At 36.9% G+C, this 144,179-nt stretch overlaps 3 protein-coding genes across 4 annotated transcripts; all 3 read left to right on the top strand.

Annotated features, from left to right (window-relative positions):
- The first annotated feature begins 43,293 nt into the window (after nt 1–43,293).
- Nucleotides 43,294–102,990, top strand: FOLH1 (folate hydrolase 1). Of its 2 annotated transcripts, none has more exons than XM_061202733.1 (19): nt 43,294–43,557; nt 45,842–45,947; nt 51,471–51,657; nt 56,172–56,273; nt 64,566–64,691; nt 65,484–65,670; nt 68,619–68,712; nt 79,301–79,399; nt 79,680–79,765; nt 81,389–81,508; nt 83,703–83,785; nt 85,262–85,325; nt 87,944–88,011; nt 90,351–90,442; nt 92,684–92,774; nt 95,752–95,905; nt 96,179–96,260; nt 99,963–100,055; nt 101,384–102,990. In XM_061202733.1, the coding sequence occupies exons 1-19, from the start codon at nt 43,440–43,442 to the stop codon at nt 101,571–101,573; spliced, it is 2,142 nt and encodes a 713-aa protein (XP_061058716.1). In that variant the 5' UTR covers nt 43,294–43,439; the 3' UTR covers nt 101,574–102,990. The 2 variants fall into 2 exon arrangements, with proteins under 2 accessions (XP_061058716.1, XP_061058715.1); XM_061202732.1 differs by having other exon boundaries at nt 95,641–95,905.
- Nucleotides 102,991–118,291: 15,301 nt separating this feature from the next.
- Nucleotides 118,292–126,902, top strand: LOC133099213 (tripartite motif-containing protein 64-like). Its single transcript, XM_061202731.1, has 6 exons — nt 118,292–118,330; nt 119,974–120,388; nt 121,541–121,636; nt 122,340–122,590; nt 125,277–125,377; nt 126,412–126,902. The coding sequence occupies exons 2-6, from the start codon at nt 119,978–119,980 to the stop codon at nt 126,900–126,902; spliced, it is 1,350 nt and encodes a 449-aa protein (XP_061058714.1). The 5' UTR covers nt 118,292–118,330; nt 119,974–119,977.
- Nucleotides 126,903–142,389: 15,487 nt separating this feature from the next.
- LOC133099212 (annexin A2-like) lies at nt 142,390–143,493 on the top strand. Its single transcript, XM_061202730.1, is given in 2 exon segments — nt 142,390–142,525; nt 142,527–143,493. Coding segments are annotated over 2 exon segments (1,002 nt in total). The 5' UTR covers nt 142,390–142,424; the 3' UTR covers nt 143,428–143,493.
- The last annotated feature ends 686 nt before the right edge of the window (nt 143,494–144,179 follow it).

Raw genomic sequence — 144,179 nt, 5'->3', positions numbered from 1 at the left:
CAGGAAATGTGCATTCACTGCAAAACAACTATTATGGGATGCATTCTGTTCAAAGGTCAAGGATGTCTGTATGCATCCTAGGGAGCTGAGAGTTAGGATTTAAATGTGGACTTTGACTTGAGGTCTGAGGATTCTCCATCCTTATTGTACAACGGAACAAGTGCTCACTGCATCAAAGACATATATGTTGTTAAAAGTCCTTCTTCACTGACTCTAAGCCTACCACCTATTCCAATGCTAGCTTGGAGTTCTTAGAGTTAAAAAGATCACTATGCTTAGTAGTTCTATTTTTTGTGACATAAAACACTGGTAAAAGTAGATGAAATGAATACCAATAGAAACTGAACGTAATAAAAACCTAATGCTGAACTGCAGTACTCCAGGGGAAAACTTATATAAAATATCTAATAAAGTTGTATTATAGGAAAGAGAGGCCCTTGAAGAGATGGTGAGAAGAAATGTTCCCAAGGGAATTTAAAGGGGACTCTTAAAAAATGGTAGAGGGAGAAAGGAAAGATTACAACAACGAGAATAAAAGAAGCAGTTATCTCAAGCTATGACACTTAAGAGGGTTTTGCTTCTGGACCACAAATTTTAAGAGCACATAAGGTTACTGGAAAACAGCAGAAGCCTACCTTGTGGCCAGTGAATTCCTGGAAGGCAGGAGGTACAGAGATCATAGAACAAGTACAAAGGCCAGGAGGTGAGAGAACTCATCATGGGTACCAGGAAGATGGATTTGGTGATTTTTAAAAGAAAGAAAAAAGCCACAGCTGAAGAACCTCCTTTTGTTTTAACACTCCCAAGTAAATTAACTCACAGGCCAGGAACATGGCAGCAAGGCTGCAGAGGCAGGGAGGAAAATAGGGTAGGTATTCGTCAACTTTCTATATAATTCTCCCAGCTCATCATGAAATTTGTGGCTTTTGTTTAAGCATGCTAATGTACCTCTATCCCTCTAGTGCCTGATACATGCCTCGTGTAAGAATACTGCCTCGTTTCTTATATTGCACCCTACTTTATTATATTACACGTGCATATTAAAACACTAACCAAAGTGAGGCTATTTATAAAATTTGCCATCTGCAGCCCTCAAATTCATCAAATGAGGGATAGAAGTTACAAGAACAATTCCAATAGGCCTTCTGCACACTTTGGAAATTTGTGGCAAGGAGCTAGTATTTTACCTAAATTAATAGGTGAAATAAACTTTATCTAACATTTAGATATGCTAACCAACCAAAGGTTCAATGTCACAGATTAGTTTCCCTGGGAAGCAGATTCTGAGAAGGAGATTAACTTGCAAAATGTTTAGTAGAAAGTACCCTTGGGATCCGCACCTATGGGCCTGTGGAAGGAAGGAGATGGAAACAGGATGGGGTAGGGAGAAATGGATATGCAAGGTAAACTTAACAACAGTCTCAGCTGACCCCATGGGGAGCTCTGTAGTTATAAGGATCCTTCAGCATTGTCCCAGCTTGGGTCAACACAGCCTGGTCTTTATGCCCTGATATGTACTAAACATTTCACGTGGGCCAACCCGCAAACAGTGTGTGTTTGGGCAAGGTGGCGCCATAGCTGGGATGATCTCTGAAGGGGCTTGTGATTGACGGTCATGACTGACAACCCTCTCAGCTGTCAGGGTACTGAGTCCTTCACTGATGGGGCATCTGGAAAGCTCAGCAAATGTCCACCCTCTAGGATGTCTGTGTGTCCAAGACTATAGCAGGTAATATAGAGAAGATAGATGCATAAAATATTTAAGATATGGTTCTCTCCCTTGAGTAGAGAGTAGAAGAGACTATGTAACATGCCCACTCAAGAGGAAGTAGAGTATATTTGAGTCAGTTCAGACACTTGGGAGTTGTGGGAGCATAACTCTTCCATGGCTCAAATTTTTACTGGGAAATTGTAGGTAACAACTGTATTAGTTTTCTGCTGCTGTAACAAATTATACAAATTTAGCAACGTAAAACAACACACATTTATTATCTCACGGTTATCTAGGTCAAAAGCCCAGGTGGGCTTGGCTGGATTCTGGGCTCCAGATCCCACCAGGTGGAAATCAAAGTGTCCACAAGCCTGCATTCCTTTCTAAAAGCTCTAAGGGAGAATGCATTCCTGCTCATTCAGGATAAGGGCAGAATTCAGATTCTTACCGTTGTAGGACTAGGGTCTTCTTTCCTTTGCTGTCAGCTGAGGGCTGCTCCCAGGTTCTAGAGACCAGATAGATTCCTTGGCTTGTGGCCCCTCTTACTCTGTCTTCAAAGATACTAACAGTGGGTCAAGTCCCTTTCATGCTGTGGATCTCTCCTGCATCTTCTTCTGTCACATCTCTGATTGCCTTTAGTGTCTGCTTTTTCCACTTTTAAGGGCTCATGTGATTAGACTGGGCCCAGCCAAATAATCCAGGATAACCCCTCTATTTTAAGGTCCATCACCTTAATTTGCAAAATTCCTTTTGCCGTGTAACATATTCATAGGTTCCAGGGATTAGAGTGGGGACATCTTTGGGAGCCATTATTCTGCCTATCACAATGACTCATAGTGATGTGTGAGGAGATAATTTTAAATGTCTGTGTATCTGACACAGAGTAAACCCTCAGTAAATGAAGCTCACACCGGGAGTTTGGAAAAGACGTTGATTAATAAGCACTGGAATTATCAGTAAAAGCTTCATAGAGAATGGGGGCTGAGTCTTGAAGGGTAAGGAGAATTTGGATAAAGGAAAGGATGGGGAAAAAGGCCATGATATCCTGATAATAATACAAAGAAAAGAACAAATGCAGCAAGTTCTCATAGCAAGGGGCAGGATTTAAAGACAAATAGTCCTGAATTCAAATGCTTACTTTGCTTGTAATAAGATCTGTTATCTTGAGCAATTTAATAAACCTCTCTGGGCCTCAGTTTTCCCTTTTTAAAAAATTGTTGTTGTCTATTGACAACATTCTAGGAGAAAAGCAAGACATTTTAGTATCCTCTCTTTGCTCCCTCAGTTTCACTGATTACAGCAAACCCACATTGTCTTTACAACCACATTTATAGCTATTCTGGGGGGATAAACAAATTCATCTCTAATCTACTTGTATCATTGCAAAATACTGAGATGAATAGCTCCTCAGGTTTCATAAGCAGATGAGGAGAAGGACTAGAGCAGCAGTTTTCAAACTTCTTTAATGCTTCAACCCATCAGTGGAAATTTTGGCGAGTGTATTTCCAATATATGAACAATATGTATATTCACTGGATATATATATTCATCCATATGTGTTCATACATTGGAAGTACATATTATATATATACGATATTAACATATACATTTGTGTTAATATAAATATGAATAAACCTAAATCATATTTTATTTTAATTTTAGATAAAATAATTATTAACAGAAGTGTTAAGAGATTCCTTTTACGTTACAATTGATTGTCATGCATAATTCTTAAAGTGCCTTTGAATTGAGATCACCTTGAGTTTAGTTCAGAATGCCACAGTGTGTTCATTCTGACAAGTCTGTCCCTGCCACATTTGCACTGTCTTCATAACCTCAGAGAGCATCCTTCTTTTTTGACTTGTTCAAAGAACCATTCCAACAAGTACCTAAAAAAGGTATGTTTGGTCTCACGGTAAAAGATTGAACTGGGGTGCCTTCTACTTAATGTTGCATTAAGAAGTATGCAGATCAAGAGAAAATTTTCAAACAGCCTAAAACTGTTACTGATCAAGAATTCAGTGAAACTTGTTCAGGAAAACTCTGGAGATTAAGAAGGAAGGTAAAGTGTGCATTTTACTTGGGGCAACTGCATGTGACCGAGGTGTCAGGGTCTCAGTCCTCAGAAACTGCCAGGTGGCCTGGTCACTATAGGGAAAAGAGTGCTTGGGAGCCTCCACCTGTGCTTTTTTCCTCCAAGATGAGTGTTCTGACAGCTCAAGCTTCTTCTCTGAGGAAAAGACTGCTTCTTGCCTCTGTTGCTTCTGATTGCCCTTTGTCCTCATGGATTATGCCTCTGACTTCAATTTTAAGATCAACACCCCCTACACACAAGCAGTCCTTACTCTTCCACAGCTTAAAATTTAAAAAATTGCCTCACACACATGGAAGCAACCTCTGTCCATTGACAGAGGAATAGATAAAGAAGATGTGGTACATATACATAGTGGAATATTACTCAGCCATAAAAAAGAATGAAATAATGCCATTTGCAGCATTATCCAACATGGATGGACCTAGAGATTATCATACTAAGTGAAGTAAGTCACACAGAGAAAGACAAATATCATATGATATCACTTATATGTGGAATATAAAAAAATGATACAAATGAACTTATTTTCAAAACAGAAATAGACTCAGACATAGAAAAAACTTGCAGTTACCAAAGGGGAGGAGAGGAAGGGATAAATTGGGAGTTTTGGATTAAAATATACACATTACTATATATAAAATAGATAAACAACAAGGACCTACTGTATAGCATAGGGAACTATACTCAATACTTTGTAATAACCTGTAATGGAAGAGAATGTAAAAAAAGAATATATATATATTTTATATCTATCTATACAGCTGAACCACTTTGCTGTACACCTAAGACTAACACAACATTGTAAATCAACTATATGTATTTCAATAAAAATTTTTAAAAAGAAGTGAGATTTAGATTCACATATATATACTATTGATACTATGTATAAAATAGATAACTAATGAGAACCTACTGTATAGCTCAGGGAACTCAGTGTTCTGTGGTGACCTAAATGGGAAGGAAATCCAAAAAAGAGGGGAGATATATATACGTACAGCTGATTCACTTTGCTGTACAGTAGAAACTAATACAGTGTAAAGCAGCTATACCCCAATAAAAATTATTTTAAAAATAAGAAGTGAAAAAAAATTGCCTCATGCACACCTTCCCTCTCTATCACAATACTAGTGAATAGGGTTAGATTTGTAGAAACTTGTTAGAGAAATTTAGATTTAATGTTTCTTGAAATGAATCACTGAGGATTTTGTTCTGAGAACTTAAAAGACTTTAGGAAGATGGTCTTGTCAGCTGGATTGGAAAAGCATAGGATATGGTGGCTGGGAATGATTCGGAGTGGGGAGAAGGGCTCAGAGTTGTATTAGCCAATAATCTAACCGTGGTGTGGGGAGATGCTCGCATGGGTCCCCCACCTATGTCTTTGTATGGAGTGATAAAAGAGAAAGTTTAATCAGGTGTTTACAATATTTATGATAGTTATTTGCAATGCACATTGGATGAGCAAACTGCTAGATGCTATATAAAAAAGGAAAATTAAAATTTGATCATAAATATATTCTTTCAGAACTTCCTCTTTTTTGTAATATAATGTACTTTGGGGATTACAAAGGAGAAGTTCAAGTGAAATTAAATTATTAAGTAATACATTATTAAGGAAGTCAGGGGCTGGGGGGACTCTGGCACATAGTTGAAAAATAACTATGTTCTGGTTTTGGTGCTGCTATCAATTGACTGTGTGATTTTTGGCAAAACACTTAGATCTGTAGTTTCCTCAGCTTAAAAAAAAAGTATTCAATAATACAAATTCCAAGAATCTTCTTGATCTACAAAAGAATATGATTGTAGAAGAATAAAAATTGCTGAATTGGGGGAAAGTTTCCTTCTTTCTTCTCTTTTTCAAGCATCATGCATCATTCTTCAACCACAGTTGATTTTTCTTCAACCGTGGTTGAAGAAATATATAAGTAATATATATGTACTTATATATTATTAATGCTATAGCATATGTGATCCCATTTTCAAGTGTTTTTAAGAGGAAGTAGCATATAATTAAATAGTCACCATATGGCATTTTAACAGTAACTCAATATAAATAGAACCAACATTTAATAATAATCATTATTTCTTCATAAAAACACAAAATGATCAAAATTACATTTTCCTCTGGAAGTTGTCCTGTTGCAATATTGTAAAAGAACTAAGAGATTTCCAAGATAAGAAAGCTAAGTGCCATGTTGATAATTTGAGGAAGTCCATGCATATGACACATATAGAGGACTCCTTGATTATCTGCTCTGATGGATAGAAGCATTAGCACAGAGAACCTAAAAACAATTATGCTACATCTAACTCTGAACTAAGCTTACAAAATTATGCGTAAACATAACTGTATCTAATGTCTTGAGGATTAACAATACTTCAAATTAAATAATGAAATTCCAATTCAGGAGACACAGGAAGTGTCCAGTTTCACCATGTAACCAGTGCTTTGAAGAGAATGAAAATTATCACCTCTGCTTCCAAGCAAAGAAATAGCTTAAAACTACCTAACCTATTTCTTCAAGTTTACTTTCTGTAGACAATTAATACTTTAATTTAAATAATACTTTTGGTGGATTGGAGTAAGCTTGGAGTCAGAAGACTTGTATTTATATATTGGCACGTACTTTTACTAGCTATGTGACATTGAGCAAGGCCGCAAACCCTTGAACTTCAATGTGATCATCTGGGACATGAGATTAATAATAGAGTTATATCTACCTGTGTTCTTCAAATGAGTATGAATAAGACACAACAAAATGATTAATGTGGAATTACTTTGTAAAGTATTTAAGCTTATAATGATTTGATGAATTATTATAGATAAAATAAAACAAATTGTAACAATATAAATAATTATTACATCAAACAACTTCTTACTTCATGCAAACTTTCTGAACTAAACCAAATTTTTAAAATGACTCTACTTTCAAGGATAATATGATTTATCTGAAAAGACATATAAACAAGAAGACTTAGCATTCTTCCACTAACACCATGTGAGCTTGTATAAATCTCTAAAGCTCTCTGGAGTTCAGTTTCCTCAGCTGTAAGAGTGAGTATTGGTTTGGTGGCCTCCATGTTTTCTTGAAGCCCTAAAGTATGATTTGAGGAAAAAAGTCAAAAGAAAACTGACTTTTGGAAGTGAGATTTGGCATTAACAAAGGAAAACAGATGCTAGTGCATCTGGCTTTGATTGCAGATACAAGAATGAAAGAGAACTGTAAAGATGCAGTGGTATCTTTAAATCATATCAGCTTTTAAGAATAGTGGGTAGAATGACTGTATAAATAACCTGCATATGAATAACACAATATGAGACACTCATGGAAGTTCACAATAACCATGACAACCAAACTCCATATAGCTATGTTATGAGTTTCTTTCAAAATGCAAAGTACTGTAAGACACCACACAGGACTGCTAAGTTTTCAATCAGACTCTCAACTTTGGCATATATGCCTCCATAAACCCATGAAATGGGCACTGTACTTTGCACAGAGCCATGTGATGTTGTTTTCAGCAACCAGAGCACTAAAAGTCTGCAAGTAGATCAGTCCTAGGCTGTTAGGCAGAACAAGGCACGGGTACTCAACCTCGGGGACCTGGAACCCCACCCCCCCCGAATTGGATGGAACATTTCATACATTATCTCATATGATGCTGCTAAGTAAGTACAGTAGGTAGAATTCTCCATTGTTTCCTCCCTCCCTCTGTTCTTTTCTTCTTTTCTTCCTTCCATCCTCTATATATTGAATAATAACATTTCAATGTGACTGCTAAGTACAAACATGACCCAGGGGAACTCATTGTCTAGCTGAGGCAAGAGCCCATGTACCTGTCAAACCACCAACATATAAATAAAGAGTAGCAATGAGTCACTGAAACAAAGATCATGAAGAATAGTTCTCTAAGAAACACTTGAACTGACCCTTGAAAAGTTATCAAAGTACATGAAGAGAGAGAGGCAAGAGAACATTTTATAAGTTTCAAAGAGAAATCAATGGGTGATGTTAATTCAGTCTCACCTCCCAGTGTATCACCCCCTCACTAACCAATAAGCACAAGCCACGCACAGGCAGTTCTCCAGTTTCATATGCAGTTCTGTACCTCTGTTTCTTTGCCTCTGCTGCCCCCTTTGCCTGAAATAGTCTCCCAACCTCCCATCCAAACTTGCTGACTTTTTCTTTGAAATGCAGATCAAGGGTAACTTTGTAAATCTTTGTGAAGCCTTCTCGGGTTCCCCCAGACGGCTTAGGCTTGCCTTCCTCTAGCCCCCCACTGCACACTGACATAACTCCACTGCAGTGTCCATCACTTTGCTGTGTCCATACCTATTCGTGCTGTGCCCAGGTTACCCAGTGTATTATTTGTTGTCTAAATCTCAGACCATCAACAGTGCAAAGCGCTTAGTAAATACGCAACATATGTCTCAGGAATGAATAAATTCTACAAAAACATTTGTAAATTTGGTTCATGTAAATTGGGTAGTGGATTATTGGCTCTAAGTGTTAAGGGCTCCGTCTAATTGAGGTTATTCTCAAAGATACTACTATGTGGCTTAATCCATAGTAAAAGAATTACAAAGGAATGGTTTAAGACTGCTGGACCCTCACCATCAAAAGAACTACCAAATGTAAATAGATAACTAGTGGGAAGCAGCCCCATAGCACAGGGAGATCAGCTCAGTGCTTTGTGTCCACCTAGAGGGGTGGGATAGGGAGGGTGGGAGGGAGACACAAGAGGGAGGAGATATGGAGGTATACATATATGTATAGCTGATTCACTTTGTTGTAAAGAAGAAACTAACACACCATTGTAAAGCAATTATACTCCAATAAAGATGTTAAAAAAAAAGAAGAACCATATGAAATGTATATATCAACCAATGCATAAATATTCACAGAAAGAGATAAATGAAGCACTCATACAACAACAGTGTCTGAGTCTTCTACAAGTGGTTTGTGATTGCAGGCTGCTTGGTAACACCTTAAATAAAATATTAAGATGTATGAGTTTTAGGTAGGTGGATGGGTAGGCAGAACAGAGAACTGGTAACAAAGAGAGAGAATATTCAGATTAGTATTCAGAAATACCTAAGGTAAATAATTCATTTCCCAGTGAGAATGAAACCCCCAAAATGACTATTGCTAAAAGTATCATATTTACATATTGATATCTTAAACAAATTTTGTGCAATATTTTTATAATAAAAATGGAGCATTCTCTAGAGGGAAAAGGAATTTCACACAACATGTCAACCAACATCTGGAGATGGTGTGGCAATGAGAACATGAAGGTTTTCCATCTTCACAGTAGGTCACAATCCATGAAAGCCTGCATTTAGAATAAAACTGAGAGTGTAAAATGTACCCAGACTTCTCATTTGAACTGACTTCCCAGTCACCACTGGAGGTGAGGAACTCCTTCCTATGTCCTAAGGAGTAGCAAGAGGAGGGAATAAAATCATCAGAAGTTAGAGCTGAAGCATTTATGGGGATCATCTTCTTTTGCTATCCTTATTTTCAGATGAGAAACCTTTCAGAGACCAGAAAGGTGAATAAACTTACCAGGTAGTCAAAGAAGTAGAAAATGTCAGAGACCAGTCCCTCCCATCAGGAAACTTGCACAAGCCTCTCAGATAGCCTCATCCACCAGAGGGCAGACAGCAGAAGCAAAAAGAACTACAATCCTGCAGCCTGTGGAACAAAAACCACATTCACAGAAAGATAGACAAGATGAAAAGGCAGAGGGCTATGTCCCAGATGAAGGAACAAGATAAGACCCCAGAAAAACAGCTAAATGAAGTGGAGATAGGCAAACTTCCAGAAAAAGAATTCAGAATAATGATAGTGAAGATGATCCCGGACCTCGGAAAAAGAATGGAGGCAAAGATCGAGAAGATGCAAGAAATGTTTAACAAAGACCTAGGAGAATTAAAGAACAAACAAACAGAGATGGGCAATACAATAACTGAAATGAAAACTACACTAGAAGGAATCAATAGCAGAATAACTGAGGCAGAAGAACGGATAAGTGACCTGGAAGACAGAATGGTGGAATTCACTGCTGCGGAACAGAATAAAGGAAAAAGAAAGAAAAGAAATGAAGGCAGCCTAAGAGACCTCTGGAAAACGTTAACCGCAACAACAGTCGCATTATAGGGGTTCCAGAAGGAGAAGAGAGAGAGAAAGGACTAGAGAAAATATTTGAAGAGATTATAGTCGAAAATTTCCCTAACATGGGAAAGGAAATAGCCACCCAAGTCCAGGAAGCTCAGAGAGTCCCATACAGGATAAACCCAAGGAGAAACACACTGAGACACATAGTAATCAAAATGGCAAAAATTAAAGACAAAGAAAAATTATTGAAAGCAGCAAGGGAAAAACGACAAATAACATACAAGGGAACTCCCATAAGGTTAACAGCTGATTTCTCAGCAGAAACTCTATAAGCCAGAAGGGGGTGGCATGATATGCTTACAGTGATGAAAGGGAAGAACCTACAACCAAGATTACTCTACCCGGCAAGGATCTCATTCAGATTCGATGGAGAAATCAAAAGCTTTACAGACAAGCAAAAGCTAAGAGAATTCAGCACCACCAAACCAGCTCTACAACAAATGCTAAAGGAACTTCTCTAAATGGGAAACACAAGAGAAGAAAAGGACCTACAAAAACAAACCCAAAACAATTAAGAAAATGGTCATAGGAACATACATATCAATAATTACCTTAAACGTGAATAGATTAAATGCTCCAACCAAAAGACACAGGCTCGCTGAATGCATACAAAAACAAGACCCATATATGTGCTGTCTACAAGAGAGCCACATCAGACCTAGGGACACATACAGACTGAAAGTGAGGGGATGGAAAAAGATATTCCATGCAAATGGAAATCAAAAGAAAGCTGGAGTAGCAATACTCATATCAGATAAAATAGACTTTAAAATAAAGAATGTTACAAGAGACAAGGAAGGACACTACATAATGATCAAGGGATCAATCCAAGAAGAAGATATAACAATTATAAATATATATGCACCCAACATAGGAGCACCTCAATACATAAGGCAACTGCTAGCAGCTCTAAAAGAGGAAATCGACAGGAACAAAATAATAGTGGGGGACTTTAACATCTCACTTACACCAATGGACAGATGCTACAAAATGAAAATAAATAAGGAAACAGAAGCTTTAAATGACACAATAGACCAGGTAGAGTTAATTGATATTTATAGGACATTCCATCCAAAAGCAGCAGATTACACGTTCTTCTCAAGTGCGCATGGAACATTCTCCAGGAAAGATCACATCTTGGCTCACAAATCAAGCCTCAGTAAATTTAAGAATATTGAAATCATATCAAGCATCTTTTCTGACCACAATGCTATGAGATTAGAAATCAATTACAGGGAAAAAAAACATAAAAAACACAAACACATGGATGTTAAACAATACGGTACTAAATAACCAAGAGATCACTGAAGAAATCAAAGAGGAAATCAGAAAATACCTAGAGACAAATGACAATGAAAACATGACGATCCAAAACCTATGGGATGCAGCAAAAGCAGTTCCAAGAGGGAAGTTTATAGCTATACAAACCTACCTCAAGAAATAAGAAAAATCTCAAATAAATAATCTAACCTTACACATAAAGGAACTAGAGAAAGAAGAACAAACAAAACCCAAAGTTAGCAAAAGGAAAGTAATCATAAAGATCAGAGCAGAAACAAATGAAATAGAAACAAAGAAAACAATAGCAAAGATCAATAAAACTAAAAGCTGGTTCTTTGAGAAGATAAACAAAATTGATAAACTATTAGCCAGACTCATCAAGAAAAAGAGGGAGAGGACTCAAATCAATAAAATTAGAAATGAAAAAGGAGAAGTTACAACAGACACTGCAGAAATACAAAGCATCCTAAGAGACTACTACAAGCAACTCTATGCCAATAAAATGGACAACCTTGAAGAAATGGACAAATTCTTAGAAAGGTATAACCTTCCAAGACTGAACCAGGAAGAAATAGAAAATATGAACAGACCAATCACAAGTAATGAAATGGAAACTGTCATTAAAAATCTTCCAACAAACAAAAGTCCAGTACCAGATGGCTTTACAGGTGAATTCTATCAAACATTTAGAGAAGACCTAACACCCATCCTTCTCAAACTCTTCCAAAAAATTGCAGAGGAAGGAACACTCCCAATCTCATTCTATGAGGTCACCATCACCCTGATACCAAAACCAGACAAAGATACTACAAAAAAAGAAAATTACAGACCAATATGAGTGATGAATATAGATGCAAAAATCCTCAACAAAATACTAGCAAACAGAATCCAACAACACATTAAAAAGATCATACACCATGATCAAGTGGGATTTATCCCAGGGATGCAAGGATTCTTCAATATATGCAAATCAATCAATGTGATACACCATATTAACAAATTGAAGAATAAAAACCATATGATCATCTCAATAGATGCAGAAAAAGCTTTTGACAAAATTCCACACCCATTTATGATAAAAACTCTCCAGAAAGTGGGCATAGAGGGAAACTACCTCAACATAATAAAGGCCATATACCACAAACCCACAGCAAACATCATTCTCAATGGTAAAAAACTGAAAGCATTTCCTCTAACACCAGGAGCAAGACAAGGATGTCCACTCTCGCCACTATTATTCAACATAGTTTTGGAAGTCCTAGCCACGGCAATCAGAGAAGAAAAAGAAATAAAAGGAATACAAATTGGAAAAGAAGAAGTAAAACTGTCACTGTTCGCAGATGACATGATACTATACATAGAGAATCCTAAAGATGCCACCAGAAAGCTACTAGAGCTAATCAATGAATTTGGTAAAGTTGCAGGATACAAAATTAATGCACAGAAATCTCTTGCGTTCCTATACACTAATGATGAAAAATCTGAAAGAGAAATTAAGGAAACACTCCCATTTACCATTGCCACAAAAAGAATAAAACACCTAGGGATAAACTTACTTAAGCAGACAAAAGACCTGCATGCAGAAAACTATAAGACACTGATGAAAGAAATTAAAGATTATACCAACAGATGGAGACATATACCATGTTCTTGGATTGGAAGAATCAATACTGTGAAAATGACTATACTACCCAAAGCAATCTACAGATACAATGCAATCATTATCAAATTACCAATGGCATTTTTTACAGAACTAGAACAAAAAACCTTAAAATCTGTATGGAGACACAAAAGACCCCGAATAGCCAAAGCAGTCTTGAGGGAAAAAAACGGAGCTGGAAGAATCAGACTCCCTGACTTCAGACTATACTACAAAGCTACAGTAATCAAGACAATATGGTACTGGCACAAAAACAGAAACATAGATCAATGGAACAAGATAGAAAGTCCAGAGATAAACCCACACACCTATGGTCAACTAATCTATGACAAAGGAGGGAAGGATATACAATGGAGAAAAGACACTCTCTTCAATAAGTGGTGCTGGGAAAACTGGACAGCTACATGTAGAAGAATGAAATTAGAACACTCCCTAACACCATACACAAAAATAAACTCAAAATGGATTCAAGACCTAAATGTAAGGCCAGACACTATCAAACTCTTAGAGGAAAACATAGGAAGAACACTCTATGACATAAATCACAGCAAGATCTTTTTTGATACACCTCCTAGAGTAATGGAAATAAAAACAAAAATAAACAAATGGGACCTAATGAAACCTCAAAGCTTTTGCACAGCAAATGAAACCATAAACAAGACGAAAAGATAACCCTCAGAATGGGAGAAAATATTTGCAAACGAATCAATGGACAAAGGATTAATCTCGAAAATATATAAACAGCTCATGCAGCTCAATATTAAGAAAACAAACAACTCAATCCAAAGATTGGCAGAAGACCTAAATAGACATTTCTCCAAAGAAGACATAGAGATGGCCAAGAAGCACACGAAAAGCTGCTCAACATCACTAATTATTAGAGAAATGCAAATCAAAACTACAATGAGGTATCACCTCACACCAGTTAGAACGGGCATCATCTGAAAATCTACAAACAACAAATGCTGGGGAAGGTGTGGAGAAAAGGGAACCCTCTTGCACTGTTGATGGGAATGTAAATTGATACAGCCACTATGGAGAACAGTATGGAGGTTCCTTAAAAAACTAAAAATAGAATTACCATATGATCCAGCAATTCCACTACTGGGCATATACCCAGAGAAAACCATAATTCAAAAAGACACATGCACCCCAATGTTCATTGCAGAACTATTTACAATAGCCAGGTCATGGAAGCAACCTAAATGCCAATCGACAGACGAATGGGTAAAGAAGGTGTGGTACATATATACAATGGAATATTACTCAGCCATAAAAAGGAACGAAATTGGGTCATTTGTTGAGACATGGATGGATCTAGAGACTGTCATACAGAGTGAAGTAAGTCAGAAAGAGAAAAATAAATATCGTATATTAACGCATATATGTGGAACCTAGATAAATGGTACAGATGAACTGGTTTGCAGGGCAGAAATTGAGACACAGATGTAGAGAACAAACATATGGACACCAAGGGAGGAAAGCCTTGGGGGGGGGGGTTTTGTGATGAATTGGGCAAATGGGATTGACATGTATACACTGATGTGTATAAAATTGATGACTAATAAGAATCTGCTGTATAAAAAAATAAATTAAATAGAATTCAAAAATTTAAAAAAAAAAACTGTCTTAAAATCTTGATTAAAAAAAAAAAAGAAAAACAGAAAATGTCAGAGTGTGAGCTAAACCAAGATTTCTGATTCCCCATCCAGTGTTCTTTATTCTAACCTAGATTATGTCAAAATCAGGTAAAAAATAAAATATTAAAGCTACTAGGATTTACATTCAGATGAGTTTCTACAAGGAAATAGATTTTGCTTCATGTTACAATGTCAAGCCTTTGTTTCCTTCTTGTTTACAGAAAGCGCGACATGGACCACAGTCTCCTAGTGACATCTGGTGTCTAAATCAGGGTGATACAAAATATAGGAAGAATAAAAATAAAGTACTTTTGCATTTATGTTTATTAACATTTTTCTAGGGTTATTAAGTCCAAAATTTGGAGAGTATGTTAAAATTTTTGAAGATAGTCTTCCATTGTTCCCCTCTTATTAATATGTCTATAAACAAAGCTCTGTTTTATAGTAATTTTCTTTTTAATAACAGTGAATTGTTGCCAGTATTGTGCCATCTGAACCTAAATTACATAATCTATTCAAAAAAGACCTAAGAGAACTTACTACATGACAGAAATAGTTCTAGCAACGGTAGATATCTATTACCCCTTTCTTCAGGAACCTCACTGCCTATCTGGAGAAATAAACTCGTTACAGGGAACTATAATAAATGTGATAAGGGCTAAAATTAAGATATGTAAAAATATGCTGATGAAAGGATGATGAGGAAGGAGTTACTGACTGGGAAGTCAGGAAGCCTTCAGAGAAAATGAGACCTTTTTAACTTAATTCTTAAAAGGGGTTGGAAGTCCACCTGACTTAAAAAGCAAAAGGTCTCAATTCATTCTCTCAAATGTATCAAAAAGCATATAGCATCTAAATATATTTTTATTCAATTTAATTTCATGAGTATGAATGTCACTGATATTTCTTCAGTATTGATCAACTTGGTCCTTGTAGAGAAAAAGAGTATGTTACTGTTTCTGGTCAATAACACAGGGGTGTTCCTAGTGTTCTCAATATTTCTTATTTCTATATCTGGTAAGTAGAGGAGCTGGGGGACAGAAACCAGAGTTGTCTGACTTTGAGATACTCAAGTGTTATTTATTGAGTGCCTACTATGTATCAGATATTCTCCATGGTGCTAGAGATAGAACAGTAAACAAAAGCCAGGCCCTCGTTGTACTTACATTCTAGAGGGGAGAAAAGTCAATAAATAAATAAGTAAAATATATAGTAAGTCAGATGGCTATAAATATTATTAGGAAAAATTGATCAGAGATGGAGGATAGATAGTGCTGGGAGGAGTATAATTTTAAGTATGGTGTTCAGGGAAAGCCTCCCTGAGAAACTGACATTTTAGCAAAGACCTGAAGGAGGTTATGGAGGGAGACATGTGGGTATTTGGGAGAAAGTGCTCCAAGTAAAGGGAACAATAAAACTCTGTGTTGCAAGCATGCGTTGAATGTGAAGAACACCAAGGAGGACAGTGTGATTAATGAATGAGACCTGAAAAGAGAAGAATAAGTTAGGTCTGAAGAAAAAAATGGTGGCCAGATCACACAGGGCTGTTGGCCATTGTAAGGAGGATGGTGGGAAACCACTGTAGAGCTTAGGGTTCAAGGGTGACATTACCCAATCTGACCTAGCTGCTATGTTCAGAACAGACCATAGGAGGGAGGCAAGTTCTGAATCAGAGACACCAAAAGTAGAGTATTGTATTTACCCAGGAAACAGATCAAGGTCACCTGGAGGAGTTGGCTTTGGCAGAGGAATAATCAGATTATTTATACATTTTGAAGGTATAATTAACAGTATTGATTGAAAAAGAGAAAAGTCACTTGGGAAGGGGGGGTGACTCCAAGTTGCTTAAGCAACTGGAAGAAGAAGTTGACATTAAATGAGATCAGGAAATGTACAGAAAGATCAGGTTTGGAGGAGCTGGTATCAAGAGTCCAACTTAGGATGTATTAAATTTGAGATGTCTATTAACTTTGCAAGTGAGGATGTCCAGTAGCAGTTGAATAGAATCTTAAGTTCAGGGGAAAGAACATTTGAGCATCATCAACATACAGATAATATTTAAAGCCATAAGAGTGGGTGATATCACCTTGGGAATGAGTGTTGATACAGAAGAGAAGGGATCTAAGAACAAAACCCCAGTGAACCCCAGTGGAGAGATGAGAAGAGTCAACAACGGGAGCTAGAAGAAACAACCAAGGGGAATAGGAGAACTGAGAGAGAAGCTTCCAGAAGCCAAGTGAAGAAAGTATTTCAAGGAAAGAGTCATCCACAACCCAATCAAAAAATGGACAGATGATCTAAATAGGCATTTCTCCAAAGAAGATATACAGATGGCCAATAGGCCCTTGCAAAGATGCTCAACATCGCTAATAATCAGAGAAATGCAAATAAAGACTGCAGTGAGATATCACCTCACACCAATCAGAATGACCATCATTAAAAAGTCCACAAACAGTAAATGCTGGAGAGGGTGTGGAGAAAAGGGAACCCTCCTACACTGTTGGTAGGAATGTAAAATGATGCAGCCACTATTGAGAACAGTACAGAGGTTATTTCAAAAACTAAAAATAGAACTACTATATGATCCAGCAATCCTACTCCTGAGCATATATTTGGAGAAAACTGTAATTCAAAGAGACACATGCACCCCAATGTTCATAGTAGCACTATTTACAATAGCCAAGACAGGGAAGCAACATAAATGTCCACCGATAGATGAATGGATGAAGAAGATGTAGTATACATATATATATGAATACTACATGGCTATAAAAAAGAATAAAATAATGCCATTTGCAGGAACCTGGATGGACCTAGAGATTATCATACTAAATGAAGTAAGTCAGACAAAGACAAATATCATATGATATTACTTATACGTGGAATCTAAAATATGATACAAATGAACTTATTTGCAAAACAGAAACAGACTCACAGATATAGAAAACAAACTATGGTTACCAAAGGGGAAAGCGGAGGAGGGATAAATTACGAAGAAGGGATTAACATATATACTACTGTATATAAAATAAATAACTAACAAGGACCTACTGTTTAGCACAGGGAACTATATTCAATATCTTGTAAAAACCTATATGGAAAAGAATATGTATATGTATAACTGAATCACTTTGCTGTGTACCAGAAACTAACCCAACACTGTAAATCAACTATACTTCAATAAAAAAAATTTTTTTCAAAGCTATGGAGAAATTAATTAAGACAAAGACTGAGAGTTTATCAATGATTTTAGCACAATGGAAGTCATTCATAATCTTGAGAAGGGTTACTTTTTGTTTACTGTGGAGACCTTTTGGAGTAGATTCAAGACAGAACTGGAGGAGACAGAGAACAGAATGAGCATAAGAAACCTCTTTCAAGGAATTCTGATACATAGGGAAGCAGAGAAATCAGGTAATAGTTGGAGATTATTTAAAGAAGAGTTTTTTTTTTTTTTTAAAAGAAGATATTACAGTATGTTTGCATGATTTTGGTAATGGTCTGGTTGAGACAGAGAAATATTGCATAAAGAAGAGAGAGAGAGTCTAATTGCTGAAGTGAAAGGGAGTGAGACCCAGTGCACAAGTATTAGCATATAGGATCATGGTTAGTTCATTCCTAGTAGCACGAAAGAAGAGAGAATACTCATGTGCAGATAAAACAGGTTAGCTGATGTGGTGGCAGCAGGACAGAGGAGCTAACTATGGATTATTCTAGGGTACAACCAAGGACCTGAGTAGCTGAAGTAGAATGAAAGTTCTCTGAAAGAGAGGTCAGGATTTTGGAAATTTAATCCATGGACATTTATCATGAGTTATGACAGGAGTGTTGTAAAAACTTATATGACACACAGGAGTGCTGTAAAGACACACATGATACAATCTTAAAGCAATAAATAAGAGTAATAAGTAATATAATCTAATGATATGAGCATTATGCTGGGGGATTTTTAAGGAGGACAGAAGGAAAATGATCTGGAAGTGTCAACTAGGAGAAAGAAGGACAGACAACCTTTCTACATCTAGGTCCAGCAACAGAAAAGGTATGAGAAACAAGCCAGCAACCCCTTGAGAGCATGTATGCCCTAAATTTGTTACTGATATTTTTATTTCAACAGATATTTATTGGAATGCCAACTACCTTCAAGTCAATAAATGAGGACTTCTTAAATAAGGGCTTTAGTATCTTTTGAGCCTGCCATTTATTTTAATGTTTCACGCCATTCATAGGTATTGGAATCCAGTGTGCTTTAGAGAAGATGGGCACTCACATGTCTATGTTCTAGCCAATTTCCAACTCAGAAAACAATATTGTGCTTCCCTACATATCTTCCTGCTATTTCAATGGAAAAAAACTGTTCTCTGCTTCCTCTCTGGCACTCAGCAGAAAGAACGCTGCCTGCATGTTTCCAGAGCAGGAGGCTCTAATCAAATGGTGCTTTATATTGCCTCCTAATGGTGACGCAGCCTCTTCAAAGTGCTTTCAGAGTCTGTAGAAGAAAAGTACCCAACAGACATAAAACCTGCTAGGAACTTAATCATGCACCCTAAGCAGCGGATCACTCAGATATAATAGGCTAGAGATTTCATTTAATTTTGTTTTGTTGGTCACATATAACCATCCCTGTACGCCCACGTGCTCTCTCTCCCAGACTTACAAATCGTGTTTTCTTGAATTTGTTCTCTTTTTCAATTCAAACAATCCTAATGATTCTTCTTTGACAAGAGTCTTTCACTCCGACAGTTCAATTCAATTCATCCACGTGTTTATTATGAGCAAGATCTCAGGTCCTAGTGGGAAAATGAATGAAAAGATGAATGAATTCTGGTCCCTGCAGGCCAAAGGCTTGCTGTGAAGAAGAAAGTTTGGCTCACGTTGCTTCCCTAATCTTTTGGCTAAGTGAGAACAGAATATTGTCTCAAGCTTCCTCACATCAACAATCCCCTGGGGTAGTGCCTGGAAATAGGGATTATTAAGAGGCACCTCAGATGCTTCTTGTGCACATTAAGCCATCCTAATAATACATCTGTATTTCTCATCTGGATCTTCCCTTTATTAAGGGCTAAGGGATTCTATATTCCCCAATTTCTTCCTGTTTCAATGTTTTAGCATGTATATACTAAAACACATTTCAATTCATGTAACTACTTTGCCAAAGTTCTATTTCTCCCTTTGTTTATTCTAAAATAAACTTTGCAGTCTTTAGCTAGGAATACGAAGTATTCTAAAATCTGCCTGCAACCCATCCTCTGACTGTATGTGGGGACACAGTCCTCTTTCATGGAATAAACGGTTTGTTGAAGTTAGAGACCTCATTCCAAATCACAGTTATTCCTATGGATCAGTCTTGGTGGTGTGTTGTGTGGTATAATAACATGAGTTCAAAGCAATGATTGAGCAAACTTCAACATTCTCATCTGTAAACTGGGACAACTACAGGCCACCTCATAAAAAATGTGAATGTAAATAAGATAATATAAACCTTTGTTTCAGTTCCTGACACTTAGTAAGCATTAAAAACTAATAATAGCTATGATTACCATATCATTCTGCTTATTCTATTTCTTTATGTTCCAGACACGTGGACTACTAGCGACCCAGAGGTTCATGCTTATTCCCATCTTGGGAATCATATGTAATCAAGTGTACATCAACTGTAAATGGGGTCTCCCCCTACCCTCTATCAAAGTCAACTGCTCTTTGTAAGCTGAGCTCAAATGCCCTCCCTTGGAGGGCTTCCCAGACCATCTCACAACCAAGGATGATCACTGTTCCCTCCTCTATGCACAGTTGTTTCTTTCCTACTTGGCAATGATCACATATTTGTATGCATTGAAATTGCTATTATAAAAATGTGATTTGCCTTCTTTTCCTTCAAACTATTTATAATAACGTGCAATTATTTTATCTTGTGTATGTTCTTAATGCTTCACCCCACTGCCATCTTCCAGACTATTTCTTCCATGAGAGTAGGGATCACCAGCTCTTGTGCTAACCACTGTGAGATCCATATCCTGACAGTGCCTGCTACATAATTACATCTGGCACTCAATAGATATTTGACTAATAAATTTCATATTTTAAGGCAGGAATCATGTCATATTTTGTATCCCTTACAAAACTACCACAGAGTAAAGTATGTGACAAGCAAATTTACTTCTCCTGATGAATGCCTACTCCAGTATAGAACAGAAATGCCAAAGAAAAAAATTTGCAGTTAACAAGACAGTTGTTTCACTAGAGACACTGTATTAGTTTCCTAGGGATGATATAACAAAATTCCACAATTGGGTGGCTTAAACAACAGAAATTTATTGATACAGTTCTGCAGGCTAGAAGCCCAAAATCAAAATGTTGGCAGGGTCGGTTCCTTCTGAGGGCTGTGAGAGAAAACTCTGTTCCATGTCCCTCCTGCAGCTTCTGTTGATAATAAGGATTGGCATCCTTGGCATGTAGAAGCATCACCCTGACCTCTGCCTTCTTCTTCATAAGACATTTTCCCTCTATGAACGTCTATGACCAAATTTCCCCTTTTCATAGGGACTCTAGTCATATTGGATTACGGCCCACTCTAATGGCCTCATGATTTCCTCTGTAAAGACCCCCTCTCCAAAGAAGGTCACATCTGAGGTACTGGGGCTTAGGACTTCAATATATAAAATTTGGGGAAACACATTCAACCTAGAACAGGCACATATAAATTGGGCTGGAGCATAGAAGTGACACATTTCTAGACTTAGTCCCCCCAAAAAAGATTTAGATGGCTTATAAAAGATTCACAAAGTACAACAGAATGAAAAATAAACAAGAATATAGGGAAGATGTACTAAATAAGCATACTTCCCTAACATGGGCCATAAAATGGTTAAACAATAACAATTCTAAGCTGTTTTAGCCAAAGGAAGATATTCTATGCACATTTCTGTCCAATGGAAGGAACTTTTTCATTTGAGATCTCCATGAATAATACACTCTTTTTGGGAAGAGAAGTGCATTTTAAATGGTGCAGGCAGTGGTCAGCACACACAGGGAGAAACAGAGACAGAGGGGGAAATAGAGGGACACTGCACATATACACCTGGATATGTACAGTGAATTCTGAATACTAAGGATGTACATATATATGGTTAATTTCTTTTCAGTACAAAGAATCATCTGAATGCAGAAGAACAGAATATGAAGACATATAGAAGAGGATTTGCAGAATTTAGGCCATGCAAAAGAGAAGAATTCTTTAATTGTATTTCAAAGTCCTCAGTTATAGAACTCCTCTATATTTTGGGCTGGGACAACCTTACCTTACTCTTGCTGTCAAAACTTGAGAACCCAGAATGTACAAACCCAAAGCTATAATAGTGATGATGATGATGATTTTGGAGGTGTCCTATCTGCTGAAATATGAGCTAGCACAAACAAACATCTGTCCCACTTGCTTATTAATCCAAATTACTTTCCTGTGTGCAGAGTTTTAATTGAATGATAGAGTTGATCTGGGATGACAAAGTCCAGAGTCTTTTTGTCAGTAACTTACTCCATGTTTATGTAAAGTCAATAATGAAAATGGAAAGGGAAAAAAAGTGTTTATGACCTCAATTCTCTTCAATTGAAAGGAGGTACAGAAAGAAACGTAAAAAAATGAGAAAACTACTCTGCCCTCTTAGGAATCTTGGATTCATACCTCTAAAGAAGTTATGCTTCCTCTCCTCCCTGCTTCTCATTTCACCCCATTATATAGCACCATGTTCCCCTGGGGCTTCTGAATGAAGGGCATGACTCAGCTGTGTTATGTATCTATGATAGTAAATACACTGGTCTTGCAATGCCCAGGCTGCCTTCTAGTGAAAGTAAGACATCCAGATGCTTAGGCTTGACAAAAAGTAGTAACAATAAAGGCAGACTTCTCTTCTACTGAGTTACTCGGCTTGGCTGTAAAAATTGTCTGAAATACTTCCCACTGATGCCTAAATACAAAACACACTAATGACTGCATGTACACCGTAGATAATTTTATTTTATATTTTATTCTGTAACCAAACTGAACATTATCATATATATCTCGTGTGTTGCTTACTTAACATTTCATTTATTTTCAACTGCCCATGTAAACCATTTATCACAATCCCAGACACATAGCAAATAAGCAATAACTGTTAGTTATTATTACGTTATTATTTCTTTTATTTAAAAAAATTGTTATCCTTACTATGTGTTGTTTTATTTTCTCAGAGATGATTCCAGAATTTTTATAGCAGCTGTTGCAGCTTGTTAAGAAAAGTAATTAAGAATGAAAGTACTGTGAATAATTTTGTAGCAGTTTAAATAATTTTAAAAGCTAAATAGTTACAAAGTAAGAGGAATTTACATTGTTCTATTATCATTTCTTTTAAACCACAGCTCTTGATTCCTGGTCTAGTGTTCTTTCTATTAAACAGCAAAATCCAGTTGAATTATATATGAGTAATACATGATAACAAGAAAATAATGTGCCTAGTATCCAGATAGAAACACAGATGGAATTGGGCAGCTTTCCCAAGATCAGGAAGAAGAGTATCTAAGAGACACAGGAATGATCATCTAAACAGAAGCTAAGCTATAGATGGATATTTTGGCAATCCATGGCAGGAACCCTGGTTCTTCTGGAATCTGAAACTATGTTGCAATTCTCACTCTGTCCTTGTCCAGAGACTAAATCTGTTCCCTCACTATTAGCAGTAGCTGGAAAATCCCTACAACACTGTAAAAACTAAATTTTTTTTTTTTTTTTTTTTTTTTTATGGGCAGAAGGGTAAAGGATTATTTTTATAGAAAAACTCCTGGTTTCCACTTCATATCAACTTTCTTGTGACTGGGCTTTCCAAAGAGGGCCCTCCTTACTGGCTTGCCATTTAGGGATAAGCCATTCCCCTATTCATTTAGGTCTGAGATCTGGAAGCATTCCTTAACCTATCAATTCAGCTAGGACAAAGGTGGAGTTTTAAAATCTAATTTGTACTATAACACATTTTTAAAGGAGAATTAAAAAAAAAAACTGGAGCAAAAAGACATAAAGAAAAAAATTCTAATCCAAATTCAAACTCCACAATGTGTTTCGAATGGTTGGCATAATTTTTCATTCTTTCTGGAGAATGTCACCTTGAAACCCTCACTCTCAGGTCTTCGTCACCCTCCCTCCCCACCCCCAACTCCCTCCTCTCCTTTGATTTACTTGCTGTGAAGGGGAAGAGCTGGAACAGAAGAACAGATCAAGTTCCTCATCGGAACAAGAAACAACGAACTGAATGACAAAACCTGCATTAATATCACTGCATTAATATCACTTCATATAATCATGTCAGAGTCACAGGTGGATGAGCCAATTCTGAGGAACAGCTTGATTTTCCTGCCACTTCTGAAGGGTAAAGAGGTCTTTCTCCTCCAAAGCCATTCTAGCTAGTAAACTTATATCAAAAAAAAAGAATTTTTTTGCATATTATTGGCCAGTGGCTCAAAATACATCTTGTTTAGTTCAGCTCTTGGCAGAAGAAAACGTGGAAATTCATAAAGAGTTTCTTAACCGAGATATAGTACATATTGGAAATGGACAGTCATAGTATAGACATTTCTGAAGAAAATTACAAAGTATTCTAGTGCAAGAGGGCATTGAATACCCCAATATAAATCAGAAGAGTGTGAAATAGCTCACAAACAACCTCTTCTAAGCCCTCAAATCGTTGCTTAACGAGTTACTGCTCCAACAACAACAAAGTCCTTATAAACCCAAATAACTTGCATTAGAGATATCGTTGGCAAGAGATCCTTGCCTGATACCCACTGGACTTGCGATAAAATCCAAAATCCTGAACCAATAAATGAGAAGTGTTAAATTAATTAAAACAGGAAACCATTAGATGGTGTGGCCCTAATGCCATTGTGACCCATGTAACCAAACCCAAAGCTAACCCTATAAATGCCTTAATGTTATGAAATCCAAATGCTAAGCACAACCAATCACAAACAGGAAACAAGGCTTTAAACTATACCCAATCAATAATTTTCTTACTTTTCTCCTGCTTTTTCTCTAGAAAAGCCTCTCCCTGTGCTCCTGTGAGTGGAGCATTCCTAACCACTTCTGGTTTGATGCCAAATTCCATTCGATTTTTGCTCTTATAAACTCTTAAAATTTTTACTATACCTGAGTTTATCTTTTAATGGTTCTGGTTTCAGAATGCGGAACCAAAGGAGACTCCCTCCAACCTCCCCCAACACCCCCAGGAGCAAGAAGCAACCAAGCAAATGTACCTGCTGAGCCCTTGAATTCCCTGCTTTCTCGATGCCTCTGGAGATGGTGGGTACATCCCTCTTGGATCCTAGCTCTGCAGCTTTTACATTATTAGCTTCCAGAATTTATTTGTGCATTTCTTTTTCCAGAAACTGGCCAGAGTCAGACTGGGTTTGACCTACTGGACTGGGTCTGGGGTTGGACTGGGCCTGACTTAAGCCTCGGATAAATAAAATTTTATCCTAAGGCTGAACAAGCAAGTTAACCTTACCAACAAATATTTTGAATTCAGTGACCACAGTGGAGAAATTTTAACTTAGATAAGCTTATCTATATATGAAGTATCCTAGAGAAAAAGAGGTCTCAGCCAAGCACTCACCATAAACGGTATAGGAAAAATTATTTTTCCTCTGCTACAGTTCCTGGTGACCAAGATGGGACCTGCTGGGACACCCCACTCGTTCCAGAGCCTGCAAATGGGATCCTGGGCAAAATGGCAGAAGCCAGCAAAGGGTGAGAATTCCTACCAAAGTCAGTTCTCTCAGATCTCTATCTGTGGTGCTTGGTAGAGAGAGGAAGGTAAATTTCATGTTGTTCCCTCCTTTCCAAATTCAGATTGCCAGGCAAAAAAAAAAAAAAAGTAAGAATTAGATCTTTGACTTGTGACTCATGAATTTGCTTTCAGGTACTCATTGGTTGTCAACGCTTTCTCTCCCAGGAACAGCTATTACCTTCTTGTCTGTTTTGTTTTGTGTCCTGAGAACTTGGCTTGACAATTGTCAGGTTGTGGACCCCTAAAATATGACTAGAGATAAATGTGGGTTACATCCTATTAGTGGCTAGATATGGCTGAACAGAAATGTGCATTGTACCATATTTGCAGTTAGGGTCCTACCACTCACTATTGCCAGCTCTCAGGATAATTGTCTAAGCCATTTTTTCCTTTGGCTATCTGTGCCAGTGGCTCTGGATATTGAGAGGATAGTATCTTTTGCATCCCTTTAGACCATTGGGAATTAGGAAGACATTGAAAAAGGTGATTAGAGGGCTAAAGGCACCTGAAGCACTTAAGTTGGTGACAATCTTTCTTCCAATGTCCTGGCTCTTTGCAATAATAGCAGAAATTAGGAGGGCTTTGGTTTTGTTTGGGAACCTTCATTAGCTGGAGTTGAAAATTAAGAATTTTAGCAGTCTTTCTTTTAGATGACTCATCTAGGGTGTGAGTGAGCTGATTTGCCAAATTAACTAAATCTGGAGTGGACATAGTTTCTCATTCCACCCTGGTCCTTTTAACTGAAAAAGAAAGACACCAGTTCAAAATGTTAACAAGCATAGAGTTAAAGGCTACCCAAGTAGATTCAACATCTGAAGGAAGATGAGAAATTTCTTTGAAAAAAAATCTGAAGTTGATTATAATAGCCATGAAAAGGTTCATCAGATTTTTGTGTGCTAGCCTGAATTTTGTTCCAATCAATAGGCTTAAGAAAAGCTACTGTAAGTGCTGGGTAGAGTTCTATAGCGAGTGTTCTAGCCTCTTGCTGAAAGTTAGGAGTTTGTTTTTTTAAATCTCTTTCAGGAAGTTCCCATTGGGCAAGTTTCATCCAATGTTTGGCCTGACTCTCACCAACAAGCATGTAAACTAACAGATATAGATCTGAAAAACCAGGTTGGGAAGTTTGATAACTATGTTGAATTCTTCAGCAAACCTATGGGGTGGGGGCGATCCTTAGTTACTTTAGGAAACTCTTTAACTGTGGCTCACAATTTGGCCTTAGTCCAGGGAACATAAAAAACTTGAGGTTTGTTTGTATCATCAGAAGACTTAACTTTAAAGGGACAGGTTCTGATAGGTTCAGAGGAGGAGAGTGCGGAAAGTTTTAGGAAAAAAGGGAAGTTTGGTGAAGGAATTGGAATGGAGAAGCAGAGGTTATAGGGGAGGTAGAGGCAGTGCAGAACACAAGGAGAATGATGGCGCTGGAGGTGGGGCCTTAGCACAAGGATGGCTCCCACGCATCTGGATAAAAAGACTTGGGAGGTGAGGGGAGGGAAAGAGCGGTCTCAGAAGCCATTTTGTCTTTCTTTAATTGTTTGTTTGCCTCAGTTATTTAAAAATTGTATTTTTCAGTGAAGAACATTTAGACTTCTGATAACACTTGAAAACCCCAAAATACCAATCGAAATAAGTATCCCATTCAGTTTTGACAATTTTAAAGCCATGGCTGTCCAATTCAATTTTAAGAAAAGTAAGTTTGGGGAGTTCAAAAAGTTCCCCATAATGGGCATCAGTGTTCTAAATTACTTTTGGTTAAGTAGGTCCATTTAGATAGAAATGTGCATGAGGAGGGACTGTGGTTTTAATTTATAAAACCAGCTGGGGTTTCTGAAAAGAGAGGGCATGTTCGAAACTTTTAGATAACTTGGATGCCATTTCTTAGAGGTTTTACTCTAGAGAAAAGCAAAGAAAAATCCTAAACAGCACAATTTCAATAGGTACAGGCTGGTTCCAAAGGAATCTGACCAAAGGCTTAGCAGCACATTTCCAATATGAACGGCCCAATTTCAAAAGAGTCAGGCCAAACTGCCAAATGAGTATTCACAAAAAAGACAAAGCCTTTAACAGAAAGGACAAAACCATCAAAAAAAAAAAAAAAAAAGCAGGTCCTGTGAATAAAGCCTGGAAAGTTTTAAAATGCAAAAAGAGCACAGCTCCAGGGTCTGCAAGAAACCAGTGAGCTCAGTGGGCTCTGTGGGTACCAGCACCAAAGAATAACCAGCCAATAACCAGCCTCAGAGTTATTGGGGGGTCTTCTCTGGATCCCACTCTCTGACACCAAGTAATGTTGACCTACACAATAAAACAGCCAGTTATTTTACCAGCAAAATGAGTTTATTTGAGAACAGAAAAAAAAAAATGCAATATGGGACATACAATTTATGGTGGTGAACCACAGGCAAGTCTGGAGGACAAAGGAGAGGAAAGTTCTGTTCTAGAAAAGGGAGAAGTGAAGGAGTTGTTATAAACAGAGAGTCCTATTATAGGAACTGGAAGTTTTCATTGGTTGAGCTGTGACAGTCTCTCATTGGCTGGTCTGTTTCCAAGCAAGGAGAAATTCTTTCTTTTTCCTGCTGGGCAGTAAAGTAGTAACATTCTTCCTGTTGGAGACGTAAAGGTAAGTTTCTTCCTGTTGGGTCTGCAACTGACGTTAAGTGGTAGGGCATGAGAGCTCCCCCTTCTGGCCTCCCAACTCCATTTTAAATGAGGTTTCTGTTTATTAATTTTCCTAAAGAAAATTGAAGATAATATAGTTGGATGGATAGGTCAGCTTCATTGTCATTTAGGTTGCAACCCATTCTTTGAGGAATTAAAAACAACTGTATTTTTCTTACAGAGCAAGTCTTTACAAGAACAGAAATGCAGCTCTAGAAACAATTAAAAGTTCATCTATCTTTTTACCAATCCTCAAACCTCCCCTATTCATCTCAAAAGACTTGTAAGTATTGTAAAATTCTGGATTTAGGATCAAAAGTCCTTCTTGAAGAAACTTGCATTCATTCCCTGTATCTTCGAGACGTAAATGTTCTACCTGGTCTCCTCTAGGAACTGAGGGCCATCTCTTTGAAACAGAAACTTCAGAGAGGTAATTCTTATCAGAGGAAAAAGAAAAAAGAAAAGAAAAGAAAAGGAAAGAAAAAAGGAGAAAGGCTATTTGCAAACTAAGCAAATGAAAAAATGGAAAATCTTAACACTCTCCACAAATATTAATAAAAAGTTTGTGCCATCTGAGCTGGTAAACTTAACTTATGCATCTACCAGAAACACAATTTGGATCCAACCACTCTTTTCTAAACTTGTGGGTTTTGTATTATTATACTATTACCAAAAAACTGGCTTCGCCTCCTGGTGGGTGTCAGCCAAATTGCACAACCGAGTCAAAGATCGGGAGAAGGAAGGATGTATTACTTGCAGCAAGTAAGGAGTATACTGGGGATCTTTCCCACAGCAGTGTCTCCCTGGACAGCAAAATTGGGGAAGTTTTAAGCTAAGTGTACATACATACTCATGAGGGGGTTTGAGCAGAGGAGAATTCAGTATAGAATTAGGGCAAAGTTCGACAGAGTCCAAGCTCTAGTTGATTGAATTCAGAAAGGGTCAACATCATCATTCCTTAGGTTCCACCTGATCTGGTGGTTGAGTGCTCAAGGGGGTCCGAATTCTGCGAAACAGCTTGAAAATGTTCTTCATGTTAATCTTTACCATTGTGGAACTGGGAGTCTTTACAACTGATTTATTATCTTTGTTATTGTTACTTCTCTTGCCTGATAACAGTCATCTGTTCCTGAATTATTTTGTTCTTTTAAAATCATTAATTACTGAGACCTGTTCAAGAGCAAGCATTGTGGTCAGGCTTAGATCACAACATAGCTTAGGCCAAAAAATCGATTTTCTTATGTCAAGAAACCCATGTCTGGTTCTCTTTCTCCAGGGACCCCTACCCTGTCTGTTTCTTGGTAAAATTTTAGAACCATAAATTCTGTTTTTGTCTCTCTGTATGTTTATGTATGTCTATGTATGTATCAGTGTGTGATAGTTTTCTACTTCCATTGGTATTGACAAAGTTAATTTTTAAATAATTCTATTTAGTTGGCTTAAAGACAAAGCATTTCTATACATCAGGTATACTCTCAGAAATATAGAAACTAATCCAAATGCTTTTCAGAATTAAAGACCATTCCTACACTTGAGTTAGTCTAATGTGGAAGAAAATCTCTCAATAGTGATTTCATGTCCTTTATGCTGTAACAGATGTGTATGGCAACACAGAAGATGAAAACATCTTCTTGGCAAAATCCAGAAAAAGTGAACTGCAGAGGTGATATTTGAGAAAAACCTTAATATACAACTAGAACATTTCCAGAAAGTTAAGTGGTAATGGGCATTTGAGGCACAAGACAGATTTTATAAAAGCCTAATGCCACAAAACAGCCAAGAATGTTTCAGAAACCATTTGAAATTTTATGTAACAAGTTTTTATGATAGATGATGGGATTAGAGAATGGGGGAGTAGAGCTGAAGGAGAAATGAGGTTGAAGAACTTAAATATTCAGGATTCAATGTTGCAAGTAAAATAAACTAAAATTAGTTTAAGCAAAAGGGAGAATGGACAAAGGGGTAGGGGTTTATTACGAGGACACAAGAGTATCCCATAGAACCCAAGGGTAGGAATGACACTGGGTGTCAAGAAACCCTGGAATCAAGATCTTGAAGGTCAGGAATTAAGGTAGTACTCCATTTCTAATACTATCTCTGCTCCTCTCTGGAAATGTGCTTTATTATACTTTCTAGTTAATCCCAGTTCTCTGTGAACGTATCCATGTGGTAGACAGAAGCTGACCGGTCACATATGTAACACTTCCAGCCACTTCAAACTCCAATTCAATACCTCAGCAAAGAAGACCGTCCGCTAAACGGAATCAGGTACCTTTTCTTCATTCAACTAACTGTACCCAGAGACATGAGGTTTTCAAGGTAGATGTCCACTACAAGAATAGATTAGTATAAGGTCCTGGGAAAATGTGCATATCCTGATGAAAACAATTCAACTTTATTTTGAAGGGAAAAAAAGAGTAAAGGCAAAGATTTTCTAGCAAGAGTCAGATATGATCGCATTTATTTTTTAGGAGGATCCTAGGGGTGGTTGGATATGACTAAAAGAGAGAAGAGCAACCAGATTTACTTTGTTTACTATTGTATCTGCTGCACCTGGCATAGTTCCTGATGCATAGGAGACTCAATAAATATTTCATTGGTAAATGGATAAAGAATGCCTTAGGCTTTTATCCTGAACAACACTGGAGAATGGTGTCATTTATTCAGATAGGGCAGACAGGGAAGTCTGGGTGGAGGTAGGGGTGATGCTGGAGAGTGGACAGTAAATGTGTTGGGGGTGGTAGTGAAGTGACTTTTATGTATCAACTTGACTGGATTAAAGGATGCCCAGAGAGCTGGTAGAACATTATTTCTGGGTGTATCTGTGAGGGTGTCTCTGGAAGAGATTAGCATCTGATTCAGTAAACTGAGTAAAGAAGATTCACCCTTACCAACGTGATTGGGGTCCTAACAGTACAAACAGGTGAAGGAAAGATGAGTTTCCTCTCTCTCTTCTTGAGCTGGGTCGTTCATCTTTTCCTGCGCTCAGACATCAGAGGAAGTGGCTCTTGGGCCTTCAGACTTGAAGACTTATATGAGAGACACACCCTTACCACGCCCCTTCTCGGGCCTTCCGGTGAGGACTGAATTATACCATCAGCTCGCCTAGCTCTCCAGCTTTCAGGCAGCAGACTGTGGGACTTCTTGGCCTCCATAACCATGTGAGTCAATTCCTATAATAAATCTTCTCTTTTGTATATCTCTATATAGCCTATCAGTTCTGTTTCTCTGTAGAACCCTGACTAATACTAGTGGACCTGATAGACTTTCAGGTGGAGATTTCAATTAAGCAATTGGGTATTTAATTCTGGATCCCAGGAGTGAAGTCTAGGCTGACAAAAAACATGAAAAAATGGAGGATTCTATCAAGATCAGTGATATTAGTGACACTGACTTCTGTGACAAATCTATTGGATTAAAAAAATAGAAGTTTATTTTTCACATCTATGAAATCCAATGGGCATTCTTGATTGCTGGTTACTCCTCCAAGTAATGATTCAGAAATGGATGCTGTTTCCATCTTGAGGCAGTACCATCCCCTAGAGCCTCTGATATCTCTGCTAGATCTTGTGTATTCAGCCAAATGATTGACGTGAAGAGAGAGAGAATTATGTAGGAAGTATTTAAAGACTAGGCTTGGCAGTGGTATATATCACTTCCTCCTATATTTTATTAACTCTTACACAGTAATGTGGGCCTACCTAACTTCAAGGGAGACTGAGAACTTCTGGCCTAGCTGTTTGCCTAGGAAACAGGAAATGTGTTTGGTGAGCAGTTTCTACCAGAGCATGGATCATACTTAGAGTTTGAAATCACCTCAAGAGATGCTATAGAAAGAAGAGAGCACAGGGCCAAAGGCAGAGCCTTGAGGCAGTCCAACATTTAAAGGGCTTGTAAAGGAGGAGCTGGCAAGGGAGACTGAGAAGGAATGCCAGTTTGAGAGAAGTGATGTCATCTGGTCTGGAAGAGAAAGTGTTAATTGGGGAACTAGCATTTCACTTTACTAAACTCTTTGAGGATCTGTATTGTAACATTTAAAAAATTGTTTCAAATATCCTTAAGGGCAGGTTTTATACAGAAAAAAAAACTATTCAGAATTTTACTTTAATTTTTATAATCTATATTTGGTTGATTGAAGTTTGAAATTTAAAAAATAACTTGTTCTTTCTTAACTTTAATTTCAGTATATATATCTTATTCAATTAATAAATCAAATAAATTTTAACAATAACCCTGGGACCTTTTATAATTTTAGTCTTATTTTACACAGTTAATTAAATACTGTCAAACATTTTAAACAGCATTTATACATTTAATGTATTCTGTTAATTTTTAGGCAATTCAATCACCTGACAAACCTTATCAAGTACTTAAAATTAATTCTTGTAAGTCTAAAAAAATTTAATTTATAATTATGGGGAATATTAACTTCTTTTACATATTTCAGTAAAACTGCATATAAATATAGTAAGTAATTTCAATTTAAAACCCAAAAGATTAACTGAATTACTCAATTATATAGCTTATATTAAAATCAAGTCTAATCGAATAGGCCAAATTCTCTTAAATATCACACAGCACAGTTTTGAAAAAATAATTAATGGAATAATAAATAATTAATTTGATTACCTAAATATTTCTATGTTTAAATCTAAATATTCTAGAGGTAAAAATATGCTTTCTCACAAAGAAAATATTGGTGCCATTGCAAAGAGTCTTCAAGGATACTCTCTTACATGTTTGGCATATTTACCTGAGATACTGACCAGAGATACTAGGCCTACGATGCCCTATTTGTAGTCACTATATCAATTCACTTAATAGTCTTGTAGGTCTAATAACCAACAGAGATTACATGCTTGGGTTTAGATTTGACTTAATTTTTCTTCTCACAAGACTCTGCAACCTCACTCAGGTGGTTATATCACTGGGTTTAATTTTCTTTTGGTTCTTATGTTATTTAAAATTCTTCCTACATAGATCTAAGGAACTCTGATCTTAATGAAACCTATACTTTGGTCAGGTTTTTCCCATTTGGTAGAAACAGATTTCCGTATGGGTGTAGATAACTCATGGCTATACAGTGCCAAGGTGCAGTCCATTCCACTAATAAAAGAGAGGGAGAGAGAGAGAGAGAGACAGAGAGACAGGGAGAGACAGGGAGAGAGAGAGAAATAGAGAGAGAGAGAAAATGAGGAGCAAAGAGAATTGACCACTGTCTTGGTAACTTTGAGAAGAGCCTTTTCTGTGGAGTTGGTAGAGACTATAAAAGGGGTAAAACTGAACAATTTACCTATAATTGTGTATGTGAGCACCTGAGGTAGATTTAAAATCAAATATGTCTGATTTCAAAGCCATGACTTTGAAAATATGTACTTTGGCATATTTGTATGTGTGAATGTTTGTGTCTTTTCAATAATATTTTTTGTTAATATTTTCGAAGTGAATACTCTCAATGAATCTAAGATACCACATTTTAAAAACTAAATTTTTGTTAATGTATTGTTTTGGTTATATTTGGGGCCGTTTAGCATCCTTTAGTTTTAGAATTGCCATCTAGTTTTTTTGTTCTTTTTTTTTAATGGTGGTAAGAATATTTAATATATCTGACCTTTTAACAGATTTTTAAGTGTTCAAAAAATTACTGCTACCTATTATGCACAATATTATCTGTAGACACAATGTTATGCAGCATATATCTAGAACTTATTCATCTTGCATAACTAAAATTTTATAGCCCTTCATTAGCAACTCCCTAGCAATCACCATGCTATTCTATGTTTCTACAAGTTTGACTACTTTAGATACTTCATATAGGATGAAGCATGCAGTATTTCCCTGCTGTGACTGCCTATTTCACTTAGCATAATGTCCTAAAGTTTCATCAATGTTGTCACATACTGCAGGATTCCCTTTTTTTTTTAAGGCTGAATAGTATTCTATGTTATGTATACCTACTGTATTTTAAAAAAATCCTTTCATTGGTTGATGGATATTTAGGTTGCTTCTACATCTTATCTTATGTGAATATGGCTGCAATTAATATGGAAGTACTAATATCTCTTCGAGTCCTGCTTTCAATCCTTCTGGATAAATATCCAGAAGTGGGACGGCTGGATCATAAGGTAGTTCTTTTTAAATTTTTGAGGATCTTTCATGCTGTTTTCCATTGTGGCTGCACCATTTTGCACTCCGAACAATAGTGTAAAAGATTTCCAATTATTTAAAAAACAAACAAAACCAAAACCCCAAAAAACAGAGTTTTTAGTTTCTAGCTTAAACAATGAAACATCCCACCAATCAACACTCCTCCCCTCTCCCAATAAAATTACATTTAATTGAATCTTTAGTTTACCATTCTCCATATTTTCTCAAGAACTCTGAGGAAGATATTTCTTTAGACACTTGCTAATTTAATTCTCTTTAGTCTAGGTCTTAATAATGTATTTTTTCTCAGAATTCCCACTACAGACCTTCAAAACTGTGACCTTTGCCAATAGTTATTCCTAATGACCTTCTGGCTGAGCTCTTACTTTTATATTCCAAACAAATCTCAACAATTTGTACTTTATCCTATCCAAATCACACTCACCTTGCTTCTTACCAAACTAAAATCACCAGCATTCGGTGATTATTCTGCTGTGTGTGGAATAAAATGGCCCTTTCTATTTCATCAGACTGGAGAATACCTTTTCATTTTTCAAGTTCTTTAAGGGCCATTCCTCCTTTTAAATGTTTATTCATAACAAAATTCCTGGTGCTACTTTCCAGGACAGATTTCAGCTTTGATTCAATATATTAAACTCTCATATGAATCAGATACACATAGAAATTTTTGGTATGCTTAAGAATGAAAAAATCTATTTTTCACATCTATTCTTTAAAATATTATAAGGCTACTAAAAACAATAAAGGAAAAAATTTATGTACTAATATGAAAGTCTGCATTATTGAGTAAAATAAACATATTATAAAATTATAGGCATAAGTACAAAAATATTCCTACAAAAACACCAAAAGAAAAAGTCAGAATACCCAACAGAAAATTGGACAAAACACTTGAACAGTCACTTCAAAGAACACAAGTGGGGCAACAAACTTAGGAGAAGCTGTTCTATTTTATTAGCTGTCAGGGAAATACAATTTAGTTGGCAAGCATATGGAGGAATTAGAATTTCACATACACTGCTGGTAAGAGTGACTTCTAGATATATACCCACAGAAATAAATACATATAATCGCCAAATGTTCGTAGAAGCACAGTTTCTAACAGCTAAGAACTGGAGATGATCTAGATGTCTATCAAGAGGAAAATGGATAAATAGATGGTGGCATGTTTGTACAATTGGTTAGTTCATAGCCCAGAGAATGAGTGAATGATTGCTACATGGAAAAAATATGGCCCAGTAGTATGCTGGAGCCTGCTCCTACCAGCTTACAAGAGGCAATTATGGGGGTCTTCTCTGGTGGCGCAGCAGTTAAGAGTCCACCTGCCAATGCAGGGGACACGGGTTCGATCCCTGGTCCAGGAAGATCCCACATGCCGCAGAGCAACTAAGCCCGTGCACCACAACCACTGAAGCCTGCGTGCTCTAGGGCCCGCGAGCCACAACTACTGAGACCGTGCCCTGAAAATACTGAAACCCATGTGCCTAGAGCCTGTGCTCTGCAACAAGAGAAGCCATTGCAATGAGAAGCCCACGCAGCGCAACGAAGAGTAGCCCCCGCGCTGCAACTAGAGAAAAGCCCGTGCGCAGCAACAAAGACCCAATGCAACCCCAAAAAAGGCAATTACAGGCATCTCCTTCCAATTCACGTACATCACGTTTTTAGCTTTAAATCTACCCCTGTGGGAGTATTTGCATCATGGAAATTAAGAGATGCCACAAATCAGGGCTTTTCCCTCCCTTGCCAGAGCTGATTTACTGAAAAGTATCTACTGAAAAGTAGATTTACTGAAAAGTATCACTGAAAGTATCTCACAAATGTAACTCTGAGTGAAAGATGCCGAACACAAAAGTAAATATACTATATAATTCTATTTATAGAAATTGCAAAACTAAACGTTGGTGTTAGAATTCAGGATAGAATAGTGGATATTATTCAATGTGAGGAGTAGAGATGTAAAGGGGATTGAGGAGGGCATCTGGAGTTCCTGGTAAAGTTCTGTTTCTTGATCCTGATGCTGAATTACCATTGTTTGCACCTTGTAAAAATTCATGAAGCTGTACGATTATGATTTGTGTACTTTTCTGTAAGTATGTACACATCAATTAAAAGCTTTCTTAAAATAAAAAAACAAATAAATGCATAGCATGATATCATTTTGTATTTTTAAAGGTATTGTGTATATGCATCGAAAAATGTCTGGAAGGATTAATACTAAAATGTTTACAATACTTACCTCTGGAGGGTGATACGGTGTAGGAAAGGAAAGAAGGGTGTAAAAGATTACTTTGAGCTTCTTATTTCCTATACTTCTATATACATTTCTTAAAAAGATAAACATGCTTCATTTTAGTAATAAAATTTAACCGAAACACCCTATATTTTTTCTTAAAACATGTCCTTTTACAATCCCATTCTATCATTTGATTGAAAAGCTAAATATTCTATTTCTCAAAATTTCAAAGCAAAGAAACTTGTCTGCAAAGATTCCCCTAGTTTAGGAGAATGAGAATTAATTACTTTAAAAGAGTGGAATTTAGAGGAATCATTAAGAAATATTCTCATTTACCTATACACCTATCTTTTTGCTTAAATCAATTTTTGTGATTTATAATTTATATACAATAAAATGCACAGATTTTCAATGTATAGTGAAAAGAGTTTTACAAATGTATATGTTCATATAACCACCTTCCAACTTTAAAAGATTGAAAATTTTAAAAAGATAGAAAATCACTTGGAGAAGAGAGTTCTTGTCTTTCCAAGCTACGTTATTTAATGTGTAATTTAGAGTTCAAGGGTTCTGTATTTACAGATTAAGTAAAAGTCATGGAGTTCTGTTTCTGTTTTTGTTTTTTTGTTCAAGAATGTTTACTAAAGGTTTTTTAAAATTAATTTTTATTGGAGTATAGTTGATTTACAATGTTGTGTTAGTTTCTGCTCTACAGCAAGGTGAATCAGTTATACATATACATATATCCACTCTTTTTTAGATTCTTTTCCCATATAGGTCATTACAGAGTATTGAGCTGAGTCCACTATGCAATACAGTAGGTTCTTATTAGTTATCTATTTTATATATAGCAGTGTGTATATGTCAATCCCAATCTCCCAATTTATCCCCCCCTTCCCCCCTTGGTAGCCATAAGTTTGTTTTCAACATCTGTGACCCTATTTCTGTTTTGTAAATAAGTTCATTTGTACCATTTTTATAGATTCCACATATAAGCGATATCATATGATATTTGTCTTTGTCTGTCAAACATACTTCACTCAGTATGACAATCTCTAGGTCCATCCATGTTGCTGCAAATGGCATTATTTTGTTCTTTTTTGTGGCTAAGTAATATCCCACTGTATATATGTACCACATCTTCTTTATCCATTCGTCTGTTGATAGACATTTAGGTTGCTTCCATGTCCTGGCTATTGTAAATAGTGTTGCAATGACCATTGGGGTACATGTATCTTTTCAAATTATGGTTTTCTCTGGATCTATGCCCAGGAGTGGGATTGCTGGATCATATGGTAGTTCTATTTTTAGGTTTATAAGGAACCTCCATACTGTTCTCCATGGTGGCTGTACCAATTTACATTCCCACCAAAAGTGGAGGAGGGTTCCCTTTTCTCCACACCCTCTCCAGCATTTATCGTTTGTAGATTTTTTGATGGTGGCCATTCTGACCAGTGTGAGGTGATACCTCATTGTAGTTTTGATTTGCATTTCTCTAATAGTTAGTGTTTCTCTAATAGTAAAGATGTCAGCGCATCTTTTCATGTGCCTCTTGGCCATCTGTATGTCTTCTTTGGAGAAATGTCTATTTAGATCTTCTGCCCATTTTTAATTAGGTTGTTTGTTTTTTTGATATTGAGCTGCATGAGCTGTTTGTATATTTTGGAGATTAATCCCTTGTCGGTCGCTTAATTTGCAAATGTTTTCTCCCAGTCTGTGGGTTGCCTTTTTGTTTTATTTATGGCTTCCTTTGTCATGGAGCTTTAAAGTATTTTTTGTTCTTTAGAACATTAAAGTATTTTTAAAAAGTAAATATGTATTAGAGCCTGGGGATAAAGGAGCTAAAATAATTTTAATTGTTTTCTTTCAAACAGATTCCAGAGATGAGTGTAATACTCTTTGATTTAGTTCATGTCTGTACAAAGACAGGTTTATCTTGTCCTTATTGCCATACTGACTGATCTAATCACTTTCAATTTATGAAAGAAATATTAGTATTATGCATAGAGTATCTCATTTTACTCTTTGGAATATATTTCTTTACTGTTCTCTTAAGAATAGTTTTTTCTTAAACGTAGGTTAGCGTAATGATAGTGTATTGGTTTCAAACACATGAGATTTCTAAGTACATATATGACGTTTACTTAAAATAATCTGATCAAATAAGATAATGACTTTACATGATTTTTTTGAAATACGTAACCACAGCATCTCTTATTCACTCACAGTGATCTAAGTGCCAGGCTTGTCTGCTAACCTTTTTTAACCACCGTGTGCAACAGGAACTTGTATTATTACTATTTTATAGATGAGTAAACTGAAGGTTAGCAAGACTAAGGAAATTACATTAGAGTACACGACAGGGAGGTTAATGGAGGATGTTGCCAAAAAGAATACAAAATCGAGAGAGCCTGCAGTGCTTTGTTAAGGAATTTAGAATCACTATATAGTGCACTGGATTCCACTTAAGGTTTCTGAGTTGGGAAATTAAAAACAGAGTAGAGACCTTGGAAAATTAATCTGACAACATTGTTCTGTTTGAGCTCTCAAGCTTCCTCCCACTCGGGTTCACAGCAATATTCCAAGATTTCTTGGTCAAGACTGTTTTAAATCATTTCAGCCTAACAAGGTTGGATTATACACATTCTCTCCAAGCCTGGTTAGCCAGCACAACTATTTTGTACTGATTTATATATATTCAATTCTAGCCAGTCATAGGTAGGGAATCATAATAGCTACTATTTATTGAGCATCTGCTTTTACCAAACCTTACAGTTCAGAGAGTCAGAAATCCCAGCTTAAGCAAAAAAAACATCTTATTATTTGGTGTTTCTGTGACCCAGCCCAGTACTTGGCCCTTGGTGATAATTTTAAGAAATGCTTTTCAGACTGAATAAAATATCTAAATGATTATATATTAGTAAAGGACAAAAATGCTTTCTTTCATTACTGAATTAAAGTTAAATAGTTTTATTTTATACTATACTGTTCTATTGTTTAAAAGAGTTTTGTAACTAGGTAATAACTATTCATCATCTAATAGTTGCTGTACTGTTCAATCATTTAAAGGTATTTATTGTATAAGTATTATGTGCCAAGTGCTCTGTCACGCACAGCCCTTCCTCTTTGGAGCTTTCAGTCTAGAGATTCTGTAAGAGCTGATAACTAGTAGCAGATACAAGTGTATTACGTTTCCTTCATTTAATATTTCTATTCTGAATCTATTATTTCCTGCACTGGGAGAGGAAGAGGATGATCAGGTCACATTTTACCTTATCTACCTACCTACAAAGTAGAGCCACACATTTTTTTGTGTATGGATGGGCATATGGCACTATGAAATATTTCAAGGTGCTCTTCAAACAAAAGCTAATGAGGTTAATATGAATCATTAGGTACAAACAAGGAGCCCAAAATGCTTTCCTGAGCACAAGCTATTGCTGTTCTTTCTGGCTCATAATCTCTGCTTTCTGGTATTGTTATTTATCTTTCTGTTTAGGTCCTGTCTTCCCCCTTTGAGTAAAGTTCTTCAGTAGCAGTAATGATCTCTTATACCTCATAATCGCTTCTTTACTTAGCAAAATGTCATCCATTCATTCAAAAGGGTGTTTCTATATGTGAGGCATTTTGATAACTCTGGAAAATAGATAGGAACATGATATGGTTCCTGGCACCAAGAAGCTTAAAATCTGAAAGGGAATAAGAGAGTAACATGTGTAACAAAAGGCTGACACAAAATTAAGGAAAAGTAGAGATCAGTGTATTAGTAGCAAATGTCTATGAATATCAAGAAGACTTCACAACACAGGTATTTTTAAGCAGGACCTTTAAAGAGAGAAAAAATTATGCATATGAATGTGGAAATAATACATCCATATAAGAAATTATGCATATGAAAGTGGAAATAAGATGTCCACATAGAGGAGTACATTTGCAATTTTGGACACTTTCAAAAATAAAGCATTATTAAACAGATGTATTCATTTTTCCTTGGGAGTTTATGAGTCATAATGAATGTGTGAAGGAAGTAAATGGTGCAGGGTTGGGGAGAGTATTGTATGAAACCAATGTTTTTGAAATCTCAAATAGGCACCCAGGCAAGGTGTAGGGATGTCAGATTTTTTCATTTGTCATTAGGTGACATAATACATAGTGAATTATCAAGCAAATAGTTTTCCTTTTTAACATTAAAGTTGTTCTTCTGTTCAATCATTCACCTGTTCATTCATTGAAACAAATAGCCATTCCTAGCTATCTTGTGCCAGGAATTATGGGTATAAATATGTATCAAATAAAGTCCTTGACCTCAAAAAAAAAATTCACAATATCCAGGAAGATAGACAAGTGAACACAGTTACAATATAGTATGATAAATGTTATAATCAAGAAAAATAAGAACGTATCTTACTGGGTTTGGCATTCTTCTTCTTCTACAAGTCCTTATATGAAGAGTCATCTACAATCTTTCCTCAATAGTCGAAGAAGGAAGTATAGTGTGATCTAATGCTTATCAAAGCAAACATGTGTCAGGCTTTTTGGGGGGGAGGGTGGGTGTTAATCAACTTAGTTTCTTCAGCTGTAAAAGAGAAATAGTGGCAACAGAAAAATCTAGTGTGGCTTGCCTCAGTGAGAATCCTGCACACCGCAAGGAAGAGTAGCCCCTCCTGGCCGCAACTAGAGAAAGCCCGCGTGCAACAATGAAGACCCAATGCAGCCAAAAATAATAAATAAAAAATAAAAAAAAAAGAAAGAGAGAGAGCATCTTAAAAAAGAAAAGAAAAGAAAAGAAAAATCTAGTGTGGCTTGCAAAATCACCTGTTAGAGATTTCAAATTCTTTTGGGCTAAATCCTGATAATTAAATGAAATAATTCTGTAAAGCATATAGCAAGTGCCTGCCATGTAGAATGTGCTCATAATATTAATCAGTCATTAATTACTCGTAAAAGCTATGTTTTTCCCACTAAACTGTAAGCTTCATGAGGGAGAAGGAATCCTTTCAATAAGATTTGACAGATGTTCATTTGTTCTCTGATTTCTTCAAATGTAGCCCAGCTCACCATAAGGGTATTAATTAAATTTTTAGGTAGTTGTAACATTGTTCAAAACCCTTCTTATATTTAATAAATATAATTTCCCTCATTTATACTCGCATCTGACCTTCAGAACATCTTTATTAACAGATGGTACTTAATAATGTTATTAGATGATCCTATATTTTACAAATGAGAAGATACATTCAAGGAAACTGAATATGTGACTCTCCAGGGTACAAGGCTTAGACAGGACCAGATCCAAAGCTTAAGTCCAAGTCTTCCGACTCCAAGACCAGTGCTCCTCCCAATACAAGCAAAGAGCTTAGCAAATGCAGCCCATGCTCAAGGGAGGCAGTACAGTGGTCTAGAGTAAGGCACACTTTGGATTTTTTCTTAGCTTTGTGACTTTGAGTGATTTATTTCATCTCATTAAATTTCAGTTTTCCTACATGTAAAATGGGAAAGGTGATAGTATCAACCACGAAGGGTACCGATGACTAAACGAGTTGATGTATATAAAGTGGCTCAATTAGAAAGTGCTCAGTAAGTATTATTCTTCCACCATTCCTGGTTAGATTTAACAATAGGAACATTAGGAGATATTTAATAAATATAAGCTATTGTTAGAAAGGGATTAAGAAACTCCTTCCTTTCCTGTCCTAAGTCATCTAGTAGTTCGTTGTCTTGGTTCACTGTTAACATTTTAATTTTCCCACATCTCTTCACTTAGCTCAGAAATTCTTTATCAAAGTACCCAACATTCTCTATGATGTAGCCCCGTCTCTCCTCACTCTCTCCCTGTTCGCTCCCTTTCCCAAAGCAAACTATCTGCCATTCCTTGACTATCCCTCTGGCTCCCAGACGCAAAGTTTCTTCTCATCTCCCCTGGTTCAAACTCTGCTGGTACTTAACGATTCTTTTAAATACAATGCTTCCATAAAGCACTCCTAGCTAGAGGCCATGCATACAGTCTCCCTTACAGATTATAAGAACATCATTGATTTTATAAAGCATGTGGTTATTGCCCTCCTTTAGATATCATTGTTATAATTTTTTAAGAATTTATAACAGGGGTAGATTTATGTGTGATTGACTCTTCAGGTTAATTCAACAAAGACTGATTTCATACCCACAATGTAAGAGAGTGCCAAGGGCAGCTCTGATGTAAAAAGAGATGTACTCTCTGCCTTCAGCAAATTCCAATAATATTTCTTTAAAAATGGTTGTGCTATGTAAAGGGAGGAATAATTCCCTAATAATTGATTAGTATCAATGATCCTCATTAGGAAAAAGAGCACAGTGGTAACTGGCATTGACACCAAAATTCACTCCCTGAATATCCAAAGCCGTGCCAGAACTGGACACCACCGTTTTCTACTTGATTTTACTCCTTTTAGGGCTATAATAGTATTTAATAGGATTTCGGATCTGAAAAAAGTTCTTGAGAAATAGTTTAGTCTACCAACTTGCCTGGAACATGCATTCTCCTAGACAGACAAAAGAGGATCGTTCTATTGAATTACGGGAAACTTAGTGTTCTTTTTGTGAATCGGATTGTGGTCTGGAAGTGGAGAAAGGAGAAGAGTTTGTTCCTTGCTTCCTCCTTCCCTTTCTTCCTTCTTTTCCTTTTATTTTAAAATAAGGGCTAGAAATTTTCAAGCTAAACTTTTTTTTTTTTTCTTCTTCTTTTTTAAGCACCTCTCCGAAGGGGCCGGGTTTTCTTCTTCTGGGGACTGATGCTGCCTCTTGCTCTCCGGGATTGGTTGAGAGTAAACTAGAAATACTTTCAGGGGCGGAGAAACTGGGAGTGCCCTGGGAGTGCGAGTGGACTGGGCTGGGAGTAGACTCTAGGCTGCAGAGCTGGTAAGCGCGGCCCTCGAAGGAGGAAGCCTTTGCCCCGCCGCCCGCGAGGCAGCAGGGGGGCCACCGCAGAGGCGCCGGTCCCCGGAGGCCCCGCCGGCCACGCGCTGAGATGTGGAATCCCCTGCACGAAACCGACTCGACCTTTGTCGCCTGGCGCCGCCCGCGCTGGCTGTGCGCTGGGGCCCTGGTGCTGGCCGCCTGCCTCTTCGTCCTCGGCTTCCTCTTCGGTACGGGGGCCCTCGCTACGCACAGCCCCGAGCCCACCCGGCTGTTCGGCGGTTCGCGGGACTCCCGGGCCAGCAGCCGCGTGGGTCCAGCTGCTGGTCTCCCGGTCTCCCGGGGGGTGGGGGGCGGTGATCGGGTTGGGGGAACGTGGGGACGAGGTCCCGCGCGTTAGGTGGGAGTTGCTGGGGGCGGTGCACAGTTGGGTTCTGGACGGGCTACTGTAGGACAGTCACCCAGGGTAAGGAGTAGAACGGAGAGACTCAAACTGAACTTGAGGAAGTTCCAACTGCTGAGGCCCTGCGAGCAATCGGTACGTTTTAGCAGGAGCGCCAGATCTCTAGGGGCATTTGCTAGGTCGTCCAAGGAGCTTTGCAAGAAACGACTCTTACCTGTTTGGGATCTTTATCTAGTGCCTGTGCCTGGAACTGCTTCGTGTATACAGTAGGTAGAACTCAGGGCACTGCTGCGTGGGAGCCCTATTCTCTCATTCTTTCGTCCTTGGGAGTAAATAAAGAGGAACATTTAGGAGCTAACTGGCTGGCATTGTCAGTGCTCTGAACAGATCCTTAACAGCAGTTCTTTAGCGTCTTCCCCTGTGTACTGATTTGCAGACTTAACCCAACTCTCCATGATAACCAGGGGGCAGCACAGATTCGCTGAGACTCTTTTAAATTCTAATTTTAACTCTGCAACTTCTCTGTGGCCTTGAGCGAGTTACCAAGTCTCTCTGAGCCACAGTTTGTCAACCTTTATAAGAATACTATCTGTAACTTAGTGGGAATCGTAAACGAAATAGCATCTAAAGCTCCTGGCACAGTATTGGGGTACTGGCACTTTTTAAAAGTTCTTTCCTGGTGAGGAGATGCTTCTAACTGGGCATTAATGCACAGGACTAGCGTTAAGGTATAGCCTGGTAGTTTGGCCCTACTGTGAATTCTGGGTCCCCTTTCTGCGATTTAGAAGACCAGGGCATAGACCAACTAAGCTGGCTCAAATTCAGCCTCTTCTTGCTTGTTGTGTTACCTTTGAGCCCACACTCTCCTCATAACTAGCATGTGGATATTAGGGTTATTGTGGGGCTTAGATAAGTGTGCTCGTTAAGGCCACACTTCAACTCGAGTTTCAATTTTCTCAGCTGTAAACATGGGAAATACACTTGGCAAGGGTAGCATGAGGATTAAGATCTTCTGCATCTTTTAAAAGCATTTTATTCGTCCCAGTATTGCCCTCAGCCCCATCCTTATATTCACTGCTCAATGGCTGTGGGTTCTTTATTAATGTTTGTTAATTTTTTCCTAGGATTCTCTGCTCCCTCCCTCCCACAGGCCTCCGTCCTCTTTATCCAGCTCATTTTTTAGATCTCGATTCAAGCATTTCATCCTCCGAGTGCCCTGATCCTACAGTCTAATCCAAGTCCCTTTATTTTACATGCTGGTGGAACTGTATTTCCATTTGCTGCCAACCATTTATTTCAATATGCATGTATATATGCATGTGTGTAATGTGTATGTGATTAATAACTGGAAAGTTCCATGAAAGCTGGCCGGGTGATTTTGGTAACCATTTTATGCACAAATCATATTATTTATCTAAATAAACTATGTCACGAAGCCAACTACCAGGGCTAATGGCTCTACGCGACCTGGCTACCTATTGCCTCTAGTCTCTGTGTTCACTGTGTGCCTTGCAGAGATGTTGGGTGCATTGGAGTTTCACTGTAGCTCTCTGAAGTTGAACTTCTGAAGCCTACTTCAACTGCAAGCACAACATATTTAAGCATATTTTGCTTTAGTTTCAGAACCAGAACAAATTACAAGTCTGAATTGCCTTCAACTCTTTGAAACAATTTATGTACTTGAACTGTACTCATAATTAATTCATTACAAACATTTACTAAATGCTTATTCTGGGTCAGCAGAGGAGTCGTCACTGGGGATAGAAGCTTTAAGGAGAAAGAAGGTGGATCTCCTTTTTGCCTTCATTTTTCCCATCAGTTGAACCATCTTCAATTTTAGTGCTAATTTCATAAAACATTTCTTAGAATATCAGCAATACTTATTGAAATTGGATTAAAAAATATGTTGCAACTGATTTGTAATTAAGTCTGTCTGCATGATTTTTTTTTCCAATGGAAGTAGGCAAGAGCAATGAAACTTCAGAAAATCTCAGTTAATGCCAGAGGTCATTGATAACTTATGTTTTATATATGATAAATACAATAATAAGGAAAAATAGGCCCTGTCTATAAGCTCATATCTCATTCCTATATCTGTTTGTATTTTACAGGATGGTTTATAAAATCCTCCAGTGAAGCTACTAACATTCCACAGCATAATGTGAAGAAAGCATTTTTGGATGAGTTGAAAGCAGAGAACATCAAGACGTTCTTGTAGTAAGCATATACTTAAAAGTTTATTATTCTGTTTAGAAGTTTTGATCCAATATTTCATAAACAGAAACTGACTTTTTAAAAAGGTTTTATTACTGAAGATCTTGTATCATGTTTCATCTGGAGAGGATTGTACCTTCAGCTGAACTTTATCATGAGAGATGTTTTAAAGCAGGTGTCAGGAAACTTTTTCTGTAAAGGTCCAGCTTTTGTAGGCCAGCTGATCTCTGTCCCAACTACTCAGCTCTGCTATTGTAGCACCAAAAAAGTGATAGTAAATACGTAATTGAATAAGTGTGGCGGTTTCAATAAAACTTTATTTGTAGGCACTCAAATTTAAATTTCATATAAATGATATGTCACAAAATATTATTCCTCTTGATTTTTTTCACCTATTCAAAATGTGATAACCATTTTTAGCTTGTGGGCTGTACAAAGAAAGGAAGTGAGCTGGATTTGATCAGTGAAACATAGTTTGCTGACTCCTGTTTGAGAGGAAGATAGTATATTTTAGTCAAAAGAATAAATTTTGGACTTCGAAGTCAGACATACACGAGTTTAAATTCCATCTTCCCCCACTGATATTAAAGTAACTTTGAGTGAATACTTAACCTTCCTGAGCCATCATTTTCACCTCTATACAATGGGGATAGTGATATTGTTCTGATGAGCATGAAATTAGAGAGCATATATGCGACCTAGTGTAAAAACCAGCTCCCTATTTCCTGAAATAGCTATCCCTGCTGTAGGGAAAAAGAGGTAAATGAGTAAATTTAAAAAGTATTTGCGGGGCTTCCCTGGTGGCGCAGTGGTTGAGAATCTGCCTGCCAATGCAGGGGACACGGGTTCGAGCCCTGGTCTGGGAAGATCCCACATGCCGCGGAGCAACTAGGCCCGTGAGCCACAATTACTGAGCCTGCACGTCTGGAGCCTGTGCTCCGCAACAGGAGAGGCCGCGATAGTGAGAGGCCCGCGCACCGCGATGAAGAGTGGCCCCCACTTGCCGCAACTAGAGAAAGCCCTCGCACAGAAACGAAGACCCAAGACAGCCATAAATAAATAAATAAATAGATAGATAGATAGTATTTGCGGTCTTCCCTGGTGGCACAGTGGTTGAGAATCTGCCTGCCAATGCAGGGGACACGGGTTCGAGCCCTGGTCTGGGAAGATCCCACATGCCGCGGAGCAACTGGGCCCGTGAGCCACAACTACTGAGCCTGCGCGTCTGGAGCCTGTGCTCCGCTACAAGAGAGGCCGCGATAGTGAGAGGCCCGCGCACCGCGACGGAGTGGCCCCCCGCTCGCCGCAACTAGAGAAAGACCTCGCACAGAAATGAAGACCCAACACAGCCAAAAATAAATAAATAAATAAATTAATTAAAAAAAAAAAAAGTATTTGCAAGGCAACTAAAAATAAAACACTTTTATTGAATAATTGATTGGAATACTTAGCTTTTTCAAAGTGACATACTTGAAGTCCTGATAACGATTAAAGGACTCCTTAGTGAATACAAGTTATAATTTTATGTAAAAACAGTCAAGTAAATATATATATGTATAGATGTACATACACATAGTCATACAAACACATATGTCTATTTAATTACAATAGAATTAAAACTATGAATAAAATTTGCTAGGGCACCTATCAAGTCTTTGGAAGGGCCATTTTAACTGAGAGATCCAGAAGCTTAAATTTTGTGGAAATCTTTCTGCCTCTTGCACTTCTTTTACTATAATTATGTATAATAGATATAATAAAAGTGGAAGTCTGGTGAGATATAATCTTCACTCCTAGACAGGGGTGCTGCCTCTGCTTCATTTTTCCTTTTCTAACCTGTGAGATGGAGTGACCAGCAAAGAAATAAAATGAATGCCTTCCTCTAGCTTACTTTCTGGGCCGTCAGCTTCTTGCTTACTCTCCGTGACCTTGACCAAGCTCCTCTAACTGTTTAGAACTCAAGGATTTTCATCATTAACAAACAAAAGAAAGAGATTAACAGAACCCCCCACTCACCCCTCCGAGGACCACAGAACCTCCAGAGGCCTCCTGGACTCTCCAGAATTCCAATTTGCCATTTGTCCATCAGACAAATGTTGTTCCCCTTTCTAATCCTTTGCTTTACTACTAAAAATTCTCTACTACTTCTGAATTACCTGACTCTCAATAGTGGCTGGGGGGATTAAGTAGGGGCTGCCTTTTCAGTCTCCCTTGGGATGCAAGGTTGTCCTATGTTTTCCCTTTTGTTTTGTAACATCTGGTTAAATTCTCAGATCTGTTAACTATTTTGCATGTCTTTAGAGGGAATTTCCTTCTCCACCCTGTTCTGAAAGACAAGATTATTTCAGAAGAGTGTCTTAGACTTTCACTGATCTACATTTGAATACCAGTTCCATCTTTCACTGGCTGTCTTTAAGTCATCTAACTTCTGTAAGCACTGTGCATTTGTAAACCAGATGCAATGTATGAAAACAGGAATACCAATAGCTCCCTTTATTAATTGAGATAACATAATGATACTTGGAACATATATAAACTTTTCTAGCCAGACAGAGATGTATGAGCCTATTTTTTTTGTTAATACATGTTGTTGGTTATTTTGGATAATTTGTAAATTATTCTTCTTATTAGAAAATAACTGTATATTCTAGTAGAATCAAGACAGTGTGACACACTTCTCAATTGATTAAAACAAAAAAAAAATGAACTTCTGTTTATTAGCAGTTGTCTAATTGAGCCTCAAATCTCTGTGAATTAGTGAGGTAGCAATATTCTCCGCATGTATGGATGAGAAATTTAAGACATGGCCAGGATTATACAACAAGTTAGTGGCAAAACCTGTAATACACTGATTTTGTGGCCAATTAATTTATTTATCCTTGGAAACAAATCTTTTTTCCTACTCATCATTTTCAGGATTAACTTTGCTCCAAATGAGTGGGTTCTAAACCTGATCATAGAACACCATTGCATCTTGGTGGGTAATGACAAAACTTTTACCAGAAATTTCACTCATAATGTTACCTAACCAAACTTGGGTCTGCTAGCCTGCTGTGCAGCAAAGCCAGTCTACTGACACCAGGTTGAGGTGAAGGAGTCCAGCATTTACTGTAGGGTGCCAAATAGGGAGAACAGACAGCTTATGCTCAAAAGACCAGAAATCCCAGGTGGCTTTCAGGGGAGGGGTTTTTTTTTTTTTTAAGCATTATATATAACTCCTTCTCTCCTTTACTTTTATAGGCAAAATACTTTAGATGATCTGAAAATATTTTTCCCATTTGATTTTTTTTTTTAACGTTTTTATTGGAGTATAATTGCTTTACAATGGTATGTTAGTATCTGCTTTATAACGAAGTGAATCACTTATACATATACATGTATCCCCATATCTCTTCCCTCTTGCATCTCCCTCCCTCCCACCCTCCCTATCCCACCCTTCTAGCTGGTCACAAAGCACCGAGCTGATCTCCCTGTGCTATGCGACTCCTTCCCACTAGCTATCTAAAGGGGAGGGTTTTTAAAGGCAAAATGTGGGGTGAGGGTTGCAGCTCATGGACTTTCTTCTGATTGGTTGGTGGTGAGGTAACAGGGTGATGTTTTGGAAATCTGAATCATCAACCTTCTGGTTCCAACTAGTCTAGGGTCTGTGTGCTTGTGGTCAGCATGTAGTCACCATCCTCCACCTGGGTGGGGTTCTTAGTTTCTGCAGAACAGCTCAAAGATAGCGCATCAGGTTGTTATACTGTTTAAGCTATCATTACTTTCTTGCTTGACCACTTTTCCTTTGTTTCTCTATTGCCTCACTTCCCTAATTAGTAACTGCTTGAGTCTGCTCTTTGGAACCCATGGAAGGCCTAGGAGACTAAAGCCTTTTACTACAAAAAAAGAAACGGGGGACACTGAGGGGCTCTTCTACCTGGGAGGGACCTGCAGGGTACTGCTTGGTTTCAGTTCCCCCTTTTCTCTGGTACTTCTTAATCCTGAGAGGAACAGGGGCAGAATGAGAAAGAGAATAAAGCTTTGGTTAGAGAGGTTAATCATAAACTTGGCAGGGGAGCTCGGTTTTAGGGGGACTCGGTTTCAATAATAACAAAGTCTAATAATGATCTCCTCCGTGTGTGAGCAGGTTCAAGATTCCCATAACAATTCTTCTCTCATGTAGGAATAGAGTTATAGCTGTGACTTCAGGAAATATGCATCATCTGCATCTAGTTACGTTACAGTTTGGATTTGTGTAATATGGAAGAAAATAGCAACTTGTTGGCTATTTTCTGTTTTCTTTGCAGGTATCCATTGATGAAGGGATATACAAACTCCTCAGCTGGCTTTTAAAATTGTGTTCTTTTCATTACTTTATTTTGTAAATACACATTAGAAATCCCATGTAAGGTTTTAAGCCCCTAAAAAATTATTGAATGAGAATTTTAATACTATTTTTGTAAATACAATTTAAATGATTTTAATATAATTATAAAATTAATCACCAGAATCCCCCTCCTCCTTTTTTTTTAAAGATACACAATAGAATCAAACATTTGAAATTGGGATCATCATAGCCATGTTGTCTATTAGTTTTTTTTAAATCACCATCAGGATGGAAGTGTGTTGAGTTTAGAAAAATCTACATATTTAGAACCAGAAATTCATGAAGTTCAAGAAGTTCATGAGCTAGAAATAAATCAGTGTCTTATCATGATACATGATGCTTTGTCATATGGGATTTTTTGTTTTTTCTTGAAGGGGTTTGAAAATACCAATGAACTGAATCTTCAGGGAAACAACAAATTTCCAAGAGAGAGAAATTTAAAACAAACAAAAGCACCAGTATCTGGACATATTAAATGAGAAATTAATCTATTCATGAAAGTATTTGTGGTAGCTAAAATTTTAGCCACACAGTTTATTTGTTAAAGATATTTGTGGTCAGACTAATTCTCATCGTTGATTTTAAGTATTATACTTACTTAATAAGTATATATGGTGAATGGAGCACAAAAGATTCAGTTTGAGCTTGTGTAAATACGTTCAGATTACTCCTTAAGGAAGGCACTTTAAAATGGTTGCTAATCAAAAGGTTTCTCACTTGGCTATAACTTTCAGTATTTAAAAATAAATGTAATTATCAGTAGTTCTTGGCATGTCACAGCTTGATCTTTGGATGAAAATATTTTTTATTTTCCAATTATATTTTACAAGGTGAAGTAAACAGATAATTCCATGAAAGTTCAAAGATGCATGGGTCTTAAGAAAGAATATAACACTTTCCTCATCTAATATATAGAGATACATCTACAGGATTGCGTGTAACAATTCTCTACAAAGATCAGTTTTTCTAATTTTTCTCTTGAATGAGTACAAGTTAGAGCATGAAAATTTCAAAACACACTTGAAAATCTATTTGATGCAATAATAGTGCCACTTTGCTTTTTTAAAGTATTTTTTAATGTAAATCTGCCTTATTTGGTTGTTGATTTAAGATAAAGGCTGACTAAAAATTTCTAACTGCTTTCAATTTTTGTTCAACAGTAATTTTACACGGATACCACATTTAGCTGGAACAGAACAAAACTTTCAGCTTGCAAAGCAAATTCAGTCTCAGTGGAAAGAATTTGGCCTGGATTCTGTTGAGTTAGCCCATTATGATGTCCTGTTGTCCTATCCAAATAAGACTCATCCCAACTACATCTCAATAATTGATGAAGATGGAAATGAGGTAAAAAGAAAGAAAGAAAAAATAAGCCCCCCTTGTCTACTCTTTTGAAATACCTTCTGTGAAAGAATGCCCTATACCATCTCTAAATACTGATAGAAATCAATATTGACACTTGTGAATGATGCCTTTAATAATCTTATTACTGGTGCCAACTCTTTCTTATGATGTTTGAACTTATGTGATGTTTGAAAGATTCTGAGAAATTGATGTTTGATGATATTTGCTATTTTCTATTTTTTAGTATTGTACACTAATATAAAATATGATTTATTAGTAAACTTCTAAGCAACTAAATTGATACATTTTTGATAAGTTCAGACTATAAAAGATCATGCATAGATTTGAAGATGCTAGAAAATTCAGAGAAGTGCTGTTTGAGCTAGGAGGGTTTTATTGGTACTTAATGATTATATCTCATATGATCATGTGTTCAGCTCTGTGCCCAGAACTTGGGTGTGGGCATTTGGAAGGAGAATTTGGAGAGAAATACTATAGAATTATATCTACACTAAAGAATTTACAATCTTCTTTGCTAGTTAGGGCACTTGGGAAAGAAGATAATACAAGTAATTGAGATATTTCTTATCACGATATATATTCAATATGAAAGCTCATAAAATATAACTCAATATTCATCCCGATTTGCCTTACAGCTACCATATTTAAAGTAGCCCCTTTTACTCTGGATAGCTTCTTTCAGTCCTTTTGTTAGCTGGGCCTTCTAAATTGCATATAGCTTCGTATATGTCCAGTTTGATCAGTCAACTAAAATGTCATGTGATTTAAGTATATATAAATTTTTAATCACCTCCTCTTATTGACTAATGAATCAGCCTCTCCTTCATGATTAATATGTTGTTTTACAGTCAGTGATGTAATCCCATGCTAAATTTCCTAATATGAGTTGAAAGTTTCCATATTCACTATTTTAAATTATAGTAGTTAATACAGTTTAACTTTTAAAAATATTATCAAACTATTTCAAAATTTTAAAAATATTTTTAAGGTAGGTGTGGGGAATACTGATATACTTCCTATGGTCCCATAACCTTTATTACATAAGCAGGGGCATATCTATGTAATTAAGTATTAAGGGGTCTTTAAATGTATATTTAGGAAGATTATTTAATGATGTAATAAAATATTGGTAATGTTAAAAAAATACGCATACTTAAACCAAATTTGATTTATCAAATTTGGCAATTGTGTGCAATGAGGAAAATAGCAAACTTTCATTTCTCTTCTTTTTTCCTTCCTCTTCACTTCCAATTTTGACTGTACCTTTGCTTTTATTTCATTTCGTTATTTGTTTTTGCTATTATAAGCACTTATGAAATTTCTAAAGCCTGTCACTTAATATAAACCTATCTTGCAGAAGTTTCATTTTGGAGATTTTCCTGAATGGTGTTAGCTGCCAAAAGCTTATTAACTTTTTTGAAAGTTATATCATTAAATCATTTTTATTTTTACCCAAGTTTTACCTGCACATAAAGAATCACACAGTTCTCCAAAGGGCCCCTCTATATCCCCCTTCCCTGACGCAATCACTGTTCAACACTGAGTTGATTCTTTTGGTATTTACTTCTGTTTCTTTAAATGACATGCTTGTATTGCTTGTGTTTCAGATTCAGGCATTATCTTTTGACCTTGTGACAGTTCAGCTCTATTCTCACCCCAACTACAAATGCTCTTTTACTGTGTCCCCATCTCCCAGTTTAATTATTGTGACTATTCATAGCCAAGCTATGTGGTAAACTGCAAACTTTTACTTTCCTGCACGACACAGACGAGTTCCCCTTCCCACAAGCAACAAATATGATTAGCATTTTATAGATTCTGCAAGAAATATTTTTAATACTATATGCATTATTTTATCTTTGTTTATGTAAGGATAACGTGCCATATGGATTGAACTATATATATTGCCTTTTTTATGTCACAAAAAGTAAATAGAAATTTGTAAACCAAAATTATTTTAGTTATACTCAGAATACATAATTTGAGGCTATATTAGTGAATTTTGGATAGTGAGCAGTGCTCACTGGTGTATTGTCTACCTTTGATAAAGTCACCCAAAAGACTCTTTTCCGTCACCTTAAGAAACTTTTCCTAGTTGTTAGAATAACTCATAAACTTGATGTAAAATACACCTGCTCAGTGGTGTTGTAAAATTGAAGATTACCGTAAAGGCAAATCAAGTGAGACGAGCTTGAGTACTTCCTTGGCTGAAAGACTTGCTGATGGGATGACTTTGTCTCTAGATGGATTTTTATTGCACTTTCGTATAGTTTTTCTTATAATCTTTCCCAGTGATTCAGCTGCATTTGTACTCTATGTGGACCACAGAAAAATTATGGGAAAGATAGAAGATATGGGAATTTTTGAAGAGTAGTAGTTGATTTGGGTTCATTTTAGGTTCTATCAGCATCAGAAGTAGGTAACTGGTGCTCTAGTCAGTACAATATAATGTCAGCTCAGAGTCACTCCCCATCTCCCACCACCCTTTGCATTACTGCTCGGACCAGGACTTATAGTTTAACATTAAAAATGAGTGGTGATAGCAGGTGTCCTTGACTTGAATGTTTTTAATGTTTCACCTTAATTTTGATATTTGTATCAGGTTACGTTAATTCACTTCCTTTCCAAGTTTACTAAGACTTTTTGTCATGGATTTATGTTGAATTTTATCAACACTTTTTTTCTTTTTTTTGGATATCTTTTGAGATCAGCATATAATTTTTCTTTTTCATAATGATAATTATATTAAATGATATTCTAATATTAGACTAATCTTACATTTTTGAAATTTGTAATATTAGTCAGTAGTAGAGTTTTCAACTCATATATCTATATATGTTCAGTTTATATTCATAGCATGTTTGGCCTGTATTTCTGCAATTTGCTTATTGGGGTATAATTTCTAGATTAGACTTGCCTTATAAAATGAGCTGAGTTTTTAGTCTCTGAAATAGGTTGTGTTATACTTAAACAATCTTTTACTTTCATCTTTCAAACTCAAAGGAAAACCAGTTGGTTTTGATACTTTGTTTTGTGGGAGATTTTAAACTACTGATTCAATTTTTTTATTGTTATAGGACTATTTAGATTTTAAAAAATGCATCCTTATGTCAGTTTTAATAAATTTTTTCAAATGCATTTTTCCATTTCATCTAAGTTTTCAATTATTGGCATAGTTCTTCCTAGTATTTTCTTATTACCTTTTTGAATCTGTGTGACATCTATAGATATGACTTTTTTTCAACTCTTAATATTATTTATTTGTGCTTACCTTATATTTTTTTCTTATTGACATTGACAGAGATATGTCAATTTTACCTGTATTTTCAAAGAATAAACCTTCATCTTTGGCAATCATTTCTTGTATATCTGTTTTATGTTTCATTAATTCTGTTCTTACTTTATATAATTTCCTCTTTTACCTTCCTGGTGTCTATTTTGCTGTTCTTTGTAACATTTTCAGTTGAATACTTAATTTATTGATGTTCAACCTTTCTTCTTTTCTAATATGAGTATTTAAAACCATAAATTTCCTTCTAAGAGCCACTTCAACTAGATCTCACAAGTTTGGAGAAGTGTTTTAGTTATCATTAATATCTTAATATTTTCTAATTTCTATGTTTTCATCTTTGAGCCTTGGAGCTATTTAGGGGTATTTTTAAAATTCGAAATTTAAAAGTTATTCCACTATCTGATTTTGATCTGATTTTCTAAATTAACTACATTGTGATCAGATAATGTGGTTTGTATGACACTAATCGTTTGGCAATTGTTGAGGCTTCTTTTATAGCCTATTATGTGGTCAATTTTTATAAATGTTCTGTGTTTATTTGAAAAAAATGTATTCAGTTGTTGAGTTTAATGATCTTATATTTGTTTATTAGTTCAAGTTTGTTAATTGTTTGGCTAAAATCGCCTTTATCCTTGATGTATTCTTATTTTGTCTGCAATCTTTATTAATTGCTGGGAAAGGAATGTTAGATTATCTCACTATAGTGGTGGATTATTTTTATTTCCCTTTGGAATTCTGTCAGTTTCTTCTTCCTGTAGCTTGGAGCTCTCTTTTAGAGGTAGTGATTTAGAACCTAAAAAAAAAAATTGATTCCTACTTAACAATGTCCGTGATACACTTAAAAGATTATATTATATTTGGTTCAAAGTGAATTTAACATTTAATTTACTCCCAAGTAATTATCTTAGCATTTTTATAAGTGACTAAGAATACTGTACGCTGTTATTTTTATTTGGGAATTAAAGTTTTCCTTCTAAATCAAAAGCTAGTGCTTATACATCCTCTAAGGGTCTCTAAGTTTATTCATCTCATGAAATCCTCATAGCCTCTAGCACAGTGCTGGCTCTTTGATCTGTATCTTTAAAATACCAAAGGCTTCATTAACCATCTACTGACAGAAAGAGATACTACACATTTCATTGTTTGGTTGTAGTAATCAAACTTTACCTGATTTGCCTCTGATTATTATATTTTGTTTCTCTAGATTTTCAACACATCATTATATGAACCACCTCCTCCAGGATATGAAAATGTTTCAGACGTTGTTCCACCTTTTAGTGCCTTTTCTCCACAAGGAATGCCAGAGGTAAAAATGCATGCAATAAAATAAAAATAACAAAGAGAACTTCCTTATACATACAGGCAATAATTAAAGGGGTATTAAGGAGGTTTTTGATATAATCTAAATTCATCTTTTTTTACATTTAAGAAATAGAATTTCTTAGTAATAAAAAGGAATACATATTATTTTGTGTTCATAGTGTTTTTTAAGATAAAATTTACTACACTGAGATGGAGAAATCCAAAATGTACATTTATTGACTTTTGACAAATGCATACACCTGTGTAATTCAAACCCCGTCAACATATAGAATATTGCTATCACTTCAGAAAGTACTTTTAAGCCCCTTCTCAATCAACTCCACACACTCTCAAGGCAATCATTCTTCTGATTTTTTTTGCCACCTTTGATTAGTTTTGCCTATACTAGAAATTCATATAGATAGAATTGATAGCATGTAATCATTTGTGTCTATTTTCTTTCACTAAGCATAGGGTCTGTGAAATTCACGTTTTGCATTTATCCGTAGATTGTTCCTTTTTATTGCCAATTAATTTCCATTGTCTGAAAATACTACATATCTTACTACCACTGTATAACTTGAATTAATTTTCAAAGAACTTGAATGAGAATTTGAAATTGTTGCCATTTTCAAGTGAAGAGTACGAATGTCCATTTTAGAAAATGTTATGTAGTTTACTCAATAAAGCAGTGTGTATAACTATCATCTGAGATTTTACAGTAAATCCCCAGATTCTTGCATAGTACTTTGTTTTTTTATAAGAAAGTTAAATTTGAAAGAGTTCAATATAATTTATTAATGTCTTTGAAAATGTTATGTCTCCTACCATAATATTTAACATTAAGTAGATTCAGTTTTGGACATACTGAGTTTGAGGTGCATAGGATATATTCCAAGAAGTTGCTAATAGACAGTTGGGCATATTGAAGTATCACTCAATAGGGAGATAAGGGCTTGACTATCATCAGAAACATCCTAAGTAAAAAATTTACATTTAGAATTGAATTGACATTTAAAGCTCTATCTTCACCAGTTAGTTAAGATTTATTGCAAGAACATAAGGATGATTTAATATTAGGCAATGCCATGTTTTTTAATAACTAAAGTTAAAAAACACACTGTTTTTATTATTTTCTAATGTTTTGAATATTTGATTAACTTATAATTTAAAAACTCTCACAAACTTAGAATAGAATATTTTCTATTGGTTGTATGAAATTTACTTCAAATGAGTAGTTAACATCATAGTTAAGGGAACAGTATTAGAAAAATTCTCCCTAAATATTTGCACATAAATAGAATGCTTATAATCACTATAATTATTTCATAATTGACATGACATAGAAATAAGGTATATAAAAATTGGGAATGAAGAGATAGTATATTTTAGAACTCAGGTGTCCTGAGGTGACCTAGACTTATTCCTCAAGGTAAGGCACATTACCATCATGGGTCCATGTAAGATCCCTAATTTAATTTCTTTCCTTTCATCTCTCATCCCTATTTTCAATCTCATTCCTCTTCTCCACCCCATTACACCCTGCCACCCACTGTAATGTATTTATACTTTTAGCAATGTATGTATTCTTACAAAAACATGGCCTTACTTTTGTGATTGGTGTATTTTAAATGTATGCAAATAATATTATACCTTAGGTCTTACTTGGTCTCTTACTGTTTTTCAATCAACTTTTGTTTTTAATCTATTGCTTTATGTCAGAGTAGTTTGTTACTTTTCACTGTTGCATGTTATCCCATGTTATCATGCACACCACATGTAACTTATCCATTCTCTTAGTGGCAAACACGTGGTTTGCCTCTAAATTTAAATTACCACAAACAGTGTTGGAGTGAATATGCTCATACATGGGCTGTCTGTGTAAACTAAACCAGGTATGGGATTGCTGGTTTGTAGGGAATACTTCATTTCACACTGTCCAGACTGTAGCAGTTTACTGCTCCCTCCAATACTGTATGAGTGTTCCTTTTTCCTCACATTTTCATCAACGGCTGAAGTTATGTAACTTTCTAAATTTTGCCCATCTAATTGTTTTGTTGTTGTTTTAATTTATTTTGATTCACATTTTTTTATTACAAATAAGATTGTACATCTCTAAATATATTTATTAGCTATGCTGTGTTTTTGCTCTGTGAAATGATTAATTATAGCCTTCTTTTCCTGTTGAGTTTCTGGCCTTTTTCTTATTAACTTCAGGGGTTTCTTAAATATTTTAGTTATTCATCTCATATTGGTTTAGATATTGCAAACAGCTTCTCCTAATTTTTCACCCATATTTGTTCATGTTATTTATGTTGCTTTTTACTGAAAAGGATTCTTTAATTGTGATATTGTCCAGTGTTCTCTTTATGTTTTCACACTTTGGGTCTTTATTAATTTCCTCATTCATTATTTTTTTTAACATCTTTATTGAAGTATAATTGCTTTACAATTGTAAAGAAGTTGTGTTAATTTCTGCTGTATAATAAAGTGAATCAGCTATATGTATACATATATCCCCATATCCCCTCCCTCTTGCACCTTACATAGGCAGAACACTCTATGACATAAATCACAGCAAGATCCTTTTTCACCCATATCCTAGAGAAATGGATATAAAGACAAAAATAAACAAATGGGACCTAATGAAACTTAAAAGCTTTTGCACAGCAAAGGAAATCATAAACAATCATATAAAACACAGATTCTGATTCCCATCGCCTGAGTTTCAGTAGGTCTTGGGTGAAGCCTGAGAGTTTGTTTCCAGCCAGTTCCTAGATATTGTTGATTCTGTTGGTTCAAGAACCATGGTTTGAGAACCACTGGTCTCATGTCCCAATTTTGTCTCTATTAACAAGAGCAGGAAGATGGAAGCTTAAAAGAAATGGGAAATTGTAGGCTAACAGAGCAACATTGTATTTATTCCCAGTTATAGAACAACGGTACAGTGTAAATTTTACAAGAAGATCATTGTCTGAAAACAAAGATTTTTTTCTAACTAACAGTGACAACTTGCATTTGTGAAGTGCCGAGAGGGCCTATCTGTCCACACGTGTTTTCATTTTCAAAGTTTACTGTCATTTTCAAACTAATATCTTCTCTAATCCCTTCTCCATCATAATTTGCTTTGTGAGGAGTGCAGATTTATTAAAAGATAGCCACAATTTACAGACATTTAAAGAAGTAGTTAGTCTTCTCAAAGTTGGTGATATTAAATATGAATAAATTTCAAGTAGAACATTTACACTAAAACAAAATTCACTGAAACCAAATTGGTTAATGGCTTTGTATTCACAGTAGGATAAGAGTGAGCCCCAGAGAAGACTAACAGTTATAAATCAGACATACAGTGCTATCATCAATAGTGCATTAATATTGCATTGGTCTTAGGAGGAAAAGTAATAGCTAAAACTAATCCTTTTACTGAAGCAAAGATTCAGATGTCACCTTCTCAATAGACTTTCTCCCTTTTTTGAAAATTGCACCCAACTGAGTACAGTACAAGTTCCCTGTTTGCCTACTGTATTTAAACTTTTTTTTTGAATTTTTCTACAGAACTCATCACCTTTTAATATAATATACAATTTACTTAGTTATTAATTTTATTGTTTATTATCTTATCTCTCTGCTTTCCACATGAATGTAAGTTTCTTCAAGGACAGGGATTTGCTGTATCCCTAATTCCTAGAATGATATGCCCTCAACAAGTTTGTGGAATGAATCCTACAATCAGCTTGGAAACAACCTTATGTCAATGTGTTTTAAATTTGTTGTGCACATGTTATGACATGTAGTTAAAGAGGAAAACAATAACCAAAATAAAATGATAGGATATTAGAAATCGTGTAAGACAGGGACTTCAAACTCTAGGGTATGTGATGACTTTCCAAAGGCAGACATAGGATCGTTTAAAATAAGTCAGTTGCATCATCAATTTCTCAGTGGACTCTTTCATGGAATTGAGAACTAGCCCGTGGTGAGGTCCCGCTGGTACTCTGTCTCCACCTCCCTATTTACAGTTATTTTTCTCTTATTTTATGAATGAAAGACATCACTCATTCATCCTAAAACAAGATGAAGAATATCTCTGAGTAGTAAAAAAAATCTCTGGGGCTCCAAACAAAGAGACAATAGTGAAAGATTCTAATAGCTGGGTAGCAAAGATTTGGCAAGTCAAATGTAGTTGAACAAAATTAAAGATGACCCTAATTGAGTTTCCAGCTGGTATCATTAGAATTAACTTGGATAATAGATCAGTGTGAGATTTAGGAGTTGTAAGTTGGAAAGAGTTTAAATAATATAGGGAAAATTCCAATTTTTTTTCATCCCCATCCCGAGGTTTCTCAGAACTTGTCTAAAAACAAGAAATGTAAATAGAACTGAGAGTGAGTCCTGACTCATTATGGAAATAATTTATTCATCCGTAGATCCATGACCTAATGTTTTAACATCCCATAGCACCAGAAGTTGTATTTCAAGTAAAATTTTATGCTTAGATATTATTTATAAAAGTTTGTAATGATGCTGTTAGACTCAATTGATACTACTAATAATTATAATAGTAAATTACTTTTGAAGAATTTTCTTAACATGTACAGCTTGTCATAGGAAATAAATATTTTTAAGCACTATACACACACACACACACACACACATTCTCAATCAAGGCAAGTTTGGCAGTGATTAATAAAAGACTTACAAACATACCCAGATTCTAGGTAACAGAAACTGAAATGGAATTTAGCATGCTAGATGGTAATTAAGGAGTGTTCTCTTGGGATCAATATCTGTGGCAGGGAGGAGAAGGAAGCTGGAATAGGCAGAGGGAGAAGTTGCACCTCAATGCCAGCTCAAGGACAGCCTCAGCTGACCCAATGGGCAGCTCTGGAGTCAGAATAGCCTTTCAGGATTGTCCTGGGCTGGACAAAGATGTCCAGGTATTCATATTCCTACATCGATCAGTCATTGAACATGTGCATCCTAAGAAGGGGCATGACCTTGAACAAGGTGGCTGTCTGTAGCTGATGGTGAGCAAGGGGCTGACTCCTGAAGGCTGCCTGCAGAGAGCCTTCCCTGCAGCTGGAGCAAGAACATCTTCAGTGAAGGGGAATCTGGACACCAACGCACTGGTGTCCAGCACAAATACATTTTACTTTAGAGTAAAATGCTTTAGGGAAAGGGGCAAATACAAGTTCAAGGAGAAAAAGTGATGATAAAATTCTGACTGAAGAGTGTGGTTTTAAAATGGATGATATTGAATAATAAATCATTACAATATTTAAATTCCTTTGGATATAAATAAAAAGTGAGGTAAAACTGCTTCTAAAAGTGTTAATATTTATAATGTGCTGGAAATTGCATTGTTCACCACAACTTAAAGACATGACAAAAAATTTCAGATGTCAACTTAAAAATAAAGGAGAGGGGGAGGACCTTCAAGATGGTGGAGGAGTAAGATGTGGAGATCACCTTCCTCCCCACAAATACATCAAAAATACATCTACATATGGAACAACTCCTACAGAACACCTACTGAACGCTGGCAGAAGACCTCAGACTTCCCAAAAGGCAAGAAACTCCCCAAGTACCTGGGTAGGGCAAAAGAAAAATGAAAAAGCAGAGACAAAAGAATAGGGATGGGACCTGCACCAGTGCGAGGGAGCTGTGAAAGAGGAAGGGTTTCCATACACTAGGAAGCCCCTTCATTGGTGGAGACGGGGGGGGGGGGTGGACGGGGGGGGGGTGGGGAAGCTTCGGAGCCATGGAGGAGAGCGCAGCAACAGAACTGCAGAGGACAAAGTGGAGAGATTCCTGAATAGAGGATCGGTGCCGACCATCACTCACCAGCCCGAGAGGCTTGTCTGCTCACCCGCCAGGGCAGGTGGGGCTGGGAGCTGAGGCTCGGGCTTCGGAGGTCGGATCCCAGGGAGAGGACTGCGGTTTGCTGCATGAACACAGCCTTAAGGGGGCTAATGCGCCACAGCTAGCCGGGAGAGAGTCCAGGAAAAAGTTTGGAACTGCCTAATTGTCCAAAGACCTCAGGGTGTGCGAGGAGAGGGGATTCAGAGCACCGCCTAAATGAGCTCCAGAGACGGGCGCAAGCCTAGGACACCAAAGATGGTCATGAAATACTAAGGCTGCTACTGCAGCCACCAAGAATCCTGTGTGTCAAAAACAGAAATACAGATCAATGGAACAGGATAGAAAGCCCAGAGGTAAACCCACGCACATATGGACACCTTATCTTTGATAAAGGAGGCAAGAATATACAGTGGAGAAAAGACAGCCTCTTCAATAAGTGGTGCTGGGAAAACTGGACAGGTACATGTAAAAGTATGAAATTAGAACACTCCTTAACACCATACACAAAAATAAACTCAAAATGAATTAAAGACCTAAATGTAAGGCCAGACACCATCAAACTCTTAGAGGAAAACATAGGCAGAGCACTCTGACATAAATCACAGCAAGATCCCTTTTGACCCACCTCCTAGAGAAATGTAAATAAAAACAAAAATAAACAAATGGGACCTAATGAAACTTAAAAGCTTTTGCACAGCAAAGGAAATCATAAACAAGACCAAAAGACAACCCTCAGAATGGGAGAAAATATTTGCAAATGAAGCAACTGACAAAGGATTAATCTCCAAAATATACAAGCAGATCATGCAGCTCAATATCAAAAATCAAGCAACCCAATCCAAAAATGGGCAGAAGACCTAAACAGACATTTCTCCAAAGAAGATATACAGATTGCTAACAAACACATGAAAGAATGCTCAACATCACTAATCATTAGAGAAATGCAAATCAAAACTACAATTTGGTATCACCTCATACCGGTCAGAATGGCCATCATCAAAAAGTCTACAAACAATAAATGCTGGAGAGGGTGTGGAGAAAAGGGAACCCTCTTGCACTGTTGCTGGGATTGTAAATTGATACAGCCACTATGGAGAACAGTATGGAGGTTCCTTAAAAAATTAAAAAAGAACTACCATACATACGACCCAGCAATCCCACTACTGGGCATATATACGCTGAGAAAACCATAATTCAAAAATAGACATGTATCACAATGTTCACTGCAGCACTGTTTATAATAGCCAGGACATGGAAGCAAACTAAGTGTCCATCAGCAGATGAATAGGTAAAGAAGATGTGGCACATATATACAATGAAATATTAGCCATAAAAAGAAACGAAATTGAGTTATTTGTAGTGAGGTGGATGGACCTAGAGTCTGTCATACAGAGTGAAGTAAGTCAGAAAGAGAAAAACAAATACAGTATGCTAACACATATATATGGAATCTAAAAATTTTTTAAAAAGTGGTTTTGAAGAACCTAGGGGTAGGACAGGAATAAAGACACAGGTGTAGAGAATAGACTTGAGGACACGGGGAGGGGGAAGGGTAACCTAGGACAAAGTGAGAGAGTGGCATGGACATATATACACTACCAAATGTAAAATAGATGGCTAGTGGGAAGCAGCCGCATAGCACAGGGAGATCAGCTCAGTGCTTTGTGACCACCTAGAGGGTTGGGATAGGGAGGGTGGGAGGGAGACGCAAGAGGGAGGGGATATGGGGATATATGTATACGTATAGCTGATTCGCTTTGTTATACAGCAGAAACTAACACACCATTGTAAAGCAATTATACTCCAATAAAGATGTTTAAAAAAAATCCAAAAAATAATAATAAAAAATAAAGGAGGGATACATTTCTCTTCAAAAATAATCTAGGGAGTAGGTGAGCAAAAAAAATGTGTGAAGAACGCTGATCTAATCTAACAGGCCATTTTACAAATGATAATGTTGATACTCTGAGATGTTAGAATACTCGCACGTAATCCTGAAGCCAGACCAGTAAAGCAGTATTACCTGACATTTCTTTTTTACCTGGTGGTGTGAAGATCCATTGTGAATATACTTCAAAGAGAATACAGCTCTCATCTAGGACTTTTTCACCTAGGGTATCTGGCCCCTTCCAAATTGCAGTGTGTATATTTACGTGCATTTTTCTGGCGAACGCTTCTATAGTTTTATGGTCACTTTACAGGAGACATCTACATAAACAAAACTTAATAGTTAATTCATAAGTCTCTACCCAGGTAATTGCCTTCTCAGTTCAAGTTCATTTCTCTGTTGAATCTCTTACCTGAGGCTCATGCTTTTCTGACCCTCTTGCATACTCTTGTCTCTTACCTCTTTCAAAGATGTGAAACAGTCTTCACGCAGAAAAACCTCTTTTATTACATCTTACTTGTACTAAGTCATCCGTGATCTCAACAGGGTGACTTAGTCTATGTTAACTACGCACGAACTGAAGACTTCTTTAAACTAGAGCGAGACATGAAAATTAATTGCTCTGGGAAGATTCTGATTGCCAGATATGGGAAAATTTTCAGAGGAAATAAGGTAAAAAATAATCTTTTTTTTCTTTTCCACAAAAATAAAAAGTTATATTGTACCTTACATGGGTAGAACCACATCCTTAAAACTTTTAGAAGACTGTGATCTTCTCATACTCTGTACCAGCCCACCTAATAGGGAGGATACATTTTCTAGCTTATAGACAGGAGTTTTAAACTGGGTCATTGGAATTCGGCCAGTGTAGAAGTTCAGGGAAACAGAGCAGGTTTTTTCCATACCTACACATTATGCCTGTGGTCTACAAAGAAGCATGCATTTGATTTGTTGTTAACCTTCAGTATCTTTGTTTTAAATGTTACCTTTGAAAATATTTACTAAATTAAATTTTAGTATTAATTCTTGTTATAGGTAATGAGAGAAACCAATTTATACGCAGCAGTTTTGAAAGTTACTATCACTTAATTTGGCTTGATTTGCTAATATTTTTTCCTCTTTTGTGGGAAGCTAAATTTCAGAAATATTCCCTCTCAACCATGGAAGAAATGGGAATCTAGTCTGTGGAGTCTACTTGCTTATTGTGCTTCTAGACCAGAGGAAGGAAATAGCACATACTCACTACCGCTAATATGTACATTTTTAAAATCTGCTGCTCTGAGGGCTGATTCAGCCCTGGAAACTCATTTTTAGAGCTTGCAGTAGGAAAACGAAAAAGCCAATTCTCTGTGAGATGTCCCTTGTTGTAAGTCTAAGGATAAAAGATTGAAGATAAGGTTTAGCTACTTATTTAAGAGTAATTTTGAGTAACCAACCTAAAATAAGAAAAACTGTCTTTTCCAGGTTAAAAATGCCCAGCTGGCTGGGGCCAAAGGGATCATTTTGTACTCGGATCCTGCTGATTACTTTGCTCCCGGGGTGGAGTCCTATCCAGCTGGTTGGAATCTTCCTGGAGGTGGTGTTCAGCGTGGAAATATCTTAAATCTTAATGGTGCAGGGGACCCTCTCACACCTGGCTACCCAGCAAATGGTGAGTGACCAGGCCTTAATCATCACAAAAACCTTAACATTGTAAAGTGATTTTACCAAAGGATTTCCTTTGACACATGGATAAAGTATGTCTTTTTCTTGTTCTCTTTGTATCTAAGAATAAAGGATTTTGAACTCAGAAAATTGTTGGTTCGGGTCCCTTATCCCTTATTTGGAATCCTTGGGTCTGATAGGTTTTGAAATGCAGACATTTTCAGATATTTAAAAGTAATATGGTGCATATACCATTTCTTGCATAACATTCACATAGGACGCTGGAGCAGAACATGGGAAGCAAGCATGTAAATATTTTTGCAGTAAAATGTATGAATAATCATATTAAGCAGAGGAATGTAAGTAATATAAATAGTCTGTCTACTCAAGTCAGATCTTGCTTCCAAATTAGTTTACATCAGATCATGTTTTGTTGACAAGTAAATTCCCCCCAATTAATGGATTTCACAGTTTTTAAAATTTCTAGTTGTAGATAAGGGATAGTAGAACAAAAGAAGTTCTATAAATCCCTGAAATGACATTTAGAATTTAGAGCCTAGAAAATGCTTATTGTATCATTGCTGTATAAAGACAATAGTGATCTCTTTCAAGGAGTATTTCCTAAATGCTAGCTCTTTACATGCATTAACAACCCTATAAGCTTTGTTGTGTTATTATCTCTACTTGACAGAGGAGGGAAGCGAGACTAGAAGTAAGCAATCTCTGCCCTAGACCATCACACCACTAAATGAGGAGTGGGGATTCAAGTTCAGATGGTCTGGCTCCAGAGTCCACATGTTTGTCTTATGCTGAAATGCTCTGCTGTAAAACAGTAGATCATTAACAAAGGGAGCTAATTTATTTTGAATGTACTCAGCTAGTTGATGACATTTACAAAAATCTGTGATCATTTAATTTGTGTGGTTTAAAACTAACTAAGGTGTGTACTTTGGATAAAATAGGTTACCAAAGTATCCATGGCATTTCCATATTTATATTTCATCTGGATTTTCTATCAAATTGTAGACTCCTTTAAAGTTTATGCATTTTGGCTTCGTAAATCTTCTTGGAATATAGTACATTATCATAGATTTTTTTTTAAGCACTACATATTATCCTATAGTAAAATCACATAAGTCTACCTGAACTTTACTTACTTAGCCTTTTTATTCCCAAGTTTTGAAAAGTGCAACTTCTCCCCAGCTCTGTTGGTTATATAAAGTTAAAATTGTGAACATAAAATAAGATTAACTGGACTATTTCTGTTTATTATCCTCAAATTTAAAAGATGACATTGTAGAAAGAAAAATCATGTTAGCCCTGTGAGGCTTGCATTTGTTGAATTCCCTTTTGTACCCTATTTTTTTTCTTTTCCTTTTAATTTTACTTTTTATTATGGAATAGTTCTAACATACAAAAAAATAGAGAAAATTATCACCACTTTGTCAATCTTATTTTATCCCTTCATCTTCCCTTTTTGCATTACCCTAAAGAATTTTAAAACAAATCCCACGCAACATATTATTATGTCATTTTACTATAAAAAGAATAGCTTTTGCAATCACCTAAAGCTCTTATAATTTAAAATTTTGAAGAAAAAAATGGAAAAATAGCTCTTATTTTTCTTAAGTCTGAAGAAATGACAGAAAATGTGTTTTTATTTTGAGGTAGAGTTTACATGTAACAAAATGCACAGGTCTTGAGTTAATTCAATAAATTTTTTAAATTGCATGTATCTATATCACTCAAAATAAGATATAGGACATTTCTATGACTCCAGAAAGTTCTCTGGTGCCCCTTTCTGGTCAATTTTTACCATATCCCTGTAGAAGCAACCACTTTCTGATATCTGTCATCATTGATTAGTTTGGTTTTGAACTTCATATAAATGGAATCAGATAGTAACTATTCTTTTGTGTGTTGGTGGAAAATCAAATAACAGTCAAGCTAAGAAGAAAGAAAAGAGAATTTTATTTGAGTCAAACTGAGGATTATAACCCAGGGAACAGGTTTGCAGAAGCTCTGAGAACTGTTCCATTGGTCAGGAGTTAGAGATGCAATTTTATACATTTCTGAGACAAAGAATTTATGTGTTATATTGACAGGTTAGCATTCTACATAAAGGTGATCAAAGATGTTTTGGTCAGTTATGTATTGACCAAAGGCTCCAGAGGGAGCCTTTGGTCAATACAACTCCCTGTATGGGATGAAAAAGAAATTAAAATAACCTTAAAATTACAATGCTGGTGTCTGAATAAAGCAACCATTTTTCTTAAAGATTGATTACATCCTCCTGTTTGAGGAGGTCTGGTTAATGTACAATACAGATGCACATTGCACATTGGGAAAGGCCTACCACAAAGCGGGCATATTATTTTTTTTCTTTCTTAGTTTGATTTTCCAGTCATAGAAAAATTTATGATTTTTCCTCATCATTTGCCTTGCTGCTCTCACTCAGTACAACGATTAGAGATTAGTCATGTTACTGTGTGTGTTAATAGTTTCTTCCCTTTAATTGCTGAGTAGAATTCTATTATGGGACTGTTCTACAAATTGCTTATTCATTCTCCTATTTACTAACAGCTGGACTGTGTCCCATATGGGCTACCTAGATTCAGCTGCTATGAGCAATTTTGTGCAGGTCTTTTTGTGGACATATGTTTCCATCTTTCTTGGGTAAATACCTAGGAGTGTAATTGTTCTGCCATAGGGCATAATTCTGTATAACATTACTTTTCACAGAAGTTATTTAAAGTGACTCTCTAATTATACACTCTTACAAGAATGTATGAGAGTTTCAGTTGCTCCACATTTTCGCTAACATTTGAAGCTGTCTGTCTTTTTAATTGTAACAGTTCTAGTAGATGCAATTTAAGAATGTGTTTAATGTGATTTACAGAGAACATTTTGAAAGGGACTCCATTTTTATTAGAAGTATGTTCATCTTTTTTTCAGAATATGCTTATAGACGTGAAATCGCAGAGGCTGTCGGTCTTCCAAATATTCCTGTTCATCCAATTGGATACTATGATGCACAGAAGCTCCTAGAGTAAGTTTGTAAGAAACAAACAGATGGCTATTTGGGTATTTCTCTTTACTGGCAATCTTCAACTTTCATGCTTTTATCTCCATTATATGATACTGAAGTTTTCTGTGCTCAATTTTTACCATACCCCCCTAGAAGCAACCACTTTCTGATATCTATCATCATTGATTAGTTTGGTTTTGAACTTGATATAAATGGAATCAGATAGTATCTATTCTTTTGTGTGTTGGCAGAAAATCAAATAAGCATACAATTTTATCACCATTTTATAGAACAGTGGTTCTAACCTGGGATTTGCTTTAAATACTGGTATCCAGTGTGTGACAGCCATGAAAGTGAGTCTTTCAGATCATCAGCTGTGGGGAGTGTAATTGATAAGGTGCTCCACTGTGTTTTGAAATCCATTACCCTGTTTGTGTCAAGGCCATGCTTCTCATAGATGCTCCCAGTCAGTAACTAAATGTAACAACGGTATTAAATGAGGCCCAATACTGGGAGGCATGGGACTCCTCTGATGGGAGACTCTGGCTCAGGACTCCCTGACAGCCTTGCTTTCAAGGGATTCTGCCACCAGCACTCTTCTTTCTTCTCTTTCTCTTTTACCCCATTTCTGACCTGCATTGCAGTCTGATGGCTTTCTCAGCCTCTCTTAGCTCCCTTGCTATTTCCTTCACACGCCTTTCCCCTAATAAATCTCTTACTTATTGAAACCTCTTATTGTCTACTTCTTGATGGACCTGGAATAATGCCCTTTGAAAGCATCTTCCACTGATTTTCATCTTTATCCATTCCTCTTCTTCCTCTGTTTTCACTATTGAAGCTTCTCCAAAGCTGTTATTGTTTAACCTGACATTGGAGCTCTTTCCTTTTTCCTGTCCTGCTTTCTCCCATCTGCATGTCCCTTCTTCTCCATTATCCTTGAGGAGGGGAGAGAGCACTGACTTCTTTGAAAGTAGAATCACTGGAGACCAAAGCATCTGGCCAGTTAGTCCCTTTTCTTCTTTGAGTTTAAGATATTCTTAATCATTTTATTCTAGAATGTATAAGAAAATTTTTTTATGACCTAGTTCAGTGCCCTCATTTTTACAGGTGAGGAGGCTGTCATCAGAGAATTGGAGGTGTCTGTCCAATTTAAGGGCAGATTAAGGAAGAGCAAGCACCCTGGTCTTTTTTTCTTTTGAGCTCTTAGCTTTACCACATGGGTTAGGATTCAGGATGGGGCACAACTTTTGAGGGCACCACGGACTATGTGTTTGTGTAAATATAAAGTCTAAATATTCATTATATTTAAAAGATGAACGTGATTGTAGCTTTACTTGTGATAGTGGAAAATTGTAAACAACACAAATCTTCAATAATTGATAAGTAGTTAAATATGTTACTGTCTATGACAGTACATAAAGCCATTAAAATATATGTTGTACAAGAGTATTTAACAATATGGGTACATGCTTATGCTATACTATTAAATAGAAAAAGTAGATTTCAATATATATATATATATATATATATATATATATATATATATAATATTATATATATATAAAATAATCCCTAAATTATAAGTTTTAAAAAGTGAACCCATATTATCTTTGTAGTTAGAAAAAGAGTGCATGGAAGGAAAGAAGGAAGGATCATACAGAATTGGACGTGAGGTTTATTTAACCATGTCTACCATTTGACTGCTCTGGTAAACTAGTTGAATTTGGCTATGCCCTAACTGGGTAGTAGAATTATTAATACTTGATCAAAAAAATTACCAAATGTATTTAAGTCAGCTTTAGTAAGTCATTTTGTAAATGCAATCATCATTAAATAACATAAATTCTATGGAAGTATATTTTGCATTCAAAACACCATGATTAAAAATGAATTTTGGAAGTACAGAAATGTATTAAAAATGTATTTGGAAGGAGGAGATGATCTGTGTATACTAAAAGCAATAAGATAGTTTCTGTTTCACCATCCATACCTTCTAAGGTATAGTGAAACATTCTACAGACTGGAATTTAGTCATAAAACATTTTAAGAACATGTAATTTGTTTATGAATTTCATTGGGAGTATTTACTCCCTCTGCATAATTATCTAGGGAGTGTGCTACGTATCCATTATAGTCAGTTCTCATATTCCCACAAACGGCTAGTAGTGTAACATTATGTATTAATTAGAATAGACAGTATTTTACAAATTGGATATATCATACAATGAAATTTTCTTAATAAGTGTATGAGAAGAAGAGGAGAGACATAAAGTTATATAATGGCCCAGGTATGCCGAGAACTTTAATAAAATGTTGATGAAATGTGAATTATAGAAAAAAGAAAATTGTGTTTACCTAGGTGGGAAAAAAGGGGAACAGTGTGTATGTTCTTTCTTATTCTTTTTTTGCATCTGTACTGAAGGGAATGTGGTTATATGGTTTCTCTTTGTCTCCCTGAGTAACTCCCAGGATTATAATGACAGCAACGACAATACTAATAAAGACAATGATAATAGCATCTAACATGCATAGAGTGCTAATTATATTCTAGCACTTACTTTTTGCTAAATGGTTACATACTGTTTATCAATTCGCCCATAAAACAACTACATGAGTTAGTATTGTGATAACTAATTTTACAAATAAAGAAATCAAAGTTCAGAGAGTATGTGATAGATCTGGGACCCAAACTCATGTCTGATGTAAAAGACAGTTTGTTGAGCATCACTTATGCTCTATTCAACAGCACAAGCGTTTAGAAGGCATCTCTTTGTCAAGGCACTGTCTCTTTCTTGTGTCTCTGCTCAGAAGACCTTTAATGGCTTCCTACAGCCTGTCCACTCAAGGTACACTTATGGAATGGCTTCTTTTTGTCAAGCACTGTGGTAAAAGTATGATTTATATATAGGCTTTGTTCTCAGGGCCCTCAAAATATAGTATAGAAGCTCACAGCTTAATAGAGGCTACATGACAAACCACGAAATTCTAGCACATCATTTTCTGCCCATCTAGCTTATTCCTAATTTTTAAGAATTAAACTCATTATTTTGAGATAACTGTGACTCACATGCATCTGTAAGTAGTACTAAAGAGTCCCTCTAGGCCATTTACCCAGCTTTCCCCAATGGTAACATCTTGCAAAGTATAGTACAATATCACAACCAAGATACTGATATATTTTTTTTTATAGTCATGACACAAAACATTTCCATCATCACCAGGATCCCTCATGTGGCCCTTTTAGCCACACCCACTCCTTTCCTGTCCCCCTCCATCCATACCCTCTGACCTTAACTCCTAGCAACTACTAATCTGTTCACCATTTCTATAATTTCATCATTTTAAGAATGTTATATAAATGTATACCCTTGTGGGATTTTTCTTCACTCAGCATAATTCTCTGGAGATTTGTTCAAGTTGTCGTATATATGGTTTTTTTTCTTTTTAATACTGAGGAATGTTCCATTGTATTTGGTATCACAGTTTGTTTCACCATTCGAAGGACAACTAGTTTGTAGCTATTATGAATAAAGCTGCTACAGATAATCGTGTGCAGATTTGTGTGTCAACATAAGTTTTCATTTCTCTGGAGTGCAATTGCCGGGTCATATGATAATAGCATGTTTACTTTTTTAAGAATCTGACAAACTTTTTCCATAGTGGTTGTATCCTTTTACATCCTACCAGCAATATAAAAAAAATACAGGTCTTCCAATCCTTCTATAAGCACTTGTATTCTGACATCACAAAATATTTCAGGTTTGTCTTTTATTTTCTTTCAATATTTCTAGTTTTCTGATAATTTTCATCATGAATGGATGTTGAATTTTCCCCAGTGTTTTATTGTTGCTGTGGTTGTTTATTTTCTGCATCAATTATTCTGATCATGTGGTTTTTCTTTAGCCTGTTAATGTGGTATATTACACTTTTTGATTTTTGTATGTGGTATCAGTCTTGCATTCATGGAATAAATCTCACTTGGTCATGGTGTATAATCCTTTCAAAATGCTATTGAATTTGGTTTTCTAGTATTTTATTAATGATTTTTGTGTCAATATTCATATTTATCTTTAGTTTCCTTGTGATTTCTTTATCTGGTTTTGGTATCATGGTAATGTTTGTTGCATAGGGTAACTTTAGAAATGTTCCTTCTGTTTTTCTAAAGAGCATGTGAAGGATTGGTGTTTATTCTTTATTGATTGGTAGCATTCAGCAGTGAAGCCATATGGGCTTCTCTTTCTGAGAAGTTTTGATTACTTGTTATAGCCTACTTACATTTTCTCTTTCTTCAGTTTTGGTAGTTTATATCTTTTCAGGAATTCATTTCATTGAGGTTAATTTGTTGGTATATAATTGTTTATAGTGTTCCCTTATAATCCTTTTTATTTCTGTAAAGTCAATAGTAGTATTCCCTCTTTTGTTGCTGATTTTCAGTCTTCTCCCCTTTTTTTCTTGGTCAGTCTAGCTAATGATTTGTCAATTTTGTTGATCTTTTCAAAGAACCAACTTTTGCTTTCATTCATTTTTCTTTATTTTTTTTTCTAGTTTCTATTTTGTTATTTTTGCTCCAGTCTTTATTATTGCCTTTCTTATGCTTGATATGAATTTAGCTTACTTTTCATTGTTGAATTTCTTTAGGTGGAAGATTAGTTTATTGATTTGATAGCTTTCTACTTTTTTAATATAGGTGTTTACAGCTATATATTTCCCTCTAAACACTGTTTTAACTGCATCTCATAACTTTTGGTGTCTTATGTCTTCATTTTTATTCATCTCAAAGTATTTTCTATTTACTCTTGTGATTTTTTTCTATGAGCCATTGGTTATTTAGGGTCAATTGTTTAATTTTCATATATTTGCAAATTTTCCAAATTTTTTTCTGTTATTTTTTTTTCCTCAGAAGTTTATTTTAATTGCCTAGCAACACATTATCATAAATTGATCTCAAATTAATTCTTTGGCTTCAGTGCAGAATCATTTATTAATGATGATGGTAGTCAGCATCCATACATGGCTATTCTTAGAACACTGCTGTCTTCTTTTTCTTTCTCCCTTTTTTTTTTATTGGAGTATAATTGCTTTACAATGTTGTGTTAGTTTCTGCTGTACAGCAAAGTGAATCAGCTATATGTATATGTATATCCCCATATCCCTTCCCTCTTGGACCTCCCTCCCACCATCCCTCCATCCCACCCATCTAGGTCATCACAGAGCACCGAGCTGAGCTCCCTGTGCTGTACAGCAGGTTCCCACTAGCAGTCTATTTTACACATGGTAGTGTATATATGTCAATCCTAATCTCCCAGTTCATCCCACCCTCCCCTTCCCCCAATGTGTCCACTGTCCATTCTCTATGTCAGCCTCTCTATTGCTGCCCTGCAAACCGGTTCATCTGTACCATTTTTCTAGGTTCCACATATATGCGATAATATACGATATTTGTTTTTCTCTTTCTGACTTACTTCACTCTGTATGACAGACTCTAGGTCCATGCACATCTCTACAAATGACCCATTTTCATTCCTTTTTATGGCTGAGTAATATTCCATTGTATATATGCACCACATCTTCTTTATCCATTCATCTCTTGATAGACGTTTAGGTTGCTTCCATGTCCTGGTGGTTGTAAATAGTGCTGCAATAAACATTGCGGTGCATGTGTTTTTTTGAATTATGGTTTTCTCAGGGTATGTGCCTAGTAGTGGGATTGCTGGGTCATATGGTAGTTCTATTTTTAGATTTTTAAGGAACCTCCATATTGTTCTCCATAGTGGCTGTATCAATTTACATTCCCACCAACAATGCAAGAGGGTTCGCTTTTCTCCATACCCTCTCCAGCATTTATCATTTGTAGGCTTTTTGATGATGGCCATTCTGACCAGTGTGAGGTGATATCTCATTGTAGTTTTGATTTGCATTTCTCTAATGATTAGTGATGTTGAGCATCCTTTCATGTGTTTGTTGGCAATCTGTATATCTTCTTTGGAGAAATGTCTATTTAGGTCTTCTGCCCATTTTTGGATTGGGTTGTTTGTTTTTTTTATATTGAGCTGCATGAGCTGTTTGTATATTTTGGAGATTAATCCTTTGTCAGTTGCTTCATTTGCAAATATTTTCTCCAATTCTGAGGGTTGTCTTTTTGTCTTGTTTATGATTTCCTTTGCGGTGCAAAAGCTTTTAAGTGCAATTAGGTCCCATTTGTTTATTTTTGTTTTTATTTTCATTACTCTAGGAAGTGGGTGCTGTGATTTATGTTTTTCCTGTGTTTTCCTCTGAGAGTTTTATAGTGTCCTGTCTTACATTTAGGTCTTTAATTCATTTTGAGTTTATTTTTGTGTATGGTGTTAAGGAGTGTTCTAATTTCATTCTTTTACATGTGGCTGTCCAGTTTTCCCAGCACCACTTATTGAAGAGAGTGTCTTTTCTCCATTGTGTATTCTTGCCTCCTTTGTCATAGATTAGATGACCATTGGTACATGGGTTTATCTCTGGGCTTTCTGTCCTGTTCCATTGATCTATATTTCTGTTTTTGGGCCAGTACCTTACTGTCTTGATTACTGTAGCTTTGTAGTATAGTCTGAAGTCAGGGAACCTGATTCCTCCAGCTCTGTTTTTCTTTCTCAAGATTGCTTTCGCTATTCGGAGTCTTTTGTGTTTTCATACAAACTGTAAAATATTTTGTTCTAATTCTTTGAAAAATGCCATTGGTAATTTGATAGTGATTGCACTGAATCTGTAGATTGCTTTGGGTAGTATAGTCATTTTCACAATATTGATTCTTCTAATCTAAGAACATGGTATATCTCTCATCTGTTTGTGTCATCTTTGATTTCTTTCATCAGTGTTGTATAGTTTTCTGAGTACCGGTCGTTTGCCTCCTTAGGTAGGTTTATTCCTAAGTATTTTATTATTTTTGATGCAATAGTAAATGGGATTGTTTCCTTAATTTCTCTTTCTGATCTTTCATTGTTAGTGTATAGGAATGCAAGAGATTTCTGTGCATTAATTTTGTATCCTGCAACTTTACCAAATTCATTGATGAGCTCTAGTAGTTTTCTGGTGGCATCTTTAGGATTTTCTATGTAGAGTATCACGTCATCTGCAAACAGTGACAGTTTTGCTTCTTCTTTTCCAATTTGCATTCCTTTTATTTCTTTTTCTTCTCTGATTGCCATAGCTAGGACTTCCAAAACTATGTTGAATAATAGTGGCGAGAGTGGACATCCTTGTCTTGTTCCTGATCTTAGAGGCAATGCTTTCAGTTTTTTACCATTGAGAATGATGTTTGCTGTGAGTTTGTCATATATGGCCTTTATTATGTTGAGGTAGGTTCCCTCTATGCCTACTTTCTGGAGAGTTTTTAGTATAAATGGGTGTTGAATTTTGTCCAAAGCTTTTTCTGCATCTATTGAGATGATCATATGGTTTTTATTCTTTAATTTGTTAATATGGTGTATCACATTGCTTGATTTGCATATATTGAAGAATCCTTGCTTACTAAATTCTTTATACTATAGTTGGGTTAGTAAAAGGTTTGTATGATTAATAAAGAGATGATATGATTTCAGCCTTTTAAATTTATTGAGATTTTTTTATAGCCTAACATATGGTCTATCCTGAAAATTGTTCTAGGTGCACTTGAATATGTATACATATTCAAGTATGTATTCATACTCAAGGTTTTTGTTGGGTAACGTGTTTTATATGAGCCACTTGGCTTTTCTGGTTTGCCAGCTTCTTCAGCTCTATGTCTGAGATATGAGAGCCCACATGAAAACCCAAGGAACTCACCACTTTGTCATTTCTTGTACCCTGAGGTCCTGAGCTGGTTTATTTTCTTTTCTCCACCTTTCAGAGTCTTATGTTTATTTTTTATGTATTTATAGTCCAGGGAATTTTGTTGTACTCAGCAGGATGAATAGGGTAAAGTGCATCTTCTCAGAAGCAAAGTCTCACTGCTTTTCAAGCTTCTCTGTTATGGTATCCTAATCATCTTATACCCCAGCCAGATTAATCACCATGCCTTACTTTTGCTCTGACTCTTCGGCCTTTGTGCCTGTTTACATCATACATTGTACCTGGAATGCTCTTTACCTCCATCTTCCCTGCCCACATCTTACTCATTCTTTAAAAATCCAGATAAGTGAAACCTCCTGTAGAAAGAAAATTATTTCTGATCCCACAAGGGGAATCAAGCTCTCTTTTGTCCTTCAGAACTTTATCTATCATATATCATGCTCTGTTTTATATCTATCTTTTTCTGACTTATAAACTCTTTGGTAGAATGACCATGTCTTATACATATTTGTATTCCTTAGTGAGTACAATACAGTACCTTGAACATTATAGAGAATAAATCTTTGCTAAATGGACAAATAAAGTTTAATATGCTACACAATATAGATTTTTAAATTCAGTGTTGTTTATAGATATTTATTGAGCATCTATGATGTATCAAATCCTTTCAAAGACATTTCCGATATTATATTTTCTGAAATTTCTATGATTTGAAATTTAAATATTCAACCTGTTAATTTTCACAGAATTTATTTTTTATTTATATAGTGAAAGAGGGAACTCAAGAAAATTATATCCCTGATTAATTATCCCAGTGAAATTTAGTGACTAAAACCTCTGTTCTCCATAGATGTGAGATATTTTCTTGTCCTTTTGGGGGCACTGTAATCTTGGCTTTATATTTTATTATTTTCTGAGAATATGGACTCTTCATTACCTTCCTTATAATATGTAATTGACTTCCTGATGAATTTGCACCTTGTTTTGTTTTTCATATTTTTATTTTGAAAAGGAAATACATTTACACGGTTCAAAATTCAAAGGGGTGTACAATAAAAAGTTTCCCTCCTACCCATTTCCATCCCAAAGGCAATCAATGTTATTAGTCTGCAATATAGTACTATAAAAATATTTTATGTATAATCAAGTATATGTATATTCTTCACTTGGCTTCTACCATTTTTTGTATACATAATACTCTGCTATTTTGACTATTCATTATGATATTTAACAATGTATAATACCCCTTCATTTTACTTGATGCTTTTCATGTGAAATTTTATTGTACATAGATAAATAAATTATATAGTATATTACATGAAATTATGTTTATTAAACAAACTCCCTCATGAGATAGGAAAAAAACAGAGTAAATATTTACTCTCTGATAGAGCATTTTAAAACAAAATACTATTTATACTTAGTTTTCCATGAGAAGATAATCATATTGATGTAGTTTTGCACATATAATATATTCTAGGTCAAGCTGAGCTATTCACATTACCTCAACTGAGTAGGCAGGGAATAAGTACCTGTGTGCAGGCACAGAAAAAAGGAGGAAACTACAGAAAATGTTTCACTGTAAATCATAGGGTGCATGCAGGTGTGTGGACCAGAGATGGAGCCATAAAAGACAGATTGATGTTTTTCACTCTCTTAAGTTTGTCTGGAGCCATCTTCTTCAATCTGCTTCTAGGTAGCAAAAGTACATTTGGTTTCCATGCCCAAATCAAGAATAAGTCAATCTATGCTCTTAAACAGTAAAGGAAGATATGCTGAAATGAAACAGCAAGAACCTGACCATTCCACAGATATTATCATATTATTTTTCTCAATCACCTGCTGAGAGATAACCAGGGCTAGTGGTATATATGGGCTGGTCCACCTGAATCTTTCCACCTTTTTGAATTAAAAAAATGAATAGTGTATAAAGCTTTGAGGGGCTGTTGGTTGAAGTGACATCCCTTCCTTTGCCCTTCCTCCCTCCCCAATAGATGTGTGCAAAAGTACTTTGTAAAGGATGACCATACATGTGTTTGGGAATGTATTTATCAGTGGGAGAAATAACATAATGGGAAATTCCAAAGAGTTTGACATCTGCTGTTTCTTCAGAGCATGCTCTTGAGAGCACTTTTCACACGGTTTACTGTTGGAAACTGGTAACACAGAGTCCAAATTCTTGCCAACTGTTTGAATCTCGATTGTACCACTAATCAGCTGCTTGACTTCGGGCATGTTACCTAATCTCTCTAAGCCTCACCCTCCTTATCTTTGAAGTGGGGAGTAATAGCAGAACCACCTCATAAGAGGTGTATTAAGAGTTAAGGGCTTCCCTGGTGGCGCAGTGGTTGGGAATCTGCCTGCCAATGCAGGGGACACGGGTTCGAGCCCTGGTCTGGGAGGATCCCACATGCCGCGGAGCAACTAAGCCCGTGAGCCACAACTCCTGAGCCTGCGCGTCTGGAGCCTGTGCTCCGCAACGGGAGAGGCCGCGACAGTGAGAGGCCCGCGCACCGCGATGAAGAGTGGCCCCCGCTCGCCACAACTGGAGAAAGCCCTCGCACAGAAACGAAGACCCAACACAGCCAAAAATAAATAAATAAATAAATAAAAGGCAGTGTAATATGAGATTAATCTACTAAAAAAAAAAAAATAGAAGAGTTAAATGGCATATCCCTATGCAAAGCACTTTGTACTACCATGACTCATAGAAGCTATTATGAGCAGGCACTCAAGAAAACAAGTTCAAGGACATTGTAACTTATAACTTCAAAGGTTTCCTTCAGCTAATTATATTTTTTGTGTTCAACAGAAAAATGGCTGGATCAGCACCACCAGATTACAGCTGGAAAGGAAGTCTCCAAGTGCCCTACAATGTGGGACCTGGATTTACTGGAAACTTCTCTACTCAGTTAAGAGACTATTTTTATTATAACTCTCTTTAGGGGGAGGAAACCTTTTTCAAAAAACAATTACAGAGGATGACTGAAAAGTAAAATCTACTACCAGCAGGAGACATAACAACAGGTTGAAAAGGGGAATACACATATATCCTCACAATTGGACAATTGGTCAACGTAATTATTGCCTGTGTGCATTTAGAAATATTCAAAACAATGTCAGATTTAAAAATTGTGGGTGGCAAGCTGTTAACCAGTATTTTTAGCCTGTGCCCTTTATTTTTGCATTAGAAAAGTCAAGATGCACATCCATTCCAACAATAAAGTGAAAAGAATTTACAATGTGATTGGAACTCTCAGAGGGGCAGTGGAGCCAGGTAAATTGATCATTTGCTCAGCAAATATCGATCGGGCAATTCTTCGGTGCCAGGTACTGCTCTGAGCTCTGGGAATGTAAGGTGAACAAAGCAAAGCAACTCTTTGTCCTAATGGAACTCACATAAACACAAAATAAATCAATAGGAGGTAATTTTACATTGTGATGCATGTTGTGAAGAAAGTAAATGTTGGGACTAGATTGGTCAGATGACCGAGGTTGTTGATAAACTATGCATGCTTCAATTAAAGGACCAAGGGAGGAAGAGCAGGGAGAGATGGTTTACAGGTGTTTAATCTGAGCTTTCTGGATTTCTTTACCGCATATTTTGCCTGGAGAAATATCTTCATTACAACGATAAGTAACACTCTTAGAAAATTAAGATAACCTGAAGTTAATGAATCCTTTACATGGTTTTTTTTTAACACTGGAATGGGTGGAATATATATACACGTGATTTCCATATGATTTCAGATAACCTGCTCAATGATACATTTGAAAATAATCTTACTTTATTATGTTTGATTCCTTAGGAACTATATTGTTATATTTCCTACCCAAACAGACAGAATTAAACTGAATATCTTTTGTACAAGCAGCCAGTACTTTCTTTCAGGGATAAAGAATATTGATATGCTTCCAATGAGCACTAAACAATGTACAACTGGCTATTTATTGAATCTCACTGAGTACATATTTTGTGCCAGCTCTGTGCTAGGCTTTGGGGATGGAGGGATTTTTAAAAAAGACACAGACCAGAGACAAGAAGACCCCTACATTTAAGTGTGGTAAATGCTTTGTTTTTTTTTTTTTAATCCTCTTACTTTTTTTTGCACGCAGGCTTTTCTCTAGTTGAGGCGATCGGGGGCTACTCTTTGTTGCGGTGCGCCAGCTTCTCATTGCAGTGGCTTCTCTTGTTGTGGAGCACAGGCTCTAGGCACTCAGGCTCAGCAGTTGTGGCTTGCGGGCTCTAGAGCACAGGCTCACTAGTTGTGGCGCACGGGCTTAGTTGCCCTGTGGCATGTGGGATCTTCCCGGACCAGGGCTTGAACCCGTGTCCCCTGCATTGGCAGGCAGATTCTTAACCACTGCGCCACCAGGGAAGCCCCATGGTAAATGCTTTATCAATATGAAAAGACTGCCCAGAAAGCTGGATAGGGGTGCAATTCCCTCTCCCTGTAGAAAATAGGAACAGATCATAGAGAGGTAGAAACTTTGAGCTGTACCTTAAAAACTAAGTAGAAGGAGTAGGAAGTGGAGAAATCGTTATTTGGCCACTGTGTTCTCTTACTCTGAAAATACTGGAAACATAGTGTAAATAGGTAAGAGAAGAGTAACAGAGAATTATATAAAGAAATGGATAAGGATACTTTTATACTCACTTATCATTACTTATATACTTATAATTACTGTAATTAATTGAAGTATACATTTGCTTATCACATTCATATTTTCTTCATATATCAAATTCAGAACAAAGTGATATATTTACAAAAGTCTTCAGGAACCTTTGCTATCTTAACTTGAGTCCTGAGTGCTTTGTGTTTAGATGCTATTGAGTCATTTGCAATTTCCTCTATTCTTGACCTGGAATGGCAAGTAATTTTGCAATGATGCTTTCTAGACAGATATGTCATTCTTGGAGGTCACCGTGACTCTTGGGTATTTGGTGGCATTGACCCTCAGAGTGGAGCAGCTGTTGTTCATGAAATTGTCAGGAGTTTTGGAAAGCTGAAAAAAGAAGGTAATGTAAACAAAAAGTAAAAACACCATGTTTTCTGAATCTCAGTTTGGTCCTCAGTAAAGTGAGTATAAAAATACCACCTCATAGGTTTGTGTGAAACACAACAGAGAGGCTGCATGCAAATTATATCATCTTAGTAGCATAGAGTACTTAGGAGTGCTTAAAAGCAGAGCGTAGCTTTCAATTACTAGCAGCTATATTACTTATGTTGGTTAATGATATTGTTTATTCATTTTTATATATTCATTTTAAATAATTCATTTATTTATATAATAAAGTTCATATTATTTATATTTATATATTAAATTATAATCTGAAATAAAGGAATTATACTATTAGTGGTTTCTTTGGCAACAAAGAAGATGGAGATGGGTTTCTTTACTGGAGAGTAGACACCAGATTTAGGACATAAGCCAAAGCGTCCTGGCCTGAGAAATGTGAGCAGGAGTTCCTTGGGATCTTGCAGCCTCAGGCCTCAGGTCAAGTACACCAACTGACTGAGGGGATGAAAGCTTATTCAGAAAAATGCTGGTCTTCCTGCTTAACAGGATGCTGTCAAATTTTGATATCTGCCTTCTCACACCCCCAGCTTTGATTTCTCTCACAGAATTTAAGATTATACTACTAGCACAGTTACTTCAGTCATTTTAGAATCTTCATATGAAAACCAAAATAAAATTGAGTTCAAATGGTTACTTTTTAAAGTAAACATTACATACTGAGAACAGAAGGTCTACTTTGTTTACTGACCCTGCAAACAAGGTGTCTACGGGCTGTAAATGTGATCCATATATATTTTTTTTAGCAACAATGAATGTGGTAAAAATATGTTACATTTGTCTGGTACTTACTTTCTCAGAGAAACAGTGTTATCACGTGTTATCTATTTTGAACTCATAGGATGAGGGATAGGTTTAGTTATTTCTCTTTTCATTTTACAAATAAGTTAACTGAGGTTTCCAGAATCAAGTAATTCACCCAACGTTTTGTAGCTGGTGTGTGGCAGAATCAGAGAACTAGGGTTAAAATTCAGATTTCTGGCTCCCAATCCACAAAACAATGATGTCACTCTTTGAAATCAAATGCAAAGGTGCTCTATTCTTTTTTCCACACAGCTATCTTATTTTTTAAGAAAATAGAACTATGGAGACCTGAATTTACATAGTTTGTGAATCAGGTTGTGTTTAATAGTATTATAAAAAGTTTCATGATTTTGCCAGAAGATTCCCGTGGTAAATACAAAACACCACTATGACAATTACAAAGTACGCCAAAAGGCTGCAATGATGGGGAATAATAATTAATAGGAGATTTGAATAATGCTATTAATATACTTAACAAAAATGAAGCTCTGGACTCAACAGCTAGAGGGATATATATCCTTAAGCACAAATGAAATATGTACTCAAACAATAACAACTTACATGCCTGGAGCACTTGTTCAGTGCTATATTTATAAATATTATTCCATTTAATCCTCTTAACAATCAAGGAGTGTTATCTTTACTCTGCTTTTCCTGGTGTACAGATGAAGAAACAGAGGCCTAACAAGTTTTAGTAACATTCCCTTGGTCATACTGCTAGTAAGTGAAAGAACCAGGGCTTGAAATAAGATCTTTCTTTAACTTCAAGATCAGTGTTTATAACTCCAAGCCATATGACCGTCCTAATGAATGGTGTACTTTTCAGCAGCAGCGGACACTAGTGTAGCGAATGGAGCTTCTGTTAACTAATTCTGGCAGAGAATGGAGTGAAATCACACAACCAGCTGACATTGAACAATTGTTTGTGTGATGCCAACACCGCGTGGAAGAGTTGTAAAGGATTTTCTCTCAGTTCTATTGTCTCAGAGCACAGACCACATCCAGCATTTGCTTCTTTCACTCTAGGCAGCTGCAGACCACAGATGGCTTCCTAGCATAGGCAATCATTATAAACCTATTAGACTATTTTATGATCTCACAGGATTTTTACCATGTCTGCATTTCCCCCTTTTTCAATACAGATGTGCTCTTTTGTATTGACAGATTAGCTTTAAAATCTTTCAAAAGGAAATTAAGTAAAGATTGTCACCATAATTCACCCTTCCTAAACAACCAATGAATTTTTGCTGTTGTTACTCTGCTGGGGATGGTGATGTCTTGGCAATGTTATGCATTTTCCCAGCTTTTATAAGTATGCACATGTATTTCAGGATGGAGGCCTAGAAGAACAATTTTGTTTGCAAGCTGGGATGCAGAAGAATTTGGTCTTCTTGGTTCCACTGAGTGGGCAGAGGTTAGTTGATAATTCGATATAACATACATTTTCATAATAATAAAGCAGTTAGTATTTAATTCACAAGAATGTAAGAATAACTGGTCAATCCAGCCAGAAAATATTCAAATTTTTTTCCAGAAAGTCTGAAGCAACATATTCTTGTTCAAAAATCAACAATAAAAATTTTTTCGTCACTTGAGAACTAAGTTTTGTTTGAACTTTTAAAGCCACTTAATTTCAATTGTGGAAATAATTTAATCTTTGTTGTCTGGGAGTGTGATAGTAGCTAAGTAAATTCACTAGAAACTGGACATCATAATAAGATATAATGTTTTAATTTTTTCAAATTAACTCCTAAAGCTAATCACATTTAAATACTCCTTGAGCTTGTACTGTCTTCCTCATATCATAATGACCTACTCTAAATCATGCTAAAAGTGAAGTGGAATGCCCCACCACAGAATATTTACTAGGCTCCTTGGAAAGTAATTTTACCTGCATGCATTGTTGGCTTTGTGTAATAGAAGTGTTACTTGTAAACATATGCAAAATTAACATTCTATTAACTTCTAGTCATGCTATAAATATTTACTTGGCTCCTATTATCTAGGAATTATGAGAAGCCCTGTAAACTTCAATTTTCTCTGGGGTAGAAAAAAAAAGTAGTGTTCCTGTAGACAAAGATTTATGCTGGCATCAAGAAGAGCGTAAATATTTTGAGGGTGTGATTTGCCTCTTTTGTCTTATTTTCATCACCTAGAGCTGCATGTTTTTTCACTTTATTTCTTACAGTCAGGACACTTAGAAAATTGCTCGTTTTGGAGATTCATAATCCACTTATATCAAAAAAATCCTGCTATACTTTGTCAGTGTTTTAAAGCTGAGGAAAAAGGTTTTAAAGTTTTGACCAGTAGATGGTGTCATAACACAGGAGAACTTAGTTTGAGGGATTAAACCATAGTGTGGTTAAGAAATCAACCCCTGGGCTTCCCTGGTGGCACAGTGGTTAAGACTCCACCTGCCAATACAAGGGACACGGGTTCGATCCCTGGTCCAGGAAGATCCCACATGCCGCGGAGCAACAAAGCCCACGCACCACAACTACTACGCCCACGTGCCACAATTACTGAAGCTTGCACGCCGCAACAAAGAGCAGCTCGCCGCAACTAGAGAAAGCCCGTGCACAAAAGCCCGCGCACAGCAGCCACCCAATAAAAAAAAAGAAATCAACTCCTTTTCCACTCTCTGTATTATGAATGTGGATAGTCTCATCTCAAATTTTAGTCTTAAAAATGTTTTGCTTGTTATTCCTTACCAATGACCTTTATTGAAATTCTTTCAAACATATGCTTGAAAATCTTACATGTCAAATTTGGGGTGAACTTGGGCCAACTTAATTCAGAAACCTCCATACAGTAAATGTAGGTGTGCATTTTTTTAGAAAGGGGTTATGGCTATTTGTTTGTTTATTTATTTATTTATTTAATATTATAGGAGAATTCCAGACTTCTTCAAGCGCGTGGTGTGGCCTATATTAATGCTGATTCTTCTATAGAAGGTGAATATTATTGGTTTCATAGGAAAATATATGATCTTGGTAGTAACGGCAGTTTAGTTCGTAAATTATGCACTAACTAGGAATGCAAATCCATGAACAGGTGGTGAGGGAATTTGCTGCTGGTTTGTCATGCTCATGGCAGCTGTGAGCTCTAGGGTGCTGATTTGGGCTCTCGAAACAACACTCTATGATTTGTTTGTTTCATCTGGCAGATTACCTTATCTATGGTAGGAATTCAGTGAATATCTGTTAAATGAATAAGTCAGTTATGGAACTAAAGATTTCTATGATTTTAGAATGGGGTAGCAAAAAGGTATGATTTAACTACTGTCATCATAATATCATGCATACAAATTTTGAAAACAAATGCTGATTTCCCAGATTTCATCTTTCACCAAGAATTTTTTCTTCTTAAATATTTTTTTCTTCAATTCAGCAAATATTTACTAAGCACCTCTCTATGCAGTGTACTTTCCAGGATTTCAAAGGAATTAGGGGCTAGTAAAGAATAGTTTAGTACTCAAGAGTTGAAGACTCAGTGTAGATGATAAAATAAATCAGTCTAGGATTCTAATATATGCAGGTACTCTCAGAAGGGTATTATCGGACTGATCTTGGAGTTCAGAAGAGAGAATGATAGCAACGTCAGGAAAGGCTTGAGAAATGAGATAGGCATCGAAGACAGGCCTTTTAGAATGGATTTGCTTTGATAAACAGAGATTCAAACTAAGGGACAATCTCAAGTCGATTTTCAAGAAACTGAAACAGTCCATTGTCACTTACTATACTACAGCCCCGCACGAATCTTTCTGTCCCTTGACCACATGCAACTTCTCAGCCATTGCAACTGCTGTTCTCTGTACTCAGATTGCTGTTCGACACACCATCTGTTTAATTCTTAGTCTTACAGTCTCCCCAGGAATGTTATTTTTTTCTGGGAAGCCATCTTTGTAGCACTCATCACTGCTGTTATTAAGTAATTATTTGTTTTACAAACCCTCTCCCTTTCTAGACTATATTTTTCTGCCAGGAACAGGCAGGATCATACTTCTTCATTCCTGGAGTCTTAATGTCTTATTAAATAAATGGTGTTTGCATAGGTGCAACAAATGAATGAATAAATGAATGAAGGGTGGACTTATAGAATATTTTCTTTAGTTTATTAGTAAATCTGCCATGTCAAAAATAGTTGGAACATTGCATTTTGATGGAGGCACATTGGCATTTACATTTTCTTCTTTGTCCACGTATCTGAGCTGCACTGTCCCCTAAGTTAGTTCGTGCGTTTCAGTTATCTTTTCTTCCTTCCTCTAACTTTCCTTAGTTAGTGGTTCAGGGCTTGGCCTTATTCCCGGCACTGCTACTTTCTATTATAGTTATGTGACCTCAGGTTGTTACTTTCTCACCTCTCAATAGAGTTACTAAGAGCACATATCTCAAAGGCTCTTGTAAGGGCAAAAGAAGTTAATATTTGCAAAACTTCCAGACTTGTGCCTTGCACAGGGTAAATGTTCAAAAATGTTAGCTTGGATTATTATTATCTTTATTTATTTATTTACTGGCCGTGCCACACGGCTTGTGGGATCTTAGTTCCCCGACCAGGGACTGAACCCCGGGCCCCCGGCAGTGAGAACACAGAGTCCTAACCACTGGACCACCAGGGAATTCCTTATTATCCTTATTTAAACACACATATGAAGATGAAACACCTTTGCCACACAGAATAAGTATACCAAACATATATTCTTCAAAAGTAGAATAATGTTCTCTCTATTGCTAGTTTGTTTTTTTTTTTTTTAAGACTTGATTTTAATGCATTTTTTTAATCTTTGATTTTGCTGTTTACGTCATTCCCTGGTTTAAAATGCTGCATTGTCTCCCCAGCATTTTCTGGATCCAGAGCAAATAACACACTCATTACTCTGTGATTGGAACACAGCTTGTCTCACTTTGTTTTATATTTAAAATTTTATTAACTGTTCATTTTTCAAATAATAAAATAAGTCATCTATTAGCTTTCTAATGTTAAAATGCAAAATTTACAAAGAAAACAATTTCTACTGAAACCATTCTCAAATAACCCTCTCTTCAAAGGAACTACTGTCCTCAGTTTGAGGTGTTTCCATCATGTTGACATTCATATATAGAATTTAGCTCACACAAAGTACCAACCAATGTTTAAATATAAACATTTATTTAACACAATATTCCTGTGAGGTAAGTACTTTTATTATCTCTCTTGTATAGAACATTTGCTTGGGTGGAGTAGGAGGTGAAGATTTGGAGAGGTGACCTGAGGTGGTTTCATGTGTGGCACCAAGGGTCATGGTGAGGATGAATTTTATTGAGTGATGAGTTGGAGAGTTTTGATCAGACTTAGGTTTTATTTATTTATTTATTTTTGGCCACGTGTCTTGTGGGATCTTATTTCCCCAACCAGGGATCAAACCCATGCCCTCTGCATGGAAGCACAGAGTCCTAACCACTGGACTGCCAGGGAATTCCCCAGACTTAGGTTATAAAGGGATCATTCTGGCTGAGGAGTTAGGAATGGTCTTTGAATGGAAGAATAAAGTAAAGAAATGAAATAGAAAACAAACTATCTTCTTGTATTTCAGGAAACTACACTCTGAGAGTTGATTGTACCCCACTTATGTACAGCTTGGTATACAACCTAACAAAGGAGGTAAAAACAATTACATGGAATTTTAAGTTCTACAAATGATGTTTTCTTGAGGTGGCATTATTATGTTAAACATCTGTGTTGTTTTATAACTTTTGCCCATTTCTCCCACACCAATCTGAGTCAGTCTATGGAGAGCATTGCGTCTACCATCTCTATTTGAAAACGAGAAAACGGAGCCCAAAAAGCATTAGCCACTAGAGTCACACAACTTGTTCAAGTAGCTGAACCAGGACTGGTCCTGCGGTTTAACTCCTTAATTTTAAAACTGGTTTTTACTCTTTAATATAATGATACCAATTAATTTAGGACTCTGGAAGAGTTGACATTTCTAACTGATTGAGAAAGAGAATGTGTAAAAAATCAGGTAGTGACTCCTGGGACAGAGACTGGGTAAGACCATGTACCCAATTCCTGATTTCCTGCTGTGGGCTTCAGTCCACTGAGCTAAAGTTATCTTAATTCTGACAGCAGCACAACATACTGAACCTGGCGGAGAGGTGATGCCTAAATTTCTATAGGACCAATAGGCAACTCTTCATTTTAATTCTCCTGCCCCATAAAGCCACCATTCCTAAAGTTAGTCATAAGGAATGTTTTGCATGGCAGATTTTTGCTGTTACTGCTAATTACCTGATTTGAACTGGAAAGGATAAAAAGACTTGCTTATTTAACAGAATTACCAATTGAAATGTAATTACCAGGAAAGACAATTATTTCCCTCAGATAGGGATTTTAAATAGATCCTAAACATATTGTTAAGCTTTGGTTTCCCAAGCATGGAATTTAATTTATTAACAGCTCCAGTAGGAATAGAAAAGTTTAATTTGGCACTAATCTATTCATATTGTTACTTAAGAGCTCTGTCAGGTGCCTGCAGTTTTACAATTCCCATGAAGTGTATACAAAATTAAACATCTGAAACATTGTGTCTCAGAGAATTCCCACCATTTATGTAATTTGAGGTCAATGCTAAGGAAGCTTGGCAGTTATATTTGTTTACCAGGTAGATTGGTGGCACCCTGTGACAAATGCAAAAACACTACTTTCTAGGTCAAGTTTGAAATTATATGATGCTTGACAGTTTTGGATTTTTTAAATTCTGTTTTTGTTTGGGGAAGGTGATTCGTGGTATTTCAAATTTTAGTGATAAACTGTGACTTTAGTAATATATTTCTAAATACATTATTTCAAATTCATATTACTTAAAATAAATGGAGTGGTACTGTCCCTTATATCAAAGTTTTGTGTAAATTTGTAAGCTTGAGTGAAATTATTTTGTTGCTTTATGTATTGATATTTTATGACTTAAGATGCTGACATAACTTCTTTCTCCCCAAGTTTATATAAATTTATCTGTGTTCCCATCGACCTTTGCACATCCGTCTATTATAGCACCTAGCACATGAATTCCACATTTTTATTTATAGTTCCCACTAGTAGATGGGGTGTAATTTGTATTATTAAACTTTGTATGGCTGACATCTACAAAAAGTCTTCCACAGAATAGGTAGTCTATAAAATCTTTTGAGTTGAACCTGTTAAAAAATAAAGCATAGGACTTTTCTTAAATAAAAAATAAAAACTTTTTCTACCATATATTATTCAGTTACAGTTTAGTGAGTATTAGTTACAGTTTAGTGTGCTAAACATCTTGGCATAACATTTAATGCTCTGAGTTTAGCATTCAATAGTAGGGCATATTGTACTCCCTTAGAATTCTCATCTGTAAAATCTGAAAATGTATTGAAAGCCCTGTGTTTAACACAATTACAATAAATACTCAACTAATTAAATAAAATATTAGTGCATTTGTTTTGTTATGTATTATTTAATGACAAACTTATTATGTATTATTTGACAAACTTGTTGGCACAAAGCAATATTTTAAAAAAACCATAAAACAAAAAAAACAAACCTTCCCTTAACCAGCTTGCTTCTTTTCATTTTTTTTAATAAGAGGAGGAGGAATGTGTTTTTGAGAGTAGCCTCCCTTAATTTGGAAAAATAGACCAAAAAAAAAAAAAAATCTTACAGTGTGACCATTCGTCTGAATACAATGGCTTGGTAATAATTTGGTATAGCTTTCTTTTCCATACACTCCATGTATTTTTTTTTATAATAGGTGCATTATATATAATAACATGAGCATTTTCCCATATTGTCAGAAACTCATTGTTGTAATTCAAAATGACTGCTAATGTATGAATTGCATTCCTTATTTTCCTGAATATAATTTGGCTACTCATTCCCTGGTTAATAGATGTTTAGGTTTTAAAACATCTGATTTATAAGTCTTCTCTCTCTCTCTTTTTTTTTTTTTTTCCTTTTAACTTGTGTAGCTCCAAAGTCCTGATGAAGGTTTTGAAGGCAAATCCCTTTTTGAGAGCTGGAATGAAAAAAGCCCTTCACCTGAATTCAGTGGCTTGCCCAGGTAAACAAAGAAAACTCTTTACTGAATTCAGTATGGAATTGTGTTTAAAATAAAAGGGTAGTTTCTTTCAACAAATAATAAAAATTTAATTTAAAATTCTCTGATATCTGTTAAAGAAAAAGTGATGCTTAGGTTTACAAATAAAATTGTTACCCAAAAACTGGGTTTGCCTCCTGGTGGGTGTCAGCCAAATGGCACAACCAAGCCAAAGAGTGGTAGAAGGAAGGATGTATTACTTGCAGCAAGTAAGGAGAGTACCGGGGATCTTTTCCAAAGCAGTGTCTCCCTGGACAGCAAAATGGGGGAAGTTTCAAGTTAAGGGTACATACATATTCATGAGAGGGTTTGAGCAGAGGAGAATTCAGTATAGAATTGGGGCAAAGTTTGACAGAGTCCAAGCTTTAGTTGATTGAGTTCAGAAAGGGTCAACATCATCATTCCTTAGGTTTCAGCTGATCTGGGGGTGCTCAAGGGGATCCAAATTCTGCAAAACAGCTCAAAAATGTTCTTCAGGCTAATCTTTACCATTGTAGCAGAACTGGGAGTCTTTACAACTGATTTATTATCTTTGCTATTGTTACCTCTCTTGCCTGATAAGTCATTTGTTCCTAAATTCTCTTGCTGCCTTAAGATCATTAATTACTGAGACCTGTTCAAGGATAAGCATTGTGGCCAGGACTTTACCACAAAATGGCTTAGGCCAAAAATGAGTTGTCTTATGTCAAGAAAGCCATGCCTAGTTCTCTTTCTCCAGGGACCCCCCTACCCTATCTGCTTACAAAATATTGCTGTGTGTTTTGAAATTAAATCTGTAGGCCATCAAAATATGGTTCACTTTTGAATAGGTAATATATACACATGGCACCTAAGTCTGTCCTCTCATCACTGTATAAGTATTCTTTTTTCTGAACATTGTACAGTTAACAAGTGTTTTGTTAACTGCATAATGTTCTAAGAAGAATATAGGCATCATTTCAGGTTTACTTGTGTCTTCACAAGCATGGGAAGAGGAATAAATATCTCAGTAGTTTGAGATTAAAGATAACAGTACAAATAATTTAAATTTTTAAGGATGAGAATTAAATCTGAGTTATCTGAAAATTTTCTGATTCTTTTAACTTTATCATGTACAACAAATATAGGTAATAAAAAAAATTAGTGAAGGAAAATATTTTCCAACTTCAATAATCTTTTTCTAAAAAAGCAACATACAATTGTGATATTGTGATTCATAATAAGAAGTGCATATTTGGTCCTCCTGATCTCTTACAGAGCTCCTAAACCCGTGGAATTTTCTAAGTGATGAGAGGGACAAAGGTGTCTTTTGTTATGTTAATGAGGTGACACGACCCCACTTAAGGTGGGGGATGGTTGCCAGGAGAACCAACCAAGTGACTTGAGGGTTGGAACTTTCAGTCTGACCCTCAACCTCCCAGGAAGGGAGAGAGCCTGGAGGTTGACTCAGTCACCAGTGTCCAATGACTTAATTGATCATGACTATGGAATGAGGCTTTCATAAAACCCCAAAAGAGTTGGGTTTGGGGAGCTTCTTGGTTGGTGAACACATGGAGGTGCTAGAAGAGTCCGGCGAGCCCGGACAGGGTGTGGAAGTTCTGACCCCTTTCCCATACCTCACCCTATGCATCTCTTCCATCTGGCTGTTCTTGAGTTATAACCTTTCATAATAAATTGATGATCTAGTAAGTAAATGTTTCTCTGGGTTCTACGAGCATCTCTAGCAAACCCAAGGAGGGGCTCGTGGGAACCTCCCATCTACAGCCAGTTGGTCAGGAGCACTGGTGGTTGTTGTGTGGGGGGGGGGGGACAGTCTCTTGGGAATGAGCCCTTAATGTGTGGGACCTGACCCTATCTCTGGGTGGACAATGTCAGAATTGAGTTGAATTGTAGAATACCCAGCTGATGGCCTGGAGAATCGCTTGTTGGTGGTGTGGGGAACTGCCCCCCCGACAACACACACACAAACAGGTTGGAATTGGATCCAGAAACCCAAAAGAACAATGGTCACCTCTCCCTAAAACAGTCTTATGGAAGCAGATATTTTGTGATAAGAATTGACATTTCCCCCCCCCTTTTTTTTTTTGCTGCTTATATCTAAAATATATCCAAGGCAATATATCTAAAAATTATATTTATAGTATTGAGTGGAGATTAGTTTAATTAATTTTGATCTGTACTCAGTGAAGAAGTTACTCAAATAATCCTGTATTTTATCCCTAAAAGGATTAGCAAATTAGGATCTGGTAATGATTTTGAAGTGTTCTTCCAAAGACTTGGAATTGCTTCAGGCAGAGCACGATACACTAAAGATTGGGTAAGTCTATCAGTAAGTTCTTCATGGTTAGTTATGAATATATTTTAGCTAAACAAATAATTCTGGATCAAAAAAAGTGACTTAAGCACCGTGCTTGTTCCATCTCTGATTCTGTTCAGCAAATTGAAATTCTTTCAGTATTTTAATTGGTTTCTTCTGATACCGATCTGCATGTTTGTAAATAATATGCTTCTGCTGCTATTTCTTCCTTTTTCAGTTTTAGGTATTATCCATTTACTTCTTACTAGGAAAACTAGGCATTCAGTTCTCTTATATCACTTCTTCTCCCAACCCCCAAATACTTTCCCTCAGGGCATTTTTTCAATATATAGTTGTGCTACCTTTGTTGATTAGAAGACATTTTTTTCCTCCGTGTATCCATACTTAACTCACCTCAAACTCTTAGTATATTCAAACACATCAGGTGAACTGGTAGAGTCCATTTTCCCCGTTGGGGCTCTTCTGCTGCTCTGGGTTCTCTGGTTATTCTTTCTGCCTGTGGCACAGCTCTTGGCTGTGAAATTTTCCTTCACTAAGAAATCTGAGAGTATCTTCATTTCACTCGTATTTTGGATTTTCTGTTTCCCAGATTTTTCTTCCTTTTTCTTATTTACTCTCCACGTTTTGGGGAGCACATCCTTCAGGCACTTCTTGAAAAGGGTGAATGACAGCTAAGCACCTTGCTTGTCTGTTATACTACACAAAATTCTTCAATAATTTGACTGGGCACAAAATTTTGCTTGAAAATTCTGTACCCTTAGAATTTTGAACTCATTGCTTCATTGCCTGTTGAGAGATGTTGTTTGTTCCTTGATCTCTTTCTTTTCTATTTTATTTATTTATTTACTTCGTTGTACCAGGTCTTAGTTGCAGCATGCATGTGGGATCTAATTCCCTGACCAGGGATCAAACCCCGGGCCCGCTGCATTGGGAGTGCAGAGTCTTATACACTGCGCTACCAGGGAAGTCCCTTGTTCCTTGATCTCTTGCCTCTGTTTTTTTTTTTTTTAATAAATTTATTTATTTATTATTTTTGGCTGCATTGGGTCTTTGTTGCTGTGCACGGGCTTTCTCTAGTTGCGGTGAGCGGGGGCTACTCTTCGTTGTGGTGCGCCAGCTTCTCATTGCCGTGGCTTCTCTTGTTGCGGAGCACGGGCTCTAGGCACGCTTCAGTAATTGTGGCTCGGGGGCTCTAGAGCACCGGCTCAGTAGTTGTGGTGCACGGGCTTAGTTGCTCCGTGGCATGTGGCATCTTCCCAGACCAGGGATCGAACTTATGTCCCCTGCATTGGCAGGCAGATTCTTAACCACTGCGCCACCAGGGAAGTCCCGCCTCTGGTTTTTTTTAAAGGAAGATTTTAGTATCTTCTCTTTATGACTGTGTTGCCCTTGGTGTACATGTATATTATGCCATTTTTTAATACGCTGAGCTGGGAACAAAGTGGACTCTTTGTTCTGGAAACCTATGTATTGTAGTTGGAGGAAATGTTTTTTTCTTTAATTATTCCCTCTTTCTTCTTTCTCAAACCATTATTAATTTGTTTAGCATCTGTAGCATTATTTTCCAATGTTTTATCTGTTCTTTTGTGTTCTTATCTGTGTCTTTTTCTACATTCTGGGATATTTTTCTCAACTCTGCCATTCATTCATTCTTTTTTATTGTTTCCCTCCATTCCCCGTAGTACCTCCTTACTGTGGGTTGATTTTATTTTAGTTTGTGTGCTTGGTCTGTATCTTTCAAGTTAAAGCCTTTCTTCAAATGCCTGGCCCTCTTTGGCAATATATCTTATTTGGGAGTGAGACCATAAAAAGCTGCTTGAAGCCCTGTATGCAGGGGTGGTGCTTGTTGTAGGGGGAGCTTCACAAGAGAGGGATTGAGAATGCGTGTTCTTGTTGCTTCATTGGGAGCCAACTAACGCTGAGAATCTATAGGTCTTTTGTCTTGGGCTAGTTATTCTCCCCAGACAGAAAATCTTTATAATCTCTTACCATTGGGGTTGGTGATGAGGGTAGATGTTAATATTATCTACATTTTACTTATGAGAAAACTACAGCAAAGAAAGGTTAATAACTTTTGGGTTAATAACCTCCCAGAGTTATTTGGTAATAAGCCATGAAGCCTGGATTCAAACTGTGGCAGGCTAATTCCAGAGTCCACTCTCAACACACCACTATATAAAGTGTTCTGTTATATCAGTAAAAAAAAAAAAAAAAATGAATAAATAGATAAGCATCTAAAGGATGGGCAAAAGGCATAAATCAGCAACTCGGAATTTGAAAAGTTGTTCTCTCTTGCCTTTTGTGTATGTTCTTGTTTTTTTATACCCGTCTGAGCATTACTTCTTTACTTAGTGAGATTTTGGATCTACTACTGAAACCTTCACTGTTCACTCTTCACTTGTCAGCACACTGCTTGTCAGAAAGTTATTCATGGAATTTCAGTCATTAAACGATTTGCAGCATTGCCCTATATAATATTGTATCATGCTTATTTCCTTGCTTCTAATGATTCTCTGTCTTCTTAAATTATTTTCACCCAAATGCAACATTATCTTGTCTTTACTTCAGAAACATTTCTGTTACATCTCCTGTTTTCTTAAAGGCAAGAATGTTAGGTTTTATCCAAGGTAATTTTCATAATATTGTTTATGTTATATACACATACTTTTTAACTGGTGAAAACCTGGGGTGGGTTTTAATATTATATTAACCCTTTAGTAAGTGGCTTATTGAGGTACTTAAATACTTTCCTTTATTCATTGCTGACAGAAACAGTCTTACTAATATTAACAGTATCTATGATACTATGCATTTTGTATAAGTTATCTCACGAGAGATATATTTTGTTTTTTGGGTTTTTTTGTAGGCAACAAACAAATTCAGCAGCTATCCACTGTATCACAGTGTCTATGAAACTTATGAATTAGTGGAAAAGTTTTATGATCCAGCTTTTAAGTATCACCTTGCTGTGGCCCAGGTTCGAGGAGGAATCGTCTTCGAACTAGCCAATTCCATAGTGCTCCCTTTTGACTGTCGAGATTATGCTGTCGTTTTAAGAAAGTATGCTGATAAAATCTACAATATTTCAATGAAACATCCACAAGAAATGAAAACATACAGTGTGTCATTTGGTATGATACCCTTCCTTTTTCAAAATTCACAGTCTGTATGTTTCTATTAATCTCTAAAATGTAATGATCTACCTTAGGCCCATTTATTATTTATTGCTATTCCATATGATCAAATATTTTATGCATATAAATGTATCTTCCATTTCATTGATGCCTGTCTTGCAATATACAAAATATAAATACCTTGTTAAATACAAAAGAGAACAACCTTCTATATTGTTCCCTTTGCTTAAACTATAGAACAATGCCATTAGGTCCTCATTTCTATTTCAGAATCACTATTTTCTGCAGTGAAGAATTTTACAGAAATTGCTTCTAACTTCAGTGAGAGACTCCAAGACTTGGACAAAAACAAGTACGTTGTATATATATAGATATAAGTTATGCATGTAATAGATATAATGAAAAAGAAATACTAGCTGACATCTTTGTTGTTGAAGTATCTTTGGAAAGTTTTTTTCTGCTTTCTTTCTCTTCATTCAACAGGGCTATACAGGGCTGCCATATCTCTCAAAGAGATATTTTTGACATTCTGAGTGTCATATGTGCTGTTGAGAAATGCTGGTACCTTCTTTACTACCAACTGAGTGGTAGTTACAAAATTTCCACCTTAACATTGAAGGTCCTCCACTGTGTGTCCCCATCTTTTTCCAGTTTTATCTCCTGTTCTTTCAACATCTGTAAATCATACTTCAACCAAGCTCTCCTATTCCCAAAACACACCTTCTTCCTCCCTTTTCTTAATGTCATTACCCACACAAAGAGTTCCTAATCTCCACTTCCTCCTGGAAAAATTCTCTATATCCAGACTAGCAAATAAGGTAAAGCCATTAGTTTTTTTTCAGATGTTAAGCATTTAGGATTGATTCCTGTAAAATCACAAAAGTAAAACATAATATGAACAAAATTTTAAGACTGGAGAAAAAGAGAATGTTAGGGACAATTTTTTAAAGGTAGAATTTTGAGAGTGAATATCTACTATATATTAAAAATATTGTGACAATACAAATATCAAATCCTTGGAGACTGTTGCAAGAATACATAGAAAGACAAAGAGCAGACAGAACAAAAAATAGACCAGTGATATATAAGGATGTATTTGTAATGAAGGATACATTAAAGTCAAATGAGAAAGAAAGGTATTCAACAGTAATATTGTATAAGCTCTTTCAGGAATTGATAAAAAAGTGAATTCAAAATCTCACTTCACATTCTATGCAAAAATAAACAATAGGGATAGAAGAAATTTTTAGTAAAAATTGAAATATCTTAGAAGTGAGATTCCAAGTTTAGAAATAACAATGCAATCAGATTTGAGAATATTAAAATGGTTAATAACATGGAAACTGATACTCCAAATCTAAGATAAAAGACTGGAAAAACTCTTTTCCAGAAAATATGGACAGGGGGGTAATGTAGGTATAATAAAAATATTCTTTTTTGAAAATTGATAAGAAAATCAAAAGAACAAAGTTGGAAATATTGGCACTAGTTAAGAGAAATCATTCAAAAAGAAGATACCACCTGTGCAGAAACAGATAAAAAAAATTCAAATTTACTAATAATTCAAAAATACAAATGAAAATCATGTAGTATTCAATTTACTAATAATTCAAAAATACAAATGAAAATAATGTCATACTATTTTCATACCAAATGAGTAGCAATTTAAAACTTGTTTGTGCACATTGCTACAGGCAGTACACTGAAGCAGATGCTCTCATGTTTTTCTAATAGCATTGTGAATTGCTTTAAACTATTAAAAAGCATAAATACATATTGTTAAAGTTTCTAGGGCCATGACAGGGTTCTTACACTTTGCCATAGTATTTCTATTTCTTGAATTTTTTTCTTCAGGAAAGAGTCTCAAATTTGAGGGAATAACATGGCTTCTCAGAGAAAGTTACAAATTATAATACCAGATAATTCAAAACAGCCTTAATACCTATGAGGACAGAAATTACTAAACAATCAAATGTCCACCCATTTAAACATTTTGTAAAGATTAACACTGATGGTTATAAAGGAAGTATAATAAGATATTTGTAATAGAATGTTAAGCAAACAAAAAGGTCATAAAATTGTACATATACAATATTTTATTGAATATAGAGAAAATCTTACAGAAAACCAATTAGTATAATAATCGTGTTATCCTTGGGTGAATATGAAGATTTTTTTTCTTATACTTTACAATTCTTTCCATATTTTTTACGTGAGTAAAAAAAATCAACAATTATAAATAAATTTTAGAGAAATGCCCAACACCATATAGTCTATTAAGCTGATTTTCTATCATTAAATAAATAACGTTTCTTCCTTGTGGAGAACTGCTGATGGCATGGTATGGTAATCCAGGACACTGAGCTTTCACTTCCTTGAGTATTTCTGTATTTGTCTTACCATCTCTAAATGATAGTTAAGGTACAGTTTGTGTCTCTATATTATGGTTTACATATCCTGAAAAACCTGGAGCCATGCTTTGTACATAATATGAGTAAATGCTGGCTAAAGTAAATTAAAGTGGATGTTGAATTTCTCAACCAAAACTTTGAACCGTGAGGAAGAGACACTTCTTGAATCCTGCTTTTCTTAAATCAATCCCTTAACCCATCAAAGGATACAGATTGTTGACTCCTTGGTACTTTTATGCTCACGTAGTATTCAACCTCAAGACCTACCTCCCCCAGCCCTAGGGAGGCCAGCCTGCTTGTGGTGGAAATAGATTCTGTTTACGTACGTCTGGTGCTGTGAGCATTTACCTCCCAGGGATATTTCAGATTGAACCCTGCTATGTACAAGGAACATCCAAATGGGGTGTGTGCGTAACCACATGAATTTTTGTGTTTGTAGCAATGCTTTATGAATTTGGTTCGGAAACCTGTAACCTCTTATTGAAATTATGGTTCATTCAATTGCCGCCTTTGTTAGTTTATGTGAACTGCTCACAGGTAAAGTGTATGCCCAGTTTACCTTTATACTATCGCAAAACCCGAGTTCTTGATGCTAAATAAATGAATGTTGAAAATAGCTCAAATCCAAACTGTGGGACCTTTAATTAGTCTGTCTTCGTGTTGTCAACATAGTGCAGTTGAAGGAATGGTACTGAGCTACTATTCACTCTAAAACTTTCTAGTTGTGAACCTGGGCAAGTCATTTATCTACTGAATCTGAGTATGTCATCTGTGGAATGGGGCTATTATCCTGCACAACTTGGAGGACTGCTCTGAAGATTAAAAAGAACAAATTTTATAAACATTCAGAATAGTAATGGGCACATTGTTTTATTATTAAATCTAAAAAATAACAAAACTAAGATAATTAAATTTTTATATAAAGTAATTTATGATTCCTTATGGTAATGGTTATTTCTCATTAGTTAATTAAATTATGACAGACTTAATAGGTTGAATTTAATAACATTGTTGCCCTACTCCAGGCTTGCTGGTAAATTTTCAGTTGCATTGAGTCATTTTTATTACAGTAACGCTGTCCCACACACTTTGGAATGTGAGCTCTGGGAAAGCCAGAAGTGTCTGATACATAGCAGGCATTCAAATATTGTTGAAAGGGTGAAATAAGCACCACCCCTTTTGTTCATGATAGGTTTATCTTTAAAAATAATAATAAAAATATTATTAGCTGTCATTTGGTAAATATATATAATTCCCCAGGTACCCTACTAAACATTAATAGACTATTCCATTTCAATATTGAAATGACTTCTATGAACAGATTATTATGAGACTTAAGATGAAAAAAAGTCTTGCCGATATTTGAATACCTAGGTTTATCAATTAATTATTTCAATATAAATAAAAATTACTATATTTTTTTTTCCATGGGCACATTGAACTTTTTCAGTCCTTTTATAAGCCTCAGCAGAGTAGTATTTTGTAGGATTTTTTAAAATGTAACTATGCATGCTACTGTTCTTAATTTGCATGTTATAGGAATTTAAAATATATTAGCTGTGTTTAGTTTTGTTTTGAATTTTTTTTGCTGGGTAGTGCACATATTTTCATGAAGCTACAACTGTATTCCTTTCCTTTTCTAGCCCAATATTATTAAGAATTATGAATGATCAACTTATGTTTTTGGAACGAGCATTTATTGATCCTTTAGGATTACCAGACAGGCCTTTCTATAGGTAAGGATAAAAATATGACTCTTTATTTTAATATAATTTTTTCTTATTTTTTGCTCTGTGGGAAAAATATAGTTGATTTCTTGCAAGCATATAAAAAATTCCAAAATATATGTAGTAAATGATAAATATATTATTTATTTATATAATGTAATATGATTACTACAGATCTTTATTTTATTATCTTTTTTTGTTTCTGTATATAAAAGAGTATATGTTCATTGCAGGAAATTTAGAAAACCTAGGAAGTCAGAAGTAGAAAATAAAAATCTCCCCAACTCTACTTGTCAGATATAAAATCATGTTTGTCCTTTGGTAATACATAATTTTAGCCCCTCTCTTATTTTATTTTGAATAAATGTGTATTTATGCATATACATAAGGCATAATAAATATATATTTATTTACTCTATCTCTTAATGTTGACATTTAGTTTTTTTCTAATTTTTGACAATCATAATTATTTCTGATAAACACCAACTGTCCCCAGGTTGATCTTACTAAGTATTCAGAAAGAATTAGATCATTGACCAGCCAGAAACGACCTCATCTTTCTGTTTAGGGATTATCTATGAAAGAATTGGAATTGGGCGTAAGGGCATCATCCAAACAGGGTGAATGGATTCCCCTTAGTGGCATAATCATGTTCCTTTCCTTCTTTACCTCTTTACTGTAGAACTTGTCCTTCTCTTCCAGGGCTGTTACATGCACTGGCTTAGCTCCTTCAGTAAAACATCACCTTCTTCCTAGGTCATGTTGAATGTTATAAGACTGTTTTTAAGGATTCTTCATGCTTGACGCTAGGTATTATAACATGACTTCTTTTTTAAGTAGGACAAAAACACAATGATAGGTTGTCTGGTCACAAATGAAACCCTATAATCACAGTTGTGCTACATTTCAGAGGATAGAGTGGTATTTTGAAGTCATCACTTCTTGCAGTGTGCCTTGAGAGTGATCACTTCATCTCCCAGACCTCAATTTCCTCCTCTTTGAAATTATAATATCAACTCTGTAGAGTTTATTTTCAAGGATTAGAAAAATGATAGGTAAATAATTTAATGCCAAGCGTGATCCATAGTAGGTGACAAGCTGTTGTTGCTATCATTGTCATCATTTTTGTTGCTCTGAGCCACTTTAAGTCATCTGTCTAAAGTCAAACTATAATTAATTGCCACATATTTCATAGACTAGTCTTTGGAGATTGAACTTGTAAATTTACTTGACAAGTGGCAATTAGAATTATACAGTCCATGAATTGTAGAATGTCCCTGTTTTTTCCCTTGTATATGTAATTTGAGCAACTGATAGCAAACTATTTTTATCAACAGACATGTCATCTATGCTCCAAGCAGCCACAACAAGTATATGGGGGAGTCATTCCCAGGGATCTTCGATGCTCTGTTTGATATTGAAAGCAAGGTGGATCCTTCCAAGGCCTGGGAAGAAGTGAAGAGACACATTTCTATTGCAGCCTTCACTGTGCAGGCTGCAGCAGGGACTCTGAGAGAAGTAGCCTAAGAAGTTTCTTTGGGGAACACATTGAATTAGTATGATGTATCACTCAGAAAGAATCATGTTGGATGTACTGATAAACTGAAAAATAAAGTTGTGTACATATATATACATATATAGATACAGATAGATACATATATCCACCTTGGCATTCTTTTTTCTTCTCCATATAGGTCGAATAAGAAAGATGGATGATTTTTATTCTGTAATTATAGACAGTCATTCTGAAGTTGGACTAAGTGTTGAAATTAAGAAGAGAGTAAAATTTTAATACACTTATGTGGCATTATCAGAGAATCATGTCTAATTCAGCACTTACAAAACTACTCCTGTCACTGCACATGTAGAAAACATCAGTTTGTTATTTGTTGTGTATTTTTAGAATTTTTATAAATAAAATTGTACCATGTATATTTTTCTAGGACTTGATTTTTTCACTCACCTTTGACATTTCATCCATGTATTATTGTGGCTGTAGGTCATTAGATTCCACTGGCACAGAGCATTCCCTTGCATGGATATAACACTTATGCATTAGCATTCAGTCAAGACAGAGAAACCACACAGAAACATAAAAAAAGAAAGTTAACGTAAAGAATGATTAATTACAATAGCATTGGAGCAATGAAATATTGTCTAGTAAAAGGTAAAAAGAAGTTTAAAGAATATAAGAATTACAGGGACTTTCCTGGTGGTCCAGTGGCTAAGACTCCACACTCCTAATGCAGGGGGCCCGGGTTCGACCCCTGGTCAGGGAACTAGATCCCACGTGCCGCAACTAAGAGCCCGCATGTCGCAAGGAAGGTCCTGTGTGCCTCAACTAAGACCCGGCACAGCCAAATAAATAAATAAATATTTTTTAAAAAAAACAGAATATAAGAGTTACAGATATATGGAGCAATCACTGTCCCTTGGATTGAGGACTGCAGGAACATGTAGATGTTTCCTTAAAAATAAATTAGGCCACTGTGTAAATCCAATCAAAATGATTTGAGCTTGCGTTTACACCTAAGATAACCTAATCTTCTTTAACGTACAATATCCTAAGAAAAGTCTAGTCTTTGGAAATTCTACAAAAGGCCTAAAGAATACAATTCACAGTATCCAGAAAATAAAGATCTTCACTGGTGGACATTAAGATGCCAAGTACAGCCGCCGATTAGTCCTCTCTTACAAAGCAAACAGCCTGGCTGATTTTGACAACTTTTCCTCTAAAATTATCATCATGAGACCGTTTATAATGCTCATCTATTGCTATGGAATTTGGAGATAGTGGGTTCCAATCCACCCTCTCTTCCTAAGACTGCTTGAAATTGTTCTGTCAGCTGAGGATTTGAAAACAATGTGTCTCCCATGTAATAGGTGGTTTGTCTAATTCCGTAATGCCTAATAGGGTAGCCACATGTAGATATCAAGCTCTTGAAATGTGATAGTTTGAATTGAGCTATGCTGTCAGTATGAAATGCATGCTGGACATCAAAAACTTAGTATAGAAAAAAGAATGTGAAATAGCTCATTAATATTTTCAATATTATTTATATTTTTAATGATAATTTTTGAATATATTTAAGTATATTATTGAAATTCATTTCAAATGTTTTTAATTACCTTTTATGATGTGGACACTAAGAAGTTTAAAAATACATATACGGTTCAGATTATATTTCTATAAAAATTTTATTATTTTATTCTTTAAATCTTTTTTGCATTAAGCATTTCAGTTGTATTTTATTAAATCTTGTGATTAATTTAAGCACGTTTTGAAAAATTGTTTTGTGTTTGCCTTATCTTTCTAACTATACAGTGAGTTTTCTGGGGGAGAAGGCTCAGCTATCTTGTTTTGGTTCACCCACCATACCTGAAAGGCAAAGGTAAGTGTTTCATATAGACTAGATGACTGTGTTGAATCAATTGAGAACACAGGTAGTGAAATGCAATAGTTTATATATCTTTAACACCTTTAGTTTATAGACGTACCTTTAAATAAATTTCAACAAGTTTAAATAAATATTTAAACTTGTTGATTGACAGCTCAGAGTTATGTGTAAATTAAAAACTCTGGCCAAAAAAGGAGCAAAAATATTATGGTCTCCTCTCAGAAACACAAATAGGGCACCCTTAGTCCATTTTAGAAGAGATTACTGCATTTATTCCATTTTATAAGGGACAATTTGTTACCTGGAGTTGATTCACATTATAACTTGTGGTCTTGAGGCTTTAAAATATGAAGGGAAAATGGGTCAGTAAGAATCTAAACAAAAAAAATCGAAAATATTCTGGGCATTTAAAACAGAAGGAATGTAATGCAAGGAACTGGTTATACTGCTGAAATGAGAGGCGAGAGTAGAAATAAGAGACAGTGAAACCACTCAGAGGTTAGCATCAGCAGGAGCCACCACCAAACTAGACTGTGGAGATAGGATGGTAGTGATGTTACTTATTTTCAGAGCCAGAGTCAGGGATGGAAGCTGGAACCATGAAGGACATGGTGCCCTAGGCAGAGAGGAAGAGAAGAAATATAGTGACTTCTCCCTTTCTCTCACCCTCTAATGTCCTTCCAGAGCCTGCTAGACACCAGGTTGTATAAAAGTTTTGGAATCTCAGCCTGTAATGTCAGGCTACATGAGATAAAGAAGAAAGTAGGGGGAAGATGTACAAAGATTATGAACACATTCAAGTCCCAGCCTGGACAGTCCATTCTTTTTGGCACTCAACAGCTATTTTCCTCCAACTATGTATTTCTTATGCAACTGCACGAATTAAACAAAAAACAATGATGGAATATTTTAATTGAATGATATTAAGGATGCATCCAAACAAAACTTTTGAGATGCAATTAAAGCAATGCTTAGAAGGCAATTTGTAGCACTAAATGCATATAATTAAAAAGAAGAAAAGCCTACCTCAAAGAGGTAAATAAAGAAAAGCAAATCCATGCCAAATAAACTAGGATTAAAATAATAATTGCAGAAAATTCTGAAATTGAAAAAAAAAGCAGACAATAGATAAAGTCAACAACATCAAATATTGGCTTTTTGAATAGAGCAGTTAAACGGATAATCCTCTAGCAAAAAAGGAGGGGTGTTTAAATCAAGAATAAAAAGGCAAACATATAGATTCCTTAAATGTTAATAAGGTAATAAGAGGTTTTTATGAACAATTTTATGTTTTGGCACTTAACAATATAGATGATATGAACAAATTCTTCGAAAAACACATCTTACAAAAGCTGACAGAAAGATAAATAGAAAATCTGAATGACATTATTTATACTGATGGAACTGAATCCATTATTTAAAAAAAATTTTTGTCCACTGATCTTTTGGTGAAATTTTCCAAAATTTTAAGAAAACAAAACACCACAAATTTAGACAAACTCTTCCATATATCAGAGAGAGAAATAATACTTCCCAAGTCATAATTTTGATACCCAAGCCTGACAAGGGTATTATGAGAAATGAAAATTATGGTACACACTCTCACATAAATATAGATGGAACAATTCTAAACAAGATATGAGCTAATCAAACCTAGTGAGAGATAAAGGCATAATATACCATGTCCTAGTGGAGTTTGTTTCAGAAAGGTAAAGTCTTTTAACACCTGAAAGCAGAATAAATGCAAATCACCTCATTAGCAGGAAAAAAAAAAAAAAAAAATATATATATATATGCAGGAAAAAAGCATTTGGTATAACTCAATGTTCATCCATAATTTTAAAAATTATTAAAAAAGAAACAGGAGCAAAATTTTACAATCTAAGAAAGATTATCTAAAAAAATGTATAGGTAGTATCATATTTATGGAGAATTTGAAAGTTTTCTCCTAAGAATAGGAAAGAAACAAGATTGCTATTACCACTTGTATTCAACACCATTATAGATGTCATATTCAATGCAATTGAACAAGAAAAAGAAATAAATCTTATACGAGTCAAGAAGAAATAAAGCTGTAGTAATTTGAACTATTAACATGACATGATAGTGTGGTTAGAAAATTTCCTGAAAGCTATAATTAGTGGAATTAGTAAGAGAGATAAATACATTTCTATAAACAATAAAAAGGGGAAAAGGAAATTTAAAATGCATTTAAAATATTAGCAAAAGCATCAAATACCTAGAAATAAGTCTAAAGGAAGATGTAAAATTTTATGTACATAAACCATTAATTACTATTCAAAGAAATTAAAGAAATATGAGTGAATGGAGAGAAAGCCCACATTTGTGGATAGGAATACAAAATATGGTAAAAATGTCAATCCTCCCCAAATAGAACTCTAAAGTAAATACCATTCAAATAAATAGTCAAGGAAGCTGTGTGTAGGGTGTGTGTGTGTGTGTGTGTGTGTGTGTGTGTGTAATTGAGAAGTTCATTTTTAAATGTATGTGTGTGGCTGTGCCTCTTAGAAAATGGTTTATGCTCCGGAGAATAAAGGATAGATCACACACATAAAGAGGAGTTTGTGTTATCAACCTTATCACCTCAAGTCTTCCCATACCTAAATGGCTCAAATGAAAATTCTACCATATGATGGAGGGCAACATTTGTGTGAAAGGAGATAAATTGTAGTAGGAACAGGGTATAAAGATTTGTCTAAAAAGGTCCATATCAGCTTTTCACTCCTTCAAGCAGTGAGCCTGAGTTTACATAGGATTTGGTGACCCAGGCTGCTGCAGTGGACTTAACATTGTCAGGAAGTCATAATACCTTTCATTACTCATTACCTACTACATGAAACTATTTATAGATTTAAAAGGTGGCAAGCTCCTTTTCAATCTTAGGGAAAACTAAAAACTTTAAGAGAACTACCAAGATTTCCCCAAGTCTGAAAAGGTCTTTTCCTCCCAGGCCTATAAATTTGGGTTTCTTGAGTACCTTTGAAAGACAAACACTTTAAACGGAATTATTTCAAACTGGGTTCCTAGTATGCTGGTTAGCACCCTTGCATCCCAGATACAGAAGGAAAAACACTATGATACACTAAGTTGTGGAGATAGCTGTGTTATAAAATACTTTCAGATGCTCACTTGAAACCCAGTCCTAACAAGCTTGTAGCTGCTGCATTCAGGTTCTTGCTATCCAGCATATTGATAATGCCAGGTTGATAGCAGGCTTTAGGCCCTGGGTGTGTTTTAAATCTTCTCAGAAGTTGTTCACAGAAGTTGAAAAGCAGATGATTGGGTGAGCCTGATCACGTTATTTTTCTAAGTGAGTGTTTCCATCTATTTCTAGTTGCCCAAGTGGTACTGACAGCAGTTTTATAATTTCTTGTTCACCTTCTGGTAAACAGACTGACCAACTCTTCCCACCAACCGCACTGATAACAACCAGGAGTTCACTCCTATTTGCCTGTAGCCAAGTTGAGCTGCACCACTCAGGATAGGAAGGTGCCAGAATTTGATGGGAGCCTGGTCATGTCAAAATCCATGTTGCAGGCCAGATGGATGTATAACTGCTTGCAACCTGGCTTCTCTCAGCATCTCTCACCTGCCCTAGGTCCTGTCATGGGAGATGAATAAACTGAAAGTCTCTTTTAATCTCCCTGGTGCAAAAGGATCTTCCCTGGGCAATACTAGGCATAACAGATTATTCGTGTTCTCTTGGAAATATTATTTGCTCCATCTGTTTTTTATTTCCAAAGTGACTGATATTTATGATATTACTATTTCTTAGCCAAATAAAAGATATCTTTTTCAACTGCCCATTTTTAGATTCATGTTCATATTAAGTTTTTTCATCAAGCTAAGTCCATAAACCTTGATGAATTCACATCTGACAGCTATTCCAGAGTTAGCACGCGGCAGAGGAGTAGGTATTTTCTGCATTTTGGCAGGCTCAGTGTTGGCCATCTCAGGGGCTCAAGACATTTTAATAAAAATTTTCTTTCAGGAGGCTTTTCCCGTGGGAAGATGAGGCAGGAAAGAATCTCACACTCAGTCAGGGGTTGTCTGTTTTCTCCTCTGACTCAGATTCCAACTGAATATGTTTTCATCCCTTAAAGGGTGGGACAGAGGAATGTCAAGCAAAACTCTAGGGAATCTATGCCAAAGGGAGGGGACTCTCCTCCTTGCCAGTTTCCCTCCCTCCTTTCCTTCCTTCCTTCCTCCCTTCCTCCTTTCCTTCCTCCCTTCCTCCCTTCCTTCCTTCCTTCCTTCCTTCCTCCTTCCTTCCTTCTCCATATAAAGTAGGACAGGTTGGGAAGAAGAGAACTTGAAGCAGTATTCACTGCATCAGGTCCATAAACACGGGAGGAGGGGGACACTACAGGCAGAATAACTGTAAATATGAATTAATATTGCGCCCACCTCCAATACCACCCATCCCTCCTCCTGGAAATCCATGCAATTAAGATTCTTCGAAAACAAAACAAGAGAAAACAATGAAATGATTGAGCTGTTGGGTAAAGAAACAATGGGTTAGACTGTTTATCCTGGAGTGAAAAGTGTTGTTATCATCTGTCTATGATCCATTCCTTTTCTGTGGATTTCTCCTTATGGACCCCTGTACTGGATATGCAGTGGGGAATGTTTGACGGGAGGTGGGCTAGGTGACTTTAAGAAAATGGCCAAAGTCTTGCTATCTCTTTTCCTTACTTCCTCAGTTTAGAAGTAGGTCATTCTCCAACTGAGAGGGAATAGATTCTGGGCAGCAGTATTTCCATATGTATATTTAAACTTTGATCTGCCAATAAAGTGTTTCTTTCTGATTTAGAAAAATAAAAATCAAAAATACTCATCTGTTTCATTTGAATGAGGTGCTCCACTTGTTTTCCAGGCAGTGTCTGCATTTATTCTTAGCAGAAACCCCGACTCTTTTCTACTAATATATATATATATATATATATATATATATATATATATATATATATATATATATATTATGCCACTGACATATGAATGATAATGGAAAGTCTGTTTAACACTAATGCCCTCACTTTATTCTTTCTTCTTTTTTTCACCTTAAAGTTCCTGGGTTTTTTCATTTTTTGTTTTCAAGAACATTTGCATTTACTAAGTAGTTGTATCTTTTATATACAAAAAAAGTTAATTTTTTAAACATTAACATTACACTCAAACGTTAATAGTTGAGTGTTAATTTTGTTTCTAGAAATCTTAGTGACTTACTTTACTGTTTATAAGTGTGTTTCAGGTGAACGATCATAATATCAGAAATAATGATAGTATTTAACTTTTTATACCTGAAGTTTATTTCACACTGTGTTGTGCCATATGTCTAAAACAATGTTAATAGTGGTGATATGTTATTGTTCTCATTGTGACTTTAAAGCTGATGCTTCAAAGCTTTAAAGCAGGGTTTTCTACTACTAAAATAATGCTGATTTGTATAGAGTTTAAATTATTGTTAATATGTTAAGTCAATGTCTATTTACTTATTTATTTTAGGCTTTTAGTCCATGATGGATATTAATTTATCAAATCCTTTAATTTATCACATTATTTTATCACATCCTTTCTTTCATCTATCAATCTGATTTTTCCTCAGATACATTAATAGAAGGCAATTGTATTAATGGGTTACTTAATAAATCCTGTTACTTTCCAGAAATGAACCCCCATGTTCCTGCTTTATTGACAATATGATAAATTCAGGCAAATTCTCTCAGCCTTTCTTATAACAGGAAAATCACATTTATGCAGGCCCTCTGGGTATGTAAAATTCATACCTTCCTATTTGTTTTTGATGACCTAGATGTTATGTGTTCCAGAGTAACATGACCCACAGGGAAACATGGAAATTACTAGAAGTCCAAGCACTTCTTTCACTCCCTTCCCTAGTTTTTTTTTTTTAACTATAGAGTAATCCACCCTTATCCACAGTTTTTCTTTCCTTGATTTCAGTTACTCAGTTGTTAAAACCTTGCTCAGAAAATATTAAATAGAAAATCCCAGAAATAAATAATTCAGATTGTTTAATTGTGAGCCATTCTTTGCAGTGTGATGAAATCCCACCAAGAACCTGAATCATCCCATTGTCCTGCTTATCCCACCCTCATTCACTTAGTAACTTTCTGGGTTATCAGATCCACTCCTAAAATCAAACTTCTTGTGTTCAAGTAACCCTTATTTTATTTAATAATGGCCCCAAGGCGCAGTAGTAGTGATGGTGGTATATCGGATAGACCAAAGAGAAGCCATAAAGCGCTTCCTTTAAGAGGTGTTTTCTTTCTTTATCTCTTTTCCCTTATTCTATTGTGAAAGAAAAGGACCTGCAAATTCTGGGTTCTTTAATGAAATGCTTATCCCAGTCTCCAAGATCAGTGGAGATTTCCTTGAAAATTGGTTTTCGCCCTGAGGGTGAATAGATGTGTAAGACAGAGTAGATCATGAGGAAGGAGGAGAAGGTAAGGGGCTGACCTGGGTCTGGTTGGTGACCAGGTCTGTCTATGCTGTGCCAGCCCTGGGGTCCTGTACTGGGGACCAGGAAGTGGGAAGCACATGGTCATATTGTGGCGAATGCAGCAAGCTCACAAAAGAGATGAACAACCACAACATATACTCCAGACACATGGCTACAGGACAAGAATTTATTGTCAAGAAGAAGCAAAACCAACAAAAGTTGCATTTGACACTATCTTCACACCAAATAACAATAAAGGAGGTTCCATTACAGTAGAAAGAGCCTAAAGACAATGAAGTATCCTTGATTTGCTGCACCTGAGAAGGGTTGCCTTGGAGAAGGAGTCCTGAGCATCCACTCAGGGTCCTGACTTAGCTCGTCTCACGTGTGGCCAGTGCAAATGAAAGGCCTGACAGGGAAAGTGAACAGGCCATCCTCGTACCTCCAAAGGAGGGAGCACTTGACAACATCCACAAAACCCATACTCCCGCTGTCAAAATCAAGGAACACGCCAACCCTGCCCTGAGGTTTCTCTATGTACAGAGGAGTGGTCGGGATGGTGGTCCAGAGACGGTAATGATGATCCTCCTTCACACACACAAGGAGAAAGCTGTTCCTGTTGGATTCCTTCAGTATGCCGTCATCCTTCCTTGTCCAGGAATCCTTACAGACACCTACAGCCCAGTCCCAAGAGCTGTCCACATTCACCTCCCAGTATTGTTTGCCAGAGGTGAAGCCCTGGGCTCCCCATGCAGCAAAATACTTGGAAGTTCCACGATCCAAAGACACATAGAGGCTGTCATGCTCATACTTCAAACTTCTTGCATCATGAAACAGCCTGACATGCTGACTGCTTACTTCATTATTGAATGAAAATTTTACTGTGGAGAGATGAGAGAATATGCCAGTCAAAATCAATGTTAAAAATCAAATTATCTACCAGAGAAGAGAGTCCACCTAAAGTCTCAATGGAAAAATATTTTAAGATTAGAAGAGCAGCTCTCACTGGAAAGTATTGGGTTCAAATGTTGCCAGCATATCTGCTGAAGAAACAAATAAATAGTTCCCATGGAAAACACTTCCTACAAGTTCAGAGATTGTAACTCAAGGGAGGTCAGGGCTATGGATGCTTTCCATGACATCTAAAAGCCTGCGCACATGTGCACTGGTCACCTCCAAGGTCATGGCACTGTACCTTACTCCACCTCCACCACCCCTATCAGTGGAAACACAGTGCATCTTAGACTAAAGAATTGGTGATCGCTCTGCCAGGATTATTATACTATTCCAGTTAAGTTAGCAAATGGTTACTGCAGAAACAAAAACTAAGGATGGCTTCTTAAAAGTAGTTTACTTATAAGAATTTTCTGCCTTTGATATGTGGTTCCAACCTGAGGTCTAGTCTTCCACTTTCTGCTAAGGCACCCTCCAGGGTTAGGTTTATCATGGAGCTAGCTCTATGTGGCTCATCAACCATTCCTTTGCTTCCTTGCAGTTTCTGCATTTAATTTTTGAGGCTTATGCATTTTTTTCTGATTATATCAATGGAAAAACACATTATACATTCAATTGCTAAGAAACTTTCCAGCAAAAATGTTTTTAAACTCTAAGTAACTGCACTTAGACTCTGAAATTGGAATATCCTGGATTAATAACCCATTTTCTAGAATTCAGTGAACAACTGACATTGTATGTGATGATATTTCTAGGGCTCAAGTAGGCATTTTTGGAGCATGTCCTTTTATTCATTATAGAAATTATTTATCAAATTTATAAGTAATTGATGAGGCCTGAATCACATCTATCCCTGCACCAGCCTGCATGTATTTTGTAAGGATTTTAGTGACTCTGTGACTACACATGTCTGTACGTGCCTGTTTGTAGGCTGTTCTCCTGTACAAGGTGAGAGATGAAGAGGGAAAGTTTGTCTGTGGAAACCATTATTGAAGGACCTTGCCGGGTGGACACACCAATGGAGAGATACTCACCTCGGAAGCAGTTGAGCCAGTCCGTCAGCCCAGACATGGGCTGTGCATGGAGTTCTGGCAGCAGAGGCTGAGGCATGTGCAGCTGTGCTGACTCGCTCCTGTAAGGAGGAAGATGCGGTTAATCAGCCTCTAAGATAAGTCAGCATCCTTCAGCTCAACATTCTTCATTAAAATCCTTTCTCCACCCTCCTGGAATAAAATTGTTCCATTTTTGGAAATTTATTTTCACTATTCTTCTTTGCCTGATTCCAGCCCGTTTCTCAGAGGTACTTGCCTCTCTTATCAAATGCCTGGAGCAGAAGCAAGAGAAACTATAATCCTGCAGCCTGTGGAACAAAAACCACATTCACAGAAAGATAGACAAGATGAAAAGGCAGAGGGCTATATACCAGATGAAGGAATAAGGTAAAACCCCAGAAAAACAACTAAATGAAGTGGAGATAGGCAACCTTCCAGAACAAGAATTCAGAATAATGATAGTGAAGATGATCCAGGACCTCGGAATAAGAATGGAGGCAAAGATCGAGAAGATGCAAGAAATGTTTAACAAAGACCTAGAAGAATTAAAGAACAAACAAACAGAGATGAACCATACAATAACTGAAATGAAAACTACACTAGAAGGAATCAATAGCAGAATAACTGAGGCAGAAGAACGGATAAGTGACCTGAAAGACAGAATGGTGGAATTCACTGCTGTGAAACAGACTAAAGAAAAAAGAATGAAAGGAGATGAAGACAGCCTAAGAGACCTCTGGGATATTCGCATTATAGGGGTCCCAGAAGGAGACGAGAGAGAGAAAGGACCAGAGAAAATATTTGAAGATATTATACTAGAAAACTTCCCTAACATGGGAAAGGAAATAGCCACCCAAGTCCAGGAAGCACAGAGAGTCCCATACAGGATAAACCCAAGGAGAAACACGCCGAGACACAGTAATCAAATTGGCAAAAATTAAAGACAAAGAAAAATTATTGAAAGCAGCAAGGGAAAAACGACAAATAACATACAAGGGAACTCCCATAAGGTTAACAGCTGATTTCTCAGCAGAAACTCTACAAGCCAGAAGGGAGTGTCATGATATACTTAAAGTGATGAAAGTGAAGAGCCTACAACCAAGATTACTCTACCCGGCAAGGATCTCATTTAGATTCGATGGAGAAATCAAAAGCTTTACAGACAAGCAAAAGCTAATAGAATTCAGCACCACCAAACCAGCTCTACAACAAATGCTAAAGGAGCTTCTCTAAGTGGGAAACACAAGAGAAGAAAAGGACCTACAAAAACAAACCCAAAACAATTAAGAAAATGGTAATAGGAACATACATATCGATATTTACCTTAAACGTGAATGGATTAAATGCTCCAACCAAAAGACACAGGCTCGCTGAATGGATACAAAAACAAGACCCATATATATGCTGTCTACAAGAGACCCACTTCAGACCTAGGGACACATACAGACTGAAAGTGAGGGGATGGAAAAAGGTATTCCATGCAAATGGAAATCAAAAGAAAGCTGGAGTAGCTATACTCATATCAGATAAAATAGACTTTAAAATAAAGAATGTTACAAGAGACAAGGAAGGACACTACATAATGATCAAGGGATCAATCCAAGAAGAAGATATAACAATTATAAATACATATGTACCCAACAGAGGAGCACCTCAATACGTAAGGCAACTGCTAATAGCTCTAAAAGAGGAAATCAACAGTAACACAGTAATAGTGGGGGACTTTAACACCTCACTTACACCAATGGACAGATCATCCAAACAGAAAATTAATAAGGAAACAGAAGCTTTAAATGACACAATAGACCAGATAGATTTAATTGATATTTATAGGACATTCCATCCAAAAACAGCAGATTACAATTTCTTCTCAAGTGCGCACGGAACATTCTCCAGGATAGATCACAAATTGGGTCACAAAGCAAGCCTCAGTAAATTTAAGAAAATTGAAATCATATCAAGCATCTTTTCTGACCACAATGCTATGAGATTAGAAACGAATTACAGGGAAAAAAACGTAAAAAACACAAACACATGGAGGCTAAACAATACATTACTAAATAACCAAGAGATCACTGAAGTAATCAAAGAGGAAATCAAAAAATACCTGGAGACAAATGACAATGAAAACACGATGATCCAAAACCTATGGGATGAAGAAAAAGCAGTTCTAACAGGGAAGTTTACACCAATACTATCCTACCTCAAGAAACAACAAACATCTCAAATAAGCAATTGAACCTTACACCTAAGGAATTAGAGAAAGAAAAAGAAACAAAACCCAAAGTAAGTAGAAGGAAAGAAATCATAAAGATCAGAACAGAAATAAATGAAATAGAAATGAATGAAATAAATCAATATCAAAGATCAATAAAATTAAAGCTGGTTCTTTGAGAAGATAAACAAAATTGATAAACCATTAGCCAGATTCATCAAGAAAAAGAGGGAGAGGACTCAAATCAATAAAATTAGAAATGAAAAAGGAGAAGTTACAACAGACACCACAGAAATACAAAGCATCCTAAGAGACTACTACAAGCAACATTCCGCCAATAAAATGGACAACCTGGAAGAAATGGACAAATTTTTAGAAAGGTATAACCTTCCAAGACTGAAACAGGAGGAAATAGAAAATATGAACAGAACAATCACAAGTAATGAAATTAAAAATGTGATTAAAAATCTTCCAACAAACAGAAGTCCAGGACCAGACGACTTCACAGGTGAATTCTATCAAACATTTAGAGAAGAGCTAACACCCATCCTTCTCAAATTCTTCCAAGAAATTGCATAGGAAGGAACACTCCCAAACTCATTCTATGAGGCTACCATCACCATGATAGCAAAACCAGACAAAGATACTACAAAAAAAGAAAACTACAGACCAATATCACTGATGAATATAGATGCAAAAATCCTCAACAAAATACTAGCAAACAGAATCCAACAGCACATTAAAAGGAACATACACCATGATCAAATGGGATTTAACCCAGGGATGTAAGGATTCTTCAATATATGCAAATCAATCAACATGATACACCATATTAACAAATTGAAGAATAGAAACCATATGATCATCTCAATAGATGCAGAAAAAGCTTTTGACAAAATTCAACACCCATTTATGATAAAAACTCTCCAGAAAGTGGGCATAGAGGGAACCTACCTCAACATAATAAAGGCCATATATGACAAACCCACAGCAAACATCATTCTCAATCATGAAAAATTGAAAGCATTTCCTCTAAGATCAGGAGTAAGACAAGGATGTCCACTCTTGCCACTATTATTCAACATAGTTTTGGAAGTCTGAGCCTTGGAAACCAGAAAAGAAAAAGAAATAAAATGATACAAATTGGAAAAGAAGTAAAACTGTCACTGTTTGCAGATGATATGATACTATACATAGAGAATCCTAAAGATGCCATGAGAAAACTACTAGAGCTAATCAATGAATTTGGTAAAGTAGCAGGATACAAAATTAATGCACAGAAATCTCTTGTATTCCTATACACTAATGATGAGAAATCTGAAAGAGAAATTAAGGAAACACTCCCGTTTACCATTGCAACAAAAAAATAAAATACCTAGGAATAAACCTACCTAGGGAGAAAAAAGGCATGTATGCAGAAACCTATGACACTGATGAAAGAAATCAAAGATGATGCAAACAGATGGAGAGATATATCATGTTCTTGGATTGGAAGAATCAATATTGTGAAAATGACTATACTACCCAAAGCAATCTATAGATTCAATGCCACCCCTATCAAATTGCCAATGGCATTTTTACAGAACTAGAACAAAAAATTTTAAAATTTGTATGGAGACACAAAAGATCCCGAATAGCGAAAGCGGTCTTGAGGGAGAAAAGCAGAGCTGGAGGAATCAGACTCTCTGACTTCAGACTATACTACATAGCTACAGTAATCAAGACAATATGGTACCGGCACAAAAATAGAAATATAGATCAATGGAACAGGATAGAAAGCCCAGAGATAAACCCACGCACCTATGGTCAACTAATCTATGACAAAGGAGGGAAGGATATACAATGGAGAAAAGACAGCCTCTTCAATAAGTGGTGCTGGGAAAACTGGACAGCTACATGTAAATGAATGAATTTAGAACACTCCCTAACACCATACACAAAAATAAACTCAAAATGGATTAGAGACCTAAATGTAAGACTGGACACTCTAAAGCTCTTAGAGGAAAACATAGGAAGAACACTCTTTGACATCAATCACAGCAAGATCTTTTTTGATCCATCTCCTAGAGTAATGGAAATAAAAACAAAAATAAGCAAATGGGACCTAATGAAACTTAAAAGCTTTTGCACAGCAAAGGAAACTATAAACAAGATGAAAAGACAGCCCTCAGAATGGGAGAAAATATTTGCAAACGAATCAATGGACAAAGATTAATCTCCAAAATATATAAACAGCTCATGCTGCTCAATATTAAAGAAACAAACAACCCAATCCAAAAATGGGAAGAAGACCTAAATAGACATTTCTCCAAAGAAGACATATAGATGGCCAAGAAGCAAATGAAAAGCTGCTCAACATCACTAATTATTAGAGAAATGCAAATCAATACTACAATGAGGTATCACCTCACACCAGTTAGAATGGGCATCATCAGAAAATCTACAAACAACAAATGCTGGAAAGGATGTGGAGAAAAGGGAGCCCTCTTGCACTGTTGGTGGGAATGTAAATTGATACAGCCACTATGGAGAACAGTATGGAGTTTCCATACTGTTCCAATTCTAAAAATAGAATTACCATATGACCCAGCAATCCCACTACTGGGCATATACCCAGGGAAAACCATAATTCAAAAAGACACAGGCACCCCAATGTTCATTGCAGCACTATTTACAATAACCAGGTCATGGACCAACCTAAATGCCCATCGACAGACGAATGGATAAAGAAGATGTGGTACATATATACAATGGAATATTACTCAGCTATAAAAAGGAACGAAACTGGGTCATTTGTAGAGACATGGTTGGATCTAGAGACTGTCATACAGAGTGAAGTAAGTCAGAAAGTGAAAAATAAATATCGTATATTAACGCATATATGTGGAACCTAGAAAAATGGTACAGATGAACCAGTTTGCAGAGCAGAAATTGAGACACAGATGTAGAGAACAAACGTATGGACACCAAGGGGGGAAAGTGGTGGGGGGTGGGGGTGGTGGTGGGATGAATTGGGAGATTGGGATTGACATGTATACACTGATGTGTATAAAATGGATGACTAATAAGAACCTGTTGTATAAAAAAATAAATAAAATAAAACTCAAAAATTCAAAAAAAAATTGACCTTCTTTATACTTTCACTTTAAAAATTTCTAGCAAGGTCAATTTATTTTCATATTTTTTTATAAGTAGTGTTTCAATTAACAAACAATAGGTAATTTAGTGAAATAACATCTATGTAAGCGTTGGTAATTTGATAAACTGTGATAGTTGTCAGCAAAATACAGGTACTATGGCACTTCCGTTAAAAATAATATTCTAGGGGCTTCCCTGGTGGTGCAGTGGTTGAGAATCTGCCTGCCAATGCAGGGGACACAGGTTCGAGCCCTGGTCTGGGACGATCCCACATGCCGCGGAGCAACTAGGCCCGTGAGCCACAATTACTGAGCCTGCGCGTGTGGAGCCTGTGCTCCGCAACAAGAGAGGCCGCGATAACGAGAGGCCCGTGCACCGCGATGAAGAGTGGCCCCCACTTGACGCAACTAGAGAAAGCCCTCGCACAGAAACGAAGACCCAACACAGCCATAAATAAATAAAATAAATAAATAAAGATACATGAAATTGCTAAAATTATAAAAACAAAACAAAAAAATTCTACAGTATGTATAACATAGTAACTACAGATAATAATACTGTAATGCATATTTAAAAGTTGCTAGGAGAGTAGATCTTATATTCATATTAATATAAACATATATACTGATGTATATATTATGTATGTATATATAACATACATAAAGTATTTTGTTGAAAAGTTTTCACCAATTTTTTTTTTTGCATTTACCCCAAAAGAAGTCTATATTCTTTTAGGGTCTCAGCCCCCTAAGATTGGGTTTTTTATATACCGAAAACCCAATCAACCATTTTCACACCTTTCTGAGTAAACTTATCAGTATTTCCCACTTCCCGTTGAAGGTATTATCCAATCTCAAGAAGTAGGTGTGGCCTCAGGAGAGTCTAATCCTTTAAAAGGCAACTTTGTCCAGAGGTGACTGCTTCTCTCAGGGGGACTGAGGGAAAGTGCAGCTACCAGGTGTTGGACAGTTCTTGTTGACCCTGATATCCACAGATTTCCAGGACGTGCAGCCTTCCAGAAGTGAGATCGCTCACAGTGGACTCTGGTAAATAAGGAATTGATTGTAAATATCTTCATGCCTATTTTCTGTCATCCAAATCCTTTCCATTTACCTATTGGCCTGTTTGGGTTTTGTCCAAGCAAACAAGTAGTTGTCTTAGTTTTTTTTAAATGACCTCAATATTTAAAATATCTGTAACTAGAGCAATTGTAATATATTGATATTTGTAATATTAACATATGTAATCATTTTTATTCCATTACCTTACATGTTATTAGATGTTTTTAGGTCTTAAATGAGATTTCTACAGACATATGTATTTATGAAACACATAGAACACCTAAAATGTTCAACATAATGTATACATTTCATAGTCTTTATACAGATGAACATGAGTTAAATGTGTTGAATTAATTAGAATATCTTCTTGTAAATGTCATATGCTCTATATATATATTTTTAAACATTTTTATTGGAGTATAATTGCTTTACAATGGTGGGTTAGTTTCTGCTTTATAACAGAGTGAATCAGCTATACATATACATATATCCCCATATCTCTTCCCTCTTGCGTCTCCCTCCCTCCCACCCTCCCTATCCCACCCCTCTAGGTGGTCACAAAGCACCGAGCTGATATCCCTGTGCCATGCGGCTGCTTCCCACTAGCTATCAGTTTTACATTTGGTAGTGTATATATGTCCATGCCAGAATAAAGGCGCTATATTTTTAAAGACTTCAGTTTGCAGTCTAGATTTGAAAAGTGTTCAGGATAGATCCAATGAACTCATAGGGACTCCCAAGAAGTGGCATTGGTCAAATAGGGAAATATCAGAAACAAAGAGGATATGATGTTGCTTCCATTAACTACATCTTTGGAATTTCTAGTGTAGAGAGAAAATCTTCATGTATATTCAAATTTTTTCTTTGGTTTTAAAAAACAACTGATTAATTTCTACTGGTTACTGTTATAGCTTGAACATTCCCTAGTTCAAAATGTGAAGTGCTCTGATGATCTGAACTGACTCCAGGAAAAATTGTTTTCCTGAACTAGAAATAACATAATTCTTTCCTTTTTGTCTTGAAAGGAGGAATTTTGCTATTTAAGTTGGAAGCAAACCCTGAAATGTTTATAGTTTTAAGATGCCAAAGGTAAAGCCAACATTGATTATATTAAGTTTAAATTATTCTAAACAATTTTATTTGTCTTTAGAAAAGCACATCTGTCAGTCCAGAGGCAGGAGACATAAAGAACATTAGAATAGAGGCAAAGTGTGTGCAAGTATGGGTTCAAGTCATGCAGTCATGGAGAGAGAGAGAGAGAGAGAGACAGATTGAGATTATATATGTGCTTCTGTACCAATCAGCCAATAAAAGTAACTCTGGAGTCATCTTACCATTTACCCTCTGGTCTAAGCTTTAAGCACGTCCATGTCATTTAGGTATGACTGAGAACACGGTTTATTTTAAACCAAAAAGTTGCTAGGGACTCTCTTATCTAATTTTATCATTTGTATCAGCATGAACCTGTCTGTATTCACCATTTCTAGGTTTGTACTGAGGGTAAGCAAATAGGTAAATTAGATAGAGTTCAAACAGACAGGACTTTGTCCAAAGGCTTTATTTTCCCTTATCAGGGCAGAAGAAAGACTTTCGCTCTTACCCTCTCTATTTCTGTCTTGAATTTTCAGAAACATGGATTCAGACACATTGCAAGCTTTCCAGAAGGAACTAACCTGCTCCGTCTGTATGAACTACTTCATAGACCCCGTCACCATAGACTGTGGGCACAGCTTTTGCCGTCCCTGCCTGTACCTCTGCTGGGAGGAAGACCAGACTCCAAAGAGCTGCCCTGAGTGCAGGGGACTATCAGAGAAGCCAGATTTCAAAACCAATATTGTACTCAAGAGTCTGGCTTCCCTCGCCAGACAGGACGCAGCTAAACAATCCAACAGCTCGGAGGTGCAGATCTGCGTGACACACAAAGAAGCCAAAGGACTCTTCTGTGAGGTTGACAAGACCCTGCTCTGTGGCCCCTGCTCTGCGTCCCCAGAGCATGCAGCTCACGGCCACAGTCCAGTACAATGGGCTGCTGAGGAATACCGGGTAGGTGATGCTTCTAAAGCAATTAGGAACCTATAGGCTCCTAAATCAGAGAGAAAGATGAAGATGATAATGAAGTTGATGGGGATGGAGATGGTCGAGGTGGAGATTTTTCAGTGTAGATCATGTAAGTGTATTGTTTTAATGTTGTTGCCCAATTGTCCAAACATGTGGAACTGCTGTATCCTGGGGCATGTGGTAGCACCAGGCACACTGGCTCCGGACGTGAGCTTGACGCATTCTTAGTCAAGTTATATAAAACTCTGAGTCTCAATTTCTTAGGACATGAGAAATTTCATTTCTCTCATGGAAATGAGAGATTCCATTATCTATAAAGTTCCCCCAATTCTTTCTTTCTTTTTTTAATTTTTAACTAATTTATTTATTTTTGGCTGCATTGGGTCTTTGTTGCTGCGTGTGGGCTTTCTCTACTTGCAGCGAGCGGGGGTTACTCTTCGCTGTGGTGCACGGGCTTCTCATTGCAGTAGCTTCTCTTGTTGTGGAGCATGGGCTCTAGGCACTCAGGCTTCAGTACTTGTGGCACGTGAGCTCAGTAGTTGTGGCTCATGGGGTCTAGAGCACAGGCTCACTAGAGCACACAGGCTTAGTTGCTCCGCAGCATTTGGGATCTTCCAGGACCAGGGATCTAACCTGTGTCCCCTGCATTGGCAGGCAGATTCTTAACCACTGCACCACCAGGGAAGTCCCCCTCAATTCTTCATTATATGTTTCTGTCACTTTAATATTCAAAATATTAGAATCAAATTAGATTAATGTGGAAAAAGCTGACCACATCATTCAAACTCAAGATTTCTATTTTCTAAACCAGTGGTCCCCATCCTTTTTGGCACCAGTGACCAGTTTCGTGGAAGACAATTTTTCCATGGATGGGGGCAGGGGGAGGTTGGGGGCATGGTTCAGGTGGTAATGCAAGGGATGGGGGTCGATGGGGAGCAACAGATGAAGCTTCACTTGCTCGCCCACCACTCACCTCCTGCTGTGCGACCCCGTTCCTAACAGGCTGCAGACTGGTAGCGGTCCTCGGCCCAGTGGGTTGGGGACCCCTGCTCTAAATGACCGCCTTTGCTCATACGTAAGGGGATGGAATTTATGGTATCATCATCTGTGTCACTAAAGCTCATGGTTATTTTGCAGGAGAAACTTCTGAAGAGAATGGGCTCTTTAAGGAAAATGGCACAAGAAATGCAAAACAGTCTGAATCAAGAAGCTAACAAAACTCAGTCGTTAGAGGTAAGAATAAAAATATTTTATTTGTTTGCATGGAGACAGATATAATCCTGCTTAGACTTTTAGCAAAATTCAAATTACCAGGTAAAGGATAGTGGTTTTTTCCTTGGAAAGAGTAGTGGTTTCAAATGACCTATCAGTAATCACGATTATAATAGACCAATACAAACTAGTTCAAAGAGTGCTAGTATATGGGAAAACCAAGGCATGAAACGTATTCCTAGGCCACATTTTGAAGATTTGAATAAACCTTCTCAGACATGGAGTATAAGACAACATTGTGCTAAGTGTGTCTGTGAAGGTGAGGAGAGGAATGCAGTAGTACCTAGAGGAGAATTAGCGCATGTTTTTAAAGATGCACAGTATGGGGTTTACCTAATAAAAGAATATTTAGAAAAATCAGGGAAAGGAACAAGAAAAAACAAGATTTGGGTAAGAGAGGAAATAATTGATGGAGTAAGAACCCTGAAGAATCCTCCTAGGGAGAAAAACTGGGACCCCCTCAGATGGCTTGATTTAAACAGGAAAAGAGGCGAGAAACTTTAGAGAAAGGATGGGCTGGAAGGACCAGCAAATATTCCAGGCCTTTTGAAATGTGAGGCAGAAAGTTTGTCAAGAACTTTCCCGATGACAGTAAGGAAATAATATTTGACGTTTTCTGTTGGGAATGAGGATGAGTGATTCTTTGAATCCACTATCGCTGCAGAACTATGCGGCCGTAAGGAAGGTGATGATCAAAGTTCAGTATCAGAGGATCCACCTGTTTCTCCGGGAAGAGGAGCAACTCCATCTGGAGGCACTGGAGAAAGAAGCGAAGGAGACTCTCCAGCAACTCAGGGAGAGTGAATTCAGAATGACTCAACAGAAAGAGAGTCTGAAAGAAATGTACAGAGAGCTGACTGAGATGTGCCACAAGTCAGACATGGAGCTGCTCCAGGTGAGAAGGGAGGCTCCATCCTCAGAGACAGAAGTACTGTTCTGGGCACCGTTGCCATGACATTGAAATGTTACCTGCATATACTCTTATCTCAGCTAAGGGATGATGCTCCTTGACTCCCATTATCTTATTTGTCCAATCCCTTATTTCTCATAGCCTGGTAATCTTTGGGAGGTTATTTTTAATCCTTTCACTAGCTAACATAGGAAAGAATTTTTTCAGTGTGATCAGGAGTACTGTCCAGACAGATTATCCAAAATCAGCAAAATTCTGTAACCAGGGGAAAGTTAATTTTCTTGGAGTAATTCTCAATACGTTGTCACTCTCTATTATCCCACACTTACTGAAGACATTGAGGTTTTGCCCATTGTCTAGGTAAAATTTTTAGAACTGGTAGTCAATTTCAATGCACTCTATAATTCGTTTTATATGGTTCCTTGTTTTGCTTTAATTGTTATCATAAATGGTGAGATCTCTCCTTGGGAATAGGACTGAGCAATGACTGACATTGGAAACCTGATGTTGTTGCATCATTACACAAACTCTTCCTGGCCTCCTTCCTTCCTTCCTTAATGTGCCCTGAGGAAGCGCATCATGTTTTAGTTTAAGTTCTGTTATTAAGATAGCCTCTGATTGTTCCTTAGAGGAGCATGAGAAAAACAATACCTTATTGAACAAACAAGAATAATAAAGAAGATGCAAAAGGACAGAACTCTCATGATTAACATGATTTTTTTTTTTTTCATTGCAGGCCTCGGGAAATGTATTGGAAATGTGAGTGTACGCTAACGATTTTTGATTTCTGGAAAAGTTGTTGTCTTTTTGATGAAGTGGTTGGATAGTCGTTCCTTGGTACCATGGGGAATTGTTTTCAGGCCATCCCCAAAATCTAAATCCCGGGATGCACAATTCCTTATAGAAAATGCCATAGTATTTGCAGATAACTTACAAGCATGCTCCCATACACTTTAGTCATCTCTAGACTACTTATAACACCTAATAAAATGTAAATTAAATGCTATGTAAATAGTTCCCAGGTATGTGGCATTTTCAAGTTTCACTTTTTGGAACTTCCAGGAATTTTTTTTTTTTTTTTTTTAAATGATGCCTTCACTTTTTTTTTTTTTAATTTTTTTTATGTATTTATTTTTGGCTGTGTTGGGTCTTCGTTTCTGTGCGAGGGCTTTCTCTAGTTGTGGCAAGTGGGGGGCCACTCTTCATCGCGGTGCGCGGGCCTCTCACTGTCGCGGCCTCTCTTGTTGCGGAGCACAGGCTCCAGACGCGCAGGCCCAGTAGTTGTGGCTCACGGGCCCAGTTGCTCCGCGGCATGTGGGATTTTCCCAGACCAGGGCTCGAACCCGTGTCCCCTGCATTGGCAGGCAGATTCTCAACCACTGCGCCACCAGGGAAGCCCCAGGAATTTTTTTCTTTCTGAATATTTTCCATTTAGAACCAGGGAGGAAGAATGTAGGGGAGGGATAGATTTAGAATTTGGGATTGACATGTACACACTGCTATATTTAAAATAAATAACACACAGTGGTTATCTCAAGGCATAGGGAAGAAGATCAGGATTAAAAATGGTGGTCAAAGGAGACTTTAGCTTTACCTATAATGTTCAAACTTTTTGAAAAGAATGTATCTATGTATTATTCTATAAGTAAAATAAATTTAACAAAAAAAATAGATAACAAACAAGGACCTACTGTAAAATAACTAACTAACTAACTAACTAACTAACTAAATAAATAAAATAAAATAGAAATTACAGATTCAATCCATGGTTGAATCCATAGGTGCAGAACCCTCGCACATGGATGACGAACAGTACATCTTTTGATCTATTAACATCGTCTTTTTGGCTATTTTCTGTTGTATTTCAAAAGGATTCTAGAGGCCTTCTGATCCTTGGTCTGAGAAGTTTCCTTTTCATTTGGCTGAATTCAAATATACCTGAAAACTTTCTGACATTCTGGGCTTTGTTCCACCCACTCACCCCATCCTCTCCAGACTCACCACAATAAAACTTAGGGAAGGGATTTTTCTAAGATATCACAGAGGAAGCACCTACACTAGTGAGTTGGAAGGTGAAAAAGGCAGGAAAGAGGCAAATTCCCTAATAGGAAGAGGGGCTGTGATTTTGTTCCTAGGAGTAGCAGTGAATCAGCCTGTTCCATTACAGCAAGCCCCCTTGTAGGTAGGACCTCAGAGCTAATGGTTTCCTGGTGCCCACTGGAAATTTAGACCTTCAGGACCAAGGCAGCCAGGCTGGAATTGGATTCCCTTGCTGGGCTGATAAGAGCAAACATGTCTGGCTCAGTGAACTCTTCCTTTTAGACACTGAATGTATCCTTGATGACTACTTGCTGACTGAAGTCCCAAAGGCTTTGCCTGAGTTTTTTGCTCTCTGTAAAATGCCCAGGATCTTTGCATTACCTGAGTTGGAATAGAGGAAGTGAATGAAGTTCAATAAGTTGAAAATTGGAGTAAAGTCTGAGAAGAATGGGGAAGTTGAAATTTGATGTAATTTATATTTAGAAAAAAGTATGGTAACTTTTTATATTCCCAAGTGTGTAGAATATAATGTATACCCAATTAACCAAAAATAGGAGAATTCTGACAAAATATCCTGGATTAAAAACTGCTTTTTTGTAATGGTCCTGTGATTAGCCTTTGACCTTGAAATGTAACTGACGTCATTTGTTACAGGACTGATTTCATACAGATGCAAAAGCCTCAGCCAATGAACCCAGAGCTCACTTCCTGGCCTGTCACTGGAATCCTAGACATGCTGAACAACTTCAGAGGTAAGAGTCAACCTTCGGTGAGCAGGACTACATTTCATTAGAACTTCTTGGGAAGGAGCCTTCTTTTATTGTTATTTTATTTTTTCTGACATGGAGGTGGTACATAACTTCCCAAAGTTGTTACATTTTTCCTGCCTGTGTAGTCGTATTACAAAGATCAAGGCTGAACTTTGCAACCTATAGTTTACCGAAAACGCAAAGCTAGATATGTATATTCAGTTACATATGACATAGGCAGAGCAAGAAGAGAGCAACCAGCTTGCTCATGTGGGTATAAAGAGATAGAATATTTACTTTTGTGAGTAACCATCAATATTGTGTTTATTCAGTTTATTTCACTCTTAAAAAGTTAAATATGGCATCGCTGGTTTTTAATTTGTTCTGTATTACCAGCGCATTTATTATGCATTGTACAAAAATATTTATTATTTCTAAAATCAACAAGAATTGACAGAAAAGACTAACATTGGCTTAGGCAGGATAATTGTAATGCTATTAGATCAATTTCAAAACAACTGAAAGGCAAGGGATATTTGAACATGGTTAGCCAGAACATCCTTTTAGAAGCTTCCAAACTATTCATTGATGGATTTCTATCAAAATTTTGACCTTTGAAAATGTAGTAAGTAGAGACTATAGCCCAATAAATACCCACATGATAGCAAGTGCTATCTACATTTAGATCGTATTAAAGACAAAGGACACAAGAAAAGTTTTCCAAATGAAAGAAAAAAAATAATGTTTTCGGTGAGTCCTGAAATAAACTATCAAGACATTGACATTAAATCAGACTTCACAGAGTTCATCTCTCCCTTTTTTTTTCCCTTTTCTGTATGATTTGAAGTCTTTCTTTGTGCTGGTGAGATAGTAATGACTCTTGTTCTTCATAGAAGAGCTAGTCTGAACTCCCTTTGCTGTCTTTGTTTTGTATTTCCTTGGAGGAGGGAAAATGAAAAGACTCATTGGGTAGAGAGCCTCTGCCTCTCAGACCATGGAAATCCCACTTGCTGACCTGATTTTTTCTCTTTCTGCAGTGGATAATGTTCTGAGTCAGAAAATGACCATTCACAATGTGAGCCTTTCTGAGGATGGTACAAGTGTGACGTTTGGAGGTGACCACGGCGTGTCCAGACAGCCCCAGATTGTGGAGAGATTTGTGGCCTGGGGAGCTGTGGCCTTCACCTCTGGGAGGCATTACTGGGAGGTGGATGTGACACACTCCTCGAACTGGATTCTGGGAGTCTGTAAAGATATCTTGACGAGTGATACTGATATCATTATTGATTCTGAAGAAGCATTTTTTCTATTTTCTATGAAAGTGAACAATCATTATAGTTTGTCCACAAACTCCCCACCCTTAATTCAGTATGTGCAAAGGCCTTTGGGTAGGATCGGAGTGTTTCTGGATTATGACAATGGAATTGTGAGCTTCTATGATGTTTGCAGAGGTTCCCTCATATATAGTTTCCTTCCTTCCTCCTTCTCCTCCCCTCTGATGCCTTTCCTTTGCCTTAGATCTCCATGACTAGTCAAGTTCCGTGACCATTTAATTGATGAAATTCTCACCTGAACAAATTGCTGTCCTAAACCTCACGTGAGGCCACAGGATGATATCTATCTCTGAGCACATTGTAATTTAATGGAACATACGACTGTATGTTTATAAAATGGCATAACCATGTTGAATGTATAAATTTGTTAATTAAATTTTCTTGTAATAAAAATTTATTATGGAATATTTCATAGAGTATAATCAGTTGCTTTTCTTCTGTCATAAATAATAGTTTTATTAAAATAAAAGTTACATACCATAAAGGTCACCCCATTTAAGCTATGTAATTCAGTGGCTTTTAGTAATATTCAAAAAGTGAAACCATAACTATCTAATTCTAGGACATATCCATCACCCCAAAAATAAACCAATGCCCATTAACATTTACTCCCCATTCCCCCTCCCCCCCCCAAGTCACCCCCTAATCCAGTTTTATTCTTCATGGATTTTTCTATTATATCGTTTCAAATAAATTGGATCACACAATGTGTGGCTTTTTATATCTGTTTACTTTCACTTAATGCTTTCAAGATTCATCTACTTTGTAAACAGTGTGCTTTACTTGCATATCTGAACCAGATTGGGGTGAAAGAATGAGGTGATATATATATCAGGTTAGTAAACAAAAGGAATGGTGCTTAGTTTTCTCTTCAAAGTTGACCTAGTTGGTTAGAACCAAGTGTTTGACAGACTTTATCATTTCTCTAAAGCCTAGTCATTAAGCACATTTCAGCTCAACAACAGCAGTTTTCCCGGGAAGTTTTTCGTGACTACACAGACCAGTGTAGTTCCTCTTATTACACACTCTCTGCGCATATACCGTCCTATCATAATAGTCAACAAACCTTCCTCAAATTAGCACTTTTACTACTTGACAGGCAATTCTGAGACAGTAGGGACAGTATATTATTTACTACTATATTCCTACTATCCAGTGCAGACTTATAACATGATACATAGAAGTATAGGATGACTCAATGAAGAAATACATGAATGAAAGAATTAATATAAACAAATATTATTCCAGCATTGATAAGGTTTTCCAAAATGTAGCTAACATAATAGACATAAAATGCTAACTGATAATGTCAACAAAAGAGAGGTAATTGATTTGCAGCTTTACAGCCTAAGAAAATTCCATTATTTTGAGGTGTAAAATAACTACTGCATAATTTTGTTTTATAGTGTTGATTTTGAGATTTCCCTAAGATGATCAGTACAATCTAATGGAAGATGAAGACCCTACATAAAGTGATATGGAAACAGAAAACAGGACTTCACATAATGGTGACTGTCAGGATTTAAACTGACATATAAAATACTACTAAGCATAAGGTGGTATAATTTCCTGAGCAGTGGGAAGGCCAAAACCAATTTAAATTTGAAGAATAATTCAGATGACAGAAATACAGAATTCTGTAATATAATGTGATACCTAAAAAATATTGTAATTGTTCTATAATGTTCATTATACCCTGGTCATTTGAAAGCAGAAACAGTATGGTTCACTAGAAAGCATTCATTCTCAGGCACATCTCCACAAGAATATACTAAACGATAATTTGTTCAAGTTCAATCTATAATATCCAATTCACAAAAACTCAAGAGCTGGATGTATTTTGTTTTCTTTTTACAGAGTACACGAAGGAGCTTCTTGGTTTGTCTCATTTTTATCTCCAGATCCTTCACTGTACCTGCAGTCCTACAATTCAAAGGAAGTATTCAGTGCACTATGGAGTGAAAGTCCTTTCCTTTTAGCCATTTCTCTTTTCATTTTGATCTTTTTCCTCCATTTTCTTGGATTATATCTCTTATCCTAAGCCTCTTGATTGAATGACTCTTTTTTTTGTTAAGTTCCATTTATGATAAGCCCTGTAAAATTGGGTGGAATGAAGGCTGGAGAGGCAAGGGGAATTTTAAAGAGTACAGATGATGCATCTGAAAACAAAACATAAATTTCAAATTAGAATTTGGGACAGTTTTCATTTTACTTTTAAGGGTCAATTAAATTACGGAATTGACTTAGACGAGGTGTGATTATCTCATTTATGGCATAGAAGGAAAGTTCCTTTCCTTCCCTTTCTCTGCAGAAACATGGCATCACTCACACTACAGAACCTCAAGAAATAATTCACCTGCTGAGTCTTGAGTGTGAGGAAGTTGGAGCTCTTGTGATGGTGCTTGCGGAACTGGGACCTTGTAAGTAGCCTCAAATCCTAGAAATGGTGTTGCCCAATAGCCAACATGATTGGTCCAAAGAAAGATGACATTGTGAAGTTCCTGGAAGACATGGAGAATAATCCCCTGTTCAATGACAGCCACGCATTCAAAACAACTCACTCACTGATGGACTGGGAAAAAATAGCTTTTTAAGATATTTCTGGAGAAATGTGTGAACTCCAATGGTTAGGAAGGTTTTATAACTTGAGAAAATGTTGCACCTTAAAAGAATTAGTCCTGGAAGTTAAGGAAGATGTTAAAAATCCTCACAAAAGCAAAACACACACACACACACATACACACACACAGAAGAAACATTCTGATTTACCCAAGAAGTCCCTGACAACTTACCCCCACTTTTTAAAGGAGATCTATCCCTAGTAATCCCCAAAACACCCCAAACTGTGTACCAGGAGAAAGACAAGGAGTTCCCAGAGAACATGAAGCTGAAACATATTCAAGATTTCCAAAAGGAGAAACAGGAGTTTGAGGAGAAAATGGCTCAGTTCAGGGAACACCACTCTGAACTAGTCCCATATTCCAAGAAATCGGATGCCCCCGAAGGAATCTAAATCAAAGGCCAAAAGAAGTTTCAGGAAAATGTGCAAGTGAAGTCTCCCCCAGAAAACTATTTTTCCATGAGGATTAGATTTCATGGAGATACTGAACAACCTCCAAGGACACATATCAGATGTTCCACCAGGATTCATGGTCAAGTCAGGAGTTGCAAGATATGCCCCTGAGGGATCGCATGGTGGAGATCCTGGCAAGGCATCCTGAAGAGTCAGAAGGAGCACAATGAGAAACAGGCTGACGAGGTGCAGAAACAGTACAAGGTGGACCTGGACCACTGGCTCCAGGGTCTGTTTCCTGAAGAATATGCTGCTATGGGGACCGTAGATCTGCCTGTCTGATCTTGGGTTTCAGGGATCCCTTTATGATCATGTTCTTACGTCTAGTATAGGTTGTCTCTCTGTATGCAGCATATATTTTTTACAACTGATGAACCCACAGTGACGCATCATTGTCACCCAAGTCTATAGTTTTCACTATTGGTATATGAAAATATTTTTATTTTAACACATAAAGATCATTGAATCAGATAAATAGACGGATAGATAGATAGATGGCTATTGCACACTCTTAAACACATTTTTATGTTTTACTTTATTAAAACAAATATTTATTAAAGCTGATTTTGAGTTTTCATGGAAAAAACAAGCAGATAAGTAGTGCACAAGGCATTTGGTATTCAAAAAATAATACATTTATTTCCCGTAGAGTCTGACATATGCAATTTCATGCACAGGTATGCTCTGTAAATATATGCTTTTAGGGCTTCCCTGGTGGCGCAGTGGTTGAGAATCTGCCTGCTAATGCAGGGGACACGGGTTTGAGCCCTGGTCTGGGAAGATCCCACATGCCGCGGAGTAACTGGGCCCGTGAGCCACAACTACTGAGCCTGCGCGTCTGGAGCCTGTGCTCCGCAACAAGAGAGGCCGCGACAGTGAGAGGCCCGCGCACCGCGATGAAGAGTGGCCCCCGCTTGCCGCAACTAGAGAAAGCCCTCGCACAGAAACGAAGACCCAACACAGCCAAAAATGAATAAATTAATTAATTAATTAAAAAAATATATATATATATGCTTTTAGTATGCTCTGTAAATATATGCTTTTAATCTCTTAAAGTTACTGGAGATTTATCAATATTATATGCCTTCTAGATGGCTAACATGTTGAATTTATTTGGAAAATCCTTTAGCAGTTTATGTTACTTGCTTCCTTCCTTGACTTTAAATTTGCAAAATTAGGTCTAAGAGATCATTCTTTATACCTGAAAATCAGCAGATTTTCCCATAAGTCATTTTTGCCCTGAAGTGCTAGTAAGGCTTATAACCCAGAATAGATAGTGAGATATCCAGTCAAGTGGGGCTCTTCTTGTGAATTTAACGCATGCATTTTCTAATTCATTCAGCACCTAATGTTTTCTAAGCCATGCCTTGTTGCATGGGATACAGAGATAAAAGCTACAATTCTTAACTTTAATATATCATTCTAACATTGAAGAATGACCAGTAAGTGTAATCAGTAATAGAAAGCATTATTTGGTCAAAAAAGTACAAATACTGGAATTGGGCAAATATGGATTAAAATTGTGAATTTGCTATTACAATAAGATGACATTGGTTAAAATAATTAATTCATTGCTTATCTGTTTCCTCATGTATATATTCATGAAATGAGAATAAGTATAAGTGAAGATTAAATTTAATGCCTATACAATACCTGGCTCACAGTAGATTCATAGAAAATGTTAGGTTAATCCATTGGAGCTGCTATAAAAAAATATCATAAACTGAACAAACAACAGAAATTTATTTCTCACAATTCTGGAGGCTGGAAGTCTCAGATCAGGGTGCCAACGTGGTTGGCTGATGGCTCTGTTTCGGGGGCAGACTTCTTGTGTCCTCACTTGGCAGAAGGCACTCCAGATCTCTCTGGAGCCTCTTTTATAAGGCACTAATCCCATTCATGAGGGCTCCACTCTCACGACTTAAGCACCTCTCAAAGACCTCACCTCCTAATGCCATCACATCGGGCATTAGGGTTCAATATATGAATTTGGAGGTGACACAGACATTAAGATCATAGCACTTAGCTTCCTTTATTCCTTTATTTCATCCATCTGCCATACTTATCTTTTACTGAATTCCAACAAGAAACGTACATACATAACAGATAGTAAAATAAATAACATTAAAAAATTAAATACACTTAATGAAATTATTCCACAATATATATGTCATGATGACCTATAATCTTGCTAGAATGTGGTTCCAACTCTGGCCCAAAGCATCATTCTAGAAATTTTTAAAATAGTGCTGTTGCTATATAGGTATATTTACACAAAATAATAGGAGGAGATCCATGGTGCAATGGAAATTGCTAGAAGTGCAGCACATTTTTTGAAATGTAAACATTTTCTGAAAGGAAATTATTCCACAATGTGCCCTTGAACAAACAGAGATTAAGTAGGAAAAGGGGTAATGGAAGTGATGCTCAGATAGAGGAAACAGCATGTTCAAAAATTCAAAGTGAAGGAGAGCATGATGCCTTGGAGAACTACTTCCACAATTCCTTTGTCCTAGTTCTCTCTTATGTACAACTTATGGAAACTACTAAAAACACTGCGATCCAGATTGGAGGCACTCTTCATTTTTTTATACAGTGCATTTCTCCAAACTACACTTGGGAATTCTGGCAATATAAAAGAAGTGCAATGTACCTTAGGAATATTTCCAAAACTCTAAATAAAACAGAAGAAAAACTAGGATACAGTATCAAAATTCGTGAACCTTTTCTCCAACAAAACTGGCTGAAAGTCCCAAAATTTGAACAGATGGAGACAAATCAGGGGTCTCTAAGATTCATGGGGTATCAGAATCTGTTTAGGAGGAAACAGAAGGAAAGGACAGGATATCTGATAAATTTCAGAACCCCAAAAGTTAGCAATAGGGATTCATTGAAAGCTGGCAGGTCACTTAAAGAACAACTGATGAACCTGAGTAGGGTGAGTGCTCGCAGGCTGAAATATGCAAGGAATCCACAATAACATGTGAAGGGGCTGGTACCATCCAGTTCCTACAAGTCTCAGACATAACCAACTAAAACTCCCTTCCAGGACCAAGCTTCATACTGAGAAAAAAGTACTGGGAGTAAAATATGTACAGAGCAAGACTTAGGCGGCAGGAGCAAAGAAGGAGAATGTCTCAAGAAAAGAAGTGGGAAGAGAAGCAGGACCAGAAGATGGCAAAAAGTTGAGTTCATATTACTGAACACCTTATGAAAACAACCGAGTCCTCTAGACTTATGAAGTGAAGAAAGCTACCTTGACCCATCTTCATCTTATAAAAGTCCAAGAAGACTAATTGCATATAAATACCATCAATAGAGCACGTTTTTCACTTCCTATTTAGGAAGAATCCAGAGGGAAGAAAATACCTTTCCTAATATAATAGAGCTCGGTATGACTGTTCATGAAGTGGCCTTTAGAGAGACAGTTGCTAGAAGAGCCCTTATGCCAGAGCTACATTAGGATCGCAGCCTTGCACTCCCATCTTGGGAGAACATGAACCTGAGAGGCCCTCTCTGCTCCTTTGCCCCAGAAACTCGCAGACGCACAGCTTCATCTCCCTGGATCTATCTCTACCACTGTGCCTAGCCACCTCTAGCTGTTCCTGAAGGTCAGTTCTGCAGTGTTTTATGATCTCTCTTTCACACACCTTCTCTAGTCCCTCAAGTTTCTCCCCCTAAGGAGCCATCTGTAAGTCATTTTGTCCTGGCTTAACAATAATGGACTTTTCTAAGAACTCACTACAGAAAACACAACATGATTATACTTTAATACACAACCAAAATACAAAACACCATAGTAAATTGATGGCAATAAAATATGGTATTTGATTTGCATTGCATCACAAATGGTTAACATTCTTACTCATAAATGAGTTCTTAGAAACCAGTAACGAAGACGTTATATATACCAAGGTAAATTTAAAAAAAAAAACAAAAGAAGAAGAAGAAAGTGAAACAACACAAGTGACTAGTAAGGATTAAACATATATGAAGATGACCGAGCTGAACAAGAATAAAAGCAATTTCTTTGTAATATCATATTACAAAAGATTAAACATGTAATATTTGTACAGTTTTAGGAAAGATACCCACATAAACACTGGGGGACAAGATTGATGAGGTCCTGTCGATATAGTAGGGGTGTCTATGTTATCTAGTATTAATGAAATTTTGTGCACATCCTTTTGGGTGTATTGATAAATTAATATGCAAGCCATGTTTGGGGGGTCTGTATACTAGCTACAAATTTCCTATGCAATAAACATGGTTTACATATAAATTGTAAATTTATCCAACTAATTTGTTGAAATAGTTCAAATAAATTAGAACAGCTAGGACTAAGAATATCCAAAATTTATAGTTTTGAGTCATATATATATATATATATATATATATATATATATATATATATATATATAAAATCTCCCCTGAGGACCCAGGTTTTCTAATTCCTAATTGTAGACCACACACCCAGCTCTCACAAGGGTTTAATACTTTTCTACACGACACAAAGGACTCAGATATGTCTGGGGACCACAAGGTATTTCCACTTATCTGTGAATTATTTGGACTTAGGAAATAACTCAAGTAAGCCAGCCACCCTCAAAGCATAGAGGGAGGAAACAAAGTGCCAAAAGATTTGATCCTGACTATTCATTAGTACCAGTGAAAAAACCCTGGAGGTGAGGGAAATACCTGGGCAGCTGTTTCTCTGTATTGGGGGCTAATATGGTGGAGAACTTTGGTCGTTGGGACAGTCCCCAAGTGAGTGGAGAAATCCTCACATCTGAAGGTCTTGAGAGACAGGGGAGGGGTTAAACCTTTTACAGAGCAGAGGCTGCTTCCCTACTTCATCCACAGCTCCAAGATAAAAGAGAACACTACATTCTGCCCACTCCTTTCTGTTTGCAAAAGGAGGAGTGCATGGGTGAAAAATGAGTGATCTCCAGGAAAATGTGTCATTTTCAACAAAACCAACTGAATCACCATCGAGACCTACAGAAGAAGGCGGGGCTTGGAGAGGACGCCTACCCGGACCTGTAGAATCCCATTGTCCCCAAGGCTAAGACTTTGTTTATCGCGGAAGCACGAAGGATCAGTGGAGGGTGAGGTTCTACTTCTCTCCAGGGTGAGAGAGAAGCCTAGAAGGCCTCGATCCCTACAGCAATATGTCCTTCTCCAATTCGCATGGGTTCAGACTCGGGAACTCAGGCCAGGGCGTGCACCGCCACCTTCTTCTGCCTAGAAGAGCCCACAAGCCCCAGCTGGTCCCGAGTCCAAGGCCCATTCGCACAATGACTCTCCGGCTCCCGCTAGTGACTCGGGTCTCAGGTCGAGAACCTGGAGAGAGGGGAAGAGGGGTGTATTCGCGGGGCAATCTGGCAGGTGGGGTAAAATAAAAAACAACACAAGGATAGGGAGGGCCTCTGGAACAGACCAGGAGCGGGGAGAGGACGACGGAGTGCCTCTCTCACCTGGGCGGAAAATGAGAGCCCGCTAGAGGGAGCCCGAGAGCCGAGGGCCGGCGGGGCTGCGAGCCAAGAGGGGTCGCCAGCGCTTCCAGCCTCCGGTGACCCTTCCTGGCTCTGCGCCCTTCGTTAGGGGGAGACAGGGTCCTCCCAGCCCGCCGGTCCAGGGACCCTTTCTCAGAGTGCTGAAGTTAGTGATGACATAGAAAAAAATGAGGATGCTGAAGCTGATCGCCTTTGGGGTCCGTAAAGGAACCTGGGATGTATCTAAGGACCTAAACCAAACACAAGAGATCATGGGAGGAACTCAGAGAGGGCGTGTCGTAAAAATGAAACCAAAATTCACAACTCAAATCCCTGACTAGGGTCAACACCTCCCCAGCTTTTCCTCAGGATTTCTAAGGTTTTGTAAAATGGGCGGCCCCGAAGCGCTAGCTCCCTCTGACCCTCATCTCACTCCAGGTAATTATGAGAATCTCTTAATGGTAATTATAAGTCGTCAGATTTTACATGAAAGTGCATCATCTTCTGAAGGATTTCTTATCTGCCTAGGACTTTTGGGCGGTCGATTCCGGGTACTGGGTGGAGGATAGACAGATGGATGGATGAAGAGAAGCAGACAGAGACACTTGCCCCTCTAGCAACACTTTTTCATGTGAATTTTCTAACAAATACAAGGGAGAGAATGACTGATTTTACTAAGCCATAGGGAAAATAATAAATTTACCAAACAGGGAAAGGAAAACAGGCCGCTTCTCTAAGAAATGAGGTTCAGGAGCCGGGGCAATCTAGCTTCTGACATTCCTGGGGGTCTTCCTGAGAGCTGCTTGGCAACTTTCAAATATATCTGCTGGGCTGGAATTTTCACCTCCTTTAGCAAAGTGCTGAAGTTTTTGCAAAGACTGGGTCGGAGAGAGGAGAGAGAAGAAAAGATTATAACAGGAGAGGAGGGAAAAAAATTAAAAACTGCGGAGACACAACAAAAATATGCAGCACTTTCTTTCTCACAAGTCTTCACAGGCTCTGCAGATGGTAGCAGGCAGCGTTTCTCCCACATACCTGCTGGTCAAGGTGCAAAGTTGCCCTTCACTTCTATGAAGTTGCTCCTCTATGGTGAGCATCCTCCTTTTTAATTGGCTTTCATTTTATCAACTGGAAAATTGAAGAAAGTTGACGATCTGATCCAAGCACCCAAACTCTAAATAATCTGCTGGTTTTTGCTTTTTCTTGATCTGTCTTCATTCTTTTATTCTTTTCTCTCTTTTTGTTTCTATCTTCTAATACACTTTTTTTTTTTTTTTAACTCTGGCAACATTTTTTGTTGTTAGCTTTTTTGATGCATAATTTATATACAATATTATTTAACAACTTTAAGTGTACAGTTTAGTAAATTTTGATATATGTATAGAGCCATGTTGAAAAGGAAATGACAAACTATAGCTAGTATTTTAGGCAACACAACAAAAGAGATGATTATCCTTTGAAAAGGAGCATGTTTATGAAATTGGCTTGAACCCTTCACATTTAATAAGGAAAATAAATGGGTTTCGCACAGTAACAAAGTAATTAAGAAGAGACTATTTGAGCACATCTTAGAAAATGCTGTGCACTGATGTAATTTTCTCTCCCTTTGTAATGATATGGGGGAAATAATGCCCTTAGAGGTCCCTGGAATTCAAGTCAGGAAACCATATCTGAAAGAATATTTGGAAACATAATAAAATTATACAGTTCCACATTCCTGATGCAAGAATATACCTTCCTTGCTTAGAAGTCTCTAAACATTATGGAATAATGGTGAAGAAACTGTCAAAAGAATGTTCTATTTCATAACACCAAGTAAACATATTCCCACATCCAGCTCCACTATTGCCAACCCTGTCCCAACTGTAACTCCTCTCCCATAAAGGTAATCACACCTGGTGATTAATATACTCTGATACTAATTGTCATTTTTTGAAATTTATATAAGTGAAATCACACAGCATATACTCTTCTCTGTGTGGTTTCTTTCGTTTAAAATTATGTTGGTGAGATTCATCCACTCCGTTGCATGTAGTGTTCTTATTATTTTGTTTCATAGTATTTCATTATATGAGTATACCACAATTTACTCTTTCTACTACTGACGAACATGTTCATTTCCAACTGAGTAAGCATAAATACTGCTGTCATGAAGACATTGTGCATATCCTTTTATTGATCATATGTACACATTGATACTAGGTGTGTAACTAGGAGTGAAATAGTTGAGTCATAATGCATAAGTTATGCCTCACAAAGAGCTTTCCAAAGTGATGATACCAATTTACACACTTTTAAGCAATAGACGATTGTTTTGTTTCCTCCATTTTTTTTGCTAACACATGCCTTTACCTGTTTTAATATTTTTGTCATTTTGTGTTTGACACTGTGGTTTTAATTTGCATTTACTCGATGACAAATGCAGTGGAACACTTTTTCATAGGTTTATCAGCCGTTTGGATACACTTTTTTGGTGAGGTGCCTGCTCAGATCAACTCCCACTCCCATTTTTCGACTGAGTTGACGTGTCTTTTTTTTTTTTTTTTGACTTTCCGGATTCTTCCTTTCTCCTCTAGAGAGTCATTTGTTGGATGGAGATATGTCAAATCTCTTCTCCCATTACTGTCTTGCATTTTCAATGGTGTCTCAATGCACAGGGTTATGAATTCTAATGCATTCCAATTTACTTTCCTCTTTGTTTAGTGACTTATGAAAACTTAAGAAAACTACTAAGGAAAACTTTCTCTGAAAATATATACTCCTCAACTTTTCTGAGAGCTTTCTTTTTCTTTTTTTTAATAAATTTATTTTTTAAATTTATTTATTTATTTTTGGCTGCATTGGGTCTTCGTTGCGGTGAGCGGGGGCCGCTCTTCGTTGCGGTGCATGGGCTCTAGGCTCACGGGCTTCAGCAGTTGTGGCGTGCTGGCTCAGTAGTTGTGGCACATGGGCTTAGTTGCTCTGTGGCATGTGGGATCTTCCCGGACCAGAGCTCAAACCCGTGTGCCCTGCATTGGCAGGCAGATTCTTAACCACTGCACCACCAGGGAAGCCCCTATTTTTCTCTATTATTCTTTTTCACTGTTATCATTGCACTGATGTGGAATTATTTTATACAATGTGATACAGCTTAAGATTTTTGTCTATATTTAAAACCATGATTGACTCAGACTTATCTTACCCTCTTGTAACTTACAGATTATTAAAGAACACTGATAGAGAATAAATAGTTTTGCACATTATTTGAAATTACAAAGAAAATACAGAATCAGTGATCAAAATTACCCTCATAGAATGGATTACTAAATTTGGGTATGATGGATAAGTATGATATAGTTGGGAGAAAATGAAGAGAAAAATTTCCAGATAACACAAGTTTGGGAAGACAAATAAGCCTTTCTTGTACCGGACATTAAAACATCAATGATTTTTTTTTTTCACTTATGTGTTGAGAAATTAAGATGAAGCCACTGCATATATTCTGAGATTTATAACATATGATTTTTCACCATAATTAATACATACATTTCAGATACATATCTTTTACATTACCACCTTACTTAATATAAAATTATGATTTTCATTACATTAGAGAGAACCTGAAGGCAATCAGATATCATCTATTTGTTTTGTTCAAGAGTGCACAGGAGTAGGGGTTTCTCAGATTTTGGCAACCTCCTGACATTCATTCTTATTCCTGAATTTGTTCCTGGTCAAATGTGATTATAGCAAAAGAAAGGTCTGAGAATTATAAAAAAGAGCGAGAGGAGTTGCTGTGTATAAGGGATCTTTGGGCAACATTAACAAAGCTCACACTTCTACTTTATAATCCAGGCATGCCGCACTGCAGGAAATAGATCTTGCCACCTATCGATAAAAGTGGGAGTGTGGGAAAAGCATTACAATGAATGTTCTCCTTAACACAACCAAGCAGCCCCTCATTTTAACCTATCACGTCATTCTGATCCATCTGTTCAGTTTCAGGAGAATGACCTAAACTCTTGATCCAGAATGTCCATGAATTGCCGTTCGGTCCATGTCCTTAGCCTTGGACCTACCACCCTAGTCCCAGAGGTACCAGAGGTGACAGGGGAGCTGTAACAAGACTGGTGTCATGTGACTGGGGAGAGTTATAAAGGCTTTGTTTTCAGATCACTCATAAATCATCTTTTAGTTAAACATCACATTGATTCTATACTATAAAACAATAAATCGTTCTCATTGTCATTTTGTTAGTGCTTAGGTTGCTCTTCTTTGCCATAATTACTTGACAAAATAAAGTTAGAATTTAAATTTATTTCAAATGATTTTTTAAAAAGAAACAGACCTTTGGAAGGTGATTGAAGGTGGAGGTAGAGTGAAGCTATTGAGGACCATATTAAATAAATTAGGAGCGAGCAGTTCGTATAACATATAATTGGATTTGCCCTATAGATATTTAAAAATACAAATTTGGAACACGGGGGACATCTTCTATTTGAAGATGTACATTCGTGAATTATAATGGAAGCCATAGGGATGGTGAGATCACTGAGGGAGCCATGCAAAACACACTTAGTCACAATGCACAAAGGATGACTGATAAAGGAGCCAAGATGAATAAGTGAAAGTAATAATGAGAATGAGGTAGGAGAGGCAGAACAGTAAGTCACAGAAAGCCAATGGGCCAGTACAGTGTTTACAGATTCCAAGTGTGCTTCCTATTCCTCTCCCCTTCACCTGCTCTGACCCACTGTTCCCAATTTCTCTCTCCTCTCTCCTCGAAACTCTGTCAGCTCCAAGAAATATTAAAACCACCTTAATGTGGGGACAGAAAAAAAAATCCCTAGTTATATTTTTCCTTTCTGGATCAATAGGAGGAGAGATCTGGCAATCCTTACTCTGGAGACTGAAGCCACTAGTAAGTATTCTACTTCTTAACCTCTGAACACAGTTTGAAATGATCTAATCTGGGTTTCATACATATAATCTAAGACATGGAATTTTTAAACGAAATGACTATGTCAGGAATTCTATTGATGGGAAAATAGTTGTCTGGATTGAAGTTGTGGCCTGATTACTCCCCTATATAGAGTGAGACCTATATAACTCCAGAGCCTCTTCTTATAACCTACTTAATGAGAAACTACATGGAAGAGTAAAGGCGGAGTAGCAAGTTTTGTCCAAAATGACTTAAAAATGACAGAGCCTGGAAATGGGTTAAATGAATTTGGGTTATATAAAATTTGAGCACATTTCTACATTAGATGCCTTTTTACATAAAGAAGTATTATTATCTTAAGAATATATAAAGATAAATAAATATATTTCTGACTGTCTTACTATAAACAATTCCAGTCTCCTCTTTCATGAATGTATGATATTTTATGCTTTGGTAAATTGATTAGATTTATTATTTGTATTTATTTTCTATCTGTTTAATTTAGAAACATAGTTTTCACTGTATTTATTGTGTTATCTTTTAAAATATCAAGGGATTCTGCTTTTTAACGAAAACAATATGAGTTTTTCTTTTAAAAAATAAACGCATCTAGTAAAAAATGTAAGGGGTGCTACAGAAAAATACTGAACCAAAGATAGTATATAAAGGCTTCAGGTCCCCGAACTGAACCCCTACAGCCCCGAATTCCTCGGCCATGGGGCGGGAGCGAGAGCTGAGGGCCGCCCTAAGGCTCCTCTGACCCTGCAGGTCTGCAGACTCCCAGCCCCAGCCGCGCCTCAGGTTCAAGGTCGCCGCTTGGAGACAGACCGTTTGGAGTCCAGGTGGGAGCTTAGGCTCTGTCCTTGGTTCTGGCATCCTCGCTGAATGGAGCCGCCTCCTTCCAAAGAAACCCGCCCTCTCAGAGGAAGGCGTGCCTTTTCAGGAGAAAGTGTTCTGGCGGCGGATCAGAGCTTCCAGGGCCCTCGCTGGGGTCTGTGGGTTCCTGCCCCCAGCCCGCTGAGCGTACCCGCCCGAGGGAGGAGCGCTGGGGCGTGGCGGCGCTCCGGCCACCCGGCTCCCAGGAGCTCGGCGAGGAATGCGGAAGATCCCTGCAGCGCGCCGGATCCCGCGTTGGTCTGGGAAAGACCTTAGGTTCCGTCCCGCCAGGAGTCGCCGCGGCCGAGTTGGAGTTGGCAGGACGTGGATGGCGATGGGAGAACGGTCGTATTCCTGGATGTTAAACGGGCTGCTCTTAAGGAACCCAGAAATCATTGTGTCCACAAGTGCCTGGCGGTACCAAGGAGACCTGGCCGTCCCTTAGGATACTGTCGGGCGATGGAGGTGGTTCGAGTGTCAGTAAAGAAGTGGGATCTGCGGGCATCGTGTGCGGGTCGTGGTGAGATTCAGTGCTGAAAACAAGGGCACGGCAGAGATTCGCGGGACCTTTGTGGCTGCAACCCTCATCTTGGGCTCTCTTATCTAGCCCTGCCGGCACCTAACCCCTGAGGACTCCGCGTGCCCTGTCTGCGCATCCCGCTCCTCTTCCTGGGCGAGGTCTCAGGCGGGCTCCTTTGTCCAGTGCGACCTGAGAAGAGAAGCCCCGGAGCTGCCCAGACATCCCAGGCCAGGTGCAGCCGGCAGGGGGCCGGCGAGCGGCGGTAAGGTGCTCCCAGCGCTGGTCTTCTTCCTCTGGGGTAAATACAGCTGGGATTTCCTGATTGTTGTTTGTTTTTAACCGTGAATACCATGCTGTTTGTCTTAATCTATTTATTTCAATAAAAATTTATTAACAAGTACTGGACTGCCACATAAAATATGAAGGAGTAGAAAACTTATGTCAAATGCTGGCAAGGATGTGGAGTAACAGAAACTGTCATTGCTGGTGGGAATGCTAAATGGCACAGACACTTTGGAAGAAAGTTTGGCAGTTCTTACAAAACTAAACATGCTTGTGTCCAGCAATCTCATTCTTTGTTATTTGCACAAAGGAGTAGAAACCTTATGTCTATCAAAAACCTGTTTGCAGCTGCTTTATTCATAATTGTTAAAGCATGGAAGCAACCAAGGTGTCCTTCACTAGGTGAGGGGATAAATAAACCATGGTACATCCAGACAAGGGAATATTATTCAGTACTAAAGGGAGCTATCAAGCCACAAAAAGACACGAAGCAGGCTTTGCGTCTGGCGATGCTCGCAGCGCAGCGCACCCGGCCCAGCTTCTTTCAAAATGTCTACCGTTCATGAAACTCTCTGCAAGCTCAACTTGGAGGGTGATCACTCCACACCTCCAAGTGCATACGGGTCCGTCAAAGCATACACCAATTTTGATGAACGTTGAAAAGGCCATCAAGACTAAAGGTGTGGATAAGGTCACCATCGTCAACATTTTGACCAACCGCAGCAATGAACAGAGACAGGATATTGCCTTCACCTACCAGAGAAGGACCAAAAAGGAACTTGCATCAGCACTGAAGTCAGCCTTTTCCGGCCACCTGGAGACAGTGATTTGGGGCCTATTGAAGACACCTGCTCAGTATGAGGCTTCCGAGCTGAAAGCTTCCATGAAGGGGCTGGGGACCGATGAGGACTCCCTCATTGAGATCATCTGCTCAAGGACCAACCAGGAGCTGCAGGAAATCAACAGAGTCTACAAGGAAATATACAAGACCGATCTGGAGAAGGATATCATTTCCGACACATCTGATGACTTCCTCAAGCTGATGGTTGCCCTATGGAAGGGTCGAAGAGCAGAGGATGGCTCTGTCATTGATTATGAACTGATTGACCAAGATGCCCGGCATCTCTATGATGCTGGTGTGAAGCGGAGAGGAACTGATGTTTCCAAGTGGGTCAGCGTCATGACCGAGCGGAGTGTGTGCCGCCTCCAGAAAGTACTTGAAAGGTACAAGAGCTACAGCCCTTATGACATGCTGGAGAGCATCAAGAAGGAGGTCAGAGGAGGCCTGGAAAATGCCTTCCTGAACCGAGTCCAGTGCATTCAGAACAAGCCCCTGTATTTTGCTGACAGACTGTACGACTCCATGAAGGGCAAGGGCACTCGCGATAAGGTCCTGATTAGAATCATGATCTCCTGCAGTGAAGTGAACATGTTGAAAATTAGATCTGAATTCAAGAAAAAGTACAGCAAGTCCCTGTACTATTACATTCAGCAAGACACCAAGGGCGACTCCCAGAAAGCGCTGCTGTACCTGTGTGGTGGGGATGACTGAAGCCCACAGTGGCCCGAGGGTCCAGGACGGCTGCTCCGCGCTCCCAGCTAACAGTTCTACACAATCAGCTTGAGGCTTAGAGCCCCCTTGTGCCCATCCCTGGGAGGATGACGTTAGCACTGCCCACCCCACCCGCTCCATCCTTAGTTTAGTTGCCTAAGCATTACCTGGCTTTCCGGTCTAGTCTCTCTTTACAGTCAAAGAAATGAACATTCCAAGGAGCTGGAAGTGAAATCTATGATGTGAAACACTTTGCCTTTTGAGTACTGTGTTGTAAACAGATGAATAAACTGAATTTTTACTTTAAGCACAAGTAAAAAAAAAAAAAGACACGAAGCAACCCTAATTGTATACTACTAAGTGAAATAAGCCAATCTGAAAAGGCTGCATACTATATATCATTCCCACTATATGACATTCTGAAAATGGCAAAACTATGGAGATAGTAAAAAGATCAATGGTTGCCAGGGGGTGGGAGGAGGGAGGGTGGAGCACAGAGGATTTTTAGGGCAGTGAAAAAAAAAAAAAACCACGAACAACATTCTGTATGCTAAACACTGTATACACTTATTCAAACTTACAGAATAAGTGTCATTATACATTTTCTATTCAAATAGAATGTACAGCAACCAGTAAACGCTAATTTTACACTATGGACTTTGGTGATGACGTGCAATGTAGTTTCATCGACGGTAGCAAACATTGCTTGTGAGGGAGGCTGTGCACATGTGGGAGCGCAGGGCGTATATGGG

The sequence above is a fragment of the Eubalaena glacialis genome, chromosome 10, assembly GCF_028564815.1.
Source record: "Eubalaena glacialis isolate mEubGla1 chromosome 10, mEubGla1.1.hap2.+ XY, whole genome shotgun sequence".
In the NCBI taxonomy this organism is placed as follows: Eukaryota; Metazoa; Chordata; class Mammalia; order Artiodactyla; family Balaenidae; genus Eubalaena; species Eubalaena glacialis.
The sequence above is the reverse complement of the archived record's forward strand: the minus strand, read 5'-3'. Positions and strand labels throughout refer to the sequence as shown.

Bases quoted from the DNA above. Each gene is read 5' to 3' on its own strand.
- FOLH1 (XM_061202732.1), top strand. From the start codon at position 43,440: ATGTGGAATCCCCTGCACGAAACCGACTCGACCTTTGTCGCCTGGCGC. The intron at 79,400-79,679 runs GTTAAGAGACTA...TTTTTGCATTAG, and splicing joins ACTGGAAACTTCTCTACTCA to AAAAGTCAAGATGCACATCC. The intron at 79,766-81,388 runs GTAAATTGATCA...GATGCTTTCTAG, and splicing joins CAGAGGGGCAGTGGAGCCAG to ACAGATATGTCATTCTTGGA.
- LOC133099213 (XM_061202731.1), top strand. From the start codon at position 119,978: ATGGATTCAGACACATTGCAAGCTTTCCAGAAGGAACTAACCTGCTCC. The intron at 122,591-125,276 runs CTCAGAGACAGA...CGTCATTTGTTA, and splicing joins GTGAGAAGGGAGGCTCCATC to CAGGACTGATTTCATACAGA. The intron at 125,378-126,411 runs GTAAGAGTCAAC...CTCTTTCTGCAG, and splicing joins CATGCTGAACAACTTCAGAG to TGGATAATGTTCTGAGTCAG.